Source organism: Salmo salar, chromosome 17 (assembly GCF_965601325.2).
Source record: "Salmo salar chromosome 17, fSalSal1, whole genome shotgun sequence".
Classification (NCBI taxonomy): domain Eukaryota; kingdom Metazoa; phylum Chordata; class Actinopteri; order Salmoniformes; family Salmonidae; genus Salmo; species Salmo salar.
In genome coordinates, this window is record NC_138307.1 from 51,305,071 (window position 1) to 51,421,890 (window position 116,820).

The 116,820-nt window shown below is 44.7% G+C and overlaps 5 protein-coding genes and 1 non-coding gene across 10 annotated transcripts; 1 reads left to right on the forward strand and 5 right to left on the reverse strand.

Annotated features, from left to right (window-relative positions):
* Positions 1-1,681: 1,681 nt before the first annotated feature.
* LOC106576076 (cyclic AMP-responsive element-binding protein 3-like protein 2) lies at positions 1,682-32,385 on the reverse strand. Its single transcript, XM_014152954.3, has 12 exons — positions 31,394-32,385; positions 9,365-9,596; positions 8,947-9,131; positions 8,758-8,833; positions 6,840-7,048; positions 6,357-6,503; positions 5,542-5,600; positions 5,217-5,285; positions 4,657-4,756; positions 3,924-4,047; positions 2,994-3,228; positions 1,682-2,755 (listed from the first exon to the last, which is right to left on the reverse strand). The coding sequence occupies exons 1-12, from the start codon at positions 31,490-31,492 to the stop codon at positions 2,683-2,685; spliced, it is 1,608 nt and encodes a 535-aa protein (XP_014008429.1). The 5' UTR covers positions 31,493-32,385; the 3' UTR covers positions 1,682-2,682.
* Positions 32,386-32,525: 140 nt separating this feature from the next.
* LOC106576077 (single-stranded DNA-binding protein, mitochondrial) lies at positions 32,526-35,711 on the reverse strand. Of its 2 annotated transcripts, XM_014152956.3 has the most exons (6): positions 35,599-35,711; positions 34,633-34,705; positions 34,455-34,512; positions 34,054-34,282; positions 33,716-33,804; positions 32,526-33,618 (listed from the first exon to the last, which is right to left on the reverse strand). In XM_014152956.3, the coding sequence occupies exons 2-6, from the start codon at positions 34,654-34,656 to the stop codon at positions 33,572-33,574; spliced, it is 447 nt and encodes a 148-aa protein (XP_014008431.1). In that variant the 5' UTR covers positions 34,657-34,705; positions 35,599-35,711; the 3' UTR covers positions 32,526-33,571. The 2 variants fall into 2 exon arrangements, with proteins under 2 accessions (XP_014008431.1, XP_014008430.1); XM_014152955.3 differs by lacking the exons at positions 34,633-34,705; positions 35,599-35,711 and having other exon boundaries at positions 34,455-34,554.
* Positions 35,712-35,851: 140 nt separating this feature from the next.
* On the reverse strand, positions 35,852-57,777 carry LOC100194690 (chromosome ssa17 C12orf56 homolog). Its single transcript, XM_014152952.3, has 13 exons — positions 57,104-57,777; positions 55,175-55,352; positions 48,742-48,820; positions 41,382-41,784; positions 41,210-41,295; positions 40,816-40,960; positions 40,460-40,551; positions 39,949-40,038; positions 39,563-39,683; positions 38,896-38,970; positions 38,692-38,769; positions 38,384-38,562; positions 35,852-36,770 (listed from the first exon to the last, which is right to left on the reverse strand). The coding sequence occupies exons 1-13, from the start codon at positions 57,359-57,361 to the stop codon at positions 36,656-36,658; spliced, it is 1,899 nt and encodes a 632-aa protein (XP_014008427.2). The 5' UTR covers positions 57,362-57,777; the 3' UTR covers positions 35,852-36,655.
* Positions 57,778-61,861: 4,084 nt separating this feature from the next.
* LOC106576078 (uncharacterized) lies at positions 61,862-75,951 on the reverse strand. Its single transcript, XR_006760115.2, has 5 exons — positions 75,102-75,951; positions 65,145-65,336; positions 64,693-64,849; positions 63,911-64,090; positions 61,862-63,753 (listed from the first exon to the last, which is right to left on the reverse strand). It is a non-coding gene; the product is annotated as an uncharacterized LOC106576078 (transcript).
* A 7,831-nt stretch (positions 75,952-83,782) lies between these two features.
* Positions 83,783-100,989, forward strand: LOC106576079 (solute carrier family 13 member 4-like). Its single transcript, XM_014152958.3, has 15 exons — positions 83,783-84,485; positions 87,398-87,526; positions 90,490-90,626; positions 90,741-90,922; positions 91,022-91,073; positions 91,194-91,227; positions 91,325-91,420; positions 92,898-93,082; positions 96,380-96,499; positions 96,612-96,713; positions 96,848-96,949; positions 97,117-97,351; positions 98,316-98,477; positions 98,841-98,978; positions 99,610-100,989. The coding sequence occupies exons 1-15, from the start codon at positions 84,363-84,365 to the stop codon at positions 99,745-99,747; spliced, it is 1,935 nt and encodes a 644-aa protein (XP_014008433.1). The 5' UTR covers positions 83,783-84,362; the 3' UTR covers positions 99,748-100,989.
* On the reverse strand, positions 100,982-107,684 carry coa6 (cytochrome c oxidase assembly factor 6). 4 transcript variants are annotated; one of them, XM_014152960.3, is made up of 4 exons: positions 107,525-107,680; positions 106,861-107,013; positions 101,926-102,090; positions 100,982-101,679 (listed from the first exon to the last, which is right to left on the reverse strand). In XM_014152960.3, exons 3-4 carry the CDS (start codon positions 102,067-102,069, stop codon positions 101,578-101,580), a joined length of 246 nt encoding a protein of 81 aa, XP_014008435.1. In that variant the 5' UTR covers positions 102,070-102,090; positions 106,861-107,013; positions 107,525-107,680; the 3' UTR covers positions 100,982-101,577. The 4 variants fall into 4 exon arrangements, with proteins under 4 accessions (XP_014008435.1, XP_014008437.1, XP_082819968.1 ...); XM_014152962.3 differs by having other exon boundaries at positions 106,861-106,929; positions 107,525-107,677; XM_082963842.1 differs by having other exon boundaries at positions 106,861-106,946; positions 107,525-107,677.
* Between the last annotated feature and the right edge of the window lie 9,136 nt (positions 107,685-116,820).

The window sequence follows — 116,820 nt, forward strand, 5'->3', positions numbered from 1 at the left end:
ATCATAGGATAATTCATTTGGGGTTCAAAACCTGAGGAAGTGGAAACGAAACACATTAATTAGATCGCTAACTCTAATACACACTGCTAGTTGCCATGTATTCATCCAAAGGTACATTTTATTTCCTACCCATGTCAACATAGTTTCTATTGAGCTGACTATTGAGAGTTGATAAATAAAATTCTACCTACAGAAAGCTGAGACCCTCCTCTCTTTGTCAGAGACAAGGGGATGAAGCTTCCAAAGCTGTGTTTTTCCCACAATTGGATTCTTAAATGTTATACAATCAGAATGCATTTGTCTTTCGAGCTGATGGGGGGGACAGGAGAGTGGCTCGCTCACCACAACAGAAGGCTCAAGCAAGGACACAGACACAGTGGCAGGACAGACACTTTCATTACAGGAATCATGAGGTTAATACACTTTACTGTTCGAGAAAATCATGGTTTTAGCCACCACAAATTTGTTTTGAGTGAGGTGACAATGAACAATGTGCTCGTTCTACATTCAGAGACACCCTTTTCGTTTTCTTACGAGCCATGATCTTGGCCGTTGCCCACTGATCAGCCAAACCCGTATTATAGATTAGTGTACCAGAGAAATTGTGTTTTTATAATGGCACATGGGTCGCTGGCCATGTCACCTTGCTCATTATTTAATTTTTATGCTTAAAAAATACTTTTTGGACAGAATTGACAGTTGCATCATTATAACCCACTATGGGAATGAATAATGGAAAGGATGCTTTTGCGTTTATAGCAAATCTGTCTGTTTTTACGTCTTTCTGTAAAACGCAGTTATTATCCAACCTCCCAACCACGAGACTTTCATTCTAAGCAAATCAGTCTGTCTGAACATTTTTGCCTTAATACAATTAGGTTAATGTAATTTGAGGTAAAAGAATAATCAAGGGTGACAGTTCTTTCACAAGCAGGGAGACAGACACAACATTTTACAAAATGCACACAGAAATATGCATATACGCACGCACGATCACCCGCACACTGACAAACCAGTTGTGTCCATAGAGCCGTTGTCCAGAGGCAGAGCTTTCATTTGTTTGAACATTGGAGTGTGGGTTAAAAAGCTTTCATTTGTTTGAACAATGGAGTGTGGGTTAAAAAAGCGATTCTCAACTGGAAAGTGTCTGATATATTTTGTTTAAATACTCCAGTCTGAACTGAAACGACTAAAACCAGGTAGAAAGTGTGTAGAAACCAGTAGAACTAGTTGGTGGATTTGGTTGATTTTGCAGTCTCAAACCAGTGAACTCAACATTCTTCATCAAGAATATGGGCATAATGAAAAATGAGGGACTCCCTTGTCATATAATTAGTACATGTACTATCAATATAGCGTAAAAAAATTCCAGATTGCATTTTGTCAACAAAAAAAACTAAACAAAAAATCGCCATGCAAATATTGGATCGCGGCTGAGACAATTTGGTTCTATTTGGGTGCCGGGGTAAAACCAGTTGAGAACCACTGGGTTAAAACATTTGAATAAGTTGATTTGAATGGCTGGTGGCCAAACCTTTGGGATGGACTTAGTACGACTCCTGACGCTTATGTCATTATTGACTGACACATGCTCACAGTGAGTGTATGCGTGCTTGCAGTCTCAAACACACAGTACATGGACTTCAATAACACTTCAAAGCAGGACAATCTTACACTGCAGTTGATGTTTTTACTACGGAAAAATATTTGTTTTAATCAAAAACCAAAAAAGGACAGAACCCATAAAGACAGTTTATATGCAATAAATAAGAATAAAATGGACTCTTTGGGGGATGCTGTGTGAGTGGATTGACTGCAGGGTGCAGGTTAAAGGAGAAGTGCTTATGATTCTGTTCATCTGTGTGTATGTGTGTGTGTGTGTATGTGGCAGACAGTGCAGGTGGTAGAGACTATGACCTAGCAGAAACATCCTAATGGTTCATTACATGTCACAAGGCCACCATTGTGTTTTCTCTGGCGAGAAAGTATCTTCGTTTAGGAAACAACACATTCCCCACACACATTATCTGGTATAAAGTACTTTGTCATAACGCTGTATTAGAAAAACTTGATTGTCTCAACATACAACCATCGATCAACATCAGTCAACATTGTTTTTACTGACCTCATACATGCAGGCTGGCATTTATATTTTACAAAAATAGGATGTGCTACGAAGACCTTTGGCTTTTGACAGATACTCATATTTAAGGACATAGGGTGATATTCTAAATTCATCCTGACAAAATCAATAGGAAAAGAATATGGTAAGAAAATAGCATTTGAGATACTAAGCCCCATTACTGTGAAGACATCAGAAGAGTATTCAAAGAGCCACGGGGCCCATTCTCATAACACCACCATCACATGAAAGGGGAATATCACCGTAGAAATACAGAACAAAATACCCCTCACTCAAATATAACAGAGCATAATGGCTAAAGCAAAGGATGTCATAAAATATATAAAGAAGTGAAGCAAATAAAGGCAAAATAAAAACAAAGTATGAACACAAAAATATATCAAAAGGTGGTGTACTATTGGAATGGAATAAAAACACAATATAAAAGAACAACAACTACATACGATAAAACAATAAAGATATCCAAAAAGATTCTATAAATACAGAGGGCCTCGTCTCCTGCAGAGGGAAGGTCAAAGGTGAGGGGTCAGAAGTAGACCCTATGACGTCTCGTTGACTGTCCTCTCCAGCTCTATGATTTTAGTGTTGTCGTTCACCCTCTGCTCCAGAGACCTGGCGCAGAAGAGAGACAAGCAAATAATAAACTACAGTACTACACTTTTACTGACATCAATAGCCCAGAATCGTGTACATTTTTATTTATTTTTTTCTGTCTCATACAGTCTCTGATATCATCGCCTACCATAAGTGTGTGTGTGTGTGTGTGTGTGTGTGTGTGTGTGTGTGTGTGTGTGTGTGTGTGTGTGTGTGTGTGTGTGTGTGTGTGTGCATGAGTACGTGTGTGTCTTACCTGTGCAGGTCTAATAGCAGGGGCTTCTGTGGGTTCGTATCACTGCTGTTGCTGAAAGGTGGGCGAGTCTCAGCACGATGTGACTCCTCCCCTTTCGGCGGCTTTTTCTCAGAGCGCCACGCTGCCATGACAACTGTGGGCCTCTCCAATTGGTCAGGATAGTCCCCGCCCAGACCCAGAAAGTGTGGCTCGTCCAGCCCCCTCTCCTCATAGGACAGCAGGCTCCTGGACTTCACTGTGAAGGATCATGGGTAAAAAAAAGAAAATGACCTGATCACATCATGTCCAGAAAGGAGAAAGTACTCAATGACATGCCTATCTTTTACATCTTTCTTTGTTGAAACGTCTTTTGGTTTTTAGGGACGGTATAATCCTTTGATATGATCGTGTCTACTACGAATGCAATCCTACAACCCTCTTAACAATATGAAGTCTTATGAACTGGATTACACATTAAACCTAACCCTACCAACAGTAAATCTTGCTCTGTACATATCCTACAAACAGATTGTTCTACTGTAGGGGCAGAGTGCCAGCAACACTAATACTGGGCTCTGTGGCAAACAGGCGGTGTGTGGGAGGGAGAAGAGCTGCAGGGGGAGCAAAGATCAATCATCATAAAATGGCTGCACTGCTGTTTAATCATGCTAATGATAGTCCCTCTGAATGGGGAAATAATGACATTCAAGTGTACACTCTTCCAGGAGGCCACGTCAAAACACTCCAAAAGGTGTGTGTGTGTGTGTATGGCTGGTAGGATTACGGAACACTGCTAGTTTCTCAGCACTCAGAGATTCAGAGCTAATGCCTCGCTAACACACACACATACACACACACACACACGTCATGCACTGTAAAAAGATCAGCATTAATCTAAGAAACATGAATGTGCAATGTGTGACTGACTGTGTGTGTGTGTGTTTATAGTACCTGTAGCTGTGTAAGACTCCTGCATGGCCATGTCTCTGGAGAGGCCAGTCTCTGTGATGGAGGAGCAGGGACCCAGGCTGGAGTAGAAACTCCCTAGGAACACAGCGAAGCACAGCACCACTACCTACACACACACACACACACACACACACACACACACACACACACACACACACACACACACACACACACACACACACACACACACACACACACACACACACACACACACACACACACACACACACACACACACACACAATATGTTATTAGGCTCCACAACAGGTATGATATGTTATGATATGTTATTAGGCTCCCACAACAGGTATGATATGTTATGATATGTTATTAGGCTCCACAACAGGTATGATATGTTATGATATGTTATTAGGCTCCACAACAGGTATGATATGTTATGATATGTTATTAGGCTCCACAACAGGTATGATATGTTATGATATGTTATTAGGCTCCACAACAGGTATGATATGTTATGATATGTTATTAGGCTCCACAACAGGTATGATATGTTATGATATGTTATTAGGCTCCCACAACAGCTGACACACAGAGCATGCAGGAGTTATATAAAATGAAAAACAATAGGTTATCCAATCGATATGAAACACAATTGCGCGCGCGCGCACGCACACACACACACACACACGCACACACACACACACACACGCGAGCACACACACACAGGGCTGAGCGTTGAGTTGGGGAGACTCACCATGAGGCAGGAGGAGGTCTGTGTGCCAGTGACTTTGCAGGAGCGGGGAACCTTCCCTGCCACCACTGCCTGCAGAGAGTGCAGCTGTTGTATTAGAGTCCTAGGGAGATGTGACGAGGACGGGAGAGAGGGTGGAAGGGGAAGGGGAGAGAAAGGGCAGAAGGTAAAGTTGGGGTCGGAGCTTAGTCATAGACACTCACACACATCCTGCCAAAGACAACACACACACACACACACACACACACACACACACACACACACACACACACACACACACACACACACACACACACACACACACACACACACACACACAGCTAAATAGACACACAGCTGAACAGAACAGCAGAGAATTATACACTTGACTGGACTAACATATGACTTCACAGACAATGTTACACGGTGTGTATTCGTGCACAAATACATGAAACCATAACAAAACATAACGATCCGTTCGACTCAGTGAACTGTGTGATAATTTTACAAGGTTGGATTAATATTGTAGGAATGGATGAAGCACGAAACATAACCTAGAGCACTATATAATGTATGCCTCTTACTTGTTGGTACACTCCAGATTCTCTACTTTCCTGCGCAGCTCGCTGTTCTCATTGGAGCAGTTCTCCACCCTGTGGACAAAAGGGGGAATTACAAGATCAGTGGCGAGTAGGCATAATAACTAGAGGAGACAATGCTTTGACAGAAGCTACTACTCTATTTGTGTAAAAGCACCGTTGAGTTTTATGAATTGTCATTGCCATAATAAAGTCATTATCTATAGCATTGATAATGACGCTAATTAATTACAAAAAAAAAACAAAAAAACGCATTCCCAAAGCAATACATTTGACTTCTAGCTGAATGAGAACATCATGAAAGACTCACTTCTTCTCCAGGGCGTCCATGTACTCCTTCTTCTTTCTGCGGCTCTCTTGAGCAGAGATCTGAAAGAAAGGATGTCGAAATTACACCCCTGTTATGGCTCACGGAAGTATCACTTTAATGTATCACCCTGAAGTGTGTTATTACATGTCTGGCACAGGCAGAAATAGAAAGTTTTAAATATATGAGTGAGCATTTCTCCTTTGCCAAGATAATCCATCCACCTGACAGGTGTGGCATAGCAAGAAGCTGATTAAACAGCATGACCATTACACAGGTGAACCTTGTGCTGGGGGCAATAAAAGGCCACTCTAAAATGTGCAGTTTTGTCACGAAACACAATGCCACAGATGTCTCAAGTTTTGAGGGAGCGTGCAATTGGCATGCTGACTGCAGGAATGTCCAGCAGAGCTGTTGCCAGGAAATCTAACGTTAATTTCTCTACCATAAGCCTCCTCCAACGTCATTTTATAGAATTTGGCAGTGCGTCCAACCGGCCTCACAACTGCAGACCATGTGTAACCACGCAAGCCAAGGACCTCCACATACAGCTTCTTCACCTGCAGGATCGTCTGAGACCAGCCACCCAGAGAGCTGATGAAACTGAGGAGTATTTCTGTCTGTATTAAAGCCCTTTGTGGGGAAAAACTCAGTCTGATTGGCTGGGCCTGGCTCCCCAGCGGGTGGGTCAGGCTCCTAAGTGGTTGGGCCTATGCCATCCCAGGCCTATCCATGGCATTGTTGCATGTTGAGTTTATATTTATGTTCCTAACTGTTGTTTGACATTTCAAATCACAAATCGTAATCACAAGTCCCACCTTGTTCTTGATCTTCCTGCGTATCTTCTTCAGGGCTTTCTCCTCCGCCTTGGACAGGGGCAGCTTGGTGGGAACAGGGTAACCCTCGGCAACCAGGGTTCTCCTCTCTTCCTCTGTCAGCAGGAGAGGGCCAGAGCCCTGCAACTTCTACAGGGGGAGGAGGAGAAGGGGGGGATGGGGGTGGAGAGAGGAAGTGTCATCAGAGTCCATCAGATAAACTGACAAACTTTATCTTATTTCAGTGACGTCCCTGTATCTGTTCTCTGAATAGTTCCATCGCTCATTCCTTCCGTTTCATGAGGTTGTCACTGATCTGACCAGGTCGGATTGGTGAACGCAATAGGGTGACAACCTCGCATAAACTTATCCAATCGCTCTCAGATCAGTGATTACCTGAAGAAAGGTAGGAACGATTCATATTATGACAACAGGGTCCCTGTATCTTTTCAGTTCATCCCTGGTGTCAGTCTGTGTTGTACTTACGTGTGGGGCGGTGAGAAGAGGGGAGTTGGAGAGGGAGGAGGGTGTGCGCAGAGACACCTTGAGGCCGGCCTGGGAGGGCGCAGGGCTGAGGGGAGAGGAGGGGGTAGAGGGGCTCTGGGGGGTGCTGGCGTGTACCGGACTCTGACAGCCCTCTGAGTCACTGCTGTGGGAGGAGGGAGGGGTGGGTGGCATCTGCAGAGACTCCAGACCTTGTGAGGGGAAACACACATAAACAGGTCACACACCTGCAAACGTTCTCTAGAGACGATCAACACTAACATTTACAGACTTTACACATTGGATTGTACTTAATGTCAACATCATCCGTCAATGGCTAGAGGGGATCCTCAGAGCAGCACAACACTGCATAGTAACTATACTGAACCAAAATATTTAAAAAATGCAACACGCAACAAAATCAAAGATTTTACTGAGTTACAATTCATATAAGGAAATTAGTCAAATTGAAATACATTTCTTAGGCCATATGGATTTTACATGACTGGGAATACAGATATGCATCTGTTTGTCACCTTAAAAAAAAAAAGGTAGGGGCGTGGATCAGAAAACCAGTCACTATCTTATGTGACCACCATTTGCCTCATGAAGCGCGACACGTCTCCTTCGCATAGAGTTGATCAGGCTGTTGATTGTGGCCTGTGATTGTGGAATGTTCTCCTTCTCCTCTTCAATGGCGGTGCGAAGTTTCTGGATATTGGCAGGAACTGGAACATGCTGTCGTACACCTCGATCCAGAGCATCCCAAACACGCTCAATGGGTGACATGTCTGGTGAGTATGCAGGCCATGGAAGAACTGGGACATGTTGATGTTCCAGGAATTGTGTACAGATCCTTGCGACATGGGGCTGTGCATTATCATGCTGAAACATGAGTTGATGGTGGCAGATGAATGGTACGACAATGGGCCTCAGGATCTCATCACAGTATCTCTGTGCATTGAAATTGCCATCGATAAAATGCAATTGTGTTTGTTGTCCGTAGCTTATGCCTGCACAAACCATAACCCCACTAGGGCACTCTGTTCACCACGTTGACATCAGCAAACCGCTCGACCACACAACGCCATACACATTGGTCTGCAGTTGTGAGGCCGGTTGGACGTACTGCCAAATTCTCTAAAACAACGTTGGAGGCGGCTTATGATAGAGAAATGAACATTCAGTTCTCTGGCAACAGCTCTGGTGGAAATCCCTGCAGTCAGTATGCCAATTGCACGCTCCCTCAAAATTTAAGACATCTGTGGCATTGTGTTGTGTGACAAAACTGCACATTTTAGAGTGGCTTTTTATTGTCCACAGCACAAGGTGCACCTGTGTAATGACCATGCTGTTTAATCAGCTTCTTGATATGCCACACCTGTCAGGTGGATGGATTATCTTGGCAAAGGTGAAATGCTCACTAACAGGGATGTAAACAAATTAGTGCACAAAAGTTGAGAGAAATAAGGTTTTTGTGCATATGGACATTTCTGGGATCTTTTATTTCAGCTCATGCAACATGGGACCAACACTTTACATGTTGCGTTTGTATTATTTTAGAAAAAAAGAAGAAACCCGCACACTGCTCTTGATAGTATCACTGATCTTTAATAAGCTTACGTATGTGAACTTCGTCAGAGCGTTTGTATTTAAAAATATATATATTTTGGACATACCATACACATTGTCAAATACTTAAAAGTGTGCTTGATTTATATTCAAAATGTACGCACGCATGACTAAGTCGCTTCGGATAAAAGCGTCTGCTAAATGGCATATATTATACGATTATATTATTTAATGAGGTGGAAAGAGTCAGCACAGTATTTGACACGTATATTTGACCCAGGTCTGGGGACTACATACAGAGAGGTTATGAGTAGTGTGGCAGTACGATATGGTGTGTGTCAGGTCTCACCTTTAGGAGACAAGTTGAGGAACTGGTCCACCTCATGAGGCTCCAGTTTGATCTGGATCTCACCAATCTCCTTCGCCTAGACGATCAGACAGCAGAGAGAGACGTTACACGCGTGCATACGTTTGTGTGTGTATTTGTAAGTGCATGTGTGCCTGTTTGCATGTGCTGTGACTCTAGATGTCTTCTTACTTTGCTGGTCTTGCCCTGTGTGGCCGTCTGTGGGTTGGGCTTGGGGGCTGGTGGGGCCGGGGCCTCAGTGATGTGGCCCTCAGGGGCCAGGGAGAGGGTTAGGGTGGGCAGCAGGGCTGGAGGGTCACACAGCAGCACCTCCATCTGTTCCTCCTGCTCCACAGGCCAATCCTCACCATCTGATTCTAATAGAGCGAAAGAGACACGACACATCGGCATCAACACGGTCACTTAGATACTGTACGTACTGTTTGTGTCTTGTCCTGAACGTACTAATGCACATATCTCTGTATTTCCACCCTCTTTTGTTAGAGATACCGCAGATATCCTACACATTACAATACGGCATGTAATCTACAACTGTCACTGAGGCCCAAAAACCCTCCCCTCTGTCTTCCCTCTGTCCTCCTCCTCTCACCTGCATCACTCCCCTGCTCCCCAGGCAGATGTGAGACGGGAGACTGGGGCCGGGAGTCCCCACACAGGGAGTAGGAGTGCTCCGCCTGGATGTGGGGTGGCAGCGGGGAGGACGGGGTAAAATCATCCCCCTCGTCCATGGCCTCACCTTCCCGGCCGGACAGGAAGGGGTCGCTCAGCAGCTGGCCCAGCAAAGCATCCTGGGAGAAGTCATCCAGGAGGTCTGTGAAGTGCTGTTAAAGGGCGAGAGGGGTGGGGGGGGATATGGATGTTCATGATAGATTGACAAAAGACACATAAGAAACACAGACTTGAGGCTAAGCGCACAGACATGATACCATCTAGTCATCACACTGTCTAGTTATTACACCATATACCATGTCATTATTATATCATATATCTGTAACTGTAGCTAGTTTGTAATTACTGCCAATAAAGCTCTTTAATGGCTATCAGCACTTGCCTTTGAGGAAAAGCCCCCCAGGCCAGCAACAAACAGCCAATCATAGAGCTGTAAAATCCCCTCTCCTCCTGTGACAATAGAGGCTGATATCGCTCCCACCAATCAGAGCGGCCATATCTCATGCTCCCATCTCTCAATGTGGTGAGACGTTTTGACTTTTGAGTAAAGGCCAAGACTGACAGCCACCTTCTCCACTTCTCCTTCTCCCTTCCATCCCCCCCATCCTACCCTCAGAACATTCCTCCATGCACATTCCTTCCCATCTTCCTTTCTTGATGTGACCCCCCCAAAAAACTCTAATTTCTCATCACTGCATGGGACAGGTTAGGACAGGTTAGGACAGGCCTCTCAACCTCAGCTGTTCAGGTGCTCCAATGTTTCTTCCCCTCTCTGCCCCCCCCCCCCCCCCCCCGTTTTTTTTAGATTCCCTACCTCTGTCATGTCATCATGAAGACCTTCCTGTCAAAGAAGTCACCTCAATAAACTGAGGGAGCGTTCAACGTGCGTGACGGTATTGTACCCTGCACTTGAAAGTCATTATCAGATGGGTGTATACTATTTAACTATCTACCTCTATACCTCTTTTCAGGTTATGTACTTCTCTACCTCTCTTTAACATGACCTACCTACTAACGCCTATCAGCCAGCTAGAACAGTAATATGGTCAGACTAGGCCAGATTTTGTTTGTAGCTAATAGCTACATTTTGCAATAGAACTGGCTTTCTTTAGACTAGTTGAGTATCTGGAGCATTTGTGGGTTCGATTACAGGCTCAAAATGGCCAGAAACAAAGCACGGTTTTTGTTTCTGGCCATTTTGAGCCTGTAATCGAACCCACAAATGCTGATGCTCCAGATACTCTACTAACGAAGGCCAGTTTTATTGCTTCTTTAACCAGAACAACAGATTTCAGCTGTGCTAACATAATTGCATAAGGGTTTTCTAATGATTAATTAGCCTTTTAAAATGATAAACTTGAATTAGCTAACACAACGTGCCGTTGGAACACAAGATTGATGGTTGCTGATAATGTGCCTCTGTACGCCTATCTAGATATTCCATAAAGAATCTGCCGTTTCCAGCTACAATAGTCATTTACAACATTAACAATGTCTACACTGTATTTGTGATCAATCTGATGTTATTTTATTGGACAAAAGAAATGCTTTTATTTCAAAAACAAGGACATTTCTAAGTGACCCCCAAGCTTTTGAACGGTAGTGTATAATGTGTGTGTGTGTGTGTGTGTGTGTGTGTGTGTGTGTGTGTGTGTGTGTGTGTGTGTGTGTGTGTGTGTGTCAGAGAGTGGGGTGATGTTGTACAGTAGGGGACAGTGTTACTGTAGAGCTGAGGAAAAGGGAGGAGGGAGGGATGTTTCAATGTGTTGCTCATTAACAAAAAGATCCACAGAGACAACAACCTCGCGAAACAAAGGCCTTTTGCACTCACAAAATAAAGGCACACTCAACAACTTCCACAGCTGCTTAGAGAGCAAACAGCAGTCTTCAACTTCCTGTTTAAAACTAAGAAGAAGAACACCAGAGACATTTAAAGTACGGACGTTATTAAAACGAATAGGCCTACAGATTTCACAGTAATGCTAAGAAGCATTACTCCGTAGGATTTGGAGCCAACCGTTCAGGTTGTATTGCAGTATCCTGGAAAACCACCGAGTCAGCCAAACAGTTACGTTATTGACCTGATTCCACCCACAATTCAGTTCCCTGGAAGCACATGCATAACTTATAACCTTCACCTGCTCTAGACTACAGTTCTGTCTCCGGGCAGAACTCACAGACCTGAGCCAATAGGAGTATTAGCCGGACAGGGCCTGTCTCTAAACTGGCACAGCAGGGGATTGGAAGCATCTGGAGAACGTGTCCTTGGTAGCATCTCAGAGAGTGGGCAGAGGAAACACTTTATGGATATCATCTAGTTGGAAAACAGAGAGCAACATTCAGAGGAAAAGGGTAGAATGACAAATGGGAAAAGAGAAGACAGTAGGCGGAAAAAGTGATGAACACACTGGAGAATGTGAAAGGGGTAAGAAGGAGAGGGAGACGGAGAGAGAAAGAAAGAAAGAGGGAGCACAAGGAGAGAGGGAGCGCAAGGAGAGAAGGGTAGAGATGGCAGGAAGCCAGGCATGTGGGTTCAATTACAGTCTGATTCAGGCCGAGAGAGAGAGAGAGAGAGAGAGAGAGAGAGAGAGAGAGAGAGAGAGAGAGAGAGAGAAAGAGAGAGGGCGCAAGAGAGAGAGAGAGAGAGAGAGCGCAAGAGAGAGAGAGAGAGCAAGAGAGAAAGAAAGGGAGGCTGAGGGAGTGAGACAAAACTGACCACTCGCCATTGAAATGTTCTTTCCGCTCTTTTTCCACTTGTAATGTTTTCTACATGTCCAGCTGGAAGGGAACTCAATACAAATGCTAATCTGTCCAGCAGGCCTACTCCAGTAGAGTCAGTGACCTCGAACCCACTCTACACGCTAAACATCCTGTTACATACCCTAGTTATACCCTAGTCGTTTCCCTATATGGCTCTATACGCTCTAAACCACCATAGGAAACACTCAGTCCTGTACACATGATTTAAATAGTACACAAACAACTCATATACACACACATACTACTGTATGACTCCAACTCTCCATAAGGAGTTATGTGGGTATATAAGGAGTAGGAATTCAGATCCTTTCAGGCATGCCTCTCTGCAATCCTCTAACAGGCTGGTGTGTGTTTAGTCACTATGTTTATATTAACACACACACAAAATGGGCCTCGTGTTAACTGTGTCTAAAAAGTGTCTCACCCTGCATCTGGCCTGTGCTTGGGTAGGGGAGAAGAGAGAGGGGGAAGGGGAGGGGAAAAGAGAGGAGAGAGAAGGGGAGAGGGGGAGACAAGTTGGAAGAGAGGTGAGGGGAGAGGAGAGAGAGGGGTGAGGAGAGAGGAGAAAGGACTGCTGGCTACGTCACACCGAATCACTAACCAACAGACAACAATTTACAATTTACAATTTACACGGACGCTCACGTCTCCCAGTAACCGGACAGCCGTCCCCAGCGATTGTCACACAGGAAACTCTGGACCCTTACCAGGACGACCACAGACAGACACACCCCTATCCATCACGTTTGTCCCTTGTCATCATGTGCTGTGTGACAGTTATGGTTTGGTGAGATGATGATTGTGATAGTGATTATGGTGAGAAAACGGTTGGGTGTTGACTAGCTTCAGAAGAGGAGGAGGGAGAAGAGGAGAAGGGAGGAGAGGAATGGATCTCTGGCAGTCTTCTATGGTGTTGGAGGTCTCTAGGGAGAGGTTAGACTCTGTAGAGGCCTACTGAACCACAAGCCTTCTCCCTGTCTGTCATTACCTTGTCTATTCAGGGACATAAAATAGAGGAGGGGGCTGGGGCGGCGGGGTTGTGGTGGTGTGTGAGGCCTAGTCGTGCAGGGGGATGTGGGTCATTGGGTTGGGCTCCCTCTGGTTCAGAGGTGCTACTGGTGCTCCTGATGGGAGAGAATGCCTCTTTGTCTCAGGCCTGGCACGGTGGGAGCTGGGTTGGGGGATCTGGAGTGGGGGTGAGGGATGGGTGAGGTAATGAGGTGTTGTTAGGGGTGTTTGGGTGAGGGGCTGTAACTTGACTCTCTGACTCCTTCTCCAGCAGGTAGACGGATGGTTTCTGCACACCCACCCACACACACACACGACAGAGTAGGGCCTACGGGGATACTGTTGGATTACAGGCAACATCCGCACCGAGCTAAAGGCTAGAGCTGCCGCTTTCAAGGAGCACGACACTAATCCGGACGGTTAGAAGAAATCCTGCTATGCCCTCAGACGAACCATCAAACAGGCAAAGCGTCAATACAGGACTAAGATTGAATCCTACTACACCGGCTCTGATGCTGGACTAAAAAAGGGAAACCCAGCCGTGAGCTGTCCAATGACGCGAGCCTACCAGACGAGCTAAATGCCTTTTATGCTCGCTTCAAGGCAAGCAACACTGAAGCATGCATGAGAGCACCAGCTGTGTGATCGTGCCCTCCGTAGCTGATGTGAGCAAGACCTTTAAATAGGTCAACATTCACAAGGCCGCGGGGCCAGACGGATTACCAGGACATGTACTCAGAGCACGTGCGGACCAACTGGTAAGTGTCTTCGCTGACATTTTCAACCTCTCCCTGACCGAGTCTGTAATACCTACATGTTTCAAGCAGACCACCATAGTCCCTGTGCCCAAGGAAGCGAAGCTAAGCTGCCTATATGACTACCGCCCCGTAGCACTCACGTCGGTAGCCATGAAGTGCTCTGAAAGGCTGGTCATGACTCACATCAACTCCATCATCCACTCAAATACCACCCCAACAGATCCACAGATGACGCAATCTCAATCACATTCCACACTGCCAATTCCCACCTGGACAAAAGGAACACCTATGTGAGAATGCTGTTCTTTGACTACAGCAAAGCATTCAACACCATAGTGCCCACAAAGCTCATCACTAAGCTAAGGACCCTGGGACTAAACACCTCCCTCTGCAACTGGATCCTAGGCTTCCTGACGGGCCGCCCCCAAGTGGTAACAGTAGGCAACAACACATCTGCCCCGCTGATCCTCAACACTGGGGCCCCTCAGGGGTGTGTGCTTAGTCCCTCCTGTACTCCCTGTTCTCCCATGCCTGCGTGGCCAAGCCCGACTCCAACACCATCATTAAGTTTGCTGACGACAAAACAATGGTAGGCGTGATCACCAACAATGATGAGGCAGCCTATAGTGAGAAAGTCAGAGAACTGGCAGTGTGGTGTCAGGACAACAACCTCTCCCTCAATGTGAGCAAGACAAAGGAGCTGATCGTGGACTAAAGGAAAAGGCGGGCCGAACAGGCCCCTATTAACATCGACGGAGCTGTAGTGCAGCGGGTCGAGAGTTTCAAGTTCCTTGGCGTCCACATCCCCAACAAACTATCATGGTCCAAACACACTAAGAAAGTTGTGAAGAGGGCACGACAACAACTTTTCCCCCTCAGGAGACATGGGTCCCCAGATCCTCAAAATGTTCTACAGCTGCACCATCGAGAGCATCCTGACCGGTTGCATCACCACCTGGTATGGCAACTGCTCGGCATCCGACCGCAAGGCGCTACAGAGGGTAGTGCGTACGGCCCAGTACATCACTGGGACCAAGCTTCTTGCCATCCAGGAGCTATATACTAGGCGGTGTTAGAGGAAGGCCCAAAAAATTGTCCAAGACTCGTCATCCAAGTCATAGACTGTTCTCTCTGCTACCGCACGGCAAGCATTACCGGAGTGCCAAGTCTAGGTCCAAAAGGCTCATTAACAGCTTCTACCCCCAAAGCCATAAGATTGCTGATCAACTAATAAAATGGCCACCCGGATTATTTACATTGACCCCCTCCCCTTTGATTTTACACTACTGCTACCCGCTCTTTATTATCTATGCATAGTCACTTTACCCCTACCTAAACTCAGCAAAAAAAGAAACATCCTCTCACTGTCAACTGCGTTTATTTTCAGCAAACTTAACATGTGTAAATATTTGTATGAACATAAGATTCAACAACTGGGACATAAACTGAACAAGTTCCACAAACAGGTGACTAACAGAAATGGAATAATGTGTCCCTGAACAAAGGGGAGGGTCAAACTCAAAAGTAACAGTCAGTATCTGGTGTGGCCACCAGCTGCATTAAGTACTGCAGTGCATCTCCTCCTCGTGGACTGCACCAGATTTGCCAGTTCTTGCTGTGAGATGTTACCCCACTCTTCCACCAAGGCACCTGCAAGTTCCCGGACATTTCTGGGGGGAATGGCCCTTGCCCTCACCCTCCGATCCAACAGGTCCCAGGCGTGCTCAATGGGATTGAGATCTGGGCTCTTCGCTGGTCATGGCAGAACACTGACATTCCTGTCTTGCAGGAAATCACGCACAGAACGATCAGTATGGCTGGTGGCATTGTCATGCTGGAGGGTCATGTCAGGATGAGCCTGCAGGAAGGGTACCACATGAGGGAGGAGGCTGTCTTCCCTGTAACGCACAGCATTGAGATTGCCTGCAATGACAACAAGCTCAGTCCGATGATGGTGTGACACACCGCCCCAGACCATGACGGACCCTCCACCTCCAAATCGATCCCGCTCCAGAGTACAGGCCTCGATATAACACTCATTCCTTTGACGATAAACGTGAATCCGACCATCACCCTTGCTGAGACAAAACCGAGACTCGTCAGTGAAGAGCACTTTTTGCCAGTACTGTCTGGTCCAGCGATGGTGGGTTTGTGCCCATAGGCGATGTTGTTGCCGTTGATGTCTGGTGGGGACCTGCCTTACAACAGGCCTCCAAGCCCTCAGTCTCTCTCACCCTATTGCGGACAGTCTGAGCACTGATGGAGGAATTGTGCATTCCTGGTGTAACTCAGGCAGTTGTTGTTGCCATCCTGTACCTGTCCCGCAGGTGTGATGTTCGGATGTACCGATCCTGTGCAGGTGTTGTTACATGTGGTCTGCCACTGCGAGGATGATCAGCTGTCCGTCCTGTCTCCCTGTAGCGCTGTCTTAGGCGTCTCACAGTACGGACATTGCAATTTATTGCCCTGGCCACATCTGCAGTCCTCATGTCTCCTTGCAGCATGCCTAAGGCACGTTCACGCAGATGAGCAGGGACCCTGGGCATCTTTCTTTTGGTGTTTTTCAGAGTCATTAGAAAGGCCTCTTTAGTGTCCTAAGTTTTCATAATTGCCTACCGTCTGTAAGCTGTTAGTGTCTTAACGACTGTTCCACAGGTGTATGTTAATTAATTATTTATGGTTCATTGAACAAGCATGGGAAACAGTGTTTAAACCCTTAACAATGAAGATCTGTGAAGTAATTTGGATTTTTATGAATTATCTTTGAAAGACAGGGTCCTGAAAAAGGGATGCTTCTTTTTTTGCTGAGTTGGTATGTACAAATTACCTCAACTAACCTGTAACCCTGTACATTGACTCAGTACCGGTACCCCCTGTATATAGCTTCATTATTGTTATTTTACTTTTTATTTTATTTAGTAAATATTTTCTTAACTCTATATCTTGAACTGCATTGTTGGTTCAGGGCTTGTAAGTCAGCATTTCACAGTAAGGTCTACACCTGTTGTATTCGGTATATGTGACAAATACAAGTTGATTTGATTGAAGTCGAGAGGGATGAGAAGGGTTTGAAAGAATTTCTGTGGTGTTCTGTAATTGCTGACCCCCCATGGCATAAATGTGTGTGTGTTTGTGTGTGTTTAGTGTGCTTAGGCAAAGAGAGGAAGTCGGTTAAGCATGGGGGAAGGGAAGAGGCAGAATTGATGACGCAATATCTTCCCCTGAAAAACCAGATGTGCACTGAAAGAGAGAGGAAGAAATGACTCTCACACACACATATATAAACCACGCCTGTATGTGTGTGTGCGCATGAGGCTGTACCTTGCCCTGGACTCTTCCTTGTGAACGGACTCACTGATAATGACACACACACACACGGCACATGTGCGTTTGCTTTGGATGCCTTCCATGTGCAACCTAGTCATGTAGCATTAGTCATTGCATCATAGCCACACACCCCTAAGACTGATGGCTCAGATAGGAAGCAGGACAGAGTGTCTTCAACTCAAAACAACTATGATAAAGACTGAGGCCCTGTTCTGACTGTTGTAGTTGGCTGATATTGGTGTTATCCCGGCAGGAATGAACACTCTGCAGGCCTGGAGCTCCAGCTGTGTCTGGGGGTTATTACGGGCTGACGTCAGGACAGAGGCCCAGAAACAGGGCTCAGACTGGGGGTTTAGTGGGGTTTCAGACTGGGGGGGGCTGGGACTGAAGGGACCAACTGAAGCCAGGGTTGTGTTCCTGTCCTTTGGACCAATGCAATGATACGATCCAATCCCATGGTGATGCTCCACAGAAAAAGGATATATATATATTTTTAAACGGAACACTGAATCTCATGCAGTATTCTTCATTTTCAAAAGTTGTGACCATTCACTTCAACCAAACACGACCGCTATGTGACCCAGTTATCCCCCTCTGGGCAGGGTGAAGGGTCAGGCGTCAGAATGACCGATGAGACCCACTGATTGGATAGGATTAGGTGGAGGAGTGCGGGAGGGGGTTGTCTGTAATTGCAGGATACTACTACCAGTGGGTGTGATGTTAAACCAGTGTGATGTGTTGACTCTCCACACACTGTGCTTCAGAAGATAATCACTAGAAGCAGTCGTGTGAACTGAGAAGGGGAAACTACTGCATGACAAAGGACATGGCTAAATTACATTACTAAAAGGTACATTGACACTACAGGCGGCTGGTGGCACCTTCATTGAAATGCTGGAACGGAATTAATGGAATGGCATCAAACACGTGGATTCCATGTGTTTGATACCCTTCTTTTCACTCCATTCCAGCCATTGTTATGAGCCGTCCTCCTCTCACCGCCTCCTGTGAGTGACACCCTATTTCCCACATAGTGGACTACTTTGAAAAGCAATTCACTTTATGGGAAAGTGTGTATCCTATGTGGTTGGGGAGGGCAGTTGGATCTGAAAAAGATGACTAAAAACGAGCAAAAAAAATGTGGATGAAAGTAGTAAAAATGTCATTTGTTGTTGATGAATTTCAGATTATCTTAATGACTGACCGTTGAGCTCGTGAGTTGAACATGCTCGGGGTCAGAGTTCAGACAGTGACTCAAAGTGTTATCAGACACACACACCCTTGGCAGTCAGACTAAGCAGCAGGATCTGAAATGGAAAGATGGAGGGAGGGAGGCAGGGGAGGGAAAGAGAGAGAGAGAGGCAGAGATACAAGAGGGTGGAAGATGACTAGTGTCTGGAAAACTCTGTCTCCCATGGTTTCCTACCAAGGCAGCTTAATTGAGTCCAGAACTCACACACCCCGCTTCAGTGACATTTCACTTTTTCCAGGCCTGTTCTGACACAGTGACCGGCCATGCAGTCACTCTGCCCCACTGACGTCCTTCAACTGTTGATCAAGCGTTCTCTCTGTGTGAGTCTAGTGGGTTTGGTTCAGAGTCACAGTCCCCTTCAACATAAAGGGCATCCAGTGAAAGGCTTACAAGCCTGCTGAGGGAAACAACAACAACCATGCTTTTATTAAGTTGTTCTGAAAGCACTCAATTAAATGTCCCTCTGGATAACATCATCACATAGGAAAAGGATGTCAATGTAAAAATGCAGGGAGAGAGAGGCATCAGAGAGGTGAAGGAGCCGTGTTTAGACTATGGGGCAGGAGCAGGCATGTTCACCTTGACTGTCCCTTCCCCCACCTTGCCTCGAGGGAAGAGAGGAGAAAAAGGAGGAAGGATAGAGGAAGCAGTAAGTTATAGGGTTAAAAAGGGAGCGGGTGAGAGAGATGGAAGGGACGAAGGATATGGAGTTAAAACTTGTGAACAGCCCAGGAAATGGGTTCCAGGTGAGAAAAAAAACGACTATTAAAACACAAACTACTAAAGCCCTGACAAAATGTCTGCTTCTATCCTAAACAGCTTCGTCAGTAAGACGACACAGAGAGCAGGGAAATATGAGTACATAGAGTAACTGGATCATGTTGTAGAACTCTGATTACTAGGCCAAACTATATCCTTACTAGGCTACTGTAGGATTTGGCTCCTCTCCCCTTTTAGGGCTGGGACACCATGCCCTACTCTAAAGAGAAGCATAGCCAACAACCGGTACACACACACAGTACCAGTTAACAGCTAACCAGGGCCTCAAGCGAGGGCAAGAAAGGGTGAGTGTAAATGTAGCTGTGCTGTAGAGCGTGGAAGCTAGCTGCTGCGGGTTAGGAGTAATGACCCCTCTCACACACACTAATTACAACCCTACAGTAACTATGAATGTCCGGCTTCAGAACAGAAGAAAAGCTAAATGGAGTGCGGAGGAAGACTTCACAGTGGAGGGGTTGGAGACGCTCTGGTCAAAAGTAGTGCACTAGAAAAGGAAAAGGGTGCCATTTCCAAAGCATACATGGTTAAAGAGCAGCCATTGCCATGGTTACGTGACAGGAAGTTGAGTATGGTACAGGTACCTTCCAGTATCAAGGATGGTTTCACTTCAATAAGGATTTATGAAATATGTGGAAGAGGCACGCAACACAACACCATAGCCAGGAAGTAGAAGACCACTCATTTTTCAGAGTTGATCTTTCCAATATGTTATTGTTATTGTTTGAGTATTGCAAATATTTCCTTTTGTCTAAAGAACCAGAATATCCAGTACAGCACCTCACCCTTGAGAAGCCAGTGTTTGGAGGACATATTGGCACGGCTGTTGTTAGGCCCGAGACGAAGTCGAACCGTGTCAATATATCCTCCAAACACTGGCTTCGAGGGTTTTATCACTTTTATACAACGGGTTACCAACATATTCAAATAATGATTTACATATTTCAATTATAAAGGTTATTTTGATGAATTTATTCATACTTTTTCATCCTTCCACAAGATATAGTCCCGACACAAATCTAAGGTTGCTACCCAAGCCGGCTGGTCGTTCGTTCTATCGGTTCGGTTACCAGAGACGCGACTCAGTCGTTCAGTCTTTTTGTTCTGTATCTATGGACGTGACCCAGTCGTTCAGTCTTTTTGTTCTGTATCTATGGATGAGACCCAGTCGTTCAGTCTTTTTGTTCTGTATCTATGGACGTGACCCAGTCGTTCAGTCTTTTTGTTCTGCATCTATGGATGAGACCCAGTCGTTCAGTCTTTTTGTTCAGTATCTATGGATGAGACCCAGTCGTTCAGTCTTTTTGTTCTGTATCTATGGACGTGACCCAGTCGTTCAGTCTTTTTGTTCAGTATCTATGGACGTGACCCAGTCGTTCAGTCTTTTTGTTCAGTATCTATGAATGCGACCCAGTTGCTCAGTCTTTTTGTTCTGTATCTATGGACGAGACCCAGTCGTTCAGTCTTTTTGTTCAGTATCTATGGATGCGACCCAGTCGTTCAGTCTTTTTGTTCTGTATCTATGGACGAGACCCAGTCATTCAGTCTTTTTGCTCTGTATCTATGGATGCGCCCCAGTCGTTCGTTCTAAATGTTCCATTGCCATACTGGCTGGCAATGTTCTTATCACTTGCTTGCTAGCTAGTCAACTACGGCTAACTTACAGTCACGTCAAACAGTGCAGACAGAATAACAACAGTAGCTGCATTTGTTTAAGCTGTTTTTCTAGTGACATTTATTTGGATACATCCATAACAATGAGGCACGATTTCGCCTGGCATAGAAAAAGTGCTCTCGTCAGGACACTTGTTCAGACAAGGTAACCTACAACACAGCTAACACAATCACGTCTAACTGAAACTGGAAAGACTGCAAATTAGCTGCACTTCATTTCGTTTTACCTGTTTTCTATTGATAGTTCTTTGTATATACAGTACCAATCAAATGTTTGGACAAACCTACTCATTCCAGGGTTTTTCTTAACTTTTTACTATTTTCTACATTGTAGAATAATAGTGAAGACAACACAACTATGAAATAACACATATGGAATCATGTAGTAACAAAAAAAGTCTAACAAATTAAAATATATTTTATATTTGAGATTCTTCAAAGTAGCCACTCTTCGCCTTGATGATAGCTTTGCACACTCTTGGCATTCTCTCAACCAGCTTCATGAGGTCGTCACCTGGAATGCATTTCAATGAACAGGTGTGCCTTGTTAAAAATTAATTTGTGGAATTTATTTCCTTCTTAAAGCGTTTGAGCCAATTAGTTGTGTTGTGACAAGGTAGGGGTGGTATACAGAAGATAGCCCTATTTAGTAAAAGACCAAGTCCATATCATGGCAAAAACAGCTCAAATAAGCAAAGGTGAAATAACAGTCCATCATTACTTTAAGACATGAAGGTCAGTCAATACGGAAAAGTGCAGTCTCAAAAACCATCCAGCGCTATGATAAAACTGGCTCTCCGCAACAGGAAAGGAAGACCCAGAGTTACCTCTGCTGCAGAGGATAAGTTCATTAGAGTTAACTGCACCTCAGATTGCAGCCCAAATAAATGCTTCACAGAGTTCAAGTAACAGACATCTCAACATCAACTGTTCAGAGGAGACTGCGTGAATCAGGCTTTCATGGTTGAATTGCTGCAAAGAAACCACTACTAAAGACTTGCTTGGGCCAAGAAACACAAGCAATGGACATTAGACCGGTGGAAATCTGTCCAGATGAGTCCAAATTTGAGATTTTTGGTTCCAAGCGCCGTGTCTTTGTGAGACGCAGAGTAGGTGTACAGATGATCTCCGCATGTGTGGTTCACACCATGAAGCATGGAGGAGGAGGTGTGATGGTGCTTTGCTGGTGACACTGTCTGTGATTTATTTAGAATTCAAGGCACACTTAACCAGCATGGCTACTGGTTTGCGCTTAATGGGACAATCATTTGTTTTTCAACAGTAAAAATAAAGAAAAATCCTGGAATGAGTAGGTTAGTCCAATCTTTTGACTGGTACTGTATATCCCTAAAAATGATGCTGATTCATGATTTCGACTGGCTGAGAAAAGTTGCCTTCCTGTCTGTCTCATCCCGACACGTTCATTACGATGGGACATCTGGAAATCGAATTTCAATATTGAAACAATGTTGAAAATGTCAGAGAGACAGACAGCAAAGGTTTATGCAAATCTCTGCTGTTGGAAACTAAATGTTAGTCTAAAAGAAATGTGAGATAATGTCTAGAGGCTTTTTATAGTGGAGATCAGGTTTATAAATTGCCTGGCTGGGCTGATGAGACAGTGGATTGCGCAGTCAGATGGAACAGAGTAAATAGGCATTTTAACATCATAGATTTATCTGGTGGTAACTTGTGGAATAGACACCGGCTGGAATGCCGTTTTAACCAATCAGCATTCAGGATTAGAACCACCTGTTGTATAAAAAAGAATAGCAACATGTTTGAATGATACTGTATCTAAATATCTGCTGGAGAGAAATAGGATTTGTTCCTGATGATCAAAGCACCTACATGCCTGGGAGGAATGACCGACAGTAATGACTGACAGTGACATGCAGTGGGAGAGAAGAAAGAGCTGTGGAATGACAAAAACACACCTACATATAAACGCATGCACAGGGGTAGGGCTGGAACAGGGACAAAAATATACCGCACACTTCAAAGCACATCATAATCACAGACTAATCTGATTGACAGGCTGTCTAATATATGCAAAGGACACGGTACTTAACACACTCCCTTACATATGAATGTTTCACACACACAAATACACATCACCAAATCAGTGCACGTCCTCTCCCACGGAAATGATCCTCTCCTGAAATGAAGGAGTTGATATTGAATAGAATAAGGTTAGGGCAGTGAGTGAATGTGGCCTTGTATGTGAGTGTGAATGTGTGTGCTTGCATTCACATGTGTGCCGGGCCATCCCAGACTGTGACCCTCCCTCCCAGCAGACATCACACAGACGGCCCTTTCAGCCGGGGGGTGTGTGTGTGTGGGGTGTGGGTGTGGAGAGGTGAGAGGTGGAGAGTGGGGGGGGGGGGGGGGGGGGGAGAGAGAGAGAGAGAGAGAGAGAGAGAGAGAGAGAGGATGGGTGGGGGGGAGGGGGTGTCGGTCTGTTATGACGGGCCACACAGGATCAGGCTGCCCTGCCCCAGTGGAGAACAGGCATCACTCTGTACACACACACAGTAGGAGAGAGCCCGCTCTGTTTGAATAGCAGTGTGTGTGTGTGCGTGCGTGAGTGTGTGCGTGCGTGCGTGCGTGAGTGTGCGCCCTGTCCTTCATAGGCATGTCCAACCTGCATATACAGTACTGACAGAGAGAGAAAGAAAGAGGGCTCTATTAAAGTAAGACTGCCAACCGTACCCTCCACCTACCCCCTCCTAATACATCTCTGAGCTGATTGATGTACTGCACTGTATGTCCTCTGGCAATCAACTTTCTCAGAGAGACAATATTTGCATGACACCACAGAGGAGGTTTCAGTAACCTGGGGTGGGATAACCAAACCTGCATGTCAGGGTGATCCTGCTGCCTCTGATTTCACTCCACTACACTCAAATCAGTTTAAACCAGTCGTAGAGTTTCCACTGAACACTCCTAGACATAATGGTCATGAATATGTCCACATGTTAATATACTACACAAAACATATCTATAAAGTATTGTTACTATTCAGACACATAAGAGGTACAATCTGTCCATTCAGGCCTATCTCTGCTCCCTGGCCTCTCCTGTAGCTCTCATTCGTTCTAAATATGGACAGAACAAACACAGCGGCATGCCTGGCGGGTGGCAGACGTGTTGGTTTTGGGCATACAGATGTTCTCCTGTGGGCGGCCGGTGGCTTCAGATTTATGAATCTTAGACCTGGGACTTCCTGTCATCCAGGTGCCTAGGCAGGGTGAGCTGAACTAGCAGAGCTGTTAATTAGAGGTTGACCAATTATGATTTTTCAACGCCGATACTGATTAATCGGCCGATTTCCCCCCCCCCCCCCCGTTTATTTGTAAATGACAATTACAACAATACTGAATGAACACTTATTTTAACTTAATATAATACATCAATAAAATCAATTTAGCCTCAAATAAATAATGAAACATGTTCAATTTGGTTTAAATAATGCAAAAACAAAGTGTTGGAGAAGAAAGTAAAAGTGCAATATGTGCCATGTAAAAAACCTAACGTTTACGCTCCTTGCTCAGAATATGAGAACATATGAAAGCTGGTGGTTCCTTTTAACTTGAGTCTTCAATATTCCCAGGTAACAAGTTTTAGGTTGTAGTTATTATAGGAATTATAGGACTATTTCTCTCTATACAAATTGTATTTCATATACCTTTTGACTATTGGATGTTTTTATAGGCACTTTAGTATTGCCAGTGAAACAGTATAGCTTCCGTCCCTCTCCTCGCTCCTACCTGGGCTCGAACCAGGAACACATCGACAACAGCCACCCTCGAAGCAGCGTTACCCATGCAGAGCAAGGGGAACAACTACTCCAAGTCTCAGAGCGAGTGACGTTTGAAACACTACTAGCGCGCACCCCGCTAACTAGCTAGCCATTTCCCATCGGTTACACCAGCCTAATCTCGGGAGTTGATAGGCTTGAGGTCATAAACAGCACAATGCTTGAAGCATTGCGAAGAGCTGCTGGCAAACGCACGAAAGTGCTGTTTGAATGAATGCTTACGAGCGTGCTGGTGCCTACCATCACTCAGTCAGACTGCTCTATAACATAACACACAGAAATACGAGCCTTTGGTCATTAAAATGGTCGAATCCGGAAACTATCGTTTCGAAAACAAAACATTTATTCATTCAGTGAAATACGGAACCGTTCCGTATTTTATCTAACGGATGGCATACCTAAGTCTAAATATTGCTGTTACATTGTACAACCTTCAATGTTATGTCATTATTAATAACGGCCTTTGTTAGGAATAAATGGACTTCACACAGTTCGCAATGAGCCAGGCGGCCCAAACTGCTGGATATACCCTGACTGCTTGCACGGAACGCAAGAGAAGTGATACAATTTCCCTAGTTATAAGAAATTCATGTTAGCAGGCAATATTAACTAAATATGTAGGTTGAAAAATATATACTTGTGTATTGATTTAAAAAAAAGGCATTGATGTTTATGGTTAGGTACATTGGTGCAACGACAGTGCTTTTTTCGCAAATGCGCTTGTTAAATCATCACCCGTTTGTCGAAGTTGGCTGTGATTCAATGAGAAATTAACCTGTCTGGGCTAGGGGGCAGTATTTTCACGGCCGGATGAAAAACGTACCCAATTTAAACAGGTTACTACTCTGGCCCAGAAACTAGAATATGCATATTATTAGTAGATTTTGATAGAAAACACTCCGAAGTTTCTAAAACTGTTTGAATGGTGTCTGTGAGTATAACAGAACTCATATGGCAGGCAAAAACCTGAGAAACATCCAAGCAGGAAGTGGAAAGTCTGAGAATTGAAGTTATTCTTTTGATTCTCTATCGAAACTACAGTGTCTGTGGGGGACGTTGCACTTCCTAAGGCTTCCATTGGCTGTCAACGCCTTCAGAAAGTGGTTTGAGCATTTTCCAGTTACTGAGTGGTCTGCCTGGCAACAAAGGGATTGGATATGCGTAGTCACGCGAGCGCGCCGTTCCTTCTTTTTCTTCTTAAATGAATGTGCTATTGTCCGGTTGGAATATTATCGCAATTTTACGTTAAAAATACCATAAAGATTGATTTTAAACAGCGTTTGACATACTTCTAAGTACGGTAATGGAACATTTTGACTTTTCGTCTCTGGTTCCACGCTCGCGCGTTATGCCTTTGGATAAGTGATCTGTACGCACTAACAAAATGGAGGTATTTTTAACATAAATATGGATTATTTCGAACAAAACAACATTTCTTGTGGAAGTAGCAGTCCTGGGAGTGCATTCTGATGAAGATCAGCAAAGGTAAGAGAATATTTCTAATACTAATTCTGAGTTTAGGTTGCCCCGAACTTGGCGGGTGTCTGAATAGCTCGCCGTGATGGCTGAGCTATGTAGTCAGAATATTGAAAAATGTGCTTTCTCCGTAAAGCTATTTTAAAATCTGACACAGCGGTTGCATCCAGGAGTAGTCCATCTATAATTCTTTAAATAATTGTTATATATTTTGTCAACGTTTATGATGAGTATTTTTGTAAATTGATGTGCACATTCACCGGACGTTTTGGTGGGAATACATTTTCTGAACATCACGCGCCAATGTAAAATGCTGTTTTTGGAAATAAATATTAACTTTATCGAACAAAACATACATGTATTGTGTAACATAATATCCTAGGAGTGTCATCTGATGAAGATCATCAAAGGTTAGTGCTTCATTTAGCTGTGTTTTGGGTTTTATTGACACATGTCCTTGCTTGGAAAATGTCTGTGTGATTATTTTTGTCTATGTACTCTCCTAACATAATCTAAGTGCTTTCGCTGTATAGCCTTTTTGAAATCGGACAATGTGGTTACATCAAGGAGAAGTGTATCTTTAAAATGGTGTAAAATAGTTGTATGTTTGAGAAAGTTCAATTATGACATTTTGTTGTTTTCGAATTTGCCGCCCTGATATTTCACTGGCTGTGTCCCACCTAGCCCATAGAAGTTAAATAAAGGTGTAAAAAAATAAACGGCCAAATCGGCGTCCAAAAATAACTATTTCCGATTGTTATGAAAACTTGAAAATCGGCCCTAATTAATCGGCCATTCCGATTAATTGGTCGACCTCTACTGTTAATGGACTCTCCCTAGCTAAATCACTGCTACGACCTCACTGACTCAGTAGTGATAGGCTCGTTCACCAAAGACGCCTTCTCTGTTCGCTTCAGTAGCTCTAACAGTACAGTCTGCGTGCTATCTAGAACCTAAAAGGGTTCTTCGGCAGTCCCCATAGGAGAACCCTTTGAAGAACCCTTTTTGGTTCCAGGTAGAAGCCTTCTGGTTCCAGGAAGAAACATTTTGGGTTCTATTTAGAACCCTTTCCACAGAGAGTTCTACATGGAACCAAAAATGTTTATCTTATGGGGACACCTGAAGAACCCTTTTGGAACCCTTTTTTCTAGGAGTGTAGCGATAAAACAATGTTCTCACTAGAGGTCTATCTCCATGGTCTGCACAATGGCTCGATCTGTCGCTAGGCAGATTCAGGGACAAGACTCCATAGACAAGACAACTTTAGAATTTCATCATCATCAACACACACTGTGCCTTGGCTGCAAAACAGCAATAAATACCCTTTGGTCCAACTCTTACAGAGAGAGAAGTGCAAGGCTGACAGCATGATAGTGATAGTGTCTGAGAGAGGATGCATAGTTAGCATATTTACTACTAATAAAGTAATAAAAGTGGAGAATGTAAGTTCCACAGTAGGGCTGTGAAAGAACGGTGAGGGCAACAATCGGAACTTCACTTCAACTGCTATAATACCACGATGTACGCAGGAAAACACACACAGGGATGGTAATGACAGAGTATTATAAACCCATAGATTTATGACTAGATCCTAGGGAGTTCCTCCTTTGATCGTCATACAAGACTGGTACTTGATTAGTATATATAGAACGGCGGGTAGGCTGTAGGCAATATATAAATGATGTTTGTACGTAGATAGGAGAAGATGAATCATGTCTGGAAAATGTATGATAGAAACAAAGCAATATTGCAGCTGTCTGATAATAGACAGGCTAAACCGCGGGATTTGCCGAATAAGACAAAAACAGGCCCCAGGTGCATGATAACAAACAACGGCGTATTCTAGATGTTTGCGAAAACCAGGACTGTAGCGCTTGGTAAATATACTGCTCAAAAAAAATAAAAGGGAACACTTAAACAACACATGCTAGATCTGAATGAAAGAAATAATCTTATTAAATACTTTTTTCTTTACATAGTTGAATGTGCTGACAACAAAATCACACAAAAATAATCAATGGAAATCCAATTTATCAACCCATGGAGGTCTGGATTTGGAGTCACACTCAAAATTAAAGTGGAAAACCACACTACAGGCTGATCCAACTTTGATGTAATGTCCTTAAAACAAGTCAAAATGAGGCTCAGTAGTGTGTGTGGTCTCCACGTGCCTGTATGACCTCCCTACAACGCCTGGGTATGCTCCTGATGAGGTGGCGGATAGTCTCCTGAGGGATCTCCTCCCAGACCTGGACTAAAGCATCCGCCAACTCCTGGACAGTCTGTGGTGCAACGTGGCATTGGTGGATGGAGCGAGACATGATGTCCCAGATGTGCTCAATTGGATTCAGGTCTGGGGAACGGGCGGGCCAGTCCATAGCATCAATGCCTTCCTCTTGCAGGAACTGCTGACACACTCCAGCCACGAGGTCTAGCATTGTCTTGCATTAGGAGGAACCCAGGGCCAACCGCACCAGCATATGGTCTCACAAGGGGTCTGAAGATCTCATCTCGGTACCTAATGGCAGTCAGGCTACCTCTGGCGAGCACATGGAGGGCTGTGCGGCCCCCCAAAGAAATGCCACCCCACACCATGACTGACCCACCGCCAAACCGGTCATGCTGGAGAATGTGGCAGGCAGCAGAACGTTCTCCACGGCGTCTTCAGACTCTGTCACGTCTGTCACGTGCTCAGTGTGAACTTGCATTCATCTGTGAAGAGCACAGGGTGCCAGTGGCGAATTTGCCAATCTTGGTGTTCTCTGGCAAATGCCAAACGTCCTGCACGGTGTTGGGCTGTAAGCACAACCCCCACCTGTGGACATCGGGCCCTCATACCACCCTCATGGAGTCTGTTTCTGACCGTTTGAGCAGACACATGCACATTTGTGGCCTGCTGGAGGTCATTTTGCAGGGCTCTGGCAGTGCTTCTCCTGCTCCTCCTTGCACAAAGACGGAGGTAGCGGTCCTGCTGCTGGGTTGTTGCCCTCCTACGGCCTCCTCCACGTCTCCTGATGTACTGGCCTGTCTCCTGGTAGCGCCTCCATGCTCTGGACACTACGCTGACAGACACAGCAAACCTTCTTGCCACAGCTCGCATTGATGTGCCATCCTGGATGAGCTGCACTACCTGAGCCACTTGTGTGGGTTGTAGACTTCGTCTCATGCTACCACTAGAGTGAAAGCACCGCCAGCATTCAAAAGTGACTTAAACATCAGCCAGGAAGCATAGGAACTGAGAAGTGGTCTGTGGTTACCACCTGCAGAACCACTCCTTTATTGGGGGTGTCTTGCTAATTGCCTATAATTTCCACCTGTTGTCTATTCCATTTGCACAACAGCATGTGAAATGTATTGTCAATCAGTGTTGCTTCTTAAGTGGACAGTTTGATTTCACAAAAGTGTGATTGACTTGGAGTTACATTGTGTTGTTTAAGTGTTCCCTTTATTTTTTTGAGCAGTGTATTTGGGCAGAGATACATTTTCTCTGAGAACTCCTCTTTAAGCAGAAACCACATCAGTGTCTGTCATTAAGTCTGAATGAGCTTTTCTGCCTAAGTCAGCCAACTGCCTTTCCTATATGTTCGCTACTGTAAGTGTCATGCTGTTGTTTTTCTAAGGACTGATCGGCCCTGGGTATATAAGACAAATATATAATAAAAATAACAGCTGATAGTGTATGACTGTCCTTCAGGCTGACTATCTCCCAGCAGTCATCTATGAAGAGCGGATGGGGTTTCTCTGAACGGAATGTGGTGTAGATATGTCGTTGCGGAGAGGAGATGTGATGACGCCACCTCAAAAAGACTAGCTGTGTTATCGTGGTAAGAAACAAGAGTTATGTAGACCTGCATGAGGCATGAGTAGCGAAGAGAGCATTGTACAAATAGAATTAGTCCGGGATTGAGCTGACATGTACGGCCTCCTCGAATGTGGTGCGTTGCCTTTAAAGGGTGCACTGCAGACAAGGCGTGATTGGATTGAATTCCGGCCTCACTAATCCATAGAAGTAGAATTACATAAAACCACTCATTCTATTTCAAGCCCAGTCTTGATAATGTTGATTCAACATTGGTTTGTACCCAGTGGGAGGGAGACGCAGAGAGATGTGCCCTTCTCACTGATGGGAGATCCAGATGGGGGTCTCAGAGTACACACACACATACACACCAATCAGTAACAGGGGAGGTGAGAGCTCTGCTCTGCAACTGAGAACAGTTGGCATTGTTGTGAGAAATGCCATGTCAACAAACCCCGGGGAGAGAAAGTGAGTGTGTGTAGGCTCAAACTCAAGGCATGGGGGGGGCATGGGCGACTTGAACAAAGACACTGCTCTGTTCTCGTGCCATCTGAGAATATGAACCTTTCCTCCGCTCACACACACAGCCTGCTACTCACTCACACAGAGGTTGTACAGTTTCTTCTCACATGGCCTGGGATTTGCTATTCCCACAGCCTGTATGGATCTGCAGGTCTGTGGACACAGTTCCCTGTTCTGTGTTCAGAACAATGGCTTTGCTGAGGGCACAACACTGGTGCATGTTATAGCGCAATGTGCATTCTAGAGTTCGAGAACACTGGAACTGGGAAGATGTAGATGGTAGAAGGGTTGACTTGGTCCAATACACAGAAATCAGACCAGCATGGTGTGGATTCACTGACGTTTTAAGATTCCAGCTCGTGTCCCTAATCTAGGGCATTGGAGGAAGAAGTAAGGAAATGTAGTCAGTCACACCAAATCTAGACAACGGAGAAAGTCTCAGCCTAGTGTAAGTGTCTGGTTCCCATCCTCTGAGCCATCTGGATCCATCATTAACTGTCAGCCCAAAACAAAATAACTGATCAATTAGCCCATCGACCTACCTCACTCGTGGGGTGTCTATGTAGGGCAATAAATAAGCTAATCATAGTTTACATTGAAAATAGCACTGACCCAATTGAAAATCCTATAAAAAAAAACGGATGATTTTGATGGTTGAATATTTAAACCTCGAGAACCTTGGTATGGTAATCAATAATAACACAAGTGTTACTGACAAGTGTGGCAGTGCCATAATGGTTGGTAGAGTTTATAATATTTGCCTATCTATAACTTACTGTGCTGTATAAGACATGCTCGTTTTCCCCAGGCTCCGACAGCTCGCTGAGATTCCTATCCCAGTGTAAAAAGGACTCAGTACTGTCCAATATTTCCATCCTTGGCGATGCGACCGCTCTGATTCACAATGCGTCGTTAGATGAGGACAGTTCCCTTGATGATACTTTGCAGCGCCGATGGCAAATACACTCCTTCACCCACCTTGCAGCGATATCAACCGCAGAATGTTACTTCTTACTCCGTCCACGCAGTTATTTCAACTTCAGTGAAGAAACGTAGTTAAGTTGATGTAGCTACAACGACGTAATATACACAGTCGTCCTGCCAACAAAACAGTTGTCTTCGAATTACAATATTAAAGAAAAGGTGAACAAAAGAGCATGAGGAAGGCTGCCCCGTGTCGGGTATTGTTTATTTTGTTGGCACAGAGCTGTATGGACTTTTTCCTCCTCTTATTCCTTGCTGAAGTTTGCTACCCACGGCCAGAACAGACCAGACAGGCAGGAATGTGGGTGGGGGTGGGGAGAGGAGTAGCGACATCTAATCAGACTAAAACCCTACGGTGTTCGCATTTCATATGCCTAGGTTGTATCAAGATAAATGGCAACATACAATACAAGGGATATACACTTCGCGCAACACCTACAATGTATATGGAGACTGTTCACATGAACACTTTTCAATTATTTCGGTCAGAAATTGATAAGGAATTTACAACCACCACACTAAGACCTGCTCCCGTCCATCTGCGTCAAACCAATCAAACGAGTCCTTCTATTCAGACCGTCTGTGACTGAACAGGGTCTGCGACCAATCCAAAGGCTTTGAGCCCGAGTCTTTGATTGACAAGCGAATAAACCAATTAAATAACATCAAGGTACTTGTTGTAACAAATCAGAGAAAGACAAGAATTCTTCGTTCTAAACACTGCCTTCCCGGAAATGCAAATCAACCAATCACGTTAAAGCTTAAAAAAGTTAAGCGCTTGAATAGCCAACTTTCCGCTGCAATAACTTCAACCGCAACTCTTGAGTGGTCTGCCAAGAAACAGGTCAAAGAGGACATTCTGCTAAGAAACATGAAATGTATTCCACTAATGTGTGGATATTGAAATTAAGAGAAAGGCAAAAGTTCTGGAAAAAATTGTATATTCTACATGATACATACAACTACATTAAACAACATGAGTACAACATTTGCCAAGCCAGAATGGAGGTGAGAATCTGGTGATTTCAGGAAGGGAAAAAATTACTTTTTAAAGTGGAATGAAACCGAAAATAAACATAGTTACAAGTTTCAAACTATCTTTGAAATAGAACAGAAAGACATGCTTAGAAGAAAACAGGTGTTATAACATTCAATATGAAACTGGCACAGTCATAGTTTTGGGTACAGCCTTATGTCAGTCACACATTACCCACTTATTTTTCTCATCTGTTACTTGGCTTCTCTGGGAAAACAACCGTAAGTCCTCCCCTTTAAGGCCTGATCCTTTTCATCCTGCTTTGAACCACAGTTCCATTAGTTGTACTCCACCAAGAATAGCACAAATGGGCGTAAACTAAGATTAGTAACCTAACAATTTTGGTGGCTAAAATACATACGTGTAACCACATGTTTAGGTATACCCTGGCGCACTCATAGAGAATGATAGAGTACTTTAATACTCATAAGCATGTTTTAGCATGGGCAGTGCCATTGAGGACATTGACCATTTTGAAGTAGTCAACTGGATGGTACCGCCTATGGGTTAAGGAAGGATCAAATAATTCCATCCAGGTCATCAGCCAATGAATTATACTCGTGAGCAAACATTCCATAACTGCAGGTGGCAGTAAATCACCAACCTTGCGTTTATACTTGTTCCACACACTCTAGGTGGCAGTACAAACCCTTTCAGTTTGTTAACCAACTCATAGAAGTAGTAGAAGAAGAAAATTGACTACTTCAAAATGGAGATGGCCTCAATGGCGCTGCCCGTGCGCTCACCAACATCATAAATGGGTCAGATAGACCTCTATCATTCTCTACAGTCAACAGAGACGTGTTACACTGTGTTCTGTCCCATTTAGATAGCAGGCACACAGCTCCTTCAACAGTCAGTTAATATATAGACAATAGAGTAGCTACACAGAAAGAGCTTTAGTCTTCCTCCTAGATGAAGAGTGCCACTTCCTTTATTGATCCCTCTCTCGAATGTTGTCGCTTAAGAATACAATGTTGTCTGTAGAAGGGAAAATAATCACATTTTGTAATTGTTATGAAAATATAAAATGTCTGTGAATGTGAAATATGTCTGAGTGTGTGTTCCCCTCTCTCACCTGCAATGATGGTGGTAGCCTGGCGTCTGACGTTGTTCTTGTCTACGTACTCCCCGTAATCCAACTTCCCCTCCACCAGAACCCTCGACCTAGAACGGGGGCACACAGAACCAAGGAATGTGTTACTGATACAACGTTTTCTTCAGATTGTTATAAGACCAGTTATCACCTGTGTGTTTACTGTAAAGACACTTCTGATTAGATAAGACTGAAATGAGTAGATAAGACTGAAAAATATTTACTTATCAGGCTCCTAGTCCCCAGGGAAATAGAAACTAAGTCTGAGAAATTGACAACCCACAGTATACAGGGTGACACAGGGTGAAAAACATACATACCCTTTCTTGACATACTGGTAGGCCACATCCCTCAGACCAGGCTTGAAGATTGACACACGGTGCCACGTCGTCTTCTGGCTGACATCTCCAGCGGGGGACGTCTCCACGTCCCCGGAGCGCCACATCTCGTTGGTTGCCATGGAGAAGATGGTGACGGGGTTCCGTCCCTCCACCTGTCTCATGACAGGGTCCTGCCCCACACGGCCCAGCAGCTGAACACGGTTAATCGCTGTGTGGTGGGGGGTGCACACATGTCAAAGCCACAGGGGGAGACATTAAGGAGTGCACACATGTCAAAGCTATGGGGGAAGAAAGAGGAGCGAACAGACATCAGCTGGTCTGGATTGTGTGAGATCAATAGATGAGAAACCTGAGAAAGTGCCCTGACGGTCTAAACTTACATCTCTCCAGGATCAGGCTGGCGTCTGTAGACTGGTGTCTAACCAGCTGTCTGAAAAACTGCAGGAAAGAGGCATAAAGACACATTACACTACAATCTGCCAAGGAGTCACAGCCACAAAAGTACAGTAGAGTAGCTATTAAGGGGGAACAGCTGGAGCAGGTGTGTTGCACACGTACCTGTGCTGATCCGTTTCTCAACATCGTCTCTGTTTGCTGGACGTACTTTATGACAGTAAAGTGGACAGACAGACTGTAAGAAAGAGTATCGAATTGACTTCCTCTCAAGATGAGGCTGAGCATTAGTTAAGAGGGGTGGGTATAATTTGTGGAACGTTCCAACAGGAATACGTTCCAAAAACGTAGTAAAGTACAAGGTTGCCAGCAAACAACGCATACAAAGTAGCATGATCAATTCACCTAGATAACTAGCTGCCGAATAGGGAACAACTCACCACGTAGCTTATTCTTAATGTTTGTCCATAGGCTACCAGAGTGAAGACAATTTTTTTCTGAATAAACGTGGTGAGTGACAAATTTAATGAAATGGCCCACTCCCTAACTTTGTATGCGTTGTTGTTGGCAATCTTGTTATTTACGAAGCTTCTGGAACAGATTCCTGTTGGAACGTTCCACAAATTATACCCACCCGTTAAGAGCGTTAATCCTGACTAACAGCCAGCAAGTTACATGGGCACAATTGTCTTTCTTCTATAGTCACACCTGACATATTTGGGTAGCAGTGCCAGTGTGATACTATATCTAAATAACGTGGTATCATTATTCAAATACCTATAGTAGCTAGCTAAAATCGAAGACAACAATAGTAACGTTAGACCTATTTCAAGCAGCAGTCGGTAGGCTAACGTTAGTGTGGTAAGCTAGCTACATTGTCTCCACAAAAATCAATTGTATCGCATTATAACCATGTGTAAATGGCTTGCTAACGTTACATTGTAATCTCTACTGATGTTACAGTCATGCCCCGCTAGCTCGCTACATTAGTTGCAATGCGAGTGGGTAGATAGCTAATAATAGGGCCGAGACATGAACTGCCATAAAAAGTACACTTGTCCTACAAATGTTAGCATGCTTGTTGTTTATCGTTATATGTCTAAGGACATACAGCAAGTTAATTAAACTTACATGATGCAGTAACCGAAATCCTTCAGTACATGCTGCTTCCGGTCCGTCGCTAATATAGGTCAAGGAATCATTGTAGAAGGCAATAGACAGTTCCGCTCATACTGGGGGCTGGATCAAATACTTTATAATTCAAAAATTGATGTTGATGATGAAGTTTTTTATATGTGGGGGACATTACACAACCTGTAGGTTTTATTTCCAAATAGTATGGATGTTGTATCCCACGAAGCTGCGTGACACAAGATATAAACAATAGAGCTGGATAGTATCTTTATTTTAGGCCATTTAACAAGGACGAGTTCTAGAAAACCTTTGGTTACAATCCTTCGCTCACAGAGAGTACTCAGATGATGATATACAATAAAATCTAAATAAATGCATACAATTCTGAATCAAAACAAATAGATAATGTGTCAAAGTAAATACTGAACACAAGGTCTTACAAATCAGTAGGCCTATACAATTTACTACAGTAATACGGTACATCTGTGGAACATGCCTTTTGCTCAACAAATGGCATTTTTAGTATTTTCTAGTGTAAGCTGAATATCCTACAAAGTGAGATGTGCAGTAACTTGATTACATTCATTAATTTTATTACAACTAATTTGACCATTCTGACTGCCATTACGTGACAGTTAACCTGAGAACAAGGCCATGTGTAGGAGAGAAGAGAAGAGAGAGATGCCTTGCATCGTACCTCTCACCAGGTGTAAAGGGAAACTTCTAAGGTCCTTCAGAAAGCCCACACCACTCAGCCAAAGGCACACCTCCCCAGAGCAATGTCCTGTCCCTATGTCTGTGAGAGAGTTTGATAGAGTATCCAATTGACCATCCTCTGTGACCCAAATTGTCCTCCAACGACCCAAATAAAGAAGAAATAGAGTGTGAATGTAGATGTATTCTCATATCTCACTACCCACATCTCACATTCACAGGGCCCACTTTGGGTCCCGACCTATAGTTTAAGAAACCCTGATGAACAGTATCATTCTAAAAACATAAGACAATAAGTACTTCTGTCTATGAATCAAGGAAATTCATGTAGTGTATGTGGTCAGGACTTCTGTATGATAAGTCCCAGCAGTTGAGAGACGAGGCGTAGAGCAGGCTGGCTGATGGGGTAGTCGGGGGGCAACTTCTCCTCCACACAGGGCAGCTTCACATAATACCTGCAAGAGAATACCATACAGGACGGAAGACATATGCAATACCATTACCCTTGAGCTGGACAGTGCAGTACGATGTATACAGAATATGCAATACCATTACCCTTGAGCTGAACAGTGCAGTTTACAGTTGAAGTCAGAAGTTTACATACACCTTAGCCAAATACATTTAAACTCAGCTTTTCTCAATTCCTGACATTTAATCCCAGTAAAAATTCCCTGGCTTAGGTCAGTTAGGATCACCACTTTATTTTAAGAATGTGAAATGTCAGAATAGTAGTAGAGAGCACTATTTATTTCAGCTTTTATTTCTTTCATCACATTCCAAGTGGGTCAGAAGTTTACATACACTCAATTAGTATTTGGTAGCATTGCCTTTAAATTGTTTAACTTGGGTCAAACGTTTCGGGTAGCCTTCCACAAGCTTCCTACAATAAGTTGGGTGAATTTTGGCTCATTCCTCCTGACAGAGCTGGTGTAACTGAGTCAAGTTTGTAGGCCTCCTTGCTCGCACACGCTTTTTCAGTTCTGCCCACAAATTGTCTATAGGATTGAGGTCAGGGCTTTGTGCTGGCCACTCCGATACCTTCACTTTGTTGTCCTTAAGCCATTTTGCCACAACTTTAGCAGTATGCTTGGGGTCATTGTCCATTTGGAAGACCCATTTGCGACCAAGCTTTAACTTCCTGACTGATGTCTTGAGATGTTGCTTCAATATATCCACATAATTTTCCTTCCTTATTATGCCATCTATTTTTGTAAAGTGCACCAGTCCCTCCTGCAGCAAAGCACCCCCACAACATGATGCTGCCACCCCATTTTGGCGCAGTGGCTTCTTCCTTGCTGAGCGGCCTTTCAGGTTATGTCGATATAGGACTCATTTTACTGTGGATATAGATACTTTTGTACCTGTTTCCTCCAGCATCTTCACAAGGTCTTTTGCTGTTGTTCTGGGATTGATTTGCACTTTTCGCACCAAAGTACGTTAATCTCTAGGAGACAGAATGCGTCTCCTTCCTGAGAAGTATGACGGCTGCGTGGTCCCATGATGTTTATACTTGCGTACTATTGTTAGTACAGATGAACGTGGTACCTTCAGGCATTTGGAAATTGCTCCCAAGGATGAACCAGACTTGTGGAGGTCTAAATTTTTTTCTGAGGTCTTCTTTTGATTTTCCCATGATGTCAAGCAACGTTTTAAGGTAGGCCTTGAAATACATCCACAGGTACACCTCCAATTGACTCAAATGATGTCAATTAGCCTATCAGAAGCTTTTAAAGCCATGACATAATTGGCATTTTCCAAGCTGTTTAAAGGCACAGTCAACTTAGTGTATGTAAACTTCTGACCCACTGGAATGGTGATACACTGAATTATAAGTTAAATAATCTGTCTGTAAACAATTGTTGGAAAAATTACTTGTGTCATGCCAAAACTATAGTTTGTTATCAAGAAATATGTGGAGTGGTTGATAAACGAGTTTTAATGACTCCAACCTAAGTGTATGTAAACTTCCGACTTCAACTGTACATACTGCCATCTACAGACCACAAATGGAACAAACAATTCTAAGGTAGAGGAACTGGAACCATGTTTGACTGATTCTACCTCTCACCTGAACTCCTCTCTGTACTCCGTGCGGAGGTGCTGGCCCAGGTGGGAGCTGTACTTCAGGCAGGCAAGCAGAACCCTACAGCGCTGGAACAACAAAGCAGCCTGGGATGGGCTGAGAGGGGTCTGGGACCCAGACAGGACCACTACCACCTGCCGAGCCTGGTACCCCACGAACGACAGCTGTGGAGATAAATAGAGAGATACAGGGGGACACCAACCATGAGGCAGGTTGACAGAGGGAGATTCAACTAATCAGACAAGGTATCATATAATTGAAGTGTACATTCATTCAAATAAGTAGAGGCATACTAAAGAGGGATGAGGCTGCAGTATTCTCAGGATCCAGCCTACAGTCAGGAAATGCTCTAGAGATGGAGTTCGGCTGGCCTGCAGAAACAGAGCTCATCATTAGGCTACATACTTTACAGTTAATATAGTATACTGGTATACAGTATATTAGCGTGCTTAGTGTGTGGGAGTTTCTTTCCATTGCCTGCTGTGTAGGGCACTCACCTCCTGACAGAGCACCACCAGTTCAAACAGCAGAGAGCACCCTGCATCCAGGTACTCCTCTAACAGGCCCTGCAGCTGATAGACAAATTGTGATGGGAATATTTGAGATGAATAAAGTACATATTTCATGCGGAGTGATTAACACAATGCTTAGCCTATTTATATATTTTCCCTTTCTGTAATACACATGATTTCCAGTGTTCTGTTTGTGCAAGATTGTGGGTTGATGGTCACTAGACGTGAATGTTATGGATTGTTCTCTCATCTGTTGATAGCGTTAGACACCAGACTGGATGTACAAGGGCCAAGGACACGGATTATACCCTGTTGCGTGGTATTAACGACGCTCTGCTGAACACTGTGTGATTCTATAGCAGCTGGCAAAGTCACTGCCTTTTTGTTTTGACTTCCTGCAAGCCTCTTGGGCTGATGTTTACAGAACAGTTGTCTGCTGAATAGGATACTAGGGCATTGTCAGAGAAGGCCAGTTAGACATTTTCTCTGCTTCTGAGCTGGAGGTGTTTCCCTGTTGCAACTTGTAATAAACCAGACTTGACTTTACTGCTCTTCTCTTTTGGAAATTCCTATTACACAAGTCATAAAAAACATATACACAACCACACAAAATGTTAATGTCCAACCAATTATATCCAGGGCCCACACTCACCTCTGTATGTGGGGGCGAGCCCTGTCTTGAGTCTGGGGAGACTCTCCTTGATCCCTGCGTCTGGCTCTGGAGCTCTGGGTCACACACCAACGCTAGTAACAGCCTGGCTGTCAGGGCACCTCTGCAGACAGGGACAACACACTCTCCTGTTAGATATACTTCTGTGATATCAAGGGAGGGAGGGAGGGAGGGAGGGAGGGAGGGAGGAAGGAAGGAAGGAAGGAAGGAAGGAAGGAAGGAAGGAAGGAAGGAAGGAAGGAAGGAAGGAAGGAAGGAAGGAAGGAAGGAAGGAAGGAAGGAAGGAAGGAAGGAAGGAAGGAAGGAAGGAAGGAAGGAAGGAAGGAAGGAATAAAGGAAGGAGAGAGAATGGGTGTGTGTGTACTCACTGCTTGGCCGTAAGCATGTTGAGTCGAGCCGGCTCGATCTCTGTCTCTCTGAACATCAAGGCCAGGGTCTGAGCGATCAGAGTACACAGCCTGGACACAGGAGACAAAGAGGGTTAGGCTCAGAGATAAACCCATTTTGAGAACAGGTATGATGGAGTTTAACCATTATATTCTTGACCACTGGAGAGGGCTAGTGAGACTTGTCACCTGTCACCTAACCTGACCTACGTGACAGTGTAGTAGTGCCACAGAGATCCACATTAAACCCATAATCTAGTTGCATAAAGACAAAGCTGCTTAAAACCCCAAAGAAAACCCAGCGGGGTTCCTTAGTTAATCCACACGTAGGTGTTTCACAGAGGCTCTCAACTAAACCTGTTCATGTGATGGTGGTGATGTTATAAAAGATAACAGGTAGTCTTAGCCGGTGTTAACCAAGGATCACTGTAGTCACTTAAAATAGTCTGTCAGCTTTGTGCCCACACACACCCACACACGCAGTGTCACTCACAGTAGGCTGTCTGCTGTGTTGGTCTCCGACCTCTGACAGCTCCGCAGGGAGTCTTCCAGCATCGGCACCAGGAATGGAAACATGTCATTGGACTAACACAACACACACACGCACGCACACGCACACACACACACACACAGACACACGCACGCACGCACACACACACACACACACACACACACACACACACACACACACACACACACACACACACACACACACACACACACACACACACACACACACACACACACACACACACACACACACACACACACAGTTATGTATGGAGAAAGAAGGACACACACAGTCACAGAAACAAACACACACACACACAAAGATCCATGTGATCTCACCCTCCAGAAGAGTTTCCTGAGGGTGATGCTGCGGTGTGCTGCGGTGCGGAGCTCCTGGAGGAGCAGATATAGGCTCTCCAGACTGATGCCCTCCTGAAGCAGCTCACCACTCAGCTGGCGGAACAGGTGGGCTGTACGCTCCCAACTACACACCGACAGGGGGGGAGGGACCATGGAACAACATGTTGGAACAGTATCTGATGGGGAAAACTATCAACTGGGGAACAGTATCAGGGCTGTCTTTCATTAGGGCAGCGAAACAAGCGTTTCTTATTGGACACGTTCAGGTGGTACCTCCCCGTTTTGATCAGTTTTCTTACGTTTTGTGTCAACTGAACATGACCCTGATGGGAATACCAACAGCATCTGATAGGGGAACAGTATTTGAAAGTACCTAATGGGGGCTTGTTTCTGTGGGGAGGTGCTCAACATGACATTGCATCTCCTCCTGTAGAGGGGGTCCAACAGCAACGTTGACCTCTGGAGGAAAAACATCAACATACACACACGTTATTACAACATTATAACACACACACACACACACATACACACAGTGAATGACTCACTATAATGTAACTGTTCCAGGAGCTTTGCAGGTGCAGGTAGATCCGAGACGTAGGCGACACAGCGTACAGATGCAGCTCCGCCTCTCTCTCTCCTCCCTCCTCTTCCTCCTTCTCTCCATCCCTCTCTCTGACCACCCTGTCTCTCTTCAGCAGGCGAGCCAGCACCGAGCCTCTCCTCCTGGGCACCAAAGGGGCCTCCCGGGGAATCTGGGTCCGGTCACCTGGTGGGGAGTGAGAGAAAGAGGGAGAGTGGAGGGAGAGGGCTGGGGAAACTGGATTGGGTAGAGGGCGAGGCAATGTCAGTCTTAGAACCTGTCTCTGACCAAGTGTTTCAGGGTTAGGGCAGGAGGCTGAGCGTGTGGTCTTCAGCCGGAGCACCTCTTCCTCTTCCTCCTCCCTGTTCCTACCCGGGAGACAGAGAGATGGTACAGTCAGTGTGACTGTGTCAGAAACACACCCACACACCTTACCTAGTCAAACACACACGCAATTTGAGCCACATTACACAACTCAGAGTAAGTTGTACCGTGGTGACGTATCGTGGCCCATGGCAGGACAGCAAGGTCATGCTGTGTTAGCCCACCAGGGGGCAGAGTGAGAGTGCAGTGAAAAGGGAAGATATTCCCCTGGCAGAGAAGCAGCTACCTGATCCTGACCTGGAACCTTGACAAGGTCACTCACTCAGTAAGCCTTTCTCTCTCTTTCTGTCTGCCCTTCACTTCTTCACTCTCTTCTCCCTCCCTTCTCCTCTCTTTCCTTCAACTCTCTTCAAAATCCCCACTGAGGAAGAGCTAGAGGAGGGTATCTTTCCATATGGATATCTTTCCATGTGCAGATATACTGTCGTGATCCTTAGAGGAAAACCCAATTATTTAAAGAGCCTGTGTCTATATAAATAATCCTGCAACAACAGAACATTTTCATTATTATGAGTTTTATAATGAATGGACATTTTTGTAGGGGTTAATACCTTTTTCGTAAGGGAAAATCAAGTCTGACATTTCAAAATGGAAATTACAAACTTCAGGAGCCTTTTTTGTTGTTGTATTTTACCCCCTTTTCCTCCCCAATTGCGTTCCTCACTCATCGCTGCAACTCCCCAACATTCTCGGGAGAGACGAAGGTCGAGTCATGTGTCCTCTGAAACATGACCTGCCTTACCACGCTTGTTAACACCCGCCCGCTTAACCCGGAAGCCAGCCGCACCAATGTGTCGTTCAACTGAAGTCAGCCTGCAGGAGCCCGGCCCACCACAAGGAGGCACTAGAGCACAATAAGCCAAGTAAAGCCCCCCCAGCCAAACCTTCCCCTAACCCGCTGGGCCAATTGTGCCCCACCCCATGGGACTCCTGGTCACGGTCGGTTGTGATACAGCCTGGGATCGAACCCGGGTCTGTAGTGACGCCTCAAGCACTACGATGCAGTACCTTAGACCGCTGCGCCACTCGGAAGGATTTCAGGAGCTTTTTTAAACCTCAAAATACACTGCACGCTTTACATTTTCTGCATTGCATCTGTATTTAGTTCCTTTGTCTCAGTGCTACAATACAGGGTTAGCTGTTTTTGTAATTTTATCAGTAACTTACAGTATTAATCAACAGTATGATACTGTATAAACTAAATACAGTAGATTATCGTAGAACACACAGTAAAATATAGTACATTTGTTTTACAGAACACTGTAAGACCTTTCTGTAATTTCAACAGTAATATACTGTCGAATGCGCAGTAAAATACCGTAAATGTGTTATGAAGTAATCAGTATGATGCATTGTGGGAAAATGTTGTGGGCGGGGAAAGAGTCTCTGGCTCATTAACATATTTTAAGGCATGCCGTGTGAGAGGCTATATTTGTTGCGCCTGTGAATGAGAATGCTATACCCCCACAGAATATCGTAATATACTGTGCTTTAGGAATTCTACAAACTTTGTCCTGAAACTCAACAGTAATTTACTGGCAAATTGCTGCCAGTAATTTACTATAATTCAGAATACAATACCGTACTGCGTTTTTGGAGTGCCAAAAACCTTTTAAATACTAATTTGTACGCATTACATGTTTTGAGACTATTACTGTAAAAGGCTATGTTTGTTGCACCTGTTAGTGAGAGTGCTGTACCAATTTAAGTGATATGTGGTGGTGGTTCCCTAACAATTACATTTAAGGGACCCATCAGAGTGGCAGTCAGTCTCAAATCTTTAATTGTTGAGTGGCTATAAATGTCCTTTCGGTCTGTTTTGCCGTGTAGTCACTGTCAGTTTAGGAGGCTTTGTTAAGGCCTAAAGTGTAAGTGATGGAAAACATTAAATATCACTTGGTGTGCTTTAAAAATTATATAATTAAATAGTCAATATTAGCCATTATATTTTCAATACAATTCAACAATATAGTACTGTATTGCGGTTTTGCTATATATCTACATATCTATATATCTACTGCAGCATAGTGTCAATTATGGAGCATTGTGGGAAAATATTGTGGCTCATTAGCATATTTTAGGCATGCCTTGTAAGTGGCTGAATTTGTTGCACCTGTTATCGAGAGTCTTGTACAATGTAAGTGCTATGTGGTAGTAGTTCCCTAACAATGAAATGTATATAGGGAACAGATCAAATTGGTAGCTGGCCTTAAACCTTATAATGTTTGACTATTTATCCATGTCCATTCGATCTGTTTTTCCCTGTCATGACAGCCAGTTTGGAAGCCTTTGTTTAGGCCTCTAGAAGTGCAAGTGATATAACAACTAATATTCATTAATATGCTGTAATATGCAAACGCCTACAGCCAACCTGCTTGCTCTAATCCCTTGTAGTTACAGTAAAATATTATAGAAAATAAATTCTAACAGTTTAATAGTCACTTTTACTGTATTGTACTCTGTTTCATTGCTCTGGCATGAAGTTATGGTGAATATGTCAGTAATATATTGGCACTATCCAGAGATAGTCAGAGATATATCATGAGATGTCTTGTTGTAATAACAATTATTTTGAAGACCAATGTATCCTTAACTACAACAACATTTTCAGTAACGATTACAGATTTTCTTTACTTGCTATGACTGTGATATATATATATATATATATATATGTATATATTTTTTTTTATCAACCCTGGTTGAAACGTAAGTTTATAAGGACAAGAGCGCCTACAAATTAACCAAATTGAAAATCTGCAAAGAACACTGGGTAATATATCACTGCATGGGTAAATCCAGTAATATACTCTAAATTAGATTACAGTAACATGTTTGGTACCGTAAAATGTATTACAGTAGCTGTACTGTGAAATGAATTACAGTAACTTACTGGCTGGCCAATTGCTGCCAGTAAGTTACTGTACCTTTTACAGGAAATGTTTTACAGTGTAGGTTTGGGGCATCATGTGTACTGACGCACATAGTCTACTACGACTTCCTTGCCTTTAACTTGACATGTTACCAATAGTCTATATAGACTTTATAACTCCTGGCGGAGCACAGTCTCAGTGTACAGTGTATTGACTTGACTACATGAAGCTTGTGCCAACTTCTGTGTGTTGTATCGTGCTGACAGCAGCTCCTTCATGGCTGTTACATCTTCCGATGATTACAGACACTGTTCAGAGACGGTCTCACGGCTCAGCGGATGGGTGTGTGTGTTAATGACCTCCCAGGGGACAGTGTGTGTGACAGAGAGAGAGAGAGAGAGACCTTCCCAGAGTTAGATGGAGACCGGAAGACATTTATGCACTGAGCTGGTTAAGACACATGAAAGACCATTCCGCATGCACACTGGTTCTGGTTGTCCTCTGTGGATCCAGGACAGGGAGAGAGCACTCACATGTGCATGGCCCCCCCCCCACACACACACACCACACACACACACACACACACACACACACACACACACACACACACACACACACACACACACACACACACACACACACACACACACACACACACACACACACACACAAATGAACAGAAACACACTGGTCAGACTAAGAGCACGTTTTAATAGGTGTTTTACGGCAGTAATAGGGTTTTTAGTACCCTAGCAATGGGTGAATGACGTCAGAGTACCTCACCTACTTCCTCCCGTTTCTAAGCGGTTAGGATTTGCTTGTCTGTTATGTGAATTATAGACACACGCGCACGCATGCACACACACACACACACACACACACACACACACACACACACACACACACACACACACACACACACACACACACACACACACACACACACACACACACACACACACACACACCTACATCCACATTGTCGGGAATGGGCTCGTAAGTAAGCATTTCACAGTAAAGTCTACACCTGTTGTATTCGGCGCATGTGACCAATAAAATTTGATTTGATTTGAGAATCACTGGATGTGTGTGTGGCTGTGCTGAATGTTGATATAGTTTATATTATTTGTCTCTATTTGTGTATACAGTATGCGTCTGTACTGTACGTTGTGAATGCTGGCCTTTAAATGTGTATCTGTACCTGAATGTGACGTATTTTGTACTATGCATGTATGACCTAAATTGTTGAGCGTGTGTAAAAGCTGAGAACCTGATCTGAAACTCTCTACGCTCTCCTCTGGTGCACATTAAACAGTCATGAGCCACATGACCAGCCTGAGCACCCCACCCAGCAGCCTGTAGCAAGCAGCCTGGAGAATCTGAAGTAGCCTGCCTCCTCTTAGCAGCCACACTCACATTACACCCTGCAGGACCAACCTGACCTCTATCCCTGCTCCAACTCTTTCAAAACCTCCAGAAATATCTCCACTTCCCTCTCTCCTCCCTATACTCCCTCTCTCCAAGCCCCTTTACATTCCCCCGCATTGAGAGTCAGGACAGACCTGAGAAAAAGCTGTGTTTTACAGGCTGTGTCATCCACCTAATACCGTCACCCATCCCTGTAAAACACAGCTTTTGTCCTTTGGCAAGGATACGAGAGAGAGAGAGAGAGAGAGAGAGAAAGAGAGAGGGGAATGTCAGAGAGCAGATAAGACACGCCTCGTCACACAGACTCACTGGGATTCACTGGTGTCTTTGTTTCTATCCCGTCTAGTTCACTTCCCAGATTAGTTATCATGTTTCGTGTTTTCCTTGGTTAGTCTGTTATGTTAAAATGTTTAGTCTACTTTTATATACTTACTTATTTTAATGTGGGATTTTATTGCTTCTTTTTTTTTTTACTTGCTGATTACCTCTCCATATAAAGTGAATTTAATTCTAATTATTAGTAACTTCTCCTGATTGTAAGGCAACAGGCAGCTGCTGCTAAATTGTCTGCATAACAATCTCGAAATATTGATCCAGTTTCTAAGCAACTGGTGCTACATACAGAGACACACCCATCCACAAAGAGAATGGCAGCAGGCCAACCACAGAACCTTACAGTGCCTTTAGAAGGTATTCACACCCTTTGACTTTTTACACATTTAGTTATGTTACAAAGTGGGATTAAAATTGATTTAATTGTCACTTTTTTGTCAATGATCCAAACACAATACTCTGTAATGTCAAAGTAAAATTATATGATTAGATAAGTATTCAACCCCCTGAGTCAATACATGTTAGAATCACCTTTGGCAGTGATTACAGCTGTGAGTGTTTTGGGGTACGTTTATAAGAGCATGAATGGCATACCAGGATTGTACGATATTTGCCCATTATTCTTTTGTAAATTCTTAAAGCTCTGTCAAGTTGATTATTGATCATTGCTAGACAGCAATTTGTAAGTCTTGCCATAGATTTTTAAGCCGATTTAAGTTAAAACTGTAACTAGCTAACTCAGAAACATTCAATGTCGTCTTAGTAAGCAACTCCAGTGTACATTCGGCCTTGTGTTTTAGGTTATTGTCCTGCTGAAAAGCAAATCTGTTTCCCAGTGTCTGTTGGAAAGCAGACGGAACCAGGTTTTTCTCTAGGATTTTACCTGTGCTTAGCTCTATTCCATTTATTTTTGTATAAAAAAAAAACTTGCTAGTCCTTGACGATGACAAGCATAACCGTAATATGATGCAGCCACAACATGCTTAAAATAATTTTAGAGTGGCACTCAGTGATGTGTTGTGTTGGACTTTCCCCAAACATAATGCTTTGTATTCAGGACAAAAAGTTCATTTCTTTGCAAGTTTTTTGCAGTGTTACTCTAGTGCCTTATTGCAAACAGGATGCATGTTTTGGAATATTTTTTATTTTGTACAGGCTTCCTTCTTTTCACACAGTCATTTAGGTTAGCATTGTGGAGTAATTACAATGTTGTTGTAGTTACTCCACTGTGACGGTTTTAAACTCCCCATTGGCCTCATGGTGAAATCCCTGAACGGTTTCCTTCCTCTCCGGCAACTGAGTTAGGAAGGATGCCTGTATCTTTGAAGTGACTGGGTGTATTGTTACACCACCCAAAGCGTAATTGCTCAAAGAGATATTCGGTGTCTGCTTCTTTTTTTTCACCCATCTACCAATAGGTGCCCTTCTTTGCGAGGCATTAGAAAACCTCTCCGGTCTTTGTGCTTGAATATGTGCTTGAAATTCACTTCTCGACTGAGAGATCTTACAGATAATTGTATGTGTGTACAGAGATGGGGTAGTCATTAAAAAATCATGTTATCCACTAACCACTATACACCATGCAACTTACTATGTGACTTGTTAAGCAAATGTTTACTCCTGTATCTATTTAGGCTTGCCATAACAAAGGGGTTGAATACTTATTGACTCAAGACATTTCAGCTTTTCATTTTTTATTCATTTGTAAACAAATATGAAAATAAAATTCCACTTTGACACTATGGGGTATTGTGTCTAGATCAGTGACACAAAATGTCAATATAATCCATTTAAAATTCAGACTGTAACACAACAAAATGTGGAAAAAGTTACAGTAAGGGGTGTACATAGTACTGTAATTCATATCAGCACATAGCGCTGTTGCCAAGTTGCCTATGGCTCAACACATCCCCACCTGCCTACGCAAACACACAAAGCATCTCCCTAGCTATCTGTGTTGGCCGTGGTGTTGCAGCTCATGTACTCATGTCACATGCTACCACTAAGAAAGGCTTAGACAGTAAATAAACCAGACTATCTGTGAAACCACAGAACCATAGTCAGGCCTGCAGTCTGTCTCATGATGGTCCATGGCCTGACCTGTGTTTGATTGACAGACTGACTGTCTCCTGTAACAGTAGGATAATGGGATCTCTCTGTATAATGCAGAAAAGGCCCTCTGGCCAGCGTCAGCCTGGAAGACAGAGATAAGGCCATTTCAAAGGGGACCGTAAGGCAGGGGACTGACTGGGACTGAATGGGTCTGAAGAGCGTCATGGCTGTTGAATGGGAATGGACAGCAGGTCTCACCTCATGGGGACAGGGGAGACGTTCCACCCATCTCTATCTGGTGGTTCTGAGCGGGTCGACAGGAGAGTACCACCAATACCTGGAGAGAGACAGAGAGAGATGGGGAGAGAGACGGAGTAGGGGGAGAGTGAGAGGGACAGAGACAGGGGAGAAGGATGTAGAGAGGTTTATGAGATCACTCTATGTAATTGGAAGCCCTAACATTGACGAGACCCGGTAATTTATACTTAACTGGGAAACAGTTGTCGAATGGGCAGAATGAGAGAGAGAGGAAGGTAGACGGAAAAAGAAAGAGGAAGGCAGATGGAGGCTGAGAAAGAGAGAGGAAACAGAGAGAAAAAAGAGAGAGGAGGCAGAGAGAAAAAGAGAGAGAGAAAGAGGAGAGAAAGAAAGATGGAGGGGGAGAGAGGGTGTTTGGAGAAGGAATTTCTCATGTCTTTGAAGAGAACAAGCTTTGGGAATGGAGTACCAATGACAGTGACGTGTCAGAGAGGATAATGTGAATTCCTTTACAAGGTGCCAGGTAGCTTCTTGTGTGTGAGAGGATTTTGTGTACAGTTCTCACAAAACCTAAGCCGAAAGATTCCTTGCATTGAGAGTTAGCCTGATGAGGTCATGCTCTTCTGCCTGTGTGTGCCTGAACGGTGTGTGTGTGTGTGTGTGTGTGTGTGTGTGTGTGTGTGTGTGTGTGTGTGTGTGTGTGTGTGTGTGTGTGTGTGTGTGTGTGTGTGTGTGTGTGTGTGTGTGTGTGTGTGTGTGTGTGTGTGTGTATAAGTGCCTAAGCATCACACTTTCACTGATACTTAAACTCCTAACCCTCCTAGCCCTAACCCTTACACGGGTAAGCCCCTGGCACAGGCAGCCCAATCCAGCCTAACCCAGGTCAGGGCAGAAGACAGTTGGCTGTAGGGCAGGTGGATGCATGGCAGGGAGAGAGAGACTACCTCTATGTTAGCAAACATACGGTATGTCAATGCTATGGGCTTAAGAAGCTTACAGCAGAGGGATGTGAGGATTTGACGGGGCAGATAGGCTGGAGTATGACAGACAGAGGAGCAATGTAAAGAAAAACTGTAATTTATACGGTCATTTGGGCTATTAGCATCAGTAAAATACTCAGAATTGTGGTGCATTGCGGGGAAAAGAATTGCTGTATTTCGAAAAGTACTGTACTTCCACCACAGAACCGTACCATTTCTTTAGAGCTCCAAAAACCTTTTGACCACTAGCAGGTGCATGGTATGCTTGTTTCTGGCTCATTAACATATTTTGAGGCCTGCCTTGTAAGAGGCTACATTTGTTGCACCCATGAGTGAGAATGCTGTATCAATTTAACCGTTATGTGGTTATAGTACCCCTTCTTTTTAAATGTATAGGGAACAGATTGAAGTGGCAGCAAGGCTTAAACCTTAAAGTTAACATTATGACTCTGGTTGGCGGACATTTTCTATGGTTGTTTTCTCCCCAATTGATAGTTAGTCTTTCCCCATTGCTGCAACTTCCGTACGGACTGGGGAGAGGCGAAGGTCGAGAGCCATGTGTCCTCCGGAACACGACCCTGCCAAGCCGCACTGCTTCTTGACACACTGATCGCTTAACCCAGAAACCAGCCATACCAATGTGTCGGAGGAAACATCGTACAACTGGTGACCGAAGTCAGCGTTCATGCGCCTGGCCCGCCAAAACGAGTAGCTAGAGCGCGATGGAACAAGGACATCACGGCCAGCCAACCCCCCAACCTAGACGACGCTGGGCCAATTGTGTGCTGCCTCATGGGCCTCCCAGCCGGCTGCGACACAGCCTGGGATCGAACCCGGGTCTGTAGTGACCGCTGCGCCACTTGGGAGGCCTTTTCTATCCTTTTCTTTGGACAGACCAGGAGGCAGTAACAGCGGCTTGACCGTGGCTGGTGCTGCCTTTCAGGTCCAGCGGAAACGCCTGAAGGACTGGAGAAGACAGAAGGGTAACAGTGGCTTGACCACGGCCCGACATGAGTCCACGGACCACCCGGACCCCCCCCCCCAGTATCCAGAATGAGCAACGGACCAGCTGCCTGGGGAGGAGATGACGGACTGCAGGCCTTGAGGCCAGTAGAGTGCTGCCGAGGCAAACCTTACTCCCTCTACCCTAGGTCTCCTCCTCTGCCTTCCTTTTTTCCCCAGCTGCCCTCAGGCCACCACCGACCAGACCAGGACCAGCATACCGCCAACCACCCAGAGCAGACAAGACAGCATCACCAACGGAACCAGTGGCAAGGAGGAAGGACCAAAGACACCAACCTATGCCTGGCAAGAGCAGATCACATGGGAGTCCCTCCATTGACCTACGGGTCACGGGCTTCCAGGTGTGTCCTTCCTTCCTCTGAAGAACCGGAGCAGACTCAAAAACCACCACCTACCTAACTTGTATGTCGTAGTCCTGAATGCATTCATTGTGAAACTGTACTGTAACTACCTTGGATTCTGTGTTGAAGAGGGGGTATAATCTGAGTTTGTTAAAATGGGCTGTATCTTTGCGGTTTCTGACCGGGATGAACCCAGGAGGGATGTGCCGCTACAACACGGCGAGGCTGACGCTAATCCCCAACAAGGAGGCTGCTGAGGACAGTACCGCCAATCGCTGGGGAGCAGCAACAACAACCGCCAGACCAAAAACCATGACCCGCCAGGAATTCAGCAGGGCAGTTCTCCAGAGAGGTATGGGCTTTGTGCCGTCTGACCTGAACTGCCTGGTGAAATCACAGGGCCACAAGAATCATTTGAAGCCAGTTTCAAGACCCCCTAGTTACAAGAACAGTTTTGGTCAAAATACAGAAACTGCAAAGATACAGCCCTTTTTTAACAAACTCAGATTATACCCCCTCTACAACACAGAATCCAAGGTAGTTACAGAACAGTTTCACAATGAATGCATTCAAGACTACGACATACAAGTTTGGTTAAGCAAGATCTGTAAATACAACCACAGAGCGTACCCCCTCTTCGACTGTACCTCCACATGCCCCTTCAACCTTCAGTTCCTACACCGGCAGGGCAAGGGCCAAAGCCACCAACCCAAATCGCAAACCCTCCAACGAATCCCTTCCTTGCCACCTCCATCCCCGCCAAACCCCTGGTCAAAGTGGAGCCGGTTTCGAGAGAGGTCATACAACCGGAAGACCCCCTCACAACACAACTCCAGTTCTTAGAGGATGACATCGACCCAAACTGGACAAAAATGGCCAAACGGAAAAGACCAGATTACTGACAGAGCCTGGACTTGAACCCGATCGAACATCTCTGGAGAGACCTCAAAATAGCTATGCAGCGACGCTCCCCATCCAACCTGACAGAGCTTGAGAGGATCTGCAGAGAAGAATAGGAGAAACTCCCCAAATAAAGGTGTGCCAAGCTTGTAGCGTCATGCCCAAGAAGACTCAAGGCTGTAATCGCTGCCAAAGGTGCTTCAACAAAGTACTGAATAAAGGGTCTGAATACTTATTTAAATGTGATATTTCAGTTATTTTTTATTACTTTTTTTTGCAAAAATGTCTAAAAACCTGTTTTTCCTTTGTCATTATGGGTTATTGTGTGTAGATTGATGAGAAGAAAAAAAACTATTTAATCAACTTCAGAATAAGGCTGTAATGCAACAAACGTGTAAAAGTGAAGGGGTCTGAATACTTTCCGAATGCACTGTATGTCATTTTCTATCCCTTAAACATTGAGGGGGGGAATTCTTCACACATTATTCACACTGATAATATCAGGATGTATTTTGGGGGGGAGGGGATTCATCATGTCTTACTCATTGTTAGGTAGAAGTTTGGTCCAAATTGGATGTTTGGTACTATATTTATTGAATATTATATGAATCCTTTAAATGAAAATTACCAATTTTGGTGTAATCCAATAGCTTAGCCCTTTACACTCGTACCCGTATACTGTATGGGTTGAAAATGGCAGATTTGGGCACTAATAAGCATCTAAATTGGAACGTAGTCAGAGTTCTGGCTCTGAGCCTCACAGTGCTGTTTGGGTTTTGACTGACAGACGTTCTGAACTTGAGCACCGCGCGCGACAAGAGTTGCCCCTATCCCTCTCTGCAAATGTTTTGTTGTCTGAGTGAGGAAAATGCATTAAATTAGGAGGACGCAATGTATTTTGAAAGATGAGATGTTGAGGATTATAATAAATACCGCTTTGATGTCATTCAAGCAAGTCAAACCCCTGTGAGTCCAAACATGGACTTCACATTTCCAAATGTCATATACAATGTCAACATTTATGATCACTATGTTGGATGTACAGTTACAAGATGACATGTCATACCCTGGGTTGTTTCTGTGTTTGTTTATCGTGAAGAAAATCTGCCACGGAACACATCTGAATGCACTTATGACTCCTTTCTATGCTCAACAAAATAACTATCATTTTCCCATTATGTCCAAACTGTTCCCTTTCAACAATTTATCCCTATCCATATAGGCCAATTCCCACGAGTGTATAGGGTTAATTTCTCAGAAATCAAATGATATTTCAACAAAATAATGCAGGAATGCTAATCTTATCTATACCTAAGTACAGAAGTGTAATAGCTTTCTGAAATGACATGGAACGACCCTACAGTAAAATATACTGCTCAAAAAAATAAAGGGAACACTATAATAACACATCCTAGATCTGAATGAATGAAATAATCTTATTAAATACTTTTTTCTTTACATAGTTGAATGTGCTGACAACAAAATCACACAAAAATAATCAATGGAAATCCAATTTATCAACCCATGGAGGTCTGGATTTGGAGTCACACTCAAAATTAAAGTGGAAAACCACACTACAGGCTGATCCAACTTTGATATAATGTCCTTAAAACAAGTCAAAATGAGGCTCAGTAGGGTGTGTGGCCTCCACGTGCCTGTATGACCTCCCTACAATGCCTGGGCATGCTCCTGATGAGGTGGCGGATGGTCTCCTGAGGGATCTCCTCCCAGACCTGGACTAAAGCACCAACTCCTGGACAGTCTGTGGTGCAACGTGGCATTGGTGGATGGAGCGAGACATGATGTCCCAGATGTGCTCAATTGGATTCAGGTCTGGGGAACGGGTGGGCCAGTCCATAGCATCAATGCCTTCCTCTTGCAGGAACTGCTGACACACTCCAGCCACATGAGGTCTAGCATTGTCTTGCATTAGGAGGAACCCAGGGCCAACCGCACCAGCATATGGTCTCACAAGGGGTCTGAGGATCTCATCTCGGTACCTAATGGCAGTCAGGCTACCTCTGGCGAGCACATGGAGGGCTGTGCGGCCCCCAAAGAAATGCCACCCCACACCATGACTGACCCACCGCCAAACCGGTCATGCTGGAGGATGTTGCAGGCAGCAGAACGTTCTCCACGGCGTCTCCAGACTCTGTCACGTCTGTCACGTGCTCAGTGTGAACCTGCTTTCATCTGTGAAGAGCACAGGGCGCCAGTGGCGAATTTGCCAATCTTGGTGTTCTCTGGCAAATGCCAAACGTCCTGCACGGTGTTGGGCTGTAAGCACAACCCCCAGCTATGGACGTCGGGCCCTCATACCACCCTCATGGAGTCTGTTTCTGACCGTTTGAGCAGACACATGCACATTTGTGGCCTGCTGGAGGTCATTTTGCAGGGCTCTGGCAGTGCTCCTCCTGCTCCTCCTTGCACAAAGGCGGAGGTAGCGGTCCTGCTGCTGGGTTGTTGCCCTCCGACGGCCTCCTCCACTTCTCATGATGTACTGGCCTGTCTCCTGGTAGCACCTCCATGCTCTGGACACTAAGCTGACAGACACAGCAAACCTTCTTGCCACAGCTCGCATTGATGTGCCATCCTGGATGAGCTGCACTACCTGAGCCACTTGTGTGGGTTGTAGACTCCGTCTCATGCTACCACTAGAGTGAAAGCACCGCCAGCATTCAAAAGTGACCAAAACATCAGCCAGGAAGCATAGGAACTGAGAAGTGGTCTGTGGTCCACCTGCAGAACCACTCCTTTATTGGGGGTGTCTTGCTAATTGCCTATAATTTCCGCCTGTTGTCTATTCCATTTGCACAACAGCATGTGAAATGTATTGTCAATCGGTGTTGCTTCCTAAGTGGACAGTTTGATTTCACAGAAGTGTGATTGACTTGGAGTTACATTGTGTTGTATAAGTGTTCCCTTTATTTTTTTGAGCAGTTGTACATTCATCCATTTATTAATTCATTCCAATAATGGTAGCATTTACTTTTTTTTACAGTATAAAACAGTAAATAGTATGATATTGTACTGTGTTTCATTACCAAGTATATTACAGTAGGTGTACTGTTATATGAAATTCACGGCAACCCCTTTACAGTGTAACAGGATCTGATCCTGTCATACCCTGATTCAGAGAGAGAGAGAGAGAGACAGAGACAGAGAGAGAGAGAGACAGTTGTTCTTTACCTTCCATGGAGGGGGAGATGGGCCAGTGTTGGCGAGGAGAGGGGACGGGAGGAACGCGAGGTTCTCCTCTGAGCAGACCATTTTTCTTCCCAGATGGCTTTGCAGTGGCGTAGACCACACGAATGTGCTGCGAGCGCTCCCGGTCCCGGCCACTGAGGAACTCTGGTAGATCATTGACCTGGAAAGCAGGACCAGAACCGCTGTCTTATTTGGAGCAGAATCAGTGACAGAAGTGATCAGAGAAGTGATCACTCATTAAAACTTTGTTTAAGCATGTATGTTTCTGGAGCTGGGAGCTGTGATGACATTCGAGGACAGTAGGTTACATCTGAATCTGAATCATTATGTGAATGTGAACGGTCTCTAGGGACAATATATGAGGACACTATTTGGGAACAATATCTGGAGACAGTAGAAGGACAGTCTCCCAGCCGCACTGGCTTGCTGAAGCTTTGCTCCTCCTGGTTCTGCCACAGGAAACAGCTTGCTCTGATTACTGACTGACTGTCACACACACAGACACAAAGAAACACCCACACACAAAAACACATGGGATTGCTCTCGCGTACGCATTAACACACATACTGTACACACTCTCTCTCCCTTTCTGTACCGGCAGACTATACTGTGAGAAAGGGGCAGGGTGAGCTAATTCAAACAGCATTGCCTGTAGATGGGAAAAACTAGTAAACTGGAAACCAGTGACATAAGGTAATAATGCCCAGGTAGTAACACTAATTTACCATGCTTATATCATTTCCAGCTTATTTTGTGCCTGCAGTCACTTATTTTGGGCCAACAGTCACTAAAAGTACAGTGCCCAGAGTAGTTTTTCTGATGAAGTGCTGTGGTGAGGAAGAACTCCTGGCCCTAACCCTTGACCTATAACCTAGAGGCTGTCTGTTATTGTATTCTATTCCAATTTCCATGTGCTTCTGCTCTCTCCCACATGTTTACACGTTGGTCACACATGTTTATAGTACAGCACCTCTCCTTGATAAAAAAGAGGAACACACCACATATATTTAAGCTAAGGCCCCATGTTCTCTAGCCTGTCTGTTTGTGCTATAATGCAAATATTTGTCAAGACAATGGACAAGTTCATTTTGCATCGCCCGGTGCCCCGGCTGGGTGGAGTTTGATCATTTTAAACCATTCCATTGGTCCTGAAGTGTAATCTCCATCCTCTGGGCACAGGGAAATGCAAAATGAACTCACCCCATGAGTGACAAGGAGTTGGAATAGTAACACAAAGCAGACTGCCACTCAGGCTACATTGCTGTCTAATATGATCTGATCCTCACACTGTGTGGTAGTGAGGTCTCTTCGGGTCTCCTCAGCCTGTGTTTATCATGCTTGCCTCTGTCCAGGCTATCAATAGGTCAGGCTATCAGAGCCACTGTGTCTGCCATAAGCAGTTAAACAGGGCTTAACATGACAGGATCAGCAGCACAGCGTCCTGTCACTATACTTAGCCCAGGCCCAAGGAGGGCAGACAGTACCGGACACTAATTATACAAAGGTCAAACAGAGAGATAACAGAGAGTTAGAGAACGGGTCAAATGACATACAGTCTGTTCAGTATATAATCAGGAATCAGGAATAAGGAATAACTCCTGTGTGTGTGTGTGTGTGTGTGTGTGTGTGTGTGTGTGTGTGTGTGTGTGTGTGTGTGTGTGTGTGTGTGTGTGTGTGTGTGTGTGTGTGTGGTGAGACCACCATCTGAGTATTCCATTAGTGAGGATGTTTGTGTGTGACCAAACAAGTCAAGCCAAACAAGAATGGCTTGTCTTTTGGCCAATAAAAATAGATATTATGCATAAAGGCAAGTCATAGAAGTCAGTCAAGTTTTTGATGTTTGCATTACACAATATTCCAACATTGTATTTATGTCCCAACACTATCCTAACTCTCTATGACAGTCCTTACCAGCTCGATGTCTCGGATGTGTCTGAAATCGACCGCGGTTGTGAGGGTGCGCGGCGGGTACTCAGCCAGATACACACACTCATCACTGAGAACTACATGCATGAACACCTTATTCACCCTCTCCGAGACCACTACGCACGGTTCATAGGCGCGGATCCGCTCATACACCCCGCGCTCGGTGTTCCTCTTGAGAAATGAGTCTAGTTTACTGTTGCGCCTGCACTGCAAGCCTCCCGCGCCCGTCATGGCCATGGGCATATTGGGCACAGCCGGGGCACCAACGGAGCTCACCTGCCACTTGCATCAGAGAAGCACGAACGGAGAGAAGAGACGCGCTTTCCTTGGTCTGTGTTCACTAGAGTTTTAGAGCTACTTCCACTCTCTGTGAGTTGCGATAGCAATGCTACACACCACGGGATAAAGTAACCTAGGTGATATTACATCCATGGCTTGATCGTTGAGAAAGTGTACGCTCTGGTCGCTTGCATGCCTCTTCATCCGTGCGCTCTCCATCCTGAGTTGTTCTAAGCTTCATTGGTTATATATAAAGCTCTTTGCTGATTGGTTGACACCCTGCCACCTCTGCTCCTACTGTACCTACGTTACTGTATTTAAAGGTCAGTGTAACCGCAGCGGCCCTCGGGTGTAACGTTACCTCACAGGGAAGAGGGACAGGAGGGTACTTGCCCCCCTATTGACATCAGTCCATTTACAGTTAGTTACCTGAGAGCGAAAGTTAGGATTCCTTCCTACAGTTAATTGATTATTGTGGTCATATAGCGCCACCTAATGGGTGAGATGATGCTTTTCATCAAGAAGAGAAATTTGGTGAGTGAGTGACAGTGTGAACAAACAGGTGGCAGAAAGAGAATTCACAAAGTATGTCATTTGAGAAAGGGTAGTTTTGACTTTATTTGGCTGGTAGCGAATAGTAGTTGAAAAAACAAGCATACAACATTTACATAATGCAGTTCAAACTGTGCCACACTAAGGGACTACTTAGGGACCACATTTTCTGATACATCCCTGTATATTCTAACTAGTCACTTCGTCTTCTCTGCTCCCTCTGTCTTCTCTGCTCTCTCTGTCTGCTCTCTCTGCCTTCTCTGCTCTCTCCGTCTGCTCTCTCTGCCTTCTCTGCTATCTCCGTCTGCTCCCTCTGTCTTCTCTGCTCTCTCTGTCTGCTCTCTCTGCCTTCTCTGCTATCTCCGTCTGCTCTCTCTGCCTTCTCTGCTCTCTCTGTCTTCTCTGCTCTCTCCGTCTTCTCTGCTATCTCCGTCTGCTCTCTCTGCCTTCTCTGCTCTCTCCGCCTTCTCTGCTATCTCCGTCTGCTCTCTCTGCCTTCTCTGCTATCTCCGTCTGCTCGCTCTGCCTTCTCTGCTATCTCCGTCTGCTCTCTCTGCCTTCTCTGCTCTCTCTGTCTTCTCTGCTCTCTCCGTCTTCTCTGCTCTCTCCGTCTGCTCTCTCTGCCTTCTCTGCTATCTCCGTCTGCTCTCTCTGCCTTCTCTGCTCTCTCTGTCTTCTCTGCTCTCTCCGTCTTCTCTGCTATCTCCGTCTGCTCTCTCTGCCTTCTCTGCTCTCTCCGCCTTCTCTGCTCTCTCTGTCTTCTCTGCTCTCTCCGTCTTCTCTGCTATCTCCGTCTGCTCTTTCTGCCTTCTCTGCTCTCTCTGCCTTCTCTGCTCTCTCCGCCTTCTCTGCTCTCTCTGTCTTCTCTGCTCTCTCCGTCTTCTCTGCTATCTCCGTCTGCTCTCTCTGCCTTCTCTGCTCTCTCCGCCTTCTCTGCTCTCTCTGCCTTCTCTGCTCTCTCCGCCTTCTCTGCTCTCTCTGTCTTCTCTGCTCTCTCCGTCTTCCCTGCTATCTCAGACTGCTCTCTCTGCCTTCTCTGCCCTCCCCGTCTTCTCTGCTCTCTCTGCCTTCTCTGCTCTCTCCGTCTTCTCTGCTCTCTCCATCCTCTCTGCTCTCTCTGCTCTCTCCGTCCTCTCTGCTCTCTCTGCCTTCTCTGCTATCTCCGTCTGCTCCCTCTGTCTTCTCTGCTCTCTCTGTCTGCTCTCTCTGCCTTCTCTGCTATCTCCGTCTGCTCTCTCTGCCTTCTCTGCTCTCTCTGTCTTCTCTGCTCTCTCCGTCTTCTCTGCTATCTCCGTCTGCTCTCTCTGCCTTCTCTGCTCTCTCCGCCTTCTCTGCTATCTCCGTCTGCTCTCTCTGCCTTCTCTGCTATCTCCGTCTGCTCGCTCTGCCTTCTCTGCTATCTCCGTCTGCTCTCTCTGCCTTCTCTGCTCTCTCTGTCTTCTCTGCTCTCTCCGTCTTCTCTGCTCTCTCCGTCTGCTCTCTCTGCCTTCTCTGCTATCTCCGTCTGCTCTCTCTGCCTTCTCTGCTCTCTCTGTCTTCTCTGCTCTCTCCGTCTTCTCTGCTATCTCTGTCTGCTCTCTCTGCCTTCTCTGCTCTCTCCGCCTTCTCTGCTCTCTCTGTCTTCTCTGCTCTCTCCGTCTTCTCTGCTATCTCCGTCTGCTCTCTCTGCCTTCTCTGCTCTCTCTGCCTTCTCTGCTCTCTCCGCCTTCTCTGCTCTCTCTGTCTTCTCTGCTCTCTCCGTCTTCTCTGCTATCTCCGTCTGCTCTCTCTGCCTTCTCTGCTCTCTCCGCCTTCTCTGCTCTCTCTGCCTTCTCTGCTCTCTCCGCCTTCTCTGCTCTCTCTGTCTTCTCTGCTCTCTCCGTCTTCCCTGCTATCTCAGACTGCTCTCTCTGCCTTCTCTGCCCTCCCCGTCTTCTCTGCTCTCTCTGCCTTCTCTGCTCTCTCCGTCTTCTCTGCTCTCTCCATCCTCTCTGCTCTCTCTGCTCTCTCCGTCCTCTCTGCTCTCTCTGCCTTCTCTGCTCTCTCCGTCCTCTCTATGTGCTCTGCCTTCTCTGCTCTCTCCATCTTCTCTGCTCTCTCTGCCTTCTCTGCTCTCTCCGTCCTCTCTGCGCTCTCTGCCTTCTCTGTCTTCTCTGCCTTCCTCCCCCCTCTTCTCCAGAAACACCCCATCTAAAGCTGCCTGGCTCTGGCTAGGTAGAACATGGGACCAATGTAGCTGCCAAAGCTGGGGAAGCAAATCATCATCTTCATAACATTGCACAACTTTGTATCCAGCTTTGTAGACTCCATGAGGAAAAAGAGCACGAAGAGCACTAGAACCAGAAGATACGCCACCGCGGTGGGCTCCAGGACAGCTAGCGCATTCTTCAGGGCCCTCCTCTTCAGAGACAAAGTTGTCTCTCCCTGGGTCTGACTCTGGGCGGGGCTCGGTTTCCATTGCGTCCAGACCTTGCCCCCTAGACAGCCCAGCGTTAGCAGGAAGAGGACGGAGATGACAGCGGCGAGCTGAGGATGTCCTTGAGTTCCGTGAAGCCCGTGAGGATGACCAGACTCGGGGGGATGGCCCCCAGCAGGCCGCAGACGGCCAGCCGGTACTCCCACTTCCCCAGATGCAGGTAGAGGACGGGTTACGCTGCAGCATGGTAACGCTCCACACACATGCAGGCCAGGAGGATGGGGCAGCCCACCAAGTTGAGGATGGTGATGGCCTTGCCTGGAGAAAAAAGGGGCCTTGGGCGGCTGATGAAGTTGGTGTAGATGGCTATGGGCTTCAGGAGCAGGTAGAGCAGGTCCAGTAGAGCCAGGTTCAGACCCCGAATCTGAGACATTCACAGGTGTTAGTCAACTAGCACCACACAATCACAGTAGTCATCTAGAACCTGAGGCTCACAGTACAACATTTAGTAATCTATAGCCTACTACAGAGCCATGTACGACAAGCATATCAATCTGGGAAAGGTAAAAGCATAGAAATAGAATCGATTTAGAATCTATTTCTATGGATAAAACAAGCACATAGCATGATCGTCACAAGTAAAACCTTCAAAACATTCAGTGCTAGAAAAAAGTTAGTACCAAACTAATTGCCATCCTCAAACGCCATCCTCAAATCTCCATCCGCAACCGCCATCCTCAACCCTCCATCCTCAACCGCCATCCTTAACCCTCCATCCTCAACCACCATCCTCAACCCTCCATCCTCAAATCTCCATCCTCAACCCTTCATCCTCAACCTCCATCCTCAACCGCCATCCTCAACCTCCATCCTCAACCCTCCATCCTCAACCCTCCATCCTCAACCTCCATCCTCAACCCTCCATCCTCAACCGCCATCCTCAACCTCCATCCTCAACCCTCCATCCTCAACCCGCCATCCTCAACCCTCCATCCTCAACCGTCCATCCTCAACCCTCCATCCTCAACGTCCATCCTTATGTTCTGTGAGGTCCTTCCAGATCCTTTCCAGTCCACGTGGACATTCCTCTTCGGTTGTAGTTGAGACAGCTGGAGTAGTAGAAGAGTTGAGGATAGTTTTCCAGGACGAGAACGCCCCCCCACCCCAATCTTTTGATGGATATAACTACTGTTCACATTTCACCCATCATTATACAGGAGGGGTCCACAATTGGCCTAACACTACACAGCTGATTCATGGAATCAATGTTTCATCAAGCCTTGATGATTTGAATCAGCTGTGAGTAGTGCTAGGGCAAAAACCAAAAGGTGCATACTTTGGGGTCCCCAGAACAGAGAGAAACGCTGGTTCAGAGCACGTCAGCATTTTCTATGGGACTGATCGGCTGTGAAAGGTCTCCCCCTGCTGGAGGGTACAGAAATGACAGTTGATGGATAAGGCACATTGCTATGGAAATAAGGGTCATGTTGAGACAAAAATACTCCCAGAACACTACATTCAACTAAACAAAAATATCTTTAATCAGTTTTCAGGTAGAAACCATTTTTCATACAAACATATTGCGGGAATAGTCAGTGCAAGGTTCTTGCAATTGCTATTGCCAGCTCGTCAGTAAAATCCATAAAGTGCAGGTTAGTTGGTGTGACTGTTCCAAGTCTCCTATCAGCGTAGAAAAACGCACGACAAAGACTTCAACAACAGGTAAGGAGCTCTCCAAAGTTTTAGTGCAAAACTTTAGAACAAATGGGGGAAAATAATGGGTGAACTTGTCCTGAACAGTCATTCTGATTCCCATGTAAAATAACCTTTTGAGTGACAAAAATATCCCCCATTATATTATTTTGGGATATAAATGCTCAACATTTTTGAAAATTACTTTTTCTTTCATGGCTAACTACCAGGAAGTGATACACAAAGCTACTCAAACAACATTGAAATTGCCTCAATGATATACGTATTTGTTTCATACATCTCCCGTTTGGCATGTTTCTGGTGCTGCGGTTCACACCAGCACTGACGGATGTGTTGACATGACAACTGTGTCAGAGTTTTGAACGACCTGTCCCCCCTTTAGTTCCACGCTGGCTGAGGACCTAGCTAGCCAGTGACTAGCTAAAACCAGTAGAGTAGCTATCTAGCTATATTAACCACGCCCCTCTGCAAACACGCTTTCTTTCTTCCATGCTGGTTACAAGGCGGTACGTATTTAAATTAGGTAAGAGAATATCATGTTACCATTGGTGTATTAAAATGAGAGAGTTAGGGTGATGTCACCCTATCCCCTTAATAATCCCGCTTCCTGAATCCAAGAATCCAAACATTATCAATGTAGACGAAACAGTCATTTTTCATACTTTGGTCATCATACTTTCATCCAAATATCATCCAATTTCATGAAAAACATGATTTTGACTATTAAGAAGACTTATAAGAATAATATATTATACACCCATACATGGTATTGGGGATGATTTCTGTATCCACTTTCCTCAGCTAAGTCCATTTCTTCTTTGGTCGGTGGCAACTTGGTGACCACCGCCCAACAACATCTCACAGTCTTCAGTCAGTGACATCAACAAGTGGATGTGTCCTGATAGGCCCGGTCTGAGGGTGACTTTGACCAATCAGAAGACTAATAGGAAGTTAGCTCTTCTGAAAATGGTGGACACCACAAAATTAACAAAAGCCTTGACAGGAGACACAGAGAGAATGGTAGAGATAGAAAAACCTCCTCTGCCGTGTAGAGATACACTAGAAACAGTAGACAGGGCTTCCTCAGTGAGAGAAGAGGCAAGGAGTCAGAAAGTGCTGGAAAAGACCCTCTGGTCTCTCTGTCTGTCAGTCCATATCATACAGTATATACAGTAACACGTGTCCCATCCAGCCATTCTTGCAGTAGTAGAAGCATCTTGCTGACAGGGGTCTGAGGGCTGTTCTCAAATCACAAATAACACCTTATTCCCGATGTAGTACATTACTTTTGACCAAAACTTGTATGAGGTTAGCTGCATGGGGCTCTGCTCAAACGTAGCGCACTTATTAGGGAATAGTGTGTTATTTGATCCTTCCTCATTGACCCTTGACCTCCAGAGAGGGAGAGAGCGAGGGGACAGTGACAGTTCAATGGGGCTGCATTTGCCATGGAACTCGCTGGGGGGTGGAGTTGTGGATAGGATACTGCGGGGTAGGATATGGGGGCATGTGGTGTGGCTGTGAGGGAGCACATCCGGAGTTGGAGGCAGAGTTGGAGGGCATGTTGTGGAGGTAGACAGGGGCAGTTGGGGCGGTGGGGGTGGGGACTCTCTGGAGCACTAGGTGGGGGTAGATGATCTGACTCTCTGCCCGGAACAGACCAGGAAGCGGGGCCTTCAGTAGGCTCTCCTGACTCCTAGAGAGAGAGAGAGAGAGAGAGAGCGAGAGGGAGACCTTAGAATCAGTGGAAACAAACCAATATATTAGGTGTCTATAAAAGGTGCATACTATAGCAGGTTTCAATTGATATTTACAACTCGTTTAGGTTCATACAGTAGATCTCAGGTTCTCACCTCTGGTATCCACGGTTGTCGAAGCCGGCCATGCCCCCCAGGTAGACAGGGCTTTCTGCAGCCAGCCGGAGGTCCGGCCGCTGTGACAGGTGGAAGATCTTAGGAGGGGGGAACGTGTCCCAGTCCCCCTCCTCTCTCTCCAGCCAGCACTCACTACGCCGAGACTGCGCGTCTCTACGCCTGGAGAGAGGTGGTTATCATCATCTCCATCACTATCACCTCTGTCTCCTCTTTCCGGTAAAGGTTCGGAGCGTGCGTGCTTGTGCGTGCGTGCGTGCGTGCGTGTGTGTGTGTGTGTGTGATATTCATTTTCTTATATACCAAATATGCCACATATTGTTGTTGTGGGAGGTGCTCATGGCCTCCTACATGGAGCAGGAATTTACTGCCAAGTTGCTGAAATACCAGACCCTCGTGTCACGCCTGAACAGCCTTGGTTATCAGTGCAAACTTGTAGTGCTGATATTTAGGAGTCTCGGCCAGGTTGACGGTACGTGCGTTCAGATTGCAGGCCTGCATCGCACAAAGGCAAAGCATCTAGCGAGGTACTGCTCTGTGTCAGTGGTCATGGGCAGCCTTATTGTATGGCTAAGGTGCTTTCTGTATCCACAAGTGTCGATATAGCCATGACTTATGAAATGTTTGAATCCTTCTCGACTGTAATGTGATACGTGATTTGTGGATTCAAATAAAGCATTTCAAATGTGCGCGTGTCTGTGTGTGTGTGTGTGTGTGTGTGCTTGCTTGCGCCTATGAACGCGCGTGGGTGTGTTTGTGTGTACCTGCTCCTGCCGTCCCTCCTGGTGGCCCTGTCCTTCCCAATGCGTTCCTGCAGGCAGCAGATGATGAAGGAGAGAGACATTGCCAGGATGACGATGCCACTGACCACTGAGGCCAACACGGCCACGCGCAGACCCCGGTCCTCTGGCATCGATATGGCTGAGGGGAAGGCAGATCAAGGGAAAGTCAATTCAGTCCAGTACTGAGTCTCTGACAAATTACTTTCACCTATCATGTTGCTTCAGATATATTTTTTAAGATCTGTGATCACTGCAGGGGTGGGAGCTAGGAGTAGGGAGCTAGGAGTAGGGAGCTAGGAAAAGAGGGTAGGAGAAATGTGTCGCAGCTAGGAGAAGGGAGCTAGGGAAGGAGGGTATGAGCTAGGTGAAATGGGCACAGAATAGGAGAAGAGGCTGGGAGCTAGCTAGGGATTGGACCAGCTGTGTTGTCTCACCCTCACAGACTGGCAGGAAGTTGCTCCACTGGGGTTTGCCTGCCCAGACGCTGCAGGAGATCTTATCACTGCCCACCAGCTGGTAGCCCTCCCTACACCAGAAGGCCAGCACTGTACCCACCGACACCCCTGTCCCATGCTCCACATAGAATGACCCGCGCCTCGGGGGAAGCACGGACACACACAACAGACCTGGGGAGAGTGGGAGATAGAGAGTGAATATGAGAATTACAGAAGCAGATCAAGAGGAAGGGTTTAGAATATTTGGATTTGCATTTATTACTGATATTCATATCTAGCATAAGGTATACACTCTCAAGAGGTGTTCAATCTAAAGCTCGCAGAGTACATTTTACACAGTTTAATTTGCTGTTTATAGAAAGAAGGCAGAGAGAGAGAAAGAGATTGAGGAAAATAGATGTTTCAAAGAGAGGGGTGTCGAGGTCATTCTCTGTAAATACACAACAGAACCCAGAGAGTGTTCTTCAATGGAAGCTCCTCTAACATCAGATATGTACAGTACAGTTGCCTTGGGCCATTACTCTTCTCTATTTTTACAAATGATTTGACACTGGTCTTACACGAAGCTAGAATGACTATGTATGCGGATGATTCCACATTCTACATGTCAGCACCCAAAGCCAGTGATCTCACTGAAAATGTAAATAAGGTGTTACCCATTCTGACAACGACTGTAATTAATAATAAACTGGTCTTAAATACATCTAAAACTAAAAACGCTGTATTTGGTTCAATGCATTCTCTAAGACCTACACCTCAGCTGGAGTTGTTCGTAAAGGGTGTGACCATTGAACAAGTTGAGGAAGCTAAACTCCTAGGTATAACATCGGATGGTCATTTATCATGATCAAGTCATATTGACAAAGTTGCTGTGAAGATGGGGAGCGGTATGTCTGTTATTAAAATATGTTCTGCGTTTTTGACAAATCAACTGTACTAGTTGTTCAGGCTCTGGTCTCGTCCCTTATTGATTACTGTCCGGTAATATGGTCAAGTGCAGCAAAGAAAGACCTAACAAAGCTACGGCTGGCTCAAAATAGAGCAACAAAAAACAACAGCTCTTTATGGACTGTGAAATGACACACACACACACACACTATCACACTCCAACACAAACAATCTACACACACATTATTCTTTAGTTGTATTGTTTGTATATCATTGTATTTTACATTTGTGAGACTGTTCTTGTATATCAGTAACCAGGTTTCCATCCAGACTTTTTATGCAAGTAAAGTACGTAGGATAAGAAATGTCACGACAGGCCTGATGGAAACAGCAAATTTGTCGGTAAACTTTCCAAATGTCGACAAAACAAAATACGCTAGACAAGGTGGGATCTTTTTGTGTCGGTACAATTAATTATGCAAGAAATGGCGGTGGAAATGCCTTTATGCACAAATACTGATATAATAACCATCATATGGAAGTAAACCTGGAGTCACGCGATGATATATTGTGTGGTCCTCCCACTACGACTCGGGGAAGCATGCAGTTTATTAGGCTACAGATTACATAGGTCATGATGAACTTCCCAGGGTGGTGAAAGTGCAAGGTGATTGGCATGATGCTCATTTCCAATAAATATTGAGGGTCTTATTCTGGAGACACGATCATAGACGATTGGCTGCCGTTTGACAAATACAAATAATCTCGATCTTCTGTCCATAATAATCTCATCATGTAGCAGGCTATACCTGCACTGTATCTGCAAGCTGTTGGTTAGAGTGCACGTGCCAGTCCCCTTTCCTTTTGTCTATCAAGCTGTCATATCGGCTTAGCCCACTAGGGACTTTTCTATCATTGTTAGTAACCAATATCTACTGTTTGTTATGTATTTCTGTGATTATTTAGTTAGTTAGTAAATAAATAATTAAGCCAATTTGTATATTGCTGATTCATAATTTATGCTAGGGTTCGTGCAGATGACCAAATATTTTACGACATTCAGATGAGACTGATGGAAGGTAAAGAATAATTCATGACTGACTGCTATTGATATAAAAGATCTTCAGATCTTTAAGAGTGGATTCGGGAGATAGCCGCTCTATATAAACTAATGCTTCCGCGGTGCCTCTGTAATGAGTCCTATGTGTGGCTGGTGTAGAGAGTCAGGCGCAGGACAGCAGATATGAGTAATCAACGTACTTTTACTCAAAATGTCAAATATACAAAGTAACAAATACACGCACACCACGAGAGACCGAAAATACAATAAACAATCACTCACAAAAACCCATGGGGGAACAGAGGGTTAAATAATGAAACAGTAATTGTGGGATTGAAATCAGGTGTGTAAAACAAAGACAAAACAAATGGAAAATGAAAAGTGGATCGGCGGTGGCTAGAAGGCCGGTGACGTCGACTGCCGAACACCACCCGAACAAGGAGAGGGACCGACTTCGGTGGAAGTCGTGACAGCCTCAGACTCCTAATGAGTTAGTTATTGCCTGATTAATTTAATCAAATAATGAAACGTTAGGTAATCGATTGGAAAATAGCAGGTCATCTCATTTAACCATACTAGAGACACAACATCATGTTTTATGTTTTCTTTGTGGACCCCAGGAAAAATAGTTGCTGTTTCGGCAAAAGCTAATGGGGATCCCAATGAACCAATAAACAAGCGATCCAGCAGAGAGCAGTACTGATGCTGAGTTGTAATGTTATTTATGTGTTGTGAGGTTTTTAGTGGTCTAAGACCCTGAAAGCATGCAGGCTGCTGTCTGCTGATTAGATATGACAGATGGGAGGATTTTTTGTTCTGCAGCGGTGCAGAGAGAGAGGGGGGCTGAGAGAGAGAGAGAGAGAGGGGCTGAGAGAGAGAGAGAGAGAGAGGGGGGCTGAGAGAGAGAGAGAGAGAGAGAGGGGCTGAGAGAGAGAGAGAGAGAGAGGGGGGCTGAGAGAGAGAGAGAGAGAGGGGGGCTGAGAGAGAGAGAGAGAGAGGGGGGCTGAGAGAGAGAGAGAGAGAGGGGGGCTGAGAGAGAGAGAGAGAGAGGGGGGCTGAGAGAGAGAGAGAGAGAGGGGGGCTGAGAGAGAGAGAGAGAGAGGGGGGCTGAGAGAGAGAGAGAGAGAGGGGGGCTGAGAGAGAGAGAGAGAGAGGGGGGCTGAGAGAGAGAGAGAGAGAGAGAGGGGGGCTGAGAGAGAGAGAGAGAGAGGGGGGCTGAGAGAGAGAGAGAGAGAGGGGGGCTGAGAGAGAGAGAGAGAGGGGGGCTGAGAGAGAGAGAGAGAGAGGGGGGCTGAGAGAGAGAGAGAGAGAGGGGGGCTGAGAGAGAGAGAGAGAGAGGGGCTGAGAGAGAGAGAGAGAGAGGGGCTGAGAGAGAGAGAGAGAGAGAGGGGGGCTGAGAGAGAGAGAGAGAGAGGGGGGCTGAGAAAGAGAGAGAGAGAGGGGGGCTGAGAGAGAGAGAGAGAGAGGGGGGCTGAGAGAGAGAGAGAGAGAGGGGGGCTGAGAGAGAGAGAGAGAGAGGGGGGCTGAGAGAGAGAGAGAGAGAGAGGGGGCTGAGAGAGAGAGAGAGAGAGAGAGGGCTGAGAGAGAGAGAGGGCTGAGAGAGAGAGAGAGAGAGAGAGGGCTGAGAGAGCGAGAGAGAGAGGGCTGAGAGAGCGAGAGAGAGAGAGAGAGAGAGAGAGAGCGAGAGAGAGAGAGAGAGAGAGAGAGAGAGAGAGAGAGCTAGCCACGAGGGGATGAAGGATGTTGATACTACTTCACTAGGGCTTTACTCTCTCTCTCTCTTTTCCCAAAAAAGACACACACACACACACACACACACACACACACACACACACACACACACACACACACCACACACACACACACACACACACACACACACACACACACACACACACTGCATAAAAGCCAAGACAGGCACACATACAAACATGTGAGTAACAATATGCCAGACATGCGTGCAGAGGGTCCACGGCAGTTCATTTTCCAACATAGGACGGAATCTGCATCACCATGCAGCATCTGCTTGCATATATTCATGCCCTGATACCCACAAATACACAGACAGACACACACACACACACACACACACACACACACACACACACACACACACACACACACACACACACACACACACACACACACACACACACACACACACACACACACACACACACACACACACACACATACACACACACACAAAAGCATGCATACACGTACATACACACCAGCCAAGCTTAGACCTGAGTCATCATAGAGTTTAATCAGGAATGCAGCCCCTAAGCCTCCCCTCCCCTCCCAACACACACACACACACACACACACACACACACACACACACACACACACACAAGTATTGGACCCGGGTTGTCTGCACAGCTCAAGATTGTGTTAGTCTACTGAGCTTAAGTCTATATTAGTGGACCTACAGATCAATGTGTTATTGGGATGTTCCCTGCGCAGCTCAGAAAATACCCCTTCCACTTCAATATCTTGTGGACTGGACTTTGGACTGCCATTAGAGTACTATTTCTATTGTCGTGTTAGACTGCTGGGTTTGGCTGCTGGGTGAATGTTGGGTCTGTCTCATTCTGATCAGCTCATCTCCAGTGGGCCGCCATTCACAGGGCTTTGCTGGCATGGCAATACCGTGGGCTGCCAGCAACCAACCTGGCCACCTGACTCTCACAACATAACAACTGCCCCTTTCTTCTCTCTTCTTGATGTTCCCTCTCTCCCTCTCTATTTCTCCGCCTCAGGGTCCTGACAGATAGGCGCTCAGAATAGTGCCTGATTAAATAAAGATTAGGCCCACATTAAAGATTCATCCACACACAAAAACACACACACGCACGCACGCACGCACACACACACACACACACACACACACACACACACACACACACACACACACACACACACACACACACACACTCACTCACTCACTCACTCACTCACTCACTCACTCACTCACTCACTCACTCACTCACTCACTCACTCACTCACTCACTCACTCACTCACTCACTCACTCACTCTTCGCTCAGAGCTGCTTCACTAAAGACCATACACTCCCTGTGTTGCCCTGCAGCAAGGCAGAGAAGGCTGCTGGGCCACCTGGCATATTACACATCCCAGAGGCCACAACAACCTCTGTAATCTAGATATTATCACTTCTCTAACATTGCATCATCCCTCCATCTGAATTAGGGTTGAAAACTTGCAGTAACTTTCCCCAAATTCCCAGGTTTTCCAGAAATCCCGGTCGGAAGATTCCCTAAACAGAGGGGAATAAGCAGTGAATCCGGAATCCTTCAAACAGGATTTCTGGATTTTGGGGAAAGTTACCGGGATTTCCAGCATAAAAAAATAACTATACTATACTATGGTATAAATACTATAGTATTTATTGTAGTGTTTTTTTGCAGACTGTAGTATACTGTAGTTTTTACTGTAGTGTTGTTGCAGACATTACTGTAGTATTTTTTCATGCTGCTTCGGCAAAAGCGAATGGGGATCCCAATGAACCAATGAACCAATAAAAATCGATCCAGCAGAGAGCAGTACTGATGCTGAGTTGTAATGTTATTTCTGGGTTGTGATGTTTGTTATGTGGATAATACTGCAGTATTTACTGTAGTATTCTACAGAATACTACAACATTCTATAGTAAATATTGCGCATGATCGAGGGATACTACAGTGTAAGTACTGTAGTATTCTATAGTAAACTGTAATGTTTTTTCATGTGGGTTAGCAACCCTGAAGCTGAGTAACCCCTATTGACCTAATACCTGCAGGGATGGAGGCTAAACCACCTGATTAGCCTGGTGTTCTACTGTCTTTTGTTTCAGACAGTCAGCCTTTTGCTAAACAAACTGCCCTCTTATGTTTGTGTTCTCTCTCTCCTTTTCTCCCCCCTCTATCTATCCTATTTCTCTCTCTGTCTGTCAGGGATACCTCTCTGTAGTAAACCGTCCAACTCCCACACTGACCGACGTCATAGGCTGACTGTGCCCCCCTCTCTCTCTCTCTCTCTCTCTCGCTCTCTCATCCATCTCATCCTTCTCTCCATCAGAGGGTGAGGTAGCAGCAGTCTATTCCTGTGGTCTCTCTCCGTTACTCTCTGACATGGCCAATGATCGAATCCCCTTAACACTCCCCGTAGCGTGAGAGGGGTGAGGTAGGGATAGAGGAATGACAGGGATGAGTGAAAACAAGGTGCTGCCCTCCTTCACTGTAGAACTCTCTATTTCTCTGAGTCCTCGCTGAGTTCTAGATGAGAGCCCTTGATGTGTGTATCTCACTGGTTCTCAATCCTGGTCCTGGGGACCCAAACGGGTTCACGTTTTTGTTTTTTGCCCTAGCTCTACACAGCTGATTCAAATGATCAACTCATCAAAAGGCTTTGATGATTTGAGTCAGGTGTGTAGAGCTAGGGCAAAAACCAAAAATGTGCACCCCTTTGGGTCCCCAGGACCAGGATTGAGAACCACTGGGGTGTCTCATTCTCACTCTCTCTCTGTTTTTTTTTTTTTTTAAGAACGAATGGAGGGACGAGAGGAGAGATGGTGTTCCGGGTGCTGCACTTTCCCTCTAACAATAACCGGCGGTAACTTTATCTCGAGAACTATGTTTGTCTTCTCGCTCCCTTCCTCACTCCACCTATCCCTCTCTCTCTCTGTTAAGGGCTGGACCTGTGCCTTGTGAAAGCTGGACGTATTGGTTAAACATAGCTCGGGTCTTCTGACCATGCAGTGACCAGTAATATGAGGACTGGTTGTGTGCCAGCAGAGGCTGCTGGACAGACTGACGGCAGCTAGAGCTCCCCAGTTAGAATGTCTGCATTGTTTCAGCTGTGGAACATGGTTCAGAGAATCAGTTCCATTAACTCTCTGTCCATTAACCCTCTGGGCGAATTACACTCTAATGTACAGTATTTTGAAACAAGATAGTTGTCGAGAGCTGTAATTTGTATTTTCAAAATACTTTTCTATAAGAAACATTTAAGTGGTTTACAATTTTGTAGCCCCTTTTCACCCTGCCAGTGGTGGGAAAAGTACCCAATTGTCATACGTGAGTAAAAGTAAAGATACCTTCATAGAAATTGACTCAAGTAAAAGTGAAACAGTACTTGAGTATTTGGTTTGAAATATACTTCAGTATCGAAAGTAAATGTAATTGCTAAAATATACTGAAGTATCAAAGTAAAAGTAAATCATTGCAAATTTCTTATATTCAGAAAAACAGACGGTACCATTATCTTTACGCATAGCCAGGTCACACTCCAACATTCAGACATCATTTACAAACCAAGCATGTGTGTTTAACGAATATACCAGATCAGAGGCAGTAGGGATGACCAGGGATGTTCTCTTGATAAGTGAGTGACCATTTTCCTGTCCTGCTAAGCATTCAAAATGTAACAAGTACTTTTGGGTGTCAGGGAAAATGCATGGAGTAAAAAGTAAATTATTTTCTTTAGGAATGTCGTAAAAAAAAAAGTAAAAAGTTGTCAAAAATATAAATAGTGAAGTACAGATACCCCAAAAAACTACTTAAGTAGTACTTTAAAGTATTTGTACTTTACACCACTGCACCCTGCATTGGTATCAGAAGTCTGATGGCACTGTGGTGTGATAAGAGCATCTGCAAAATAAACTAAATATACATGTAATGTAAAAATGAACAATTGCATAGCATGCTGAGTATTATTCTAATGAGCTCTGTCCCAAAACAAGGCCAATACTGCTTTGCAGTTCATTTTGGTATGTTCATATACTGTACATTTACATTTTGGTCATTTAGCTGACACTCTTATCCAGAATAACTTACAGTCAGTGTATTCAACTAAGGAAGATAAACAAGAACATATCACAGTCATAGCAAATTGTCATGTCCTGACCAGTACAAGGGGTTATTGGTTATTGTAGTTTGGTCATGACGTGGCAGGGGGTATTTGTTTTATGTGGTTCGGGGTTTATGGGATATGTATTTATGTAAGAGGGGTGTTTGATTTATGTGTTCCCGGGGTTTTTGGGTAATGTTCTTGTTTTGTATTTCTATGGTTTTCTATGTTGTGTATTTCTTTGTGTTGGCCTGGTAAGGCTCTCAATCAGGAACAGCTGTACATCGTTATTGCTGATTGAGAGTCATACTTAGGTAGCCCTGTTTCACCTGTCCCTTTGTGGGAAGTTGTGTTTGCATAGCTGTGTGTTTTAGCATGCAATCCTGTTCGTTCGATCATTTTCTTGTTTTGTGTTCAATAAAAGTCATTATGAGCACTCAACCCGCTGCGCCTTGGTCCACTTCGTACGACGACCGTTACACAAATAAAATGTTTTTGTAACCGTTAGTGAGAATGTTCCTGCTGTTCGGCCTGGCATTTTTGTATTTTAAAATAAAATACTTTACAAAATACAAGGATTTTGTCGTTTATTTTGATACATTGATCTTTATGGTATTTCGTAATTGAATTTTGTAATTGTTGCCCATTCCTGTGCCACAACTGCAGTATACACACTCTCCCCTGCTAGCAAAACAACTAACGGAATGGAAAAGGGAGATAAAGTAGGGAGATAAAACTACAAATCTATCACTACCATTGACCCCCTAATGGCAATATCAATATGCCGTTTACAGAGTGTACTGGTAGGGACCAGGGCAGTCTAGTCACATGGGAGCTGCTCAGGATTCTACCCAGAAAGAGAATTCTGAGGCATAGAGAAGAGAGGGCTGAGGGTAAGTGTGCTGTTGACCAGCGGGATCTAATATTAAATATGTATTCCCACGGGGAGAGTGAGTGAGAGAGAGAGAGAGAGAGAGAAAGAGAGAGAGAGAGAAAGCTGCTGTTATGAAACCAACTGTGCGTTTTTTTTAAACCTTTAAGGAGATTTGCATCGTTGTGGTTAGTGTGTGTCCATTTCTGTCTGTGTGTATGCACGTGTTTATGCCATGCACGTGCGGGTGGTGGTGGGACTGTGTATTAGTGTGTGAGAGAGAGAGAGCGAGACAGAGAGAGAGAGCAAGAGAGAGAGAAAGACAGAAAGAGAGAGAGAGACAGAGAGAGAGAGGCAATGAGAGCGAGAGAGAGAGAGAGAAACAGACAAAGAGAGCGAGAGAGAGAGAAAGAGAGAAAGAGAGAGAGAGACAGAGAAAGAGAGCGAGAGAGAGAAATAGACAAAAAGAGAGAGAGAGAGAAAGAGAAGGAGAGACAGACAGAGCTAGAGAGAGAGAGAGGGAGAGAGAGAGAGAGAGAGAGAAAGAAAGGGAGAGAGAGACAGAGCTAGGGAGAGAGAGAGAGAGACAGAAAGAGAGAGAGAGACAGAAAGAGAGAGAGACAAAGAGAGCGAGAGAGAAAGACAGAAAGAGAGAGAGAGAGAGAGAGAAAGAGAGAGAGAGAGAAAGAGAAACAGACAAAGAGAGCGAGAGAGAGAGAGAGGGAGAGAGACAGAAAGAGAGAGAGACAGAGAGAGAGAAAGAGAAACAGACAAAGAGAGAGAGAGAGAGAGAGAGAGAGAGAGAGAGAGAGAGCATGGGATGCCCCGCTAACTCATGCACACAGCAGCACCATAATGGCATCTTGCTGATTTCTCTTTAGGCAGTGCAGCTGAACAGTGGACATAATGAGACATCACAACCACAGGATCTGAAGCCACGAACCCCCCAGGCTCTAATTAGGAAGTTCTGAGTCTGAACTGCTTCATATTGGATTCTAATAACGTTTAGACAAGTCAATAACACCTGCACACTACTCAAGCTCTCATATGACGGCTGAAACCGCCATTCTGTGTACAGATAGGGAAACTTTTAGACATACACATGCGGACAAACAAGCAACAACATAGGCCTACTTACACTACAGTTTCACTTGCACCTGCAAGCATAAACACTGTAGTAGTACACACCACAAACATAACACAAGTTTGTCTGTAGTATTAGTTTGTAGCAGTATTAGACATCAGTCCAGGAGAACTCTGACTCACCTGTGTGGTTACTGGTAGCTGCCTGTGACTCTAACTCTGTTGGTGACTCAGTCTGTAGCTTAGGCTGTGTCTGTAGTTCTGTCTGTGTCTGTGCCACAGTCTGTGCCTCTGTCTGAAGCTCTGGCTGTGTCCGTACTTCAGTCTGTGTCTCTGTAGCAATGGGAGGATCCGAGGTGGTCTCTTGGAGGAGGGGGCTGACCGACGAGCATGCAGCCAGGGCCAGTGCATATGTCAGGGGCCACATCAGGGCCCACCCACCCGGGGGCCTCCCTCCTCTAGACATGGGGACAGGCAGGAGAGGAAGATACCAAGATGTCCTCAGTGGCAGTAGATGTCCTTTCTCCCTCACTCTCTCATGGCCAGATGACACTCACAGCTGGTCCCTTACCGTTCCGCCACTCAAGGTGTCCCAGCAAAAGCTGCAGAAACACAGTTGTTCTTCAAATCACTTCCTCTCGCAGTGTCCTGTCCTCTTCCCAGTCCTCGTCTCGTCTCTTCACTCCCTCAGTGGACACAAAGAGGTCTGTGTGTTGCCCATGTCGCTGGTGTGCTGTGGATCGTAGCCTCTCTGTAATCTGCCTGTCCCTGCAATCTCTGCTCACTGCTTTTTCTCTCTGTTTCCTGCCTTTCTCTCTATCTTTCTCCCTCTTCTCTCTCTCTTTACTCTCTGCCTCTGTCCCTTCTCTCTCTCTCTCTGATTTCCTCTCTGCTTTCCCTCTCTCTCTGCTCCCTGTGATCCCCTGTTCTGACGGCAGCTCTTACGTAACCCGATGTAGAGCGGTAATTCATGCACTCTTAAATCCTGATATTCTCTCTCTCCCTCTCTCTCTCTTCCCCCCTTTCCTCCCACCCTCCCTCTCTTCATCCCAGGGCTGAGTGAGAGAGAGAGAGAGAGAGAGAGAGAGAGAGAGAGAGAGAGAGAGAGAGAGAGAGAGAGAGAGAGAGAGAGCATGTTTCATAGGTAAGTGGATCCGTGCGAAAAAAATAACAGTTTGCAGTATTGAGAAAACTGCATAAGCAGCCAAGAGCATCGGCCAGCATCACCTCTGGGACAAAGCATAGAACAGGACACTGAGCGCTGCAGTATGCTCAGTACACCGATAATGACATTAAAATGATACTGTGCCTGTTTCAAGTAAGAACACACTGTAAAGATGCAAAGTCACAATTCCCATCTCCAACGGATCTCAGGGAGATGGGTTAGGATGGAGGAAACTAAAAGCTGTGACTGGCTCGTCTCTCCTACTGTACTCTCTGGTCACTAACGGGCTGGACTGGCACAAAAGGTCTATTTTAGATCACAGCCTCTATTATTCACCAGTCATCAGCATGGCTTCCTGTCTTGTCCAGGCTGCAATCTCCGACCTGATTCACCTGGCACTTTAACAACCACGGTGAAAAACATTCACAAATATCACCAGTCAAATGTGTATGTTAAATTCAATGGTGTTGTTGGGCTCAGTGAAACGATCATGTCTTTAGATAAACGTGCAGGGGTCTTGTTGGGGTCACTGATCGTGACTTTAAATAAAGGTGCAGGGGTCTTGGTGGGGTCACTGATCGTGACTTTAAATAAAGGTGCAGGGGTCTTGGTGGGGTCACTGATCGTGACTTTAAATAAAGGTGCAGGGGTCTTGGTGGGGTCACTGATCGTGACTTTAAATAAAGGTGCAGGGGTCTTGTTGGGGTCACTGATCGTGACTTTAAATAAAGGTGCAGGGGTCTTGTTGGGGTCACTGATCGTGACTTTAAATAAAGGTGCAGGGGTCTTGTTGGGGTCACTGATCGTGACTTTAAATAAAGGTGCAGGGGTCTTGTTGGGGTCACTGATCGTGACTTTAAATAAAGGTGCAGGGGTCTTGTTGGGGTCACTGATCGTGACTTTAAATAAAGGTGCAGGGGTCTTGGTGGGGTCACTGATCGTGACTTTAAATAAAGGTGCAGGGGTCTTGTTGGGGTCACTGATCGTGACTTTAAATAAAGGTGCAGGGGTCTTGGTGGGGTCACTGAAACTATCATGACTTTAGATAAACATATACTGAAGCCATCTGAAACAGGCCAACAAACTCCTAGCTCAAATCACAATGTTCTGCTTCACGTTGGATTAAAATAAAGTTGACAACATAACACAACAACAAACACAAAGCAGCGTCTTCATCACAATCCCCAGATGAAACATCTTCATGGAGACAAAGATGATAAGATACAAGGTTATGTAACACAACAACAGAGGCAACGCATCGTTCTTCACAGCCCTCTGTCTCTCTAGTGGATATGCATCACACTTCAGTGCAAGGGTACAGAGTACATAAGAGCACAGATGAGTACAGAACTGAGGAGCACAGCAGCACGCAGCTAAAGCCACTAACAGGATGTGCTCTGCAGTAGATAACTGAGGAGCAGGTCACTCAGGGCAGATGAGCTTTGCAACTACAGGTCAAGGGCAATCACAGCCACACCGTAAATGCATTGTGAACGGAGGGAGAGAGATACAGAGAAAGAGAGAGAGAGAGAGAGAGAGAGAGAGAGAGAGAGAGAGAGAGAGAGAGAGAGATACACAGTGATGCACACGTAGACTGTTCATAGACTACCACAACCTCACATTTTACCAGATCTTATCAACATGGCGGCTGTTACAGTCGTTTCTCTGAGAGCGATAATAACCATAGAGATGTTTTACTGCTGTACATAACCACAGTTACAGTAACCTAACTAAGCTAGCAGGGCCATGTGAAAGGCTGTAAAGGGCTGTGACAGGGAGGCAGCAGGCAGCAGCTTTAGAGAGGGGGATTTAAGGCCTCCTGGGGCTGAAAGGCTACAGTAGATATAGCAGTGGATCTGATTCTCAGGCTCTTGCCTGCTGTGCTGTGGTTCTGCCACCCTTGGCCCTGTCCCATCCCCTCATGTGAACTTGTGTGTGTGTGGTTTGGTTTGGATTGGTTTAACTATCCTTGTGGTGACCAGAAGTCCTCACAACATAGTAAAACAAGGAAAACTTGCCGGTCTCCACAAGGAGAAGGGCTATTTTAGGCTTATTGTAAGGGTTAGGTTTAGGGTTACAAAGGGTTAGAATTAAGGTTAGGTTTAGGGTTAGGGGTTTTGGGTTAAGGTCAGAGAAAATAGGATTTTGAATGGGAATAACTGTTGGGTCCCCACAAGGATAGTAAAACAAACGATTGTGTGTGTGTGTGTGTGTGTGTGTGTGTGTGTGTGTGTGTGTGTGTGTGTGTGTGTGTGTGTGTGTGTGTGTGTGTGTGTGTGTGGCAATCCCCAGAAAGTCCCCACAAGGATAGTAAAACAAGGAAAAGGCTATTTTAAGACTATTTTAAGTTTAGGGGTTGGGTTTAGGATTGTTACAATTAGGGTTAGGGTTAGAGGTTTAGGAGTAAGGGTTAGGGGTTAAGGTTAGGCTTAGGGTAAGGGTTAGGTTTAAGGACAGTAGGACTTAGAATGGAAATTAATTTTAGGTCCCCACAATGATAGTAAAACATATGGTGTGTGTGCATGTGTGTGCATGTGAGTGAAGTAATTTCCAGAGCATCTATGCACTTCTCTGCATCCCGCTCCTTTCTCTCTCTCTCGTTTTGTCGTTCCTTCTTTCTCTCATTCTGTCTCTGTTTCTCTCTCTCTCTCTCACACACATTACTTTCACATAACAGCATACATACAGATGGGACCATAACACCTACAGTATTTCTAGAGCACTGCAGTGGAGCGTTAGGACCTGATTTGAATGGAAGAGTGACCCTCGATGGCCCACTTACACAACTGCTAGTATTATGCTTTATCTCAGCTCACTGGTCACCATAGCAACACCCACCCGTAGCATGTGCTCCAGCAGGTATATTTCAATGGTCATCCCCAAAACCTACTCCTCTTTGGCCATCTTTCCTTCCAGTTCTCTGCTGCCAATAACTGGAACAAATTGCAAAAATCACTGAAGCTGGAGTCTTATATCTCCCTCTCTAACTTTAAGCATCAGCTGTCAGAGCAGCTTACCGATCATTGCACCTGAACACAGACCATCTGTAAATAGCCCACCCAACTACCTCATCCCCATATTGTTATTTATTTTTTTGCTCCTTTGTACCCCAGTATCTCCACTTGTACATTCATCTTCTGCACATCTATCACTCCAGTGTTCAATTGCTAAATTGTAATTATTTCACCACTATGGCCTATTTATTGCCTTACCTCCCTAATCTTATTACATTTGCACACACTGTATATAGATTTTTCTATTTTGTTATTGACTGTACTTTTGTTTATTCCATGTGTAACTCTGTGTTGTTGTTTGTGTCGCACTGCTATGCTTTATCTTGGCCAGGTCACAGTTGTAAAAGAGAACTTGTTCTCAACTGGCCTACCTGGTTAAATAAAGGTGAAATAAAAATCGAATAAAAAATGCTTTAACATGATGGGATACTCCCTCTGTAGTACTAGCTTATGGTGTCTTTGCACTGAGAAGCTTGCTGGCTATATGGAACAATGTACTCCAGAGTACTCTGCTTGACTGGATACTGGAGAATACTGGGATATAGGCCTACTGCGCAGTGTAGCACTAGAGAGTATTTTGATGAATTGGGTGAGCCAACTATTGAATTAGTTCTAATTCTATCTGGTTACTAATTCTACAGTCTTCAGTCACTGAGTATCCAAGTGTGCTAGGCAACTACAGTGAGGGAAAAAAGTATTTGATCCCCTGCTGATTTTGTACGTTTACCTACTGACAAAGAAATGATCAGTCTATAATTTTAATGGTAGGTTTATTTGAACAGTGAGAGACAGAATAACAACAACAAAAATCCAGAAAAACGCATGTCAAAAATGTTATAAATTGATTAGCATTTTAATGAGGGAAATAAGTATTTGACCCCTCTGCAAAACATGACTTAGTACTTGGTGGCAAAACCCTTGTTGGCAATCACAGAGGTCAGACGTTTCTTGTAGTTGGCCACCAGGTTTGCACACATCTCAGGAGGGACTCCAGGACCTTAATGTGCTTCTTCTTGAGCCACTCCTTTGTTGCCTTGGCCGTGTGTTTTGGGTCATTGTCATGCTGGAATACCCATCCACGACACATTTTCAATGCCCTGGCTGAGGGAAGGAGGTTCTCACCCAAGATTTGACAGTACATGGCCCCGTCCATCGTCCCTTTGATGCAGTGAAGTTGTCCTGTCCCCTTAGCAGAAAAACACCCCCAAAGCACAATGTTTCCACCTCCATGTTTGACGGTGGGGATGGTGTTCTTGGGGCCATAGGCAGCATTCCTCCTCCTCCAAACACGGCGAGTTGAGTTGATGCCAAAGAACTCCATTTTGGTCTCATCTGACCACAACACTTTCACCCAGTTGTCCTCTGAATCATTCAGATGTTCATTGGCAAACTTCAGACGGGCATGTATATGTGCTTTCTTGAGCAGGGGGACCTTGCGGGCGCTGCAGGATTTCAGTCCTTCACGGCGTAGTGTGTTACCAATTGTTTTCTTGGTGACTATGGTCCCAGCTGCCATGAGATCCTTGACAAGATCCTCCCGTGTAGTTCTGGGCTGATTCCTCACCGTTCTCATGATCATTGCAACTCCACGAGGTGAGATCTTGCATGGAGCCCCAGGCCGAGGGAGATTGACAGTTCTTTTGTGTTTCTTCCATTTGCGAATAATCGCACCAACTGTTGTCACCTTCTCACCAAGCTGCTTGGTGATGGTCTTATAGCCCATTCCAGCCTTGTGTAGGTCTACAATCATGTCCCTGACATCCTTGGAGAGCTCTTTGGTCTTGGCCATGGTGGAGTTTGGAATCTGATTGATTGATTGCTTCTGTGGACAGGTGCCTTTTATACAGGTAACAAACTGAGATTAGGAGCACACTGGAGCACTCCCTTTATGAGTGTGCTCCTAATCTCAGCTCGTTACCTGTATAAAAGACACCTGGGAGCCAGAAATCTTTTTGATTGAGAGGGGGTCAAATACTTATTTCCCTCATTAAAATGCAAATCAATTTCTAACATTTTTGACATGCGTTTTTCTGGATTTTTTTGTTGTTATTCTGTCTCTCACTGTTCAAATAAACCTACCATTAAAATTATAGACTGATCATTTCTTTGTCAGTGGGCAAAGGTACAAAATCAGCAGGGGATCAAATACTTTTTTCCCTCACTGTATAGCCTCTCACGCACATAGCTGATGAACCAGAATACCAGACAGTGCAATTTACAGATGTCGGATCTTAAATGGATCACACTTTCATTGATGAGATTTTTCCTGCACCGCAGGAAATGCAGATGAGCTTTGTGTTTTACATAAATTCACTGAAAACCAGAACTAACACCCGGTTATTTTAACAGTATTGCACTTTTCATGATGCCTACTTTAGGCCAGCTAATATCCCAACCACCGATCAAGCAACAATGTGGGCTAAACGTAAAAATCATTTTTCTGCAGGATTCTTTTTGTGAGACAATATAGGTCAAATTAAGATCCTACATCTGTACCTCACTACCGGACCATATGTATGGCTCTGTACCAAGACTAACCCCACACCCACCTTTGACACAGTCTCAGTGAGCTGGGAGCTCTATGGTACTAATGAGTCTTTTAACCTGACTCTTACCCCTGGGTTTTACCCCGACACAGAACCAACCGGTCCCCAGACCTAATGTGATGATCGGCCCCAAGCCAGTCAATCCAACCCGCCTGTTTCTAGTGTTACTTGTCCATACTAGAAGGCAATCCGCACCACAACAACAACAAAAGAAAACACACGCATGCAAACACACACACATTGTTCAGCAACATTGACTAAGGTGATCCCTGTTACGATGTAAAGAGGGTTAGGAGGAATTAGGCAACATTGATTGGGTTATACAACACCTGGCCTAGTATCCTCTCTGCACACACACACAAATGCATGTACATACACACACATGAAGGAACACACATTGACACACACACATTAGACACACACATTATATCAGACAAGACAGATCAAGGGCCAGTGGATCTATACAGGACTAGATTTCCATTTGGTCTGACTCATAGATATCAATGTAGACAGCTGTAGTATCACTTCTTTTAACCATGTAATGTTGTGGTAGTCTATGAACAGTCTCTCTCTCTCTCTCTCTCTCTCGCTCGTTCCTCTCTCTCTCTCTCTCTCTCGCTCTCTCTCTCTCTTCTCTCTCTCTCTCTCTCTCTCTCTCTCTCACTCTCTCTCTCTCTCTCTCTCTCTCTCTCTCTCTCTCTCTCTCTCTCTCATCTCTCTCTTCCCTCCTCTCTCTCTTCTCTCTCTCTCTCTCTCTCTCTCCTCTCTCTCTCTCTCTCTCTCTCTCTCTCTCTCCTCTCTCTCTCTCTCTCTCTCCTCTCTCTCTCTCTCTCTCTCTCTCTCTCTCTCTCTCTCTCTCTCTCTCTCTCTCTCTCTCTCTCTCTCTCTCTCTCTCTCTCTCTCTCTCTCTCTCTCTCTCTCAACATGCAATGTACAGGTATATACAGCCAAAGCAAAAGACTTTCAGATTCAAGTCATCAGGAAACCTCTCTCTGTCACACAAAGGTGTTTGTTGTTTGGTCGGATTATGCTGATTGTGTGTCATGTGACATTAGTTAGCCGGTCAGCAAAGTTTAAAATATACTTATTTATGTAGCTTTCATGTTAAGCCCTTAAATGACCATGACATAGCCTATATTTAGCTATTTTATAGCTTTTTAAACAGCCAGGCTATTCAGTTGTATAATGACGAGACGTGACAACTAACATTGACATATTCACACATTCACAGAACAGAATGAAAGCTTTGTCTGAACAGATAAGGCAAGATAGATGTGTAAAGATCGTGGATCTCCTCAATTCCACAGCCCTCCACTCAAATGTGGGAACTTGGATATAGCACTTACTGTACAGACAAATTCCACCTGAGGGCAGGCTCGGACTGCGCTTCACTCTGACTGGTGAGGTATCAGTCCTTGGCATCTAGGGACCAAAGACGCACTGTGTATGGACCAAAACTGGTGCACGTGGAACAACCAACTATTACATTCAATAATCTGTTAATACCAGCACTTTCATTTATAAAGCACTCAAAACGATTATTTTGTCTTTACAAATCAAATCAAATTGAATTGAATACAGCATGTACATGTGGGTAGGGGTAAAAGTGACTAGGCAATCAGGACATATAATAAACAGTGTCAGCAGTGTATGGGAAAGTGTGTTTACGTGTTAGCGTTTGTGGTGTCAATATGCATGTGTGTGTGTGTGTGTGTGTTTTGTGTGTATGAGCGTATGTAGTGTGTGTGTGCGTGCATGCGTGCGTTGGAGTGTCAATGTAGTATGCGTGAGTGTGTGGGTAGAGTCTAGTGAGTGTGCATAGAGCCAGTGCAAGAGAGTCAGTGCAAAACAACCAAGATAAATGAATAATAAAGAGGGTCAGTGTAAATTGTCTGTGTAGCAAATGTTAGTGTTAGGGTTACCAATGTTACTAATGTTACCAATGTTACATGACTATAATATTATTACACATTACACGCATTAAAACATCATCTTGCCTACCTCTCTTCTGCACACCATGCTGCAAACTCATGACAAGTCATTACTGAAAGCTGATTGGCTTAGAGACCAGTGAGGCGGGGTGAAGGATGAGGTTGAGGAAATTAGCATACTGGAAGGTCATAAATGTGACAAGTTTTGAAAAGTCTTGGTGCTGAGAACCTCTTTAAATAGACATTTTTTTTGCACTCACAGTAGCCTATATACAGTTATGCCGCCTGGTCTATCTCAAACATCAGCATTTTACAACATTTTATTTAACCTTTAATTGAGCAGGGAGTCCCATTGAGATCAAGGTCTCTTTTGCAAGGGAGCCCTGCATAAGATACCTTATCTGGTATTCAGATAAGAATAGGTAGACAGTATTGAAAAAGAAGTCAGGAAACTATTTGTTGCACTTTTAGACCTTCTAGCTGAACTCAGAGGTGGGGGTTGCCTGCAGGTCAAGTACGGAGGTGAGATTGTACAAAGAGCAGTTATTTCAGACGGGGGACTGTGCGCTGCAGACTGCAGTACATCGCCACCAGAACCAAACAAGCAGAACCTGCGAGGACCAACCAACTGCAAATAGAAACTCCAGTTTTCACTCCAGAAGGAGACATTTAAAGGGATTTTTCTTTAACTGTCATTAAGACTTAATGTCACGCCAAAAAAAAACGTTAAAAGGGACCAACAAGCCAGCTTCTCTGCGCTGAGACCGAACCCAGGCGAGCAGTCCCCGATGAGGCTGGAGGCCGCGGCAAGGATGGACCTTATCAAGAAGCTATGGAGAGCACGCAAACTGATCCTGGTGGTGCTGATCCCGCTGTCGCTGCTGCCGCTGCCCCTCATCCACCCCACCAGCGTGAGTACCCGACTTCATCATACTATATCACTAGCATGACTAATATTGCGCATTGGGTAGGCTGTCTGTATTGTTCTTCCGAGTTAGCGTACAGTACATGAAGCAGAATAAAATTGGGTGTGAGAACAGCTGTCAGTGTCTTTAGGATTATATTTAGCCATAATACATAACCACAGTACAAATATTTCGATGTATATCATATTCCAATAATGCTTTGCTAATGGACACTTGTTTTACGCATTTTTTATGCAATCGGCGTCTGTGCGTAAAGTGCACCATTCCGCGTGTTTACACATCACAGTAGGGTGCATTGTTGTACAGCGGTTGGCACCACAGGCGGCAGGGAGAAAGGGAATCTGTGCCAAGCTATTAGGTTATATAACTCAGCTCAGCTATGTGGGGACGGATCTGGTCGTTCTGTTTGCGTAGAACCACCTGCGGTTCCAGAATGCCCTCTCACCAATTACAGAATTTGTCAAGTTCAGAGAGGGACAGAACAATGGAGCATGTGGCCAGCTGCAGCTACAGAACCCCTCATGCTCTGTTTTCCTGTGTCGGCCTGAGAGAATTGTAGTAATATGCCTTTCTGGGTTCAAACCTGGGGTTTTTACTCCGGGACTGTGTTAGCCCCGCTGAACTAAAGCCTAGTCTTCAGGGTTCTTATTCATTATGATCTAAATCACTAAACTGATCCTAGATTAGCACTCCTAGTCTGAGACGCGTTATGAATACCGGCCCTGGTCTCAGGCAAGGTTAGGGATCCCCTTTATCGCTAATAGTAGGATGAACTCAGCTCCTTGGGGTTTGAGTCAGGAGCAATAATGTCTGTCTAATGAGCAGATTAACTGACCTATCTGTGTTCAGAGATTATCAGTAGAGATCATCAAATGAGGAAATGCAAACAGCGTTTCCTTTTAATCATCGTTCTTTCTCCAGAGGAAGATAGGGTTGAATTTAACTAATGAGTGAATCCAGTCTTACTGTAGTCATCTGGGAAAAAAAATCTCACTGTCAACACTGATGAACGGTCATCTTTATCTTTATAAAAGCGTTTGGCCTTGATGAAGAGATAACACGAATGCCTGAAAAGCCATCTTCTTTCATTGATGTCATCACTCACTTAAGGGTCATGTTGAGTCATGGTCTGAAAGGTGAAGTGACCATGCTACCTCCAGATGTGGATAGAAACTGTCTGCTGAGTCACCTTTGACCTCTTGACAAGTGCTTGCTCATTGCAGTGAAATATCATACAGTCCATCCATACACATGCCAGATTGGAGAAACAAATTGAGCGATTGACCATTTAGAAACGTATTTCCCTACTATCTAACCAAATGAAACCTGTCGGTAAGTAAGAAATACCCCATGATCGCCTCAATAACCCAGTTCTCTGATGAAACTGAAAAAAGGATTAGATTCTGAGTGAGTTTATTGATTCATTGAAAGTCCATCCATTGCATGGCAGTTCTCCACTGTGTGACAACCTCTGATCAATAATCTCTTAGGATCACTGATTGTCTCTGTCCCCAGTCACCTGAATGACCGAGATCTGACTTCACATCCCGTATCTGACAAACACTAACTACTGGGAGATAGTCAGATCACCTCAGTTTCCTTGGGCAAAACCCAGGGACACTTTCCCTGTGGCCAAAGTACATTAATACTGTATAACAGCCTGTATATTTATCTAGAGCACAGAAATGGGGTGTTGTGTTCCCACCTGGGGCGGTGTGGTCAGGACTGGGCATGTCCAGTAGGGCACATGTGGAGAACATGCCCTGGCAGGTGCTAGTGGCCAGGGTTGGTGGCTGCTGCCTCAAAGGTACCACGGAGAGGCCAAATAGTCTCTGTGTGATACACGACAATATTCAACATTGTTTTGAATGAGCGGTTACACTACCAGTGTGTGTATGTATGTGTGTGTGTGCATCGCTGGACAGTCCGATGGCGTGTGTGTGTGTATGTATAGCTGACAACCTCAACCCAACCGGGAGTTACACGATACGCTAGTCAGACAAGTGCCTGACACATCACCTGTATGCCACATATTATGGGAAGGGAAGATTTCTAAGGCTTCCTCACTTATGCATGATAAGCTACTGCTGGTTTACTGTACAATGTGACCACCACTGTTGGTCCCGTGGGAGTACTATGGTAACAAAGGATCCTTCAATGTGGGGGGATAGACATGCACAGCTCACTAATGGAGAAGATCCAAGATACTCATCTATTTTTGATGAAAAGCTGCCTCACGTTTCCTGAAAGCAAAAATGTTAAACAGGTACGTTTGAATGAATGACTTAACAAATCCCATTTTGATTAAACTGTTAGATTGGAATTTGGATTGGCTCTTTCACAAACTGAGCACATTCTCCATTGTTTCCATGGCAAATAAGTGGTGTTGAAATGTGACTAACGAACACGGCGGTTCGGTCTCACGGTAACTTTGGAACTGATGCACACACACTACATGTTAATGTTTTTAAATGTGTGTAAATTGTAAAGTCTTTTGTCTGTGATGTATTTTTCGTTATGTGTCGGACTCCAGTAAGACTAGCTGTTCCCATTGGTGTGGGGTAATGGGGATCCTAATAAATCTAATCAAATCAGAATCACTTTCTTTCAGGGAACAGTATTATTGCACTCCAATAAATCCTAGTGGAATAAACTCAGACAAATTAACCCTGACAATATGCGGAACCTAGCAATGAGTTTGTTTGACCAGAAATTCACAACGTTTAGCATTGACATATATTAAATAATTGACCATGCTTTTATGATAAGAAATGTTAAGAATACAATACAGGTATAAATGTATGAGGTTTGGCCCTTGGCAAACTGCATTGTTGCATAAAAGCCCAATCCCTTGTCTCTTCCCTATGTCTCACCCCCGGTGTCTCTGTCCCCTGTAGGAGGCCTGTTGTGCGTACGTGTTGATAGTGACAGCAGTGTACTGGGTGTCAGAGGCTGTACCCCTGGGAGCTGCTGCCCTCGTACCAGCCTTCCTATACCCACTGTTCGGAGTGCTCAAGTCCAGCGAGGTCAGTAAACTATCACTCACTCTACTCTCTCTTTCTCTCGCTCTCTGCTAAGGGCACTGAGGACCAGGAGCGCGTGCGCACACACACACACATACACTGAACAAAAACAAACAGAACATGCAACAATTTAAAATATTTTACTGAGTTACAGGTCATATAAGGAAGTCAGTCATTTGAAATATATTCATTAGGCCCTAATCTATGGATTTCACATGACTTGGTCACAGATACCTTAAAAAAATAAAAGTAGGGATGTGGATCAGAAAACCAGTCACTATCTTATGTGACCATCATTTGCCTCATGCAGCGCGACACATCTCTTTTGCATAGAGTTGATCAGGCTGTTGATTGTAGCCTGTTGATTGTAGCCACTCCTCCTCAATGGCTGTGTGAAGTTGCTGTATATTAGTGGGAACTGGATCACGCTGTCATACACGTCGATCCAGAGCATCCCAAACATGCTGAATGGGTGACATGTCTGGTGAGTATGCAGGCCATGGAAGAACTGGGACATGTTGATGTTCCAGGAATTGTGTACAGATCCTTGCGACATGGGGCTGTACATTATCATGCTGAAACATGAGTTGATGGCGGCAGATGAATGGTACGACAATGGGCCTCAGGATCTCGTCAGAATATCCATCTGCATTCAAATTGCCATCGATAACATGCAGTTGTGTTCATTGCCCATGGCTTATGCCTGCCCATACCATATCCCCACAGCCACGATGGGGCACTCTGTTGACAACATTGACATCAGCAAATCGCTCGCCCACACAACATCATACACATGGTCTGCGTTTGTGAGGCCGCTTGAATGTACTGACAAATTCTCTCGATTTATGGTAGAGAAATTAACATTAAATGATCTGGCAACTGCTCTGGTGGACATTCCTGCAGTCAGCACGACAATTGCACGCTCCCTCAAAACTTGAGACATCTGTGGCATTGTTCTGTGTGACAAAACAGCACAGTTTAGAGTGGCCTTTTATTTTCCCCACCACAAGGTGCACCTGTGTAATGATCATGCTGTTTAATCAGATTCTTAATATGCCACACCTGTCAGGTAGATGGATTATCTTGGCAAAGGAGAAATGTTCACTAACAGGGATGTAAACAAATTTGTGCACAACATTTTAGAGAAATCCACATTTTGTGCATATGGAACATTTCTGGGATCTTTTATTCCAGCTCATGAAACATGGGACCAATACTTTACATCTTGAATTTATTTGATTTTTGTTCAGTGTACAAACACACAAATGTACATTCAAACCAAAAATATTCCTTTTCTCATAATTCTTGTTCAACTGTAAATACGGTAATCTGAGCACCTGACTCACACTACGGCCGAATTAACTTCAAAGAAAAATGTATATAACTAGACAAGTCAGTTAGGAACAAATTCTTATTTACAATGACGGCCTACCAAAAGGCAAAAGGCCTCCTGCGGGTACGGGGGCTGGGATTCAAAATAAAAATAAATGAAATAAAAATCTAGGACAAAACACACACAGTTACATGTGTGGACCAGATGGATGTGAAGCGTATGGATGGATGCTTTCTAGGAAGAACCTGAGAAGTCCTGTCCCATAGCTTTGTAATGCATCTGTGATGACTGAAAGGGAAGTAGGTTGACCCAATCCCATTCTCAGGAAGCAGACAAAAAACTCAGCATTGTTGTTGATACCTGGTTTACACTCGCTAACAAATGTAGCCTCGTGTGAACTAAGAACCACGGACGATGACCTTATACAGCACCTTCTAAAGTGTTTCTAATGGCTTCATGAAGTCTTAAAAGTTATCCTTCATTCATTATCCTTAGTCTGACCTTTCACCTATACTGTAAGTTCACCATGCTCCTCTCTTGTTATGTGAAGAGACGGTCATGATGTCACAACCCCATGTAAACGTGAGTGACTCACTCGTTCTGATAACCTGACATCATCAGATCATCAGTTATCACGAGGTGTCTGTATGCTAACGTCTAATATAATACAGGAAGCATGGTCGTCAGAACCTGTCTGGTCGTCTCCATTGAAGCACTTATCACTGAGATGATGGCCTCATGTACTGATCAGAGTAACCCATTAACACCTGCTGGACCGGAAATGGTCTGTCATTAAACCAAGTGGTCCCACATACCACCATTAATGGTTCCCTCTCCTCACTATCAGTGTTACATAAAAATTAACCACTGAGTTGCTCATGTGATCTGATCGCATGGACAAAACCTGCCAAAGCAGGCTGTTAGTGTTATTATAAGCTCTTGTAATCGTGTTTGGTAAATATCCACGTTTTTCTGCAACTCTTTGCTCTGATGACTAGACTTGTGTACTATACTTAGTGCTGCTCTCTCACACCTCACCTTGCCTCGCCAATGGGATTGATTTACCTCAGTTTTAACCTGGCACAAACAAGAAAGTGTTACGTGTAAAACCTTCCCCCTGCCCACTCTCGTGCCGTGCTACGATTTTTGCGTCACATTTTTAGTTCGTATGCCTCCAATTGCAAATATTTGGAAAGGAGCAAAGCTCAGACGTGTTGACCCAACTGATCCATCTGAGCCCATCCTGGAGTACGGTATGTTCTTCTCAGAACTCAACCGGTTCTGATTAAAAACCAGAACCGGACAGAGACTGGAGAGAAGTCATGATGGTTAGGAATATCTAGTCTAGTTCCAATAATCCCAAAAGATCAGTTCTCTGTAGTTAGAGGTCATGACCTGTGGTGGTATACAACAATATACTGACTAGTGACCCTGACATAAACAGCTCAGATTAACGTGGGGGGGGCGGGGACTGCAAATACAGGATTTTTTTGACAAGCATGAAGATAGCAGAGGTCAAAGTAAAAAAAATAAATAATAATAATTAATCCAGGTGTGTGTTCGTGCGAGCCACATGTAAGTATATATGTACGTATAGAGTGCTATAAATACTGTGTGGTTGTCTTCGGTACAGGTAGCTGCAGAGTACTGTAAGGACACCACTCTGCTCCTGATGGGGGTGATCTGTCTGGCGGCCTCCATAGAGAAATGGAACCTCCACAAACGCATCGCTTTACGCATGGTCATGATCGCTGGAGCCAAACCTGGCATGTAAGTAGGCAGCTACCATAACACACATGTGCGTGCACACACGCGCACACACATGCATATATAAATCAATTACACACACACACAACTTCTCCTCTCCCCTGTGTGTATTCTTAGGTTGGTGCTGGGTTTCATGTGCTGTACGGTCTTCCTGTCCATGTGGCTCAGTAACACCTCCACTACTGCCATGGTGATGCCCATCGCTGAGGCCGTCCTGCAGCAGCTCATCAGCACCGGCGTGGCCGACACCCAGGAAGACTCCGAAACCGTCGAGGCCACCGAGGACGACTGCCTCAGCGGTACGGCTGCCCTTTCACTGCCTGCAGTAAACATCTCAGTGACATGATAAATTGTACATCACTATAATCGTTAAATGGTTTTATTTTGCTCATTTGCAGACAAGGAAGAGAATCTAGATAAGAACCAACTCGAGCTGTATCGCAGAGACAGGTAAGACCTGAGGAGCTTTGAGACAATCACTGAAGAATCACATACAATACAGTCTTGCAGTCCACATCATGAAAACAACTCCAGTGTTATACTTTTGAACGTGTTGTGTTTTATCCACAGCTGTGTGAAGCAGGAGCTCTGCACTCTGACTGAGGTGAGAACATAAACCTTTGTAAATCTGTGTAAGAATATCTGTCGTTCCATTCTTTTACTTCAACGTTAATTCTTCATTGTGTTTTTTGTTCTCTCAGTTGCCGACTGTGGAGACTAACGGGACTGGTAGGAAGGCCAGTAAGGCCAGTCTGGGCCAGATGTCCCTAAAGCAGACCAACGGACACCTGCCTTCGGTCAGTAGACACACTCACTACACACAGAGGCATAACCAGGGTTTGAGTTTTAGTGAAGCTCGGAAAGGCAGGTCTTAGTGGTTAGAGTGTTGGGTCAGTAACAGAAAGGTTGCTAGATCGAATCCCCGAGCTGACAAGGGAGAAATCTGTCCTTCTGCCCCTGAACAAGGCAGTTAACCCACTGTTCCTAGGCTGTCATTCTAAATAAGAATTTGTTAACTGACTTGCCTAGTTAAATAAAGGTCAAATAAAATAAATATAAATAATTAACCCCCCTCCCAATATATATTTTTTTAAAGTTGAAGCTAATTTATTGCTATTTGGAAAACAGCAAAAATGACCCCAGACATTATCACCATGGCTGCTGTAGGTTAATTCACCTCAATCTACAAACACATTTGTAACGTTATACACCTGAAAGGAAAGAAATTATCAACAGCCACATCACTGGCTGTTTTAGTAGCCTACTCTCTGTAAAGCAACGTTTTTATGAGAACTTAGTATCCTTGGGACGTCCCAACCCCATTGAAGTTGACATTTAAAATGGTTAGGGTTAGGTATGGGTTTTGGTTAAGGTTAGGATTGGGGGTTAGGTTTAGGGTATGGACATACCAAGGATCCCCAATAGCAATGGTTCATTAATACTAGCCAAAGCCCTTCAATGCAATAGAAGTCTCTGTTTGCAGCTAGCCACCTGACTGACATATCTACATCACAGTAGGTTGGTGGCACCTTAATTGGGGAGGACGGGCTCGTGGTAATGGCTGGAGTGGAATTAGTGTAATGTTATCAAATAAAACAACTCCACTATCACATGGTGTTAGATGCCATTCCATTTGCTCCGTTCCAGCCATTATTATGAGCCGTCCTCCCCTCAGCAGCCTCCACTGATCTACATAGCTATACATATCTATAAGCGACTACCAGTTGTGCACTCATTCTCAGAAAGTCGTTTTTTGTTTCTTTGGTGATGCCTGTAGACACGGCAGGAGTCACAGGACGATTTTAAAATTGCCTTTTGACCGGCATCTCGCAAACACACTCTCAGCAGCGTCTACAGTTTTGCCTACTTCTCTAGTAAGCCAACTTCGAGCTGGGGTAGTTGGTTTCACGTCTCAGTCCCTCAGTCTGTGCCGCGAGAGGGCGGAGTTAGCCTTTTGAGAGAGTGGTCAATGTGCTGCTAAAAAAAGGCAAATCCAGGAAGCAAATCCAGAGGACGCATGCGACCATAACTAACAAACCACTGTTCATGATTCCACTCATTCGCAAAGAAGCAGGCTCAATGAAAACTCAGTCAGGTCAAGAATATAAGCGTTCTGAGCTTTGACCATCGCTGGGAGCAATATTTAGATGTTGACCTGTCATTTACTTTCTTTATTGTGTACAAAATATATATGTATATACATGTATATGTCCCCCCCCCCCCCCCCCCCCCACAAACAGTGACTCACTATACTTGTTCCTCTCTCTGTTCCAGACAGCAATCAGCATCCCAGAGCCTAAGAAGGAGAAGGAGAGCAAGGACTCTCGCTACCCCACTAAGAGAGATCATATGATCTGTAAATGTCTGTCTCTCAGCATCACGTACGCAGCCACCATCGGAGGCCTCATCACCATCACCGGCACCTCCACCAACCTTATCTTCGCTGAACAGTTCAACAAGTAAGCTACATTACCATACACTGCATTGAATGCAGTTCAATGGGTACAATACCTGGTAAATACCCCATGTCCTATCAATACACCATCAGCCAAATATCCCATGTGTATCAGTATTGCCAACCTGGGCTCGAACCAGAGACCCTCTGAACATATCGAAAACAGGCAGCCACGAAGCATCGTTACCTATCGCACCGCAAAAGCCACGGCCCTTGCAGAGCAAGGGGAAAAAAACGTTCAAAGTCTCCGAGCAAATGACGTCACCAATGGAAATGCTACCAGGGTGCACCGCTAACTAGCTAGCCATTTCACACTGGTCACACATGGTCTATTAATATCAACAAAATACAATACCACACATTTCTCACTACTAGACACAATACATGACTAATACCCCATGCCCTGTCAATATCATCCAAATAACAATCTGGCATTTCTGTCTCAGTGAAACTAAAATGGATCGATAAAGATAGTTGAATAGATGAATTATACCAATGTTCCCTCTAATTTGTGGGGGCACTGAGCAAAGTTTAGGTCTTGTGAGTGGAAACGTGAACATTGTGAGAATTTTGTGCAACTTCCGGCACACATTTATAGTGAACACTGAGGCTGTACCCTTAGCGTTTTAGACAGTAGCCAATAGGCTATTGTGGCTATTTGAGCATAATGTAGGTCTACCAACAAAATCAATGTAGCAAATCACATAACATTTTCACATGGAAATAGCTGTTGATTTCTATGATATATCCTACAGTAGCCTATATGTGGTGTTCAATGAAGGCCCAAATTTCATGAAACTTTTAAAAACTTTTTTACATTAAGGGCTTGACATTAATTAATGATTTTTTTCTTGGTCTGTAACACCATGGGCCAAATAGCTGACTGTAAATTGCACTGTATTGTGTTGTATGATGCAAGAAACCACTTTATAAAATGAATTATTATTACCAGAGAATTAGACAATGGCGGCTACCCATCTGCCTATTGGCTTATTTGCATATTCAAGCCTGTCTCTAAATGAAACACTGCCCCTTTAATTACGAAGTAAGCTTTTTACGGGAATGGCTTTTTAAAGACCGCTTGAAATGTAGCTTACACGTTTTGTGCCCTTGTAGGAAGCAGTAACTCCCCATTGCTGACATATACTTATCTATAACCGGATAATAACACGCTAACTAGCAAAGAATATCAACAAATGTGCACACGCGCAGGCTCTGATCTGAAGACTGCTCGTGGGCTACCCCCGCCAATAGAATTCTACTCCCGTTGCACTCTGGCTTGCCTGCAACAAAATCACAGACTCAATCTTGCACAGTTAGATTTGTTTTGGTTTGTTGCATTGAAAAGGGCCTAATTATAATGTTGATTCGATCATAGAAAAAAACGTTGATCTATATTAGCTCAAACTAATCTTGCAAATTCAGAGAATTTCAATCTCTTGTGTCCCTACTCTGCATGGCGTTTCTTCTGTGCTGCAGGCCTGGAGGAAGTGCGCGGCACCAGCGCAGCTTAGAGGGAACATAGAATGATCGATGTCATGTTTAACTCAGTGAAAGAGGGTGTCAGGGTCCATAGGAAACAAAAGGACAAAGAGGCCTGGGATTGAAGGATTGGTGTAAACCCTCTCAACAATCCCACAAAGCCGATTTCCTGGGCACTTTAATAAACCAGCTAGGCTAAGCCAGGGAAAATAGACTCTTTTCATGTAAAAGTAACTCTGACTGTAAATATCAGACTTCCTTCTCTCCCTGTCTATCCCCCTCCTTTCCTCCCTTCCCAGCGCAAGTAAAATATGCGAGTCAGTATTTAGTAACTCCTTCACGTGTGGCTCTGTCAAACTGGGGCCCAGATTGGTAAAGGACAGCTCTGTGCGTCAGGGGGTTTGCTGGTGATCCCCCAAAAGATTATTTATTGTCTGAGTAGCTATAACAGGTCCACACTAGTGAAACCTAACCCTGTAGGCATTTTTATCCTGCTATTGCGGGAACAGGGAGTTCCAACGGTGAGCAATGTTCACAACAACACCAGACCAGACCGTCCTCTTAAACACCGGTATGCAGATTTTGTCAAAGCAGTCAATAGTCTGCAAAATTATTTAGTATTATTTATTATTAGTAGTATTATATTATATTGATAGTCAAAGGTGGTAATACAAATAATTAATGATACTCAATATATTCTGCCTTACACCTAATATGCAATGAGACCAGATTCCAAAAGATTCCCTCAACATCAATAGTCATTACTTCAGGATTTTGGAAAACTTCAGGATTTTGGCAATGAAGCCCTTTATCTACTTCCCCAGAGTCAGATGTACTCAGGAATACCATTTTTATGTCTGCACACAGAGACATAAAATTACGACTTCATCTGACTGTGTGTGTGTAAACAGGACCTTGGCCGGTACTTCCACATGGAAAAAGAAAAGAAATGAAAGCCCTCAATAACCCTTGAACACAGACAGTAAGGGGGGGGGGGGGGGGGGGCAGATATCGAACAGCAGAGCAAGTATACGAAGAAGAAGCAGCGAGTCAGCTTGTCTTTCAGCAAACAGAGATATTACCATATCACTGCCCAGTATTGACAACTACTAGATATCCTTCCACATAGGCCATAGAGGCAGAAAATAGACCTGAACGTATGCATTGTGTGGTCAATGACCTGCAGAGGTCAATTTATGTAAATGTTCTGATCGTGATCAAAAGAAAAGGGTTGATGGTTAGTTTCTGCTGGTTCTAAGGTTGTAGTAGTGACCCCTCCTTCATTCTGTAATGACTTGTGATACTGAGGGTAGCCCTAGTGGGTCTTCAAACCCAGAACTACAATTTCCCGTAATTCCATCAGATGCTCCATTGGGTTCTGGGGGAGATGTATGAGATAAGATACTAACGAGACTAGTGAAGTCTCCACCCCTCTAAAAGGAAACTCTAAACCAAAGCCCCTCCACTTCCAAAAATATTCTGCTCGAAATCTTTGCTTGAAATCCAAGCCCACATTCTAAGCAGAACCTTCACCCAACCCTGATACATCTAAACAACCAGTGGCAGAAAACACCAGAACAACTGTTTCTCTTTAGTCGTCGCATCCATTTAGTCTGTCCACGAGAGATTACCCTGCAACTAGTAGTCCATCACCATAGACATGACACCAAAAGATCAGATTCTGAACCTCTTGGCGAGATTGCTGGTGTTATACTATGAGGACAATACCCTTACCGATTGTGAGATGCTTTGGTTTAACGTTAACCATGCTCTTTGTATCTCCTCCCATCAATAACTATTCTCTCTCTCCCCCTTGCAGTCGCTACCCGGATGCGAAGGTGATCAACTTTGGGACCTGGTTCATCTTCAGTTTCCCCATCGCGATCATCATGCTGCTGCTGACCTGGGTCTGGCTGCACTTCCTCTTCCTCGGCTGCAAGTAAGCACCTCGCGTGAATGCGAAATGGAGGAACACACGCACACAGGAACACACACATACGTTGTGCAGGTATCTCAGTGATATCACCCTCACTGTGTTGTTGTGTGTCCAGTTTCAGGGAGACATGCTCGTTGAGTAAAAAGCGTAAGACAAGGAGAGAGATGCTGTCAGAGAGGAAGATCCACGACGAGTACATAAAGCTTGGGCCCATCAGGTGATTTTTAGACTCTTTTTCCAGTTATAGCTGGGACAAGAGACTAGCTGTACAACCATATTTGAGGACTAATTGACTAAAAGCTGAAGGAAAACAATAAAACTGACCTGCGTGTTGTTTCTCCTGGGCTGTAGCTATCCAGAGGTGGTGACAGGAGTGTTCTTCATCCTGATGACTCTGCTGTGGTTCACCAGAGAACCCGGCTTCGTACCCGGGTGGACGTCGCTGTTCGAGAAGTACGTAGCCACCGTTTTGTAGTGTTCTATCAAGAGTGGGAAAATGGTGCACTATTAATGGAATAGGGTGCCATTTCAAATGCAGTCTATCTCATTGAGACTAACCTTGAATAATGAAGGTTAGATTTTTTTAAAACAGCGTTGTTAAATGTGTTTTGTTTCCGCAGGAAAGGCTACAGGACTGACGCCACTGTCTCTGTGCTGCTGGGCTTCCTGCTCTTCCTCATCCCGGCCCGCCGGCCCTTCTCTCGGGCCCCCAGAACCACAGCAGGGGACGGCTCCGCAGAAAGAGACCCAGACCCCCTGGCCCCCATGATCACCTGGAAGGACTTCCAGAATCTCATGCCCTGGGAGATCGTCATCCTTGTGGGTGGGGGCTACGCCTTGGCTGCTGGCTGCAAGGTACCAGGTTATACAGTATACTGTACAAACAACATGTTGCTACTCACCACAGGGCAGATTGCTTAGGATGAAAACCATCTCAAACGGCCTAATTCATGCTGCAAGGTAACATACAGGAGCTCTAATATGGATACTAGGCTATATACACTATACCAGGGTTTCTTCAACTATAGTTCGGAACCCAAAGTGGGCCCTGGGCATATGAGAGGTGGGTGGCAAGTTATGTACATCTAGTACATCTATAACCACACACTATTTCATCCTAATTTGGGTCAATAGAGGACGATTTGGGTCCCGGGAGGACGGTCAATGTCTCATTTGGGTCCCGATTTGAAAAGGTTTTACAACCAAATCTCTATGTAAATGTTATGTTTTATAAGGTTCCAGACACTTTTTTTGTTATTTCACGTTTTTGAGAAACTTACCCCAAACAGCAAATCACTTCCTAATTCTCGTTGTGTAGTATGGGGGCCCTGAAAAAACATGAACAAAGGCTCCAAAAACACCCAAATACATCCTTTTAGAAACGACAACGTTCTCAGTAAAGTGATGCAGGTCTTTAGATGTTGTACACATGAAACTTTTTATTTTATTTTTATTTAACCTTTATTTAACTAGGCAAGTCAGTTAAGAACAAATTCTTATTTAGAGTGACGGCCTAGGAACGGTGGGCTAACTGCCTTGTTCAGGGGCAGAATGACAGATTTTTACCTTGTCAGCTCGGGGATTCGGTTACTGACCCAACGCTCTAACCACTAGGCTACCTGCCGCCCCAATGCGGGTTACAGTGTCTACTGTATACACGTTACTGTGTGAGCTATGAAGTTGCGTCACAATCTATATTACATACATTCAGCGTGGTGTGTGTCTGATCGTGTGTGTGTGTGTGTGTGTGTGTGTGTGTGGTGTGTGTGTGTGTGTGTGTGTGTGTGTGTGTGTGTGGTCATTGTGTGTGTGTGTTCAGGTGTCAGGGCTGAGTGTGTGGATTGGCAGACAGCTGGAGCCGATGAGTGGTCTCCCCCCGTGGATGGTCACGCTGCTGGCCTGCCTGCTCGTCTCCGCGGTTACAGAGTTCGCCAGCAACCCCGCCACTCTCACCGTGTTCCTACCTATCCTTTCTGCTCTGGTAAGAATAACAGTCATTCTCTGTCAGTCTTCTCTACCTTTCCTCTCGATCGTCTCTGGTAAGAAGCACACTCTGCTCTAGAGAGAACCACAGTCGTTGTCTCTTCTCTCCTCCCTAACTATCCCCTCTATCCCCGAGAGCCCGTGAAGAAGAACCTAAGCCCCATCCTTCAATTTCTCAGCTCGATTCTCAGTGTCCTCAAATAGCCTACACACTTCTACTCTCTTCTCTCAACATCAACACAGCCATCTGCTCGCCTCCTCTCTCTGTGCCACTGTCAATGTTATTGAAAACACTCAGAGACACCCTGTTCCTTTGCCTGCCACTCAGTTATGTGACCTCTGTCCTCTCCCGCCCTCTCAGTCGGAGACCCTGCAGATCAACCCTCTCCACACACTCATCCCCGCCACCATGTGTGTGTCATTTGGGGTCATGCTGCCCGTCGGGAACCCCCCCAACGCCATAGTGTTCAGTTACGGACACGTGCAGATCAGCGACATGGTGAGACACAAACACAAACACATAAGCACCAACCCCACTGGGACGGGACGACACGGTGCCAAGCAGAATCAAAGGCCGTTATTGCAATAACACGCAATTCTGCAAGTTTTTATGTAACAGTCCTATTATACAAGATTATAACAGATTTATTTAATAGTCGTAATACCTTTTAATGATCAGCAATCAGTCACTATAACTAGAGCCCTGTGTTCTGCGCAATCATGTGACATACCTGGATTTGAACCTTTTCATTTTTTTCATCAAACTGCCCTCCTTTTCTTTTTATATCAGATGGTCCAGCACCATCCTCAGACAATTGCTTTCATTTTTGGTGTAATTCTCATTTCGGGATAAATGCAAGTGTTATCGTCACATGCTCAAGTACATTGAAATGCTTCATTTGCAAGCTTTACCCAACAGTGCCGTAATCAATATCAAAATAGTATAACTGATAAAAATATATAGAATAAAGAAGACATGAGAAATAAGAGGACTTGCTAAGTCACATAATTGCACAAAACACAGGGCCTTAAATAGAACGGCTAGGCTAAGGCCCGTACTGTAGCTCTTCAATGATAAGTGAGAGAACAAGTACATCTTTCTTACCCAGTGTTGTTGTTGTCTATCTCAGGTGAAGGCAGGTTTTGGGGTGAATCTGATTGGTGTTCTAGTGGTGATGCTGGCCATAATGACCTGGGGCGTGCCCCTCTTCAACCTGACTGAGTTCCCAGAATGGGCCATCGACAGGAACGTCACTGGCAGCTTATAACCACGCGGGGGCGCGAGAGTGCAGACAGTCACAGAGAGAGAGAGGCAGAGAGCGGAAGAATGCAGAAGACGTCTCTAAACAGAGACACTCGCCGTCTCTTTTACTGTATATGCCAAATTGAAAGGGACTGAGGCTTATTCCTTCAGCCGGGCTGGTAACGTCTGAGAATCGTGCAGGTTGGGGAAGACTGAGTGGAAGAAGCACCACAAGGGAGGAGACGCAGAGGCTGCATTTTCATAGGCAGCCCAATTCAGATTTTTTTTTTTTTAACCACTAATTGGTATTTTGACCAATCAAGATCAGATATTTTGCCAGTAATTGCACAAAATATCTGAATTGGGTTGCCTGTGTAAATGCAGCCAAAGTAGCATGGAATAGACTCGGACTCCAGTCAATGGTTCATATTGCCTTTTACTCCATATTACTGTATGTTGCTGTAAATGTTATTCTTTATAGATGTTCTAATCTCTCCAGCCCATAGCCCACCAAAAAAACATTGATTCACACATGACTACGAGACACAGCATACTGTATGTCACACATAATATTCCTATAGGTTTAGCTAGCACAATAACCACAAAAACAGTATTCTATGCATATGACACTGCTAATTAGAATTATACTCTATATTTACAGTAGTATACAATCTTCATGGTGTTACATACTGGGTCCCTACTGTTAGTGTGCTGAAATACCCTATATAGTACACTACTATTGACCAGAGCCATAAAGAATAGGGTGTCAAGACATAATAGAAACCAGAGAACTGCAGAGTGAAGTGCCTCTCCAATCAATCATGAGAGCTGTCTGTCGCTATGACTACAGAGCAAAGTGTACATAATTGTAGACCATATGACTTGTATAAAATGCTTTATATTTTTTGGAACCAATTGACATGTAATTGTGTGCCTTTTTTTGTACTTCATTCACTGTTGTCATGAGAATGTCGGCCTACACAGAATGTATGCACGTTAAGCAATCTAAATCCTACATCTCTGTTTAGAATTTATTCAAAGTTGCACAAGTTCATACGTCGATGTGGTTTTAGAAGATGGATCTAGAACCTTTTGTAAATACATGACAACTTGTAATATAAAAGATGTGCCTTGTGTCAAACCAATCCAATGAAGTGTAACATTCATGAATAACATTAACGCAGTTGCTCCACTCGTATTCAACTCACTCAGAATAGGCCTAGATACATGGAAATGAAACCAATGTTATAAAACAATAATGAACTCATGACTCATCTTTATTTAACACAACAAATCACACACACATACTGTCCCGGTCTATTCAGAAATAAAGACTATCTGCATCCATCTTTGACAATAGCATGAATAAGAAATGATTCGGTGGTTAGACTGTTACGGAGAAGTTGATTTGTTCGGTTGATATTATGTCAAATAAAAGCATTGTCACACCACATACAACCACTTGACGTTGTATTGAGAGAGCAGAGATGCAGAGAAAGGCCGTAGAACCATGTCAGTGACTGTGAGGGGTGCGCTTCCCACAGCGCTCGCCGTGGTTACGTCACCACACACCTGTCCCTGTGTGACGTAGGTATGGTCACTAGTCTGAGGCAAGGAGTGACCAAGTTAAGTGCACACTTGGGGAGAAGCTTGAGAATTTTACCGCGGCCCGTAGGTGACATCTACCTCGGAGTGTTCAGGTCCAGGTGTGAGGTCACTGACCTCCAGCAGCTGTCGTCCCTGGGAGGCATAGCAGGATTGTGCTCTAGTGTCCAGTGACAGTCCACTGCTGTCCATCCTCAACCAGGAGGCCCCTGGAAGCCCTCCTCTCAGTCTTCTGACCAGTGGCTACTGGCTAGGACTGTGACTCCTTAGGCCCGTCAGCAGGCTCAAAGCCCTCCGTCTGCATCTTCTCCTTATACTTCAAGAAGTCTCTCCTCTTGGTGAAGTATTTCACCTGCCAGGATCAATGTGAGATAGAACGTATTTGAGCAGGACCAGGCTTGGTGACCAGTGAGTTTACTACCGTAGCTACATCAAAGCAAGTAATAAGGGAATTGGACTACCACGAATAGAAGCAGGGCTTTATATACAAACATTCTAGATCTAGCCTCCCTCTCTGGCTACCTCTGAGACAGTCTGTCGTATTCAACAGAGTAACAGATAGGTTATCGCTAGACTGACACCAGACAGGGAGACTCACCCACTGAGCAGGACAGCTCGCCTCAAACTCTTTCTGGAACTTCTCACAGGAGGAGGCAGTGTCCTGGTTATCATCAAGGCACTTCCACAGCTCGTCCCTAGCGCCCCAGCACGCTTTTCTCTGGTTCGAGTTAGGGGCTGACATCGCTGGGCTAGGGGAAATTTACTAAAACAACGAGAGGAAAAACACCTTAAGTTAACCACATGGCACAATCTGCAATTTCAACAGCCTGACCCTGCCACTTTGTTTGGTAAGGTCTCTGAGAGAGATGGGGCTGGGGAAATATAGTCGCTCCTCTACAGTGCATTCAGAAAGTATTCAGAACCCTTGACTTTTTCTTGTTACGTTAGAGCCTTATTCTAAAATGGATTAAATAGTTTATTTTCCTCATCAATCTATACACAATACCCCACAATGACAAAGCAAAAGCAAGCTTAGAAATGTTTGCAAATGTATAAAAAATGTATAACTGAAAAAAAATCACATTTACATAAGTATTCAGACCCTTTACTCAGTACTTTGTTGAAGCACCTTTGGCAGTGATTACAGCCTCGAGTCTTCATAGGGTATGATGGTACAAGCTTGGCACACCTGTATTTGGGGAGTTTCTCCCCTTCTCTGCAGATCCTCAAGCTCTGTCAGGTTGGATGGGGAGCGTCGCTGAACAGCTATTGTCAGGTCTCAGGTTCAATCGGATTCAAGTCCGAGCTCTGGATGGGCCACTCAAAGACATTCAGAGACTTGTCCTGAAGCCATTCCTGCATTGTCTTGGCTGTGTGCTTAGGGTCATTGTCCTGTTGGAAGGTGAACCTTCACCCCAGTCTGAGGTCTTGAGCACTCTGGAGCAGGTTTTCATCAAGGATCTCTCTGTACTTTGCTCCGTTCATCTTTCCCTTGATCCTGACTAGTCTCCCAGTTCCTGCCGCTGAAAAACATCCCCACAGCATGATGCTGCCACCACCATGCTTCACTGTAGGGATGGTGCCAGGTTTCCTCCAGACGCGACTCTTGGCATTCAGGCTAAAGAGTTCAAACTTGCTTTCATCAGACCAGAGAATCTTGTTTCTCATGGTCAGAGTCCTTTAGCAGGCTGTCATGTGCCTTTTACTGAGGAGTGACCCAATTGTGTGCCGCCATACCGGACTCCCGATCACAGCCGGTTGTGATACAGCCAGGGATCGAACCAGGGTCTGTAGTGACGCCTCTAGCACTGAGATGCAGTGTCTTAGACCGCTGTGCCACTTGGGAGGCTTCCGTCTGGCCACTCTACCGTAAAGGCCTGATTGGTGGAGCGCTGCAGAGATGGTTGTCCTTCTGGAAGGTTCGCCCATCTCCACAAAGGAACTTTAGTGCTCTGTCAGAGTGACCATTGGGTTCTTGGTCACCTCCCTGACCAAGGCCCTTCTCCCCTGATTGCTCAGTTTGGCCTTGCGGCCAGCTCTAGGAAGAGTCTTGGTGGTTCCAAACTTCTTCCATTGAACAATGATGGAGGCCACTGTGTTCTTGGGGGATCTTCAATGCTGCGGAAATGTTTTGGTACCCCTCCCCAGATCTGTGCCGACACGATCCTGTCTCGGAGCTCTATGGACAATTCCTTCGACCTCATGGCTTGGTTTTTGCTCTGACATGCACTGTCAACTGTGGGACCTTATATAGACAGGTGTGTGCTTTTCCAAATCATGTCCAATCAATTGAATTTCCCCACAGGTGGACTCCAATCAAGTTGTAGAAACATCTCAAGGATGATCTATGGAAAGAGGATGCACCTGAGCTCAATTTCGAGTCTCATAGCAAAGGGTCTGAATACTTATATAAGTATTTGTCATTATGTAATTTTGCTTTGTCACTCAGTGCTGCCCACTCTCACTGAGAAACTCAAATTGAAGGCCATCCTGGGTAATGCAGGCCTCCATTAGCAACTAAATGATCCTCATAACTACTTCTGTGTGTGATTTGAAAATAATCGGTTCAAGGAGATACAGTGCCCTCCATAATTATTTGGACACTGAAGCATTTTTCTTCTTTTGGCTCTGTACTCCAAAAGTTTGGATATGAAATAAAACAATGACTGAGGTTAAAGTGCATAATGTCAGCTTTAATTTCAGAGCCTTTCCATACATATCAATCACAGCACTTTTTGTACGTAGTCCCCTCCATTTTAAGGGAACAAAAGTATTAGGAAAAATTCACTTATATGTCTATTAAAGTAGTCAAAAGTTTAGTATTTGTTCCCATATTCCTAGCACGCAATGACTACTCCACGAATTTGTTGGATAAATATGCAGTTTGTTTTGGCTGTATTTCAGATTTTGTACCCAATAGAAATGAATGGTAAATAATGTATTGTGTCATTTTGGAGTCACTTTTATTGTAAATAAGAATAGAATGTTTCTAAACACTTCTACATTAATGTGGATGTCACCATCACAGATAATCCTGAATTAATTGTGAATAATGATGAGTGAGAAAATTACAGACAAAGTATCATACACACCAAAAATGCTAACATCCCGTTATTGTAATGGTGAGAGGTTAGCATGTCTTGGGGGTATGATATAAAATGCTAACATCCTGTTATTGTAATGGTGAGAGGTTAGCATGTCTTGGGGTTACGATATAAAATGCTAATGTAACAGTATAGCTTCCGTCCCTCTCCTCGCCCCAACCTGGGCTCGAACCAACTAACTAGCCATTTCACATCGGTTACACTAACATCATGTTATTGTAATGGTGGGAGGTTAGCATGTCTTGGGGGTACGATATAAAATGCTAACATCCCGTTATTGTAATGGTGAGAGGTTAGCATGTCTTGGGGGTACGATATAAAATGCTAACATCCCGTTATTGTAATGGTGAGAGGTTGCATGTCTTGGGGGTATGATATAAAATGCTAACATCCCGTTATTGTAATGGTGAGAGGTTAGCATGTCTTGGGGGTATGATATAAAATGCTAACATCCCGTTATTGTAATGGTGAGAGGTTAGCATGTCTTGGGGGTATGATATAAAATGCTAACATCCCGTTATTGTAATGGTGAGAGGTTAGCATGTCTTGGGGGTATGATATAAAATGCTAACATCCCGTTATTGTAATGGTGAGAGGTTAGCATGTCTTGGGGGTATGACATTTGTGCGTCCAACTTTGTCACTCGTCTGGTTTAATACATGCAATTATTGGTACCATAATTGTCTTCCAATTTATGAATGTTTTGACTCGAAGATTGCCATTTTCCTATTCACTATAATGGGGGATCGGAATCTGATTCTTTTTTGGTTGGAGTAAGGGTTTTGAATGGATGTCGTTACCTGGGAGATCCATTTGTAGGCTCCATAACAATTGTGGATGCGTTGGATAAGGTGTGCGTCGATGAGAGTCATGAGAAGTGGGCTTATTTTGTTTTTGTGTGCATCTATGGAACAGAAGGAGCATGCGCTGCCCCTCAAAAAGATATCGGATTGGAATGTGTCGTGTGTGGCTCTTTCGAAGCAGGGCGCCTATCAAGACTGTCATCTCCGGGGTGGTGCTAGAAGTAAATGCAAAGGATGAGTGGAGAATTGGATTAAGTGGTTGGTGCACACCGACTGACCCGCATGGTGGACGGAGTGAGGAAGCACACTCCATCCATTCTATTGATTTTTGATGAAGAGCCTCTCCCTTCTCACGTGGATTTGGATTTTATGAGATAATCTGTGACAGCCTCCATGCCCAAACCAATGCAGTGTGACAAATGCAAATGATTTGGTCCTATGTCAAGTGTATGTAGACGGGAGGGATATCGTATGCCAGCTGACCCTAAACGCTGCAATTGTGGTGGTGAACATGCACCCGGATTTCTGTAAGTGTCCTGTTCGGCTCAAAGAGACGGAAGTGTCTAGAATAAAGGCTGTCCAGCATGTCACCTCTCCAGAGGTGTTGAGAAGAGTGGAAGAAAAGAGTAAAGTTGAACTAATGTTAGTAGGAGTAGAGACGCCAGATAATATTCTTTGTCAACAGAGGGATCCTGACATGTTGCATGTGAAAGAAGATGGACTTTGTAGCATTTATTTCATTGGTTATCAACTGCAAAGCGCACACAGAGAGGAAATCAGAGAAGAAAAAGTCATCGTTGTGAGTGCGGATGAGTGTTTCTTTGTGACTCAGGGATTTTACAGCAGAGGCATCCTGTCGATGAATGCTCCGTCCTCACTGCCACCTGAGACTGTTTAGGGATGTGATTTTTACTGTGACTGAAGGAGTGAAGGCTCCGTCCTCACTGCCACCTGAGACTGTTTAGGGATGTGATTTTTACTGTGATGTTTTTTTATGTATTTTCTATGATGTAGGATTCCCTCCCGGTTAGTGAGCATTTCTACACTGCTAAGATAATCCATCCACGTGACAGGTGTGGGATATCAAAAATCTAATTAAACAGCACGATCATTACACATGTGCACCTTGTGCTGGGGAGAATAAAAGGTCACAAAAATGTGCAGTTTCGTCACAACACAACAAATTGAGGGAGCTTGCAATTGGCATGCTGAGTACATTAATTTCCACCAGAGCTTTTGCCAGAGAATTGAATGTTAATTTCTCTACCATAAGCTGCCTCCAACATCATTTTAGAGAATTTGGCTGCATGTCCAAGCGGCCTCACAACCACAGCCCACGTGTATGGTGTCGTGTGGGCGAGAGATTTGCTCAGAGTGCCCCATGATGGTGGTGGGGTTATGGTATGGGCAGGCATAAGCTACGGACAACAAACAATTGCATTTTAGATGGCAATTTGAATGCACAGAGATACCGTGACGAGACCCTGAGGCCCATTGTCGTGCCATTCATCTGCTGCCATCGCCTCATGTTTCAGCATGATAATGCACGGCCCCATGACGCAAGGATCTGTACACAATTCCTGGAAGCTGAAAATGTCCCAGTTCTTCTATGGCCTGCATACTCACCAGACATGTCACCCATCGAGTGTGTTTGGGATCCTCTGGATCGACGTGTATGACAGCGCGTTCCAATTCCTGCCAATATCCAGAAACTTCGTACAGACATTGAAGAGGAGTGGGACAACATTCCCCAGGCCATAATCAACAGCCTGATCAACTCTATGTGAAGGAGATGTTTCATGAGGCAAATCAAATGTTTGTCACATCCGATACGGACTGGTTTTCTGATCCACGCCCCTACCTTGTTTCAACTGATGCTTATCTGTATTCCCAGTCACGTGAAATCGTTAGATTGCGGCCTATTGAATTCATTTCAATTTACTGATTCCCTTACATGAACTGTAACTCAGTAAAATATTTGTAATTGTTGCGTTTATTTTTGTTCAGACTACAAGCTGGCGAACTCTATTATAATCAGTGACGCAAAAACCATCCCTTTTATCCTGCAGCCCTCATATTCTACAGCCTCCGACAGAGGTAAGGAGAGACTATAGAGGCTTTCAGCTAGCTGATTTACAAGTTTTATTCCTCGAGAAGCAAGCTCCAACCTTACAGATTGTGCCTTGCTAGCTGACTAATGTTAGCTAGCAAGCTAATCTGTTTCCAAACCAAACTATTATCAAATAAGCTAGCTAGCTAATGTGCCCACTTTATAATCTTGACAACTCACCATGAATGTTTATATCACTACTCCGGTATGAATAGTTTGTTCAATAATGCCAAAAGAGCATTGAATTGATGTAATTTTTAGTTGTGTAACATGTTTCCCCAGTGCATTCAAGGACAGCTGCTTGTGGAGTAAGGACTTCCGTCGCATCTCAGTGACGCAAAAGTTTTTTGTTTTTTTTCACCATAGAGAATGACAGAGGCCTCTGGTAGCCAAAAGGCAATATTATCACAGAGTTTCGAAACCCAGAGGCACAACATCGAGAGACTTCCGGGAACGTCGCGAAACAGACAAAATAGACCAGGCCGGGGTTTGAGAAGTCATTGAGAGAAATTAACAATTATTCCTTAGTTGTTAATTGTCTCGAAATCTAAAGGCACAACCTAAATTCCAGCGCATGTCTTAAGTAGTTTAACATTTTATTACTCCAACCTCATGATCCCTAATAAATACAAATACAAAGTGACAAAAGGAGTGCCTTTGATTTGACAGCCTAAACATGCTCAGTTCGGCGCCAGAAGACCATCAGACCCGATGACGTGTTTCTACGCATGAGCTTAGCTAGCCAATGTTGCCATGACATCGCCTACAAGTGTGATCAGGGATTTCTATTGGAGGAGCAGTTTTAGCCTATCTTCGTATTGTACTGTCTTTGATATTAGCATGGGCAGCACCGTTGAGGGCTTCTACCATTTTAATGTAGTCAACTGGGTGGGACAGCAAAACTTCATTGGCTGATCCTTCCTGGTGACCCAGTTGTAGTAATGTCCAACCGAGTCATCAGGAGCGATCAGCCAATCGTGAAGAGGAAAATGTACTACTTCAAAATGGAGATAGTCTCAATGGCGCTGCCCATGCTGGCACAGACAATATAGAGAGCAATAGTAATGGTGTCTTTTTGTAGGCACTAACTCCGCCATGGTTAACTGTTAACTGACTAATATTATCTCATAGAACAAAAGGTATAAGATCTCTTAAGCCTGTGTTAACCTCAGACCTTATTTTCTGCATTTATCCCAAAACCCTGTTCTTTCCCCATTCATTTTCCCCATAGGAATGGCTGAACGAACCGGATGTAACTAATTTCCGTTTTTTAGGAAATGTTTTTTAGGATTACATACAGGGTTTCCCAGACTCGGTCCTCAGGACCCCAAGGGGTTCACGTTTTGGTTTTTGCCATAGTACTAAACAGCAGATTCAAATAATGTGTTAGGTTAGTGTTAGGGAAAAAAACTAAATGTGCAACTCTTAGAGTCCCGAGGACCGAGTTTGGGAAACGCTGGACTAGAAGCTGGCGAGCCCTATAATAGCACAGATTCAAAGATGAGTCCTCTATCTATCTCTATGTTTTTCCCCTCGTTTTGGGGGAGTGCATTGACATGCCGCTAGGTGGCACACTTCACACAGTAATCTCATGTTCTCACAGAAACAGGTCTAAGAAAGATGTTTGACAAAATGTAAATTTCTCATGTGATACAACAAGCAAGGAGGGAGACAAACAATATTTCATTATAAAACACTTTTAAAAGTCTTCTTCAAATTCCCTCTGCGTTCCGCTACAACCATGGCAAAGCAATTAACTTTTTGTTTTGAATACAAAGTGTTATGTTTGGGGCAAATGCAAATCACAACACAACACATAACTGAGTACCACTCTCCATATTCAAGCATAGTGGTGGCTGCGTCATGTTATGGGTATGCGTTTAATCATTAGGGACTGGGGAGCTTTTCCGGATAAAAAATAAGGAAAACTTGGTTCAGTCTGCTTTCCACCAGACACTGGAAGATTAAGTCACCTTTCAGCCGGTCAATAAACTAAAACACAAGGCCAAATCTACACTGGAGTTGCTTACCAAGAAGACAGTAAATGTTCCTGAGTGGCCGAGTTACAGTTTTGACTTAAATCTGCTTGAGAATCTATGGCAAGACCTGAAAATGGTGGTCTAGCAATGATCAACAACAAATTTCACAGCGCTTGAAGAATTTTGAAAAGAATAATGGGCAAATGTTGCACAATCCAGGTGTGGAAAGCTTTTAGAGACTTACGCAGGAAGACTCATAGCTGTAATCGCTAACATGTATTGATTCAAGGGGTTAAATACTTATCTTATCAAGATATATTAGTGTTTTATTTTACATTTTTTACAAATGTTAAAATGTTTCTTTCCACTTTGTCATTGCGGAGTATTTTGTTTAGATCGTTGACAACATTTGGATGAAGTCAAGGGGTGTGAATACTTTCTGAAGTCACTGCACTCTTAAATCTCGACCGGGTACAGCCAGAGGACTGGCCACCCCTCGGAGCCTGGTTCCTCTCTACGTTTCTTCCTACATTCCTGCCCTCTACTGAGTTTTCCCACTGTGCTTCTGCCTCTGCATTGCTTGCTCTTTGGGGTTTTAGGCTGGGTGTCTGCTGATGTAAAAAGGGCTTTATAAAAATGCATTTGATTGATTGATTCTGTGCCTAAAGTTACATTGGCCCTCCAGATTCGACAGTATTGTCAAAACAAAGACAACACTGTGGGCCACCGCAGGTCATATGCAAAACAATTAATTTAGGGCAAAGTGCAGTTGGTCAGTCTTTCATGGATGGGAACTGACAGAATAAAGGATGAGGGGAGGACAGAGGGAGGAGGCACACGGGTGCTTTTACGGAACACTGCCCCTGCTCTGAGAGTGGATATAATAGGCCTGCCTGGTGCCTTGTTTCCATGGAGCCCAGCAACCATCCATTTCAGGGTGTCAGACTGAGGAAGGCTGCAATCCCACACACTGAAGCAAACTCTCAACTCACAAAAATTCTCAAAACACACTCGAGACCACAATGTGATTGCAGAATCACCCAGTAGCAAAACATCTAACTCATGCAGAACATTTATTCTGCAGCTCCTGCTTTGTTGTCGGTTCTGCCTTCTCTCTGGAGAAGTAACTGTAAGAACTGCAAACATCCAAGGAATAAGGCATGCGAAATGGCAAGCAGGGCCAAATGGCACTTGGATTCCCAGCCGCTCTCTCTCTCTCTCTCTCTCTCTCTCTCTCTCTCTCTCTCTCTCTCTCTCTCTCTCTCTCTCTCTCTCTCTCTCTCTCGATGCTCTCTCTCTCACTCTCACACACACACACACACACACACACACACACACACACACACACACACACACACACACACACACACACACACACACACACACACACACACACACACTCTCTCTCTCTCTCTGACCGTTGCTGTAAGAGCTTCATGTAAGTTAGTAGCTCTAAACCTTGCATGCAGCTCTTTGCCAGGGTATAAGAGATACTCAGAGGGCTATTGGGGAGAGGAATGTCATTGAATCAGAGGCTCACTATGAGTTCCCAGGAAGTCATTTGTGAGATGTGACACCTGAAGAAAAAAGGAGAGCTGCTTTTAAAAAAGAGAATAGCTGAATACTACAGTATACCATTAATAACGCACGGCACTAGAGCATAATGGCTTTAATGTCTTAGGAATTAAGAAGAATCAAGATTATAGAAAGGCTATGCATTCCTCCTCATTACAATATATCTTCATGTCAAAGTTCAGGCTGTATGTGTCGGTCTAGCTCTTCAGTAAATTGTTGAGGAATATTGCAGTGTACTTGCCTGTTCTCCAGCTGTGTGAGGGTCATACTGGTTTGACATGGCCTTACCCTTCTATTAGCCCGTTGCTAGGAAGCCCTGGACCTCCAGCTGATTGACTATTGGCTTTCATACAGCGTTAGGACTTAGCGAACACTAGAGTAAGTCCATATGCATATCACTGAACATCTAAAGCTTAAAGGTTAAAGTTTTTACCAGGCTCTTGCTCACCAGCAGAGCAGGGAAATATGATTGATAGCTCATCATATGAGAGGCCTATGCATCTCCTGCTGCCTCTTGATAAAGAACACCACAGGCTTGGCTCCTCTCTCAGTTTTATGTGAAAATGTATGCATGCATACGTGCCTGTGTGTGTGTGTGTGTGTGTGTGTGTGTGTGTGTGTGTGTGTGTGTGTGTGTGTGTGTGTGTGTGTGTGTGTGTGTGTGTGTGTGTGTGTGTGTGTGTGTGTGTGTGTGTGTGTTCTTTCTGTGTTAGTGGACCAGGAGTCTGGTTGTCTCCGGTCTTTGTTTTATCCCTAGAGGGAGGTGGAGGCAGGAGGGTTGACTGGTACTGACTTGCTACTCTTTGACTCTCTGGTTCTGTGGTCCAGATGAAAGCCCTGCCATGCACCACTCTCCTCTCTCTGGGCTCAGGGAAGCCTGATTTCACATGAGAGGGACTGGCTGGAATGCCACATGATGGCCTTTGAGGATGACTGAAGGAGCTCTGTGTTGCCTCTGCTGCTGGTGATTCACAGACGGTTGCTCCACTCTGGCTGCTGTCTCTCTGGCTGCCTGTCCCGCTGCTGTTGTCTCAGCCCTCTGTCAGCTCTCTGTTCCACTGAGGGAGCTGTAGGGGAGGACAAAGACCCACACAGAGGGACTGGACTGTCACTGTGAGGTAAATGTCTTTTCTCAGTCAGACATCTCTCTGGTGTATGACTAACTGAAGGCTGGTTGAGGCCCGTTACAGGAAGCAGACTGAGTCTGTGGGGGATTGTAGAGGGTTTTGTAGAGATGCAGTGCTCCCTCCTGCCTCCTTTAGTTAGAGTGTTGATGGAGTATAGCACAAACGCTGTATTGACTTATCCTGTAGTTGAAAAGAGTGTAATCACGCTATTTGGTAAGGTTACATAACTCAATCAGAAACGGCATCGCCTGAGAGGATGTTGCCGCGTGCAGCCAGCCAGTGAGCAGCACAGCCACAGACAGAGAAGACAGACAGCGAGGGGTGTGTGTGTGTGTGTGTGTGTGTGTGTGTTTATGTGTATGTGCGCAGCCACGTCCAATGAGTTGACAGCGAGGGGTGTGTGCTGTTGCCAGCTAGCACGCACACCTAGCTGTGAGGGGCTGAGACAGACATTGATCCGTTGAGGTTATGCAACGGGGTGTCCGGAATATTGCATTTCGGGCACGACAGTTGGCTGTCAATAATGTTGACATTCGGCTACAGCCTACCAGGGTGTCATGGAAACAGGGCTGAGGCAGTTAAGGAAGCCACATCAGCAGGGAGAGAGAAGATTCAGGTTTTCTTAGTGGCCATGAAGGCAGAGGAAGAGAGGAAGATACCATGGGAAGCCATTGTTACAGACAGAGGACACTAAGAAAGACCCAAGAGAACCGTGTCAAATGCTAGTCTGAGTACCTGACTTTTACTACTAATGCTTCTATGCGTGTAACAGGAAGAAGCACTGAGTGCATACAGTAGGGAAGATATGATGCTGTGCTTTACTGAAGGCTTGGCAGTGATTAGCAGAATACTGTTAGTAGCTAAACAAGAAACCGCTGACTCCTAGGCTGGTCAATTCCAGGAGGAATCCTCTTCATTGACAAACAGTCTTATGTTAGTCTGGCTGTTTGTGTCCCTCTTTCTCTCCCATGGTTTGCGTGCTTGTTTACCACAGGTAACTGTATCGCAGGTGCGGTGAGGTCAGCTAGGGAGATAGCAGTGTTCAACCATTGTCCTCTCTCTAACACTGGCCTGTGTGTTTTTATATTCCCTCAGTTACTGATCCCATCTCAGGGCCCTTCTCACCCAGACTGACTCCAGACGCCAGCCACCAAATACAGACACTCCCCCAGAAGTAACCACACACCTAGCAGCAAAGTAGAGCTTTCTCTGGTCATAACAATGCTGTGTTTACCAGTAGCCAAAGACTTACAGGGTAATGGGTTTTTATCCCACATCCACTCCCTTTATTGATGCACTTCTACTAAGTCCTTTATGTGTTCTTAAATCGATTAGCCCCACAAAGGGCTGATGGGGAGAGACTATTCATTGACCAATAGCTCTGGTCCTCTCCTCCCTATCTCCATTTTTGTAGTAATGGCTTCTGTTGACAATCTGACACAATACTGTCCCATACCTATCGTAACTAAAATAAAATATTTAGCTAGGCAAGTCAGTTCAGAACAAATTCTTATTTACAATGACGGCCTACCGAGGAACAGTGGGTTAACTGCCTTGTTCAGGGTTGGTTTGATAAGGATGTGATCTCTCTCTCATGTGTTTTATACGGTCTAGGGTTTTTACTCCCTACCGCTGCAGCACTTGTGTCTTTGAGGGTCTCATATACAATACAACTTTACTCTCCATCAAAACAGAATGTTGTATTTTTGCTGTCTGTTATTTCACTGCTATTCTCTCCCTATGCAGTGAGAGGAAGGACTAAACTGAACTGCCTAGAAGCTCACTCTGTTGCTCTACTCTCCTCTCTGCCAAGCGGAAAGTCTTAACTAGCAACAGGTTGCTTCCACAAAGCCACAGGTTCACTCACAAGCCAAGCACAGATGCCCACACACCACACACACACACACACACACACACACACACACACACACACACACACACACACAAAGGCACACACACACACACACACACACACACACACACACACACACACACACACAAGCACACAAACAGAGCAGCGGAACTCAAGAAGCAAAACAACATTGTATCGAGCACCCTGAAAAAATGTGGTGCAACAAGTGAAATGCATTTCCTTCCTGCATAAATTAAAGATAATCCCCTGTTAAATTCTGTTAATTTATGCAAGGAGAACACAAGAAGGAGCCGTGGAGGAGCATGTTGTTGTGTGTTTAAGTCCTGCCTCCGGATTAGAGTGGAAGTATCCAAGGGTGCACATTGTGAGAAGAGGCTCTCGGCCAAACCTCCTCAGTTGACCAAACATCTAAATCAAATCAAACGCTATTTGTTGTGTACACATATTTTTCCGACGTTGTCGCAGGTGCAGCGAAATGCTTATGTTTCTAGCTCCAACAGTGCCGTAATACCTAACAATATAAAACAATACACACAAATCCCCAGAATTCAAATAAGAAATTAATAAATATCAGAACGAGCAATGTTGAGTCCATAATATAAATATATAGACAGTATGGACAGTAAATGAATAGCAAATGTGTGTACAGCAGTAGTTACAGTTGAAGTCGGAAGTTTACATACACCTTAGCCAAATAAATTTGAATTCAGTTTTCACAATTCCTGACATTTAATCCTAGTAAAAATTCCCTGTCTTAGGTCAGTTAGGTAGGATCACCACTTTATTTTAAGAATGTGAAATATCAGAATAATAGTAGAGAGAATGATTTATTTCAGCTTTTATTTCTTTCATCACATTCCCAGTGGGTCAGAAGTTTACATACACTCAATTAGTATTTGGTAGCATTGCCTTTAAATTGTTTAACTTAGGTCAAACGTTTGGGTAGCCTTCCACAAGCTTCCCACAATAGGACCCATTCCTCCTGACAGAGCTGGTGTAACTGAGTCAGGTTTGTAGGCCTCCTTGCTCACACACACTTTTTCAGTTCTGCCAACACATTTTCTATAGGATTGAGGTCAGGGCTTTGTGATGGCCACTCCAATACCTTGACTTTGTTGTCCTTAAGCCATTTTGCCACAAGTTTGGAAGAATGCTTGGGGTCATTGTCCATTTGGAAGACCCATTTGTGACCAAGCTTTAACTTCCTGACTGATGCCTTGAGATGCTGCTTCAATATATTCACATAATTTTCCTTCCTCATGAAGCCATCTATTTTGTGAAGTGCACCAGTCCCTCCTGCAGCAAAGAACCTCCACAACATGATGTTGCCACCCCCGTGCTTCACGGTTGGGATGGTGTACTTAGGCTTGCAAGCCTCCCCCTTTTACTCCAAACATAATGATGGTCAATATGGCCAAACAGTTCTATTTTTGTTTCATCAGACCAGAAGACATTTCTCCAAAAAGTTCGATCTTTGTCCCCATGTGCAGTTGGAAACTGTAGTCTGTCTTTTTTATGGCGGTTTTGGAGCAGTGGCTTCTTCCTTGCTGAGCGGCCTTTCAGGTTATGTCGATATAGGACTCATTTTACTGTTGATATAGATACTTTTGTACCTGTTTACTCCAGCATCTTCACAAGGTCCTTTGCTGTTGATCTGGGATTGATTTGCACTTTTCGCACCAAAGTACGTTCATCTCTAGGAGACAGAACACATCTCCTTCCTGAGCGGTATGACGGCTGTGTGGTCCCATGGTGTTTATACTTGCATACTATTGTTTGTACAGATGAACGCGGTACCTTCAGGCATTTGGAAATTGCTCCCAAGGATGAACCAGACTTGTGGAGGTCTACAATTTTTTTTCTGAGGTCTTGGCTGATTTCTTTTGATTTTCCTATGATGTCAAGCAAGGAGGCACTGAGTTCGAAGGTAGGCCTTGAAATACATCCACAGGTACACCTCCAATTGACTCAAATTATGTCAATTAGCCTAACAGAAGCTTCTAAAGCCATGACATAATTTTCTGGAATTTTCCAAGCTGTTTAAAGGCACAGTCACCTTAGTGTATGTAAACTTCTGACCCACTGGAATTGTTATACAGTGAGTTATAAGTGAAATAATAGTCGGTAAACAATTGTTGGAAAAATGACTTGTGTCATGCACAAAGTAGATGTCCTAACCGACTTGCCAAAACTATAGTTTGTTAACAAGAAATTTGTGGAGTGTATGTAAACGTAAGTGTATGTAAACTTCCGACTTCAACTGTATAAAGGATCAGCCTTGACTAGAATACAGTATATACATATGAAGTGTGTAAAACAGTATGTAAACATTATTAAAGTGCCCTGCGGTTGCCACTGGACCGCTGGACCATTTCAGATTGTCAGTGATGTGCACGCTGAGGAACTTGAAGCTTTTCACCATCTCCACTGCGGCGCCTTCTTAAATTCTCTCCACTGCGGCCTCCTTTGTTTAGTTGATGTTGAGGGAGAGGTTATTTTCCTGGCACCACTCCGCCAGGACCCTCACCTCCTCCCTGTAGGCCAGGGATCATCAACTAGATTCAGCCACAGGTATCATGTTTCAGGGCAGACCCAGATGCAGACAATGTCAAAGTAACAAAAGTTTATTACTAGAACAGGAGGCAGGCAAAACGACAGATCAAGGGCAGGCAGAGGTCAGTAATCCAGAACAGAGTCCAAAATGTACAGAACGGCAGGCAGTCTCGGGGTCAGGGCAGGCAGAGGTCAATAATCCAGAACAGAGTCCAAAATGTACAGAACGGCAGGCAGGCTCAGGGTCAGGGCAGGCAGAATGGTCATCCCGTGAAAACTAGAAAACAGGAACTAGAAACAGACAAGAGCAAGGGGGAAAACCCTGGTAGACTTGGATAGGGAGAGATTGAATATGTCCGTAAACACTCC

Bases quoted from the DNA above. Each gene is read 5' to 3' on its own strand.
- LOC106576077 (XM_014152955.3), bottom strand. From the start codon at position 34,539: ATGTGTCTTTATGCCTCTTTCCTGCAGTTTTTCAGACAGCTGGTTAGA. The intron at 34,283-34,454 runs GTAAGTTTAGAC...CCCACCACACAG, and splicing joins CAGCCTGATCCTGGAGAGAT to CGATTAACCGTGTTCAGCTG. The intron at 33,619-33,715 runs GTGAGAGAGGGG...TCCCTTCTACAG, and splicing joins GGCTACCACCATCATTGCAG to ACAACATTGTATTCTTAAGC.
- LOC106576079 (XM_014152958.3), top strand. From the start codon at position 84,363: ATGAGGCTGGAGGCCGCGGCAAGGATGGACCTTATCAAGAAGCTATGG. The intron at 91,228-91,324 runs GTGAGAACATAA...TTGTTCTCTCAG, and splicing joins AGCTCTGCACTCTGACTGAG to TTGCCGACTGTGGAGACTAA. The intron at 96,950-97,116 runs GTACGTAGCCAC...TTGTTTCCGCAG, and splicing joins TGGACGTCGCTGTTCGAGAA to GAAAGGCTACAGGACTGACG.
- LOC106576076 (XM_014152954.3), bottom strand. From the start codon at position 31,492: ATGGAAATATTGGACAGTACTGAGTCCTTTTTACACTGGGATAGGAAT. The intron at 8,834-8,946 runs GTAAGAAGACAT...CTGATCGTCTAG, and splicing joins CACAGGGCAAGACCAGCAAA to GCGAAGGAGATTGGTGAGAT. The intron at 3,229-3,923 runs GTACTATAAACA...GATCCTTCACAG, and splicing joins GGAGTCTTACACAGCTACAG to TGAAGTCCAGGAGCCTGCTG.
- coa6 (XM_014152959.2), bottom strand. From the start codon at position 102,069: ATGTCAGCCCCTAACTCGAACCAGAGAAAAGCGTGCTGGGGCGCTAGG. The intron at 101,680-101,925 runs GTGAGTCTCCCT...TGATCCTGGCAG, and splicing joins CGAGCTGTCCTGCTCAGTGG to GTGAAATACTTCACCAAGAG.
- LOC100194690 (XM_014152952.3), bottom strand. From the start codon at position 57,361: ATGCCCATGGCCATGACGGGCGCGGGAGGCTTGCAGTGCAGGCGCAAC. The intron at 41,296-41,381 runs GTGAGTCATTCA...TTTTTCCTCCAG, and splicing joins CCTGGAACAGTTACATTATA to AGGTCAACGTTGCTGTTGGA. The intron at 38,563-38,691 runs GTATGCCTCTAC...TTATCTCCACAG, and splicing joins TGCAGCCTCATCCCTCTTTA to CTGTCGTTCGTGGGGTACCA.